The 144,179-nt window shown below is 42.4% G+C and overlaps 1 protein-coding gene across 1 annotated transcript; it reads right to left on the bottom strand.

Moving 5' to 3' along the window:
* Positions 1-54,766: 54,766 nt before the first annotated feature.
* TAF4 (TATA-box binding protein associated factor 4) lies at positions 54,767-123,491 on the bottom strand. The gene is made up of 16 exons (XM_032802278.2): positions 120,932-123,491; positions 117,886-118,956; positions 91,771-91,943; positions 91,081-91,203; positions 88,977-89,093; positions 87,810-87,932; positions 86,613-86,702; positions 83,702-83,944; positions 79,687-79,834; positions 77,888-78,002; positions 76,248-76,417; positions 73,016-73,146; positions 70,528-70,653; positions 69,143-69,199; positions 68,924-69,043; positions 54,767-56,300 (listed from the first exon to the last, which is right to left on the bottom strand). The coding sequence occupies exons 1-16, from the start codon at positions 121,242-121,244 to the stop codon at positions 56,133-56,135; spliced, it is 3,288 nt and encodes a 1,095-aa protein (XP_032658169.1). The 5' UTR covers positions 121,245-123,491; the 3' UTR covers positions 54,767-56,132.
* Between the last annotated feature and the right edge of the window lie 20,688 nt (positions 123,492-144,179).

The following is a 144,179-nucleotide window of genomic DNA, read 5'->3' as shown; positions in this document are numbered from 1 at the left end:
TTCTTTAGACATGCGGGGGCTGATGGAGTTCAGCCCCTGTTGCTATGATGAGGCAGTTACCAGCCATTCTGTACCATCTGCCAGGAATAACTGGGAGTCATTCCTATTTTTACCCAGGCGCCCCAGCCGACCTCACCTGAGGTCAGCCAGGAGCACTCATGGGCTGATGATGAAGGATGGCTACCAGTCCTACTGCACTGTACCATCTGCCACCGGGAAGGGAGGGGAGAGGATGCTGTTGTTCAGTGCCCAGCAACGTGTCTACCAGCAGCATGCAGTAGACATATGGCGACATTGAAAAAAGGTCAAGAAACGACTTTTTTCCCTTTTCTTTCATGGAAGGGAGGAGAGTAAATGACGAGCTATACCCTGACCACCCCGGACAATGTGTTTGACCCTACAGGCATTGGAGCTCAGCCAAGAATGCAAATGCTTTTCGGAGACTGCAGGGACATGTGAGATAGCTGGAGTCCTCAGTCCCCACTCTTCCTCCATGAGCATCCATTTGATTCTTTGGCTTTTCGTTACGCTTGTCACACAGCACTGTGCTGTGGACTCGGTATCATAGCTTGAGATTTTTTTTTTTTCAAAATGCTTTCTCATTCATCCTTCTGTAACAGAGCTATGATAGAACAGATTTTGTCTCCCCTACACGATCAGATCCAGTATCTCCCGTGCGGTCCATGCTGGAACTCTTTTTGGATTTTGGACTGCATTGCCACCCGTGCTGATCAGAGCTCCACGCTGGGCAAACAGGAAATGAAATTCAAAAGTTCGTGGGGCTTTTCCTGTCTACCTGGCCAGTGCATCCGAGTTTGGATTGCTTTCCAGAGCGATCACAATGGTGCACTGTGGGATACCTCCCGGAGGTCAATACCATCGATTTGCAGCCACACTAACCCTAATCCGATATGGTAATACCGATTTCAGTGCTACTCCTCTCGTTGGGGAGGAGTACAGAAATCCGTTTAAAGAGCCCTTTATAGCAATATAAAGGCCCTTGTTGTGTGGACGGGTCCAGCATTAAATCGGTTTAACACTGCTAAAATTGGTATAAACGGATAGTGTAGACCAGGCCTGATAGGAACATGGTGAGGACTAGGGTAGTTGCCTGCATTGAGGATGGCCTTCTGCCCCAGTGAAGGTTTCTGTTACACAGAGACCGGCTAATAGTGGTAATGGCAGCGGTGAGATGTACTAGTCTATAAGGCTCAGATTTATAAGAGGTACTTAGGAATCACTCCAGTCAGTGTTGCAAGGCCTAAGTGACTTAGAACACCACATCCCATTTTCAAAAGTGACTTAGGCTCCTTTTGAAAATGGGAGTTAGTAGTCTAAGTCACTTAGCCCCAGATCCTCAAAGCTATTTAGCTTCCTAAATTCCACTGAAGTCAATGAGGGTTTGGTGCCTAAATACCTTTGAGGATCCCGACCTTAGGCCTTGCAGTGCTGAGCAACTTTAAAAATCTTAATGCTTAACTGATCAGAATTTCTTGTCATCCCTAGAAGAAAATGACAAATACAAAGAGAAATTCCCTGACCCAAAAAGTTTAGACTCACTAAAGCTCACCAGTGACCATACTTCTTCCTCCTAGTTTGACCACTGAAGGTGGAGATATCTTGGTTTTATTTTCAGTCTAGAAGAGAGCACTGCATGCTGCTCCCCAACCTCCTCCACTTAATTTATTTTTGCATCTGCTCATCTAAAGGCAGTGCCACTTCATTCTAAAGGAAGGCCTTTGGCCTAACTTCTAAATAACACTTAGCTAAAGAGAAATGGCATAGTTGTGATGTTTACCTTTTTACTAATCTTACAAAGCTCATAAAGGTCCTCTCTGCTTCACTTTCTTCCCTAATGCTGCAAGTACAAGAGAAAACAAGCTCACAGGAAGCAACTGAGATATCAGCTAAAGCACTGCAAGTCCAACCAGCTCTGCTGTACGATAAAGAGCAGAACTGAACTCCAAAGAGAAATGGCTCAGCAGCAGACGGAGTGGATTATCAATCCCCAAACTAGCGCCAAAATGATACTGATCAAGTGTCAGTATAAAAGGGACAGTTTCATTTGCAGTTGAAAAGCTTCTATCAAGTAGCGAGAGAGCGAAAGGTCCCATATCCCAGCAGAGTTCTGAAGAAGCCTGTATCAAATCCTGGAATTAACAAATCTGCTGCTTCAGCTGATTGCTATGTTACACCGAAGTTTAATTTTGAGGTCCCTGATTTAATTCCCATGACTTGGGACTTTGTTTCCAACACCACTTGGCTTATGGCTGTAATTATACTTTATGGAGATGTCAGTGCATCAGGCTGGGATTTGAACTTGTGGAAATGTTAGCCAGTGAAGTCACTGCCCCAGTAGACTGGAGGGGAAATCCCCTGCTTAGTTGAAATGAGGAGCATAACCTGAACATGGACTTTCAATGCCCCAGTGAATGGACTTTAAGTCAACAGGAATGTTATAAACCCAGCTCTGTGGATGAAACTTTCTCACATTAGTCTTGCCATCTGCAGTATCCTTAAGGGCCTGATTCTGCCCAGCTGCTATACGGGGCACAGGGGAGCCTCCTTCTGTACCCCACCCCCGGGAACAGGCACAATGGTGATCCTTACACCCAGGGAGCCCAAGGCCTCCGTGAGCTAATGCAGCTGGCCCAGCTTGTCCCTGGCAAAGGAACAGGACCATGATGCTAAATAGATTCTGCATCCTCTTCAAGAATGGTTCTATGGCTGCTCTCCCTGGAGCCCCAGCAGACACTTAATGCCTATCCTCTGGCCCAATGCCTACTGGAGTTTCCAGGGACACAAATCATCTGCAACTCAGGCACCAGCTTAATGCCACAATCCTGCATAAAGGCTCTATAGTACTGGGTGCCCATCTACTGAGAGCACTGCGGTACCGAGGACTGAAGTAGCCTATTCAGAAAGGTTAGAATATCTTCAGTCGAGCAGCACAATGCTGATCGCTCCATTGTAATCTGTATAGAGCACAGTGCGGGTGCCCACAGTGCAGCAGCAGATCGGCCCAGGGTGATGAGAGCCGTGGCCACCCTCCTTTGGGAATCGCTGTGGGCCCTAAGCCAATTCACTTCAAGTGTTTGTTGCTGGAGAAGTCCTATGACAAGCTTACCTAGGAAGATCAAAGTACAAACCAATATTGGGCCCAGTTGGACTCTCATTCCCATGGAGTTACTCTCAAGTTACACCAATGTCAGTAAGAGATGGATCAGGTGCAATGGACCCATTGGACATATACGTTAAGGTCCTTTACAGAACTCTGGCTGCATAAAGCAGCCTTCAAGTGGGAATAAGTTACACTCACTTTAAGGCCCCGTTATGCGGCCAGAAGATGTAAAAGGGCTTCAGTGTAGATGAGAACCAAGCCCATCATGTACGGACCGGGATCGGTCTAAACTCATTATGTTGTATGAACCTAGCTTTGATATTAAACACATATTGAGGGCCATCTTTGGCACCAATACAATGCTGGGCGTTACAAAGTTTGGTGCTCTCTGTTTTCTTGTATTTGCATTTTATTTCCATGTCTAGCTACAGACCAGATTCATTAGAAACAACTGGCATGATTATTTATAGTATGCACTTCTGCTAACTGGGAATCTGAGTGTGTGCATTTGCCGCTTCCCCGTCATTTGTAGGTATCATCTTGAGTCTCAGTAACCCTAATCCCCTGCAGCTGTACGTACAGAGCGCAAAAGAAGACAACTTATTCAAACATCAACAAAGAAAGTACTATTTCCCACATGCACAAAAAGTGTCTCAGCATTCAAATAAATTCTTGAAATCTTTGACTTAGAAGCTGGATTGCTGCAATGAATGGCAAATTGTACCCCAGACACCACCTGTGAATGTTTAAGCTTGTCTGAAACAATATTTTCAAAAGGCAGGAGAGGGAGAGAAAGAATTCCAACTAGAAATCCTGTCACTACAAATATTAGCAATTCAGGAATCATACCAAGGATTATGCACCATGCCATCACGCAGAAGGAAGATGGATTTCAAGATAATAGGAATGGAACACGTTGCTTTTCCCCTTTTTTTGCTGATATTCAATTTAGCAGCCACTGCAGAATTTACTTCCCATTCAAAGTTTTCGTTTAATAACCACAAAACTCTTGCTAATTCAGATTAGATTTTTGGCAGCCCTGTGAAGTTGGTTCACTTCTACAGCCTCTCTTGAGATACTATGTCTCAGTCTGGACTAAGAAAATGGGACGTGTTTAGCAAATATTGGTAAACAGGTGTTACTTAACACATTTTTAAACACCACTGGGCACCTAGACAAACCCTGATGTGTAAAAATGTGTTTGTTTGTTGTGTGGTTAATTAGCATGCGCATCACTACCACATTTCCTAAACACATGTAATTTTCCCAGTCTAGGCAGGATGTCTGGGATAGTGTATACCTACCCGCCTATTATCATCACCTTCTAATGGAAGTCAATGAGGATCCATGCAGGGCCATAATTTCTTATTGAACAAGGAGAGCAGTCGCCTGCCCCCGACTGCACAGGTTATAATATGATATATAATGTTCTATTTGCTGACCCATCTTACCCTCCCTGCCCCACCCAAAAATATTTGAAATTATCCCCCTGCCTGTGTGGCTGCAGTTTCAGGAGTTGAGCTGAATCCTTTCCTATCTTCTCTTCTCCTGGCCGCTACCCCAGAAATCAAGGGACAGGAGACCTTGCAACTCTAAATACAAACACCCTCCCGTACCCCAGTATATGGCAGCATCATTCTATCCTCTCAGCCTCTCCAAGGTGACCAGCTAAAGTCTGGACAAAGCACACACCATAAGTATGCTGAACACATCGAAGTATATATTTTAACATGTCTGTATTGCCCAAGGCTGTGGCATGAAGTTTATTGGCTTGAGCGAGCCATGTTCCCATTGGTGACTGGTGACATCAAAGGGAACAGACAAGCATTGCAGCATACCGCAAAGAGCAACAAATTCAGACTCTATCAGGCAAAAGGGAGATGTAAGTTCTGGACCCACAGATCCCCTCAAAGAGAATGCCCTGCTGCTATTCCCCTCCCCACTTTTAAAACTAAGGGATTGTTTGCTCAAGCACCTCCCCTGATTGTGGGGGTATCACATGCAAAGAGAGGAAAGTCTCTCAGTAGCTATCTCACAACACATCTAGGACTTTGCTGACCAAAAGTCAAAAGCCAGCACCAGGAAACTAATGCTGATCTCAAAGCACCAGTATAATACCTGTCTGCCTGAAGCAATCAGAGGGCAGACACATTCTGCACCAGCTCAGGTGTTCAAATGAGTTCAAGGCAGAGCGTCATTCTGGTGGGCTAGTCACAAGAGGAGAAAGAGGTACATAATTGTAACCCAGATGGCTGCACCTTTCTTGCAGACTTCAGGGGGAAAGCAGTCTTGGCCATTGCTGCTAGTTAAGCAATTGCAGCTTTTTGTTAACATACACAAATAGCTATAATACAATAGAGTATGTGGATTTTATCATGGCAGTACACTTACCCACAAAGTTAATTTCATACTCAGTTAAACAAACAGGAAAATTCAGTACAAAATTATCTCCTGCACATTACAATGTGCACATATCCACATATCCTATAGAACAGAAACCCAGGGCATTGCTTAATTACAGATGGAGGTGTGCAGGCTCCAGGAGTATAAATTTAGTATGCAAATCTCTAGGTTTTAAGCATACAGTCAAGGTACATAAGGAGCATATTAATGTTTTGTGTATCAAGCCCCGCTGTTTAAACACACTGGCTAGACCCCCTCTGAAGGAAGGAACACAAGCTCTGATTAATCTGGAATTCTCTGCAATAGCTGAACTTCAATTATTTCCTTAAATAAAATGTCGTAAGAGCAAATCTATGACAAAACGTGAACGTTATGAAACCGATCCTCTGGTTCAGTGGCAGAAAACAAACACACATTCATGGCTTCCTTTTTATACACTATAATTCAGATGCAAAGAATTGCAAATTGTTTACCTATATACAAAAACTCCAGATCAGACACAGAAGCACAGCCTTAGGGCCTTTAAGCAAAACTGAATTCCTTAATTGCTTAACAAAGGCTCAGTCACATCTTTACTCTATTTTTTTTTCAGCTGTTTCCTTGAAAAACATGAATCCTGACTACTTTCCATATTGCACGCTGCTAAAAACCCTCATTAGCAATAATTTTGCCAAAGCAGTTTCCTATCAAATTTAGAACTAGGATGACTAGTCAATTTCTGCATCTTAACAGGGCCATAGAGGATTAATGGAAAGTGTTGTAATGTGAGCACCAGTGCCTGATAAGTGTTTGGGCTGTATCATGAGCTCCCTTTGAAGCATACATCAAAGATAGAATCTCAAAAGAGTTTTTTGTGGGATGCACATGATATCCAAGCTTCACAGAACAAACACTTTTAGCAATTACAAGTAGAGAATGAGCAAGCAGAGCACTGGAAATTTATGGGACTACTCTCACTATGCAGCACGCTCGATCCTGCAAAATCTAACTTGTTTCCATTAAGGATTGGGAGGGGAGAAGGAATGCACCATCCATTATTAAAATTATCTGATAATGTGTACACATCCATGCACAGCTAGTTAGTGGAAAGCAGGACATCTATGGTGTAGTATTTAATAATGTTCTTAAGGATTTTTTTTTTTAATCTAGAAAACCAACCTCCATCACTGGGATTTTTAAAAAAATCACATTTTTAATAATAACTGTTAATAAAAGAAAAGAGTTACACTCCATTAAGACAGCAGCAGTTCAGTGTGCAGAATATTTCCCTGTCAATCTTTAAAAGCCTTCTGTCTAGGGTAAATAAGACTAGCACACAGCCGGTTCGGTGTAAGCTGTCATTGTAGCTTATGCATCAGTTGGAAAAAAACCCATAACATTGGCAGATCTCTGACTGCATAAATAAAACATGCTTACCACTTGCCATCAGCTAAAATAAATAAATAAAAATAAAGCTGCCTTTTCTAACTTTTCTTTTTTCTGATCTATACTTCTTGTGCTTGCAGGATAAATTCAGGTTAGGACTCCATGTTTACAGAAATCAAGCTTGGCTCTAAGGGAAGAATAGAAAGTAATCAAAATAAATCCAAAAAGTTTGAGGACGTCTGGAAATGTCCTACTTAGTAAAGAGGAGTCCTATTTGAAATCCTGCATCTCAACACCCCCTTAGTTAAGGGAAATTCACATCCAGGCCCAAATATCCTGGCTAGCCTACATCTGGACAGGCCAAGGTTTTTACAGGTGACTAGTGATTCTGGGTGCCTCCATTCTGGGATGCCCAACTTGAAACACCTTGAGGGGGCCTGATTCTCAGAGATTGGTTGTTCAACACTTGCTGAGCATCATTAGTCACTTCTGAAAGTCTTCCCTTGATGGCCAAACTGGACCTCAATCTCCAATCAAACATCCAGAAAACACTGACCCTACACTGAGTTCCATCTAGCCAGTGCCTTGTACTCATATTGAGCCCCAACTGACTTCAGTGGGGAATCTAGTAGTTGCCTGCCTAGAGTTGATTGCAGAATTGTGAGCAAAGCCTAGATCTGAGCTTGGTCACTCAGACCTAGCCCTGCTTGCTACCCAAGCCAATTAAATAGTCACCCATTAAATAACTGTTTCTATTCTTCATTTCTTTGGCAACAGCTCTCCAGGATTCACTAATGGAGATATGTTAGGCCCAGAGCTGGATGTGTTTAGGGTGACCAGAGGTCCCAATTGTATAGGGACAGACCCGATATTTGGGGCTTCGTCTTATATAGGTGCCTATTACCCTCACCCCGTTTCCTGATTTTTCATACTATTTGGTCACCTTAGATGCATTCAACAAATCCACACTAGTTCAGAGGCAATGACAGCATTTAAAAAATGTAGTTTTGTCAGTAAACTTAGCGTGTTAGCCAGGCAAGACACCATGGGCTAATATCAGATGTGGGTGCAATGGACCCACGCACAGAAATGAGGACAAAATCTATATATGCCTACACACTTACCGCCATCAGTTAGTCCCCTACCAATCTGCATGCGAAGTTACCCATTTTGCATATGCAAATAGCTATATGCACAAACAAGAGGAGTGCAAGAGGCAGGTATGGGTTTTTTAGCTCTATCCATTGGGCATCTGCACCACCACCCCCCCTTTGGAAATGTGGTGTACAGAAATCAGATACTTGCCTCTGGCAGTCACTCCACTGCCTACACCCCCATCCCCACCCCCAGAGTCAGCATTCATCTAGTCACCTCAGTGGAATGCAGACCTCAGTGTATCTCAGGGATCGGCAACCTTTGGCACGCAGCTTGCCAGGGAAAGCCCCTGGTGGGCCGGGCTGGTTTGTTTACTTGCTGCATCCGCAGGTTCAGCTGATCGCGGCTCCCAGTGGCCGCAGTTCGCCGCTCCAGGCCAATGGGTGCAGCAGGAAGCGGCGCGGGACGAGGGATGTGCTGGCTGCCCTTCCGGCCACCCCCATTGGCCTGGAGCGGCGAACCGTGGCCAGAGGGAGGCACGATAGGCCGAACCTGTGAACGCGGCAGGAAAACAAACTGGCCCAGCCCACCAGGGGGCTTAACCTGGCAAGCCGTGTGCCAAAGGTTGCTGATCCCTGGTGTATCTAAGGCTACGTCTACACTACACGATAAATTCAAATTAGCTTAAACCGATTTTATAACACAGATAATATAAAGTCGATTGTGCGCGTCCACACTAGGCACATTAATTTGGTGGTGTGCGTCCATGGTCCGAGGCTAGCATCAATTTCTGGAGCTGTGCACTGTGGGTAGCTACTGTAAAATAATGAGGCCAATAATGTCGATTTCCGTCCACACTAACACTATTCCGATATAGTAATATCGATTTTAGCATTACTCCTACTTGTTTTGTAGGAGTACAGAAATCGATTTAAAGAGCCCTTTAAATCGATATAAAGAGCAGTGTAGTGTGGACGGGTGCAGCGTTAAATCGATTTAACGCTGTTAAAATCGGTTTAACAGCGTAGTGTAGACCAGGCCTAAAACAAATAATACCATCAATTTTCAGTCAAATCCTTGGCAACTGAGAGTCTCATGCAAATGCAATAAATTGGTTTGCCATAAATTACATTTACTATCTAAGCAGTAAATGTGTCAATACCTGCCCTTTTAACTGTCAATAATGCCAGAAACACCCCTTTTTAGACACCTCCACTACTAAACATCCAGGGGAAGAATCAGAACCTCAGTAGTAATGTAAATGTGTGTGGAGGTTACATTTACTAAAAAATCTGATTCAGATGACGCTTTGCTTCAGCCTGCAAATCTGACTTACTATCTGCCTCAGAGACATTCTCTCCTGCATTGTATTTCATTTCATGAAACTGAAGTCAAGCCAAAAACAGAGGCAGCTGGCTAGACTGGCGTACCTGCTGAGTAATGGATAGTGCTCTGGCTTCACATTGGAGGGAGGTGCAGATGAAATTGCTATCCTCTCATGTAAACCTCTAATCAGATCTCCCCTGAGAGGGATGAGATTGCTTTTCAGGGAGGTCAAAGAGGATATCACATATTAATTATATTATATCAGCTTTATTCTCCATTCAGTACACAGGGACTTTACACACACACAGCTCCCATCAGGCTACCAGGAGGTACTCTTGTAAAACCCTTATGCAGCAGCAGACCTCCAAATGTGCGAAGTTGAGCTTAAAAATTGTGTAATAACACCGTGTGGTTGCATCGTCCAGGAGACATGCTGGTGAATTTGTTTTGGGGAGGGAAGGAGGAGGCAGCAGGCAGGCTACCAAGACTTCTCCTTTGTTACTGCACATCTTGAATATTGTTGCTCATTATTTCCAGGGCCTCCCGAGGGCATGCTACACTCACTCCTTCGCTAACATAGAATTCAGTAACTCTGTTTCTCACTGGGTCCATCCCTCCCAGCTTGTTTTGAATCAGCTTTAGTATTTGATTACATAGAAAACAACCTTTCTTGGCATAAGACAGGATGGGCCAGTGGTTACTGCACTAGCCTGGGACTTGAGAGAAGTGGGTCCTGCCACTAACTTCCCTTGTGACCCTGGGCGAATAAGGGGCCTGAGTCACAGATAGGCAATATGTAAAATGGGGAGAATAGCACTATCCCCTACACAGGGGCGTTGAGGATAAATGCATTAAAGATTATAGGATGCTCACACACAGTGATGGGGGGGCCATATAAGTACCTAAGATAGACTGAGGTACTCCTGGGGGCATTTAGCGCCAAAAAAACTAAAAATTCTCCAAATTTTAATTATTAAAACAACACTACATAATCACATCAATGTCAATTATTCTGGTAATTTATTTCAAGATACCTGTCAGCAAGTATGTCTATACAGGGCCGGCGCTTCCATTGAGGCGAACTAGGCAATCGCCTAAGGCGCCAGGATTTTCAGGGGGCGGCATTTTGCTGGGGGGGGCGGCAGGCGGCTCCGGTGGACCTGCCGCAGTCGTGCCTGCGGAGGGTCCGTAGGTCCGTGGCTCTGGTGGAGCTGCCGCAGGCATGCCTGTGGACGGTCCGTTGGTCCTGCGCGGCTCCGGTGGACCTCTCGCAGGCATAGCTGTGGCAGCTCCACCGGAGCCGCAGACCAACGGACCTTCCGCAGAAATGGCTGCAGCAGGTCCACTGGAGCCGCGGGAGCGGCGCGAGGGGCAGCGAAATGGCTGTGCACCTGGTGCGTGAAAAACTCTAGCACTGGTCCAGTGTCTATAACAATACAGCCACACACAAAAATTCCCCCAGGAGTAGAGAGTTAAAGAAACCCCTATGACAATCCGGTTCCTGTTTCTCTGCCCTCTTCTGCCATCCCCAGAGCCCAGCTGTGGGGCCAGACACCTGAGAACCCCTCCTCTGCATAGCTCAGCCATGGTGCACTCCCCAACCAGTACACTCAAACCCTCTGCCCCCAGATCCCAGATGCGTGGCCCTCCTGGGCCAGATACCAGCACCCCCTCCCCCAGATCCAGCCACAGGGCCCCCCTTGCCCAGAAAGCCACACCCCTTCCCCCCAGAGCCCAGCTGTGTCTGCACCCCTTCATCCCAAACACCCTTTTCCCCCTCCCACACCGAGCCCAGGGATCCAGAAGAAGGAACAGTTTGATGCTTGGTCCTAGGCTTGCACGGAGTTTCCTGCACGCCACCCTCTCCTTCCCTCAGGGCATGCTGGGAACTGCAGCTGCTAGGAGCTCTCTAGCTCCCACTCCTCTCCCTGGCTCTGTCTTCTATATGCAAGCTGGGTTCTGATGGGTCCAGAAGCCCCTAGTGGTGGCCTGCAACACTGCACGTTAATTTCTGCAAAATTCTGCATTGCGCAATGGTGCAGGATTCCCCCAGAAGTAGTGAGGGTGCTACTTCAGAAAGTAGAATCAGAGGATTGTGGATATGCACTCACACAGCCAGCCATTAAAGACAGCATTTACCAATGGTGACCACATTTCAGACCCTGCACTTTGAACCTATTCCAAAGCCCATGGAATTCAAACAGAAAAACTCCCTTTGATGTCAGGTCTTTATTTCCTATGCTAATTACAGGGAATGGTATAATAACTGTCTCCCACATACCATATACATTGTGAGCTTATTTTAATGCAATCAGGGGACAGTTGCATGCCTCATTTGCTCATTTACTCACAATTGTACATGAAAACTGATGTAGCTGAGCAATGAAGACAGAAAGTGCTAGTGGTTAATTCCAGAGAATAGCCCATATAATCAGCCCTTAGGATTATTGCTGGTCAAAAGTTTTCTGGCAATATTTTTTGTGCCAGAAACGGTTTTCCACCAAAATGGATTTATTTATTTTAAAAAATCTGTTTTCTTTGAAATGTCAGGGTTTTGTTAAAGTAGGCCTACAGGTAGATTAGGCAACTTTTTCTCTCAAGTAGTAAGAGAGTCATTCAACACACCTTGTATTTAATTTTCTACTTTATATAACATCTGGCAAGTCCAATATATATTTCTCTAAAATGTGGGATGCTGTGAATGCAAGTTAAAAACAGAACTACAGTAATTGATGTCAAAATTCCCTTTCTGCGACTGATCTGATGATATCAAATGAAATCACAGCATATGTCTAAGAGCAAGTCCTCACTCAGCAGCAGTCTAAAATCCTTCCTTATTTGAGCAAGTGCAGGGAACAGATTTCATTCTATTTTGCCACACTTCTTAGTTCCTTCTAATGTGTCAGTTAGGGTCTAGACATTTATCTTTTTTCCTCTCTCTATTTTCCTTCCTCTATCTCATTCTTTTTTTCCTCTCTCTCTGTTCCCCACCACCACCCCTTTTTAGCTCTGCCTGGATCAAAGCTATCCATCAAACTCCATCTAGTTAATAATATACAATCATTTTGATTTTATGGAATTATATAAGCAAATCAGGCAGTGCAGCAAAAAGAACAGCAGTTCTCCATTAGAGAGAGAGCTGCCTGTCATTAGCAATCTCCACTCCAGAAGTGACAAGCACATGCCTGTGCTGATAGTGCTGTCCCAGGCTCTTGGTGCCTTGAGTGGTCCCCTGTGAGTCTGGCATTGAAAGTTAGCCATACCCGGAGATGTCTTTTCCCCTATAATTATCATCACAGGCTTGGCTACATATTCAACCTACCAAAGAAAGAACGACGTGAGAATAACTTTAGGAGTTTGGCTTGAAACAACAAAATCAAGCCCATTCAGTGTCCAGATAAAACAATCCAGGCTGAAGCCAGCTGTCACAGGCATTCCTCGTCTGCAGATGGATCGTTTTATCATTCTGGGGTTTTGTTTTCTTTTTCTTTCTTGTTTATCTTAATCTGCACTCAAAGCCTGCACGGATGGACACATCCTTGATAATGGAGCCCTTGTTAGCATGTCTGATATTAATGATTCAGAAGTTTGAACAAGGGGTTATAGGCAGGAAGATCCAGAGAGCTGAACTCAGAGGAGGGAGCCTTAATGTCCCGAGTTCTAAACCCAACTCTTGCCCTGACAGAATAATTCCAGCCTACAAATCAGAGGTTGGCAACTTTTCAGAAGTGGTGTGGCGAGTCTTCATTTATTACCTCTAATTTAAGGTTTCGGGGGCCAGTAATACATTTTAACGCTTTTAGAAGGTCTCTTTCTATGAGTCTATAATATATAACTAAACTATTATTGTATGTAAAGTAAATAAGGTTTTTGAAATGTTTAAGAAGCTTCATTTAAAATTAAATTAAAATGCAGAGCCCCCTGGACCGGTGGCCAGGACTCAGGCAGTGTGAGTGCCACTGAAAATCAGCTCACGTGCTGCTTTTGGCACGCATGCGATAGGTTTCCTACCCCTGCTGTAAATCACAGTGAAAAGAACTGGGGCTTCAACCGGCTTCCTGAGAAAATGGTGCACAGAGGAGTTCCCTTGGGATCAGGTACCCCCTTACATGGGGTCACTTTGTATCCATTGACTATGCCAAAAACCTTCTCCTAAGAACTCAGCTACGTGTTACTTTAGATGGAACCCCAGTGGAGCATATCTTCTACACGGTGCCCAGGGTATGCAGCCCCATGTTTCAGCTGTCTAAACCTGGTTCCCTTCTGCCCCTCACACTGGAACATGTGAACCAATCCTGCCAGGGAGGGCAGGATTTGTGCCACAAGCATAGCACAGAGCATACTACTCTGTTTGTTCCCAGAGAAGTTCTAGGACATAAAGGAGAACTCTTGACAAGCAGGCAAGCAAGGTCCACAAACAGACTTGTGAGTAAAGATGACTTTGCAGAAATTTTATAAGGCAGATTGTGTAATTTAAACAATCTTCATTGTTCAATTGCTTCCTTGGAGCCAAAGGCATCAATACAGACATTTAAAAGCCTGTATTTTTAACTAAATGGTCTGAATGTCCTTCTCAGAACAGTTCCTATCACGCTTGTCCATGCACCAAGAACAATCCCATACTTTGAGTCCAAAATGGCTTCCATTTCAGAGTCAGGGAAATAGCATATGTGAAGTCTCCATGAGAAAGCACAGAGCGGGATCCCTGCAGCATGTTGCATCAGCTTTTTGCCTCATCACTCAATGGCAGCTGCCTCTGCAGACAACTTAGAAATTTAGAAGTGTAAGTCAGTGAACACAAAGTTACAACCTGTCACAGTGCAAGCTACACACACCGTAGTTACATGCTTATTGTTGCACAAAAGTATAATCACCTTAGCTCCACTTTAGTGAGCTTATCTTGAACTATTCAGTTCCAAAGGAATGGTTGGAAGATACCTAGCCACTACTGAGTTACTTACATCTAGTTTATCCCAATGGAATTTCATCAATTCTCTGAGAGGGCAAAATCTCTGGGAATCAAGACCTGGCTCCAAAGTTCTCAGCTTCAGAGATTTCTAAATGAAATGTCAAGACGTGGAGTAGAAATTGCTTTGGCTTGCAAAACTGTACATCATAGAAGTTAATGAATCTCCTCAAAGACTCAAAGTCATCTTCAATATCTCATCTGCAGAGCTTCCTGCAAGAGTGCTACTTAAATTCGAACTCCCAGGAATCATCTCCAGTCTTCAAGAGGTTTCTGTATCAGAAAATACCCGGCTGACTTCACCCATTCAATAGTTCCTCCTTTTGACTCATTGTTATGAGTGCTGAGATCTCATTATTCTTGGAGACTACATTTTCCATTTTGTCAACAACCCACGCACCCCAATGCTGTGGATGAGTCAATAATTCAAGCTGTGTCTAAGTAGAAATTTCTTAGCCTGTTCTACATGACTGATCCTTCTCTGAGTGTTACCAGCTTGGTCTGTTAAGGATCTTGCCTTTGCTATCTTAGTCTAGTTAGTTACTGCTTTCCTCAGAAAATTCCAAAGTATGCATACATACTTTCACAGCCTTGAGCTGTACTTCTACCTTGCACAAGCTACATTTAATTTGAGATAACGTCCATGAAATAGAGCATTATCACAGGGTCATGATTTTTTTCTGCTGTTACATAAATGCTGAAGCAAAGCCAAGCCTCTATTTTAAGAGCAGAAGACACTGATCTTCTGACATTGCACCATTCCAAAGACATTATTTGTGATATAGCAAATTATTGCTATAGACACGGTCATTTCAGTGGCTGAATTTTGATCACAGAAGAATGGTACTTGCTCATACCCCCCTGGTGACTAGCTCATTATTTTCCAGAATTCTGATTAGAATAGATGCACTGGCACCTAGAAACTAGATAATGGGAGCACTTCAGATAATGCCTTAGCCAAGATGAAACTGACTTTATTGCAGAGTGTCTACATGAGGCTCTGGACATCATTTAGCTGTTGCCCCCCACCCCCACTCCCACCCAGTGCAAGACTAGCTTACCTAAAAGTCTTTGTTTTATAAACAAGCTAGCTAGAATTTCATTTTTGTAGCTTGCTAGTGACTTAATAATAGGCCATCTTGCAATCTGATTGCCTGGCTTTGTATTCCAGCTTGTCAGTAGGTTGGAAAAGCCACAGAACAGAGAGGTTTACAACTTTCAATCAGAGGTAAGGGCCCTACCACTGACAAAAGAAGGTTTTTTTGGTCACTAAAGGTCTGCAACCACACAAGCTAAAGAAAAATTTCCTATTGACTTCAGTGGGAGCAGAGACAAGCAAGAGTCAAAGAAAGACATGTATATGGAGAGCAAAAATACCCAGAAAAATCCTAATTAGTGATTAATCAAATTTTGGATGGGAATTAAATCTCGTGCTTCATGATATAAGCCAATTTCTATTAGAAAATCTATGTAGGAGGTTCCAATTATTCCACATTTGCTACTGCGGGATTCTTACACCTTGCTCTGCAGCATCTGGTCCTGGCGTCTGTCAGAGGCATGATACTGGACTTGCTGAAGCCCAGTCTGGTCCAGTGTGGCAATTCCTATATTAATACATATCTAAGCAAGGCTCAGTGCTCCTGTCGTATTAATCCAATAGTTTCTTTAAAAAAAACAGTAAACTCCTCAACTGAGCTGATCCAACCAATCAACAAACAGAGCAAGCCATGAACTGCCTCAGCTTTTGCCCAGAGCAGATTTGCAAAATTGCTCACCACCTGACAGCAATGGGAGCTGCTGGGTGTGGAGCAATATTGAAAATCTGTCCCTTAGGGCAGTGTTTCCCAAACTTGTTCTGCCGCTTGTGCAGGAAAAGCCCCTGGCAGGCTGGGCCGGTTTGTTTACCTGCCACGTCCTTAGGTCCGGTTGATCCCACTGGGAGCTGTTGGAAGCAGCGCAGGCTGAGGGACGTACTGTCCACCACTTCCAGCAGCTCCCATTGGCCTGCAGCGGCGAACTGCGGACACTGGCGGCCGCAATCGGCCAAACCTGCAAATGTGGCAGATAAACAAACCTGCCCAGCCTGCCAGGGGCTTTCCCTACACAAGCAGCATCCCAAATTTGGGAAACACTGCCTTAGGGCATAATTCTGTGGGAATTATACAAATCCAGAGTGATTTGACTTTACAAATTTGATGCCATGTATACAGCAGCAGTAAATTTGTTTCCAGATCTCTAATCTACTCAGTGTCTGTCAGAGATCTTAACTGGACTTAGAGATTTTTAATAAATGGGGCATTAACACTAATACTCTCTTTTTTACATTTAGCAGAGTCACCACATTTCTCACTATTAATACAAAATATTTCACACGGTCTCCTCATGAATCAGGTTCCAAGACTCATCTTCTCAGAGTCAGTTCAATCCCATAACTTGGATTAAACTTTCTGTTTTACCTGGTGCTTCAGATACAAAACAGTGCTTAAGAGTTGACAGACTATCATGGGAATATTTTTGAAACCCTAGCAAAACGTATGCATTCAATTCTTCCAGCAACAAATGCTTTCTTTAAATCAAATCAGGGTGGTAGCCCTTTCCTTCCACTCTTAACAAATTTTTACTTGTGACATACAGATAAACATATGAGAATCAAACAATATGAATGGGGAAATAGGTTTAGTGCGTGTAACCTGTAGTGATGAGTGAATGTCAGTGTTCAGAAGTTTGGTTTAATTTGGTAGCCAGGTGCTTACTTCAACTTTTTCCACACTAACCAGACATTGTAGTTCAAGAGTGATTTAGATATCATGCAAGAACAGGCTTTCATGAGATTTCCCATAGAGCCCACTTCCAGCTGATCTGGAAATATTATTTAAAAACCAGCTTTTCTCGTTGACTGGAAATCAGGAGTTCTGCGCCTTATTCCCAGCTCTAGATTTGTGGGAGCAAGTGTTTATGTGATCACTGATTTCATAGTGTAACTGAAGACTTTACCACAATGCACAAGGGGCCTGAATTAAGGTTGCACAGACAACTTTAATCCTGGCATTTCCTTCCTTTCAGGTGATGGACTTTGTAATTCTTTTTGCATAGTTTTTTTTTTCCCCATGTAATATATACACAGAGAGACAGCATATCATGATTACGTTAGATATGCTACACGTGTAAAGGGACTAATATATCAAAGAGGCCACTTTCACATTAGTTTGTATGTGCATCAATATATGATCACACATAAATTCAGTATGTAAAACAGATGCTACATAAAAAGCATTTGACATTCCATATAGTTTTGTTCCACATGAGCAGCACTGATCTCTCAAATCAAGGGCATTTCAAGGTGCAAAATGAAGCTTGTTGCAAATTTACGAGTCTTTCCTGTCTCTTCGAGGCTTTTCTAGTGCTTTGACTTAACAAGACTCAGGTTAAGGTAGGTGTGATAGGCATTTAATTACAAGCACACTTTATTCCTCTGACAAGTTCATGTATGAGTTTGCCTAAACGAGAGCAATTTCAGTCCCAGATCAGTACCAAGGCATTTGCTGAAGGAAAGACACAGAAGTGAGGACAGAACAATTTAAATAATAGTCAGAGAGAACAAACCTTTGATTGCAAGTTCAAATGTGGAGGGCTGGGGGTTTTTTGTGCACAAAACTAATGCACTTGCAAAATTCACAGATTCAATTATGGAGGAGCAGAAAGAAATTACCCAGAGCTTAAATGAATACTGCAGTCACAGTCTTTGAATTTTTAAATGAACTCATTTCATCTGTGCTTGTACTCCTTTTCACATTTGCTATTTGTGAATATTCTAGCAGGGAATTTGCTGGCAGGAATGTTACCAAAAACAGTGCATTTTAAGCCAATATTAGAGAATAGGCACAAAAAGTAAATTTTAGATTCATAACTGCAAATAATCACTCTGATTCAGCAACAGTATTTAACCATCATGACTTGTCTGGGATTACTCACATGCTTAAAGTTAGGAAAACACTTAAGAATCTTGTAGCCCAGCAGCTCCACTGAGCTAAGCACTTACTAATGGACACTTCTTGACCCAAAGGCAATCTAATTGGAGGCAAGATGCAACAAGTATGTTTGACAAACACAAGAGAGAATGGAGAGGAGACCTTGAAAATAAGATTGAATGATTCCAGGAGTAGCTATTTCTCACCCTAATTATTCTTCAAGGACATTTTTTGTTAATAAATAAAATCCTTTGTTTCCCATTGATGCGCAACCAAACTGTCCCTGGAGGCAACACAGCAGAGGTGGGTCTTGAGGGCAGAGCTGAAGTATTCACCCATGAAAACTGATTGTAAGTGTAACAAATGAGCCAATCGGGGAGCAGAAGCATGGCATGGGACCTACATGTGTCCAAACAAAACAGCTAGAATGCAAAATACTTGCCACAAACTATTTGCCGACAATGTACAGGCCCAGAATTGCTCTCTGAATCCCTTCAGCAAATTACTTCCAACAATCAATATATTTGAGAAAATCGCAGGCTGCTCGCTGACAATTCATGAGCAGAGAAAAGGGCAAAACTCATCAAATGAATTATCCATGCACCCTAGTCACTGAGCTCAGGTTAGAATTGTTTGCAGGCCATAAGCGCTATGGCTGCCAGTCTACTCTGGTTACAACCCAACACTTCATCCTCAGGGGACACAGAGAATATCCATTGCAGGAGTAAGACCTTTGCAGCTATTGAGGGAGCTTGCAGAAGTCACTGTCCACAAGAATCCAGGTGGTGCACAGGCAGTACCCAAAATGACCACCAACCTGCCATTGTTAATATAACATTACAATGATTAAGGCACAAGCACTTCAGGAGAAACAGCCTGGTCCAGCAGACCTGAGTTCTATTACTGATTTTGCCTCTGACCTTGTTCAATTCATTTCCTCCCACCCTCTCTATTTGGATTGTACACTCTTTGGTGCAGGGACCACCTCTTATTGTGTATTTGTACAGCGCCTAGCACTATGATGCCCTGAACTTTTAAAATTTCGAAAGGGTTTGTGCAGCCACGGGTTCACCTTTCTCAATCGGCCTTCTGTCTGTCAGCAGCACTTTGTGCTGAAGAGCCCATGGAACAATGTGAGTGCCAAGGTAAAAGGAGAGAGGAGACACACCCAACATGGCTGCATTTGAACTGCCAGACACAAGTATAGGTTAAGCGCCATCCCCAGCTCTGCAGGAGATGCTCATGAATATTAATGAAGGTGTGATGTAGTGAGTCTTTAGCAGATTCCATTAGCACTCAGAGAGGAAGGAAATATATTTATCCCCCATGACAGGCAGTAACATATTTATGCCCTTTCTGAATTTAGCCTTACACATCACAGTTTCTTTATCCAACCAATTGTTACACGGAAATGTAAATTGAAAACCGTTTTAAAAAATGCTTTTTCCCCAACCCAAACAATTCACAAAACATTTTGGTCAACCTGACTCCACATGTTTTGGCCAAAAAATCAGCAGAAAAAATTCTCTCAGCTTTATGGAGAACCCAGCTGTGGTGTCTTTTCTGGATGTTACAGGACAAGAGGCGGAAAGTTGCCCACTTGTTGAGAAGAGGTGGCAAAGATACAAAAGCTACCTGTAGGATTCTAACTGCCCTCATGATTTTGAAATCAGGGACAAAAGTGGAAAGCTATGGAAGTTATTAAGACAGAGACACAGAGCAGCCTTGCCTAATAATTATGGTCTTAACTTGAAAAACGTTGATTAATGTTCTGATTACCAAGTGTCTGATCCAATACCCATGGAAGTCAATGGAAAGACTTCCACTGACTTCAACGGGCTTTGGGTTACTCGCTCACAGCCAGATTTTGAAAGAGTTCCCAGCATCCACAAGTGAAGCCCGAGTTTCCGAAATCCACTTAGGCTCCAAAGCAAAGTGGAGAGACTTTCAGAAGTTCTCAATGGAAGCGGCTAGATGTTGAGCATTTTTGAAAGTCTGTCTGCTTCATCAAGGTACCTAAAAGGGGGCTGGAGCACTTCTGAAAGTCCAGCCAGTTATTTAGGCTAAATGGGAACAGCTGGTTGCGCCAATCATTAAAAGATTGGCCCTACGTGTTCAGAAAGCTGGCTTCTCTTCTGTAGCTGTGAATTAATAGTAGTATCTGGACAGCGAACAGCCTGATCTGCAGCTATCCAAAAACTAATATCTGTGCCTGCAATTCATTTACAGGCATCCAAAAATTGTCTGCATGGGAGGTTTTTTTTGGTACAGAGTATGATTGCCAACAGGAAGATTGCACCTCACTGCACCTGAAAACTCACCTTTATGTCTATAATGAAACACCAGCAGAATTTTTTCTCAATTGAGCATGAAATCCTGGTACTAATAATTCGAGCCTGGTTTTGGCGGTTCTTGGAATGCAATAGTTTCCCTCCCCCTCCCAGACAGCCGATTCTTCCAATAAACCCTAGGACTCCTGCTGTGAAAATAGCTAAAGTCAGAAGGGCACAGGGGGGCTTCTTGTTATGGAGTGAGAAGGGATCTTATGGAGGCCTGAGTTATTGAACTCCAAGCAAACCTGCAGGGAACTGTTCCCATGAGAAGTTTTAGTGAACCGAGTACTGCAGGGCTGCGCCAACTCTCCTCTTAGCAACCATCCAGTGACAGCCTGACTCTCACCCTTACTTTACAAGGTGGTTCATGCTTTATAGACATTTCAGTGCAGGTTCTCACTGCCCTGGGGCCTGGGTAAATCTCACAGTACTAAATTAAGCCCGGCAATAATGTGTAAATTGGAGACCAAAGCGTGGACGTGCTCTAAAAAAACATTCCTGCAGGCAGATATTCCGGTTGGGAGACCATAGAGACGAACATGGTTGTTGTTTTCTTACACCTTCCAGAATCCTCCCAAAATCATCCTGGCCTTTCACAGAAGAAAATTGGGGGGTGGAGGGAAGGAAAGCACCTGTAAAGAACAGTATTTGCATTACACAGGCGCCTCCAGTGTGTGCATATACAAGTGAAGTATATAGCGTGACCCAGGGAAGCTTGGCAAATGGTCCAAAGCAAGCCAGGGGACATGTCCCAAGCCAAAGAGAAACATGAAATCAGAAGTATGTACATCAGCAAGCAACATGGTTGCATCTGAATCTCACCGTCTTTTTGGAGGCCTCTGCCTTTTGATTTTGTGCAGTGCAGAGCAAGCCCCTTTTACGTATACGAACTACAGCCCGTGCTGTTAGGAAGACCCTAAGGAATGAAGGACATGGGACATTAAAAGCTTTTTTTTTTTCAAAGTGTATCTCTTTGCAGAATATCCATTATCTTTGCAGTTTTTGATGCAGAGAAGGGATGATGTGCACCACTCACTCTTGATTTAACCCCTTCTCTTCCCTTACTTTCCCTTGAAAAGAAAAATCCCAAGACTAACTTTATTTCTTATCTGTTTCATTCTTAAGTTGTTACTATGGAAACCACACACACACACACACGAGCGATCTAGCTGTGGTTAATGTCAGTTTAAGTGTCATTCCTTGGGTTGTATAACCCAGCTGTAATCCTGGCAAGGTTTATAAAAAGGGGTCAAGTGGCCAAGCCCTTGGGGTGGAGGGAACACTTCTATTCCTTAATGAACGATATTTGATAGAAATCATCTCCCCAACCCCACAACAGTGAGATTTACACCTGTGACTCAGTCAAACCATCTGAAAATCAATTTCTCACTGCAGCCTGACAAGATCCAGAGAGTCCATTGTTCCTCTTCTGGGCAACAACCATATATCTCAGAGAGCTTATTGTATGACGAAATACAAGCTATACAGAAGGAAGTGGCACTGAACAAATGGCTCTGCGGTGTAATATATTCAAAGGAGTTTGATTTAAATCTAGGCGAGAGGTAGGTGGAAGTCCTACAATCTGTTCAGCAGGCGTCTTGCCCTGCCAAGGATTTTAAAGTTATTCACAACTAAATCAGATATGATGCCAACCTGAGCTAAACTGCATTGGGGAAAAAAGACAACAGAGGAAAACTGTGCGAGATGCATCTTGTTTTATCCTTTCTGGATCTGAGGGAAGCAATTCAGGCTACAGGAGGAAATCAAAGCTGAGCATCTTTCAGTGGGTTTTCTTGAGCTCACATTTCTCAAGCTGGCAGAAGCACATTACTAGGGCACATCTGTAATTTCCTTTATTTGGATCTGTATTTGCTGGCATATGTACAGTCTCCCCTTGCAGTAGGAGGAAGCATATGTTTGGACTCTTTTCTGGGTCACAGTACACTGCTGTAGTGGGAAGATCTAACACAGGATATTTGGTGTGTCTCTTGCAAAGTTATTAGTTAGGCAAGTAAAAAAAAATCTGTCTCTAAGTAGCCTTCATTGGGTGACCTTAATTAGGCTTTAAAATGAAAACGGCTAATAGGAAAGAATGACATGCCTGTCAGGGTGAATAAAATATATCGATCTCTAAGTAGCAAGCTGGCAACCATTCACTAAGAGAAAAATCCATGATTAAAAGGTAGCTTGGTGGTAAACATAGCATAGCTCACAATTCATTCATTTAGATCTACTTTAGTCAAACACATATGATGCGCTCAGTGCAGGAGCAACTGGAGATATTCTACAGGCATGTGTTATCTAGGAGGTCAGAGTAGTTGATTAATGGTCTCTCTTCTGCCCTAAAAGTCTATGACCTCACTAAGCTACCATCAGGCTGATGGAAGATCCCATGTTGTCTCAAGGAGATGCTACAGGTAATCTCACAAAGATTTAGATACCGAAAAAGGCTGAGGCAGCTACTGTCCCACACATAAGGGCTGAATATATTGTTACCCAGGTCATCATCAGCCTCCAGAAATACAACTTTATTCCTCACTAGCGCTGTCAATCCCAAGAATGCAAGACTCGTTCTATAACCCAGGTCAGGACTGATCACCTCTCTCCAAATGAGCCTGAGGACTAGCCAACGCACCCTGCAGGCCGATTAATGAGCTCAGCTGGTTTGCAGCAGGAGCACCTGATTAGCCAGCCCACCCGATCTGCTGGCTCCCCTCAGCCAACCTACTTTTAAGCTCAGAACAGCAGCAGCAGGCTTCTCTTGTGCTTGTCCTGCCTCAGCTCCAGCCTTCTTCCTGGTTTCTGACTCTAGCTCCCACCTTTGGCTTTGGTTTCCAGCCCACTCAGCTCGGTTCTAACCATGTAACAGGACTGCTGGCACCCAAGCTGACAGGGAAAACAGGCTCAGAAGTAATTTCAGCATGACAGGTGACAGTCCCAAGGGGGTCTCTGTGACCCAACCCATCACACCAGACCCATCCACTGGGAGGTGCAGTGGGTGGGGAGTCTCATGCTTACAGGTACCTCTAGCAAATGCCTCCCAAGCTTCAGAGATCCACCACAGCTCAAAATGTACACTAGGTCCCTGCTTGCAACACGACACACCTGCACAGGTCAGCAGTTGAACCCAGGACCTCTGGATGTAAAACCACCAGCCTCTGCTGTGGAAGCCAAAGATCCCTGTTTCCATAGAGTCAAACCCCTACATGTGGAGTTTGACCAGGAGTCTCTGCCCACTAGAGGAGGGCAGAGACTCCTGGTAAGCATGGGTCATACTTCCCTTCCCTTTGTTTTCAAGGCAGGGGCTCCCAGACGTCCCCACCGATCCCCCAGCCAGCAATCTGATCAGAGCCCTGTATTCATTCAGCTTCACAGCCATTACATACCTGTCTAGAGGAAGGATGGCATATTACAGGTCTAGCGCATTGCCCTCCCCAGTCACGGCGACACGCCCGCCCCTGACCAAAATAGTGCAGGGGAGCTGCGGAAACTGTTTCTTAAGTACTTTTATTTATTAAAATCAACTGGAAGTAAAGAGTGGGAAGGGGAAGGAGCTTGAGGGGATGTGTCAGATATTACTGCATTTGTGCAAACAGCCCAGAAAGAGAGAATAAGGGCATATTCACACTTGGAGCTGAGGGTGAGATTCCCAGCTGAAGAAGATATAAGTGTGCTAGCTCTCATTGACCTACCAGGCTAAAAATATGGGGTAGCCACAGCAGCACAACCAGCAGGAACGACTGGCTATCCCAAGTACATGAGCCTAAACCTCAGTTCTATTGACAAGACTACTCACATGATTAAAGGTACCAGGCATGCTTAAATCTTTGCAGGATTGAGGCCTAAATGCCTGGTCCTATCAGCAGAGAATCTTGACCAACATTTTACTTGCGTTATATTTTAGTACCTGTAATGCTCTTGTTTATTACACAAAACACTTTAAGTTTTATTTCTTTTATTTTGACACTAGGCAGTGGCTAATCTCTGAGTGTTTAAAGATGGTCAGACATTCTATAAACAATATTTTCAACAAGCATGTCTGTCAGAATTGTTTTTAATATATTCTCTGGTTTAATGAGATTTCAGCGTCAGAATCCTACTACAATATGGAGTAAATATAGCCAAAAAAACTGCATGCATTTTAGAATACATATGATCTACGTATGATAAATATATGTAATAATTAAGATGCTGAAAAGATTTTTTTAATTAAGTGAAAATATGTAATGCACAATGAAAACTTTAAATTAAAACTGCAAATATTTTTAAATGTTTAACCCCCAGTATGTTATTGCCTGCCTCCTATTCTACACATTTCTTCCAGGCATCTTGACAGCTCGCAATGTTAGCATTAAAATGAATCTTTTTAAAACAAATACAGCCTCATGTTACTTACTGTAGTTGTGAATTAATATCACTTACTCAATGTCTTGATTACATTCATCATAATGTAATCATTTTATTTCCCAGTGGTTTAAATACATAAATAGCTGCAGCATATTTATTACGTTTGCATTTTAATATTTTCTTTAATTAGGTGCCAGTGTATTACAGACTATAACATAATTACACAGAGGGAGGGCATGTTGTTTATAGTTACTTCACATACTTGGGATTTTTTTTTTTTGCTTTAATCTTTGTAAGGTGCCCCCAGATACTATATACCTTGAAATCTATAAATAATATGTCTTAATAGACTTCATTAATACTCATGGTTGTTTATATTCTGAATAAACAAACTTCAGATGAGGGTGCGGAGTCTCATTTAGGCCACATCTATGCTACAGATTTTTGCCAGCATAGTCGTGTCAGTCAGTGGCGTGAATTGGTGTGATCCCTGACCAAGAGCTGTGCTAGCAAGAGCCCCTACCACAGACACAAGTATACTGGGAAAACTGATGTAACCCCCAGCTGTTCACTGTACCGACAGGAGGCTATTCAAGATGGGGTAAATCTGCCTCGTGGCTTTTTACACTGGTATAATTAGTTTTGCTCAAGAGGGGGCTGGAATAATCTATACCGGTAAAAGTGCTGCTTGCCTATAGCAGGATAGCTGTAGCAACAGAGCACTCCTAGACAATGCCCACACTATGAGGACACTAGTCGTATATCTATGAGGCTGTAGCTCTGCTGGCATAGCCCGATAGTGTAGACACAACCTACAGCAAGGGAAGTGGTCTTTCCATCACTACAGGAACATCACTTCCCTGAGTGACAGTAGCTAGGTCAACCCTGGTGGTTATGTCGGCATAGCTACGGTGCTCAGGGTTATGGCTTTTTCACACCCCTGAGCACGATAGCTATGGTGTGCTAAATGTTAAACATAGACCAGACCCTCATGAAGACCTCCACTTACACTAAGGCCTTGTCTACAGTAGGAAGTTGTATTGCTTTAACTATACCGGTATAGGAAGAGGAATCATCACACCAATATAAGCCTGTCCTGAACTTAAAACTTATACTGGTATAGTTATGTCAGGTGGGGGTGAGGTCAAGTCTACATAGAAAATTCTGTTTGCACACCTCTGTCAGCAAAGGATGTGCAAACTCCACAGTGTAGATGCAACGTATCGACAAAAGAAACTTTTGGCCAACACAGTTTGTTATTCAGAGGCAGTTTAACTATACTGCCAAAATAATGCCTTCGATAGCATAAGCTGCGTCTCCACTAGCAGGCACTGTTGGCATAGCTATATCAGCAAAGCCTTTTTGGTATAGACCAGAGTTTCTCAAATTGGGGTCCAACGGTACTCCAGGAGGTCCATGAGTCATGTCTGGAGCTGGCCTCGCTGATCAACTCCTTCCTGTCCCTCCCAGTGCCTCCTGCACGCCATGGAATAGCTGTTCCTCAGTATGCGGGAGGCTCTGGGAGGAAGGGGGAGGAGAAGGAGACAGGGCCCACTTGAGTGAGGAGGCAGAAAGAGGCAGGGAAGCGGAGGAGCAGGGTGGAGCCGGGGTGGGAAGAGATAGGGCCTTGGGATAAGGGGTGGAGTATGGGCGGAGCCTGGGGCTAAGTGGGAGGCTTGGGAGTCCGTGAAAAATTTTAAACAAAAATAGGGGTCCTTGGGCTGCTAAAGTTTGAGAATCACTGGTGTAGACTGTTTTGTTTTGTATAAGCCATAGAGGAGGGATAGGCAACCTATGGCTCGCATGCCGGTGGCACGCGAGCTCATTTTCAGTGGCACTCACACTGTCTGGGTCCTGGCCACTGCTCCGGGGGGCTCTGCATTTTAATTTAATTTTAAGTGAAGCTTCTTAAACATTTTAAAAACCTTATTTACTTTACATACAACAATAGTTTAGTTATATGTTATAAACGTATAGAAAGAGACCTTCTAAAAATGTTAAAATGTATTACTGGCACACAAAACCGTAAATCAGAGTGAATAAATGAAGACTCAGCACACCACTTCTGAAAGGTTGCTGACCTCTGCTGTATCCATTTGGAAATGTAGGGAGGCCAATTACCATCTTGCAGAATTCCACTGGGCAAAGACACCAGGGCTGATCCTCTGACACTTCCTTAAAAGGCAGGCCAGTGCAACCATTTAGGCAACCTAGGCGGCCGCCTAGGGCACTGGGATTTGGAGGGGCACCATTTTCTTCTGCAGTGACCGCGGCAGCTGGATCTTCGGCCGCCCCAGTCGCCTCCAACATTTAGGCTGAGAGAGCTGGGGCAGTGGAGCACAGGGAGGGCCACCTGCAGCAAGTAAGGAGGGGGTGGCACGCAGGGGAACTCCCTGCCCCAGTTCACCCCTGCTCTGCCTACTCCCCTAGCACGCTGGGGGCAGGGGTGAGCTGTTTCACTTCTCCCGCCTCCCAGGCTTGCGGTGCCAATCAGCTTAGGAGCTGAAAGCCTGGAAGGTGGGAGAAGTGAAGTAGTGACGGCATGCTCAGGGTGCTCGGGGTGCTCGTGAGTGGAGCAGGGGTGAGCTGGGGCGGGGGGGTGCCTCAGGGTGCAGCTGCCACAAGGGGGGCGCCTCAGGGAGGAGCAGGGGAGCTGCCACGGAGGGGATACCTCAGGGCGGGGGCGCAAGGTGGAAGTTTTGCCTAGGGCGCGAAACATCCTTGCACCGGCCCTGCTAAAAGGAGGGATTTGTAACGACCATGAGAGATCAGGGATCTCAAAAGATGACACCTAGCAGCCTAGCTGTCCCTGGTAGTGAGCTGGTCACTGATATCAGAGGGAGGAAGGCCCCTTGCTCATGTCAGCCGCCAACTCCATATTCTGCAGCACCTAAGCTTTCCTTAGACCAGGGGTAAGCAACCTATGGCAGGTGTGCAAAAGACAGCACGCGAGCTGATTTTCAGTGGCACTCACACTGCCCGGGTCCTGGCCGCCGGTCGGGGGGGGAGGGGGGGCTCTGCATTTTAATTTAATTTTAAATGAAGCTTCCTAAACATTTCAAAAACCTTATTTACTTTACATACAACAATAGTTTAGTATAATAGACTTATAGAAAGAGACCTTCTAAAAACTTTAAAATGTATTACTGGCTCGCGAAACCTTAAATTAGAATGAATAAATGAAGACTCGGCACAGCACTTCTGAAAGGTTGCTGTCCCCTGCCATAGAGGGTCCCCCAGCTGAAGAGTGTTGATATCACCATACATGCACAAACTGATGCAAAAATAGTTCCATCAATAATAATTTAAATGTACACAGAGGAAAAGTAAGAAAAATGTTGCTTGAGAACTAATTAGTCTGATTTACTGCTATTTACTTTGTATAGTTTGACATACGATGTTGACAATTTGTGTATTACTGTTTTATAAAGCTTTAATTTTTTGAATCTCGATGTCTCCTGTCATTAAATAATTGTCTGACCACCCCCCCCTCTCATCCCCATGGTCTGATTCCCCCATAATTTCCTGCAGCTGTGAAAATTTAAATTGATGAAACAACTTAAAATCCATAATTTTGTACAACTATGAAAATTTAAATTAAAAAAACTTTAGAATCAATATTATCTGTCAATTATACAAAGTAAAAATTGAATTCTGCCAAGACTACTTGTGTGTCTCAAGGTGTAAGCTTTCCAGCAGAAGCTTTTATATCAAATATAACATGCATCTACACAAGGGATGGGCAAACTTTTTGGCCTGAGGGCCACATTGGGTTTCCGAAATTTTATGGATGGCCGGTTAGGGGAGACTGTGCCTCCCCAAATAGCCAGGTGTGGCCCAGCCCCTGCCCGCTATCTGACCCCCTCTGCTTCTTGCCCCCTGACAGCCTCCCCTGGACTTCTGCCCCATCCAACCCCCCCACCCCGTTCCCTGACAGCACCCCCCCTGGGACCTCTGCTCCATCCACACACACCCCATTCCCTGTCCCCTGACAGCCCCAGAACCCCCTGCCCCTTCCAACCCTTCCTCTCGTTACTGACTGCCCCCCTGGAACCCCTACTCCATGCAACCCCCATGTTCCCCACCCCAACTCCTATCCACACTCCCGTCCTCTGACCACCACCACTCCAAACTTCCCTGCCCTCTATCCAATCCACTCTGTTTCCTGCCCCCTTACCGTGCTGCCTGGAGCACCAGTGGCTGGTGGCACTTCTGCTGTGCCACCAAGAGCAGCAGGACAGGCAGCCGCGCTGCCTGGCTGGAACCAGCCATGCCACTGCACAGCACAGAGCACCAGATCAGGCTGGGCTCTGCAGCTGCGCTGCCCCAGGAGCTCACATCCCTGCCGCCCAGGGCGTTGCACCGGCAGTCCAGTGAGCTGAGGCTGTGGGGGAGGGAGAACAGCGGGGGAGGGGCCGGGGGCCAGCTTCCCAGGCCAGGTGCTCAGGGGACGGGCAGAAGGGTGCTGTGGGCCGGATGTGGCCCACGGGCAGTAGTTTACCCACCTCTGATCTACGCTGAGGGTTTGTCAATATAGCTATTGGCATCATTATAACTGTGTCCACCCTAGGGGCTTGTACTAGGGTAACTATGTCATTTTAAATACAAAAATAATCTCTCTCTTGACCAATATGGTTACGTTGGTATAACTTTCAAGTGTAGACCACACTTAAAGTGCTCTTTCCATCACTGTACCAGTGTAAAGTCTGCCTTAAAGTAGGTGCATATTATTGCCACCTACTTAAAGGTCCCGTTACACTGTCAGAGTGGAGTAAAGAGGCCTTTGTTTAAATGAGAATCATGTCCAAGGGTGCTAATTAAAACTATTTTGCAAATGCAAATCCTTTCCAGTTAAGGATGCACAACTAAAGCGACAGGGTCAAATTCCACCCTGACAGGCAGGTGCACAGCTCCTATTGGAGCCAATGTTGCTCTCACTGAAGTTACTGTGGAAGCAGATATAAGTTCTTGGGAGAAGATAGGGTGAAGTACATGCACAACTGAGAGAACCAAGGGGCCCCCTTCCTATATAGGCCTAAGAGGCAAGATTTGTAGAGCTGAGCTCTTCTGAAAAATCAGAAGTGAAATTCTGACTTCAGTGGGGCCAAGATTTCACCCCAGCCTTTATTTTGGTGCCTAAACAGGAGCTAAGCCCTTCTGAGAACTTAGTGCCAAATGTGAGTGCTGAGCCCATAGTCTTCAAAATACTTTGCATAACCTGAACAGCCTGCAGAGACAAAAGCTGAGTATGCAGAACATTCCACGGATTAAATCCTGACCTCCATTCTCAGAAATGGGAATTCTGATATCAGCTTCACTGGTGCCAGGATTTCACCCCGGGGGCTTGCTGATATGCTCTAAAACCAGAGTCCAAGAGCAGAGTTCCCAGTGAGCAAGGAGTAACTTCCATTCTCATAACCTTAAAAGTAGCAAAGAATCCTGTGGCACCTTATAGACGAACAGACGTTTTGGAGCATGAGCTTTCGTGGTGTAATTACCCACTTCCGTCAGATGAATGTAGTGGAAATTTCCGGGCAGGTATATATATCCAAAGGCAAGCTAGAAAATAACAAGGTTAGTTCAATCAGGGAGGATGAGGCTCTTCTAGCAGTTGAGTGTGAAAAACTAGGAGAGAAACTGGTTTTGTAGTTGGCAAGCCATTTCACAGTCTTTGTTTAATCCTGAGCTAATGGTGTCAAATTTTGCAGATGAACTGAAGCTCAGCAGTCTTCTCTTTGAATCTGGTCCTGAGCTTTTTTTGCTGCAGGATGGCCACCTTAAGATCTGCTATAGTGTGACCATAGGAGGTTGAAGTGTTCTCCTACAGATTTTGTTGCATTCCTAATATCTGATTTGTGTCCAGTTATCCTGTTTCTGTAGAGACTGTCCCAGTTTGGCCTGATGTTCATAGCAGAGGCATTGTGGCAGTTGATGGCGTATATTACATTGTGGACTTGAAGGTAATGAACCGGTGATGGTGTGGCTGATCTGGTTAGGTCCTGTGATGGTGTCACTGGTGTAGATATGTGGGCAGAGTTGGCATTGAGGTTTGTTGCATGGATTGGTTCCTGAGCCAGAGTTACTATGGTGCGGTGTGCAGTTACTGGTGAGAATATGTTTCAGACTGGCAGGTTGTCTGTGGGCGAGGACTGGCCTGCCACCCAAGGCCTGTGAAAGTGTGGGATCATTGTCCAGGATGGGCTGTAGGTCCCTGATGATGCATTGGAGGAGTTTTAGCTGGGGACTGTCTGTGATGGCCAGTGGAGTCTTAACCAAGAAAGAAACCAACAGGACTCCACTGGCCATCACAGACAGTCCGCAGCTAAAACCCCTCCAACTATTTAGAATTTTTAGATTTAATTTGCATTGTTTTAAATTTGGGGGATGGGGATTAAAAACTTTTTCAAGAATATCTGAGAGTTGCACATTCTACCTACAGCATCAGAAATAACCTTGAAATCCATTCAACAAGCAGACAGGGTTTTTACTGTATATCTCATTTAAGTAATTAATCCCCTTAACATCTCTACTTTAGACCTCCTTTCTCCTGTGCCAACACAGAACCCCATGGCTTTGGTGGGGAACTGCAGGGGGATCTGCCCACTCTGAACAGCTGCTAGGACGGGAAGCCTTAGTTGGCACTTACATAGCCCCATTTACCCAGGGATCTCAAAGACCTTTGCAAACACCCCTATGAGGCAGATTAATATGCTTTTGCATTTCTGCCACTGAGGTTTACTAGCCCAGATGTTTGCAGCATGGGTAGAACTCATCTCTGTGCCGAAATTCAGCAGCAGGCCCAAGGCACCTGCATGAATTCCACCCGCAGCGAACATCCAAGTGTGAGGTTTTGCAGAAGCCAAAATTTTAAATTACTGCATGTTGGGCACTATCGCTGGAAGTGTTTGTGCACTCAGCTAATCAGGGAGCAGAAACAAGTCGACGTGACCTATCACAAACAAGCAGCACAGCTGGAACAGAGAACACTTACGAAGAACTGTTTGCAATCAACCCACAGAGTTGAAAAAAATTGGCACAAAGAACTATTTGAATTATTTAAAATCACAAATGTGAGGCAGCCACTTGCTGCTAGTCAACATTCTGAGAGCAGGGAAAGAGGCTAAGCCAATCGGATATGTCACTCATTGTCAACTGTTCCCTCTACTATTGCTATGACAGTTCTACAGGCACCAAGAGGCTCAATTGCAGTTGTACTGCCAGGGAGCTGGTGCAGGGAGAGGGAAAGCATTGCAAAGCCAATGCAGAGGAATTGGCCCAGTGCCTCCAGCAGATCCCACAGGTCTGCGTAAATCCTGGGCAATATACTGAGTCTGAAGGCCGGGCCACCTCCTGAATCTGCAGGAGAGACTATAGATCCCTGGGGGATCTACTGACTCCAGGGCTAGGCCACCTGTTGCAGCTGTGGGGTTCAAACCCCTCCTCATCCAAGGAGATAACATGGGATAGGGAGCCCTGGACCTTAGTTATGTTTCTCAAGTCCTTTTGTGCCAGGGAAGATAGTGGGTTTGTTCTCAGCTTGCTGCCTGGGTTACCATAGCACAGGGAAGCACCAGAAAGAATGGGTGTCAGCTGGTTGATAACTCAGATCCCAGCTATGCTCAATTTAATGAGTGATAACATCTGTGTCAATTATCCAGGTATAAAGACAGGCCTCTGTGTGCTAGAGGCCGAAAGGAATGGTTTGGTTTGGGCTTTCATCCAAGCAGGTGTTATTCCCCCAGAGTTTGAGTGCTGGCTTGGTTGCCTGACAATGCCTACAACTGGAGCTGCAGCTGACCAGCTCTGCTAAGCTTATTGTACCTTTCCTGTAATTAGTACTCTCTTGTTAGATACAAGCCTGTGCCCATTGTTTGGATTTGGGTAGTAAATATAACTGTATATTGGACCTCAGAACAATACCATTCTCATTGGCCAGAAGCCTCCAGACTTACAGCTTCCTTTATCTGGGATAAGCACTGAGGCCTGGATCTGTAAAAGGACTGCAGTGTTGCAACACGCAGTGGCATGGTTCCTTACCTTTAGGCACCTAGAAAATCACAGGAACACTGTGATTCGCAAAGCCCGAGTTAGGTGCCTAGACTCCCTGTATAATGAATGGGGGAGAGAGAGAGATGACATACAACGTGATCCACAAAAGCAAGCATGCTAGGAAGGGAGCCTCCTAAGCTAACCAACGGAGTGGCCAGCAAGAGGGGTGTGTCCTAAGCCCCGCCTCTTCAGAGTAGGACGCCTAGGTCCAGGTCAGAGAGAGGTGCCTCTCTCTGCTTAGCAATCCATGAACGCATAGCTCTGTCTCGGAGCCAGATGGCTTAGGCACCTCCGTCGTTCCTCACGGGAATGAGTTAGGTGCCTGCCTTGCTCCACAGAGAAATGGCTGGAGAAAGTGGTAGGGGTGGGTCTCCCACACTCCAGGCAAGGGCTCTACCCACTGGGCTAAAAGTTATCAGGTCGATGGCACCATCGCCTCCAGCAGCCAGATTTTAAATGGGACCTGATCAGGTAGGTGTTCTGAATACAATTTACGCAGCTGAACGCCTGCTTTGCCCTGATCTGTGAATCACCCTGGGGCTTAGGCAGGAAACAGGAAACAGGATGCCCAGGATGAGGCAGCAGTGTTCATGCCCAGAGGCAGACACATAGGCACCAAGGGTACTTTCACTCAGCAAATGTAGGCACTGAGTGAGTTTAGGCGCCTACAGGCGATGATGGAATTTTGGTGGATCAGAGTTTAGGTGCTTAGGTAGCTTTGTGAATCAGGGCCTGAGCCACCCACACAATCAGCTCTATCTGCTTGATCCTACAGGATCCCTGTGGGTTAGGGAACATGACAGCAGACAGGAAATAGAACAACTGTGTAAATTACAGCTGAGTTTTTGTTATTGTTAGTTTTAAACAGCCCTGGATGATTGACGGCATTCTTGTGGGTTTAGATTTGGCTGTCTTAGTTGGTTCTAAGCCAAATTCATACTTGTAACTTGTCAACCACCTGAAGTTCAAGTGTTTTGTTCTCCCTTCATGGCACCTCTTCTCCATTCCGACATTTTATTAGAACCCAAGTTTCTGTGTTATTGGGCCTACTGACATTATTGGCAATAGTGTGTTTCTGAGAGAGGGAACCACAGGACTAGGCTGCCTGGATTCTCCTCGTGGATCTGCCACAGATTCTCTCTGGAACCTGGTTGCTTCCTTTCCTTGATTTTCCGCTCTATAAAATGGGGATAACAAAACCGATTACCTCCCACAGCGCACAAGTCACTTCTGTATGTGGAGGCATAAGTCATTACTGCACGTGCAGCCCTTGGAGGGGCTGAGAGGAAAGGATCTAGAGAAACACACAGTATTCAAGATCCACGTCCTTGAAAAGTCACGCTGTATAAAATAAATTATAGCAAGACTCCCACCTGAGACTGTAGAGTGCTGCTGCAGGGCTGGTCTATCTGCCAATGCTAATATATCTATTTTAAATAACTGGCTTATCAGAGAGGTTGCTGCTTCCTTGTTCCCTTTATAGCTTGGCTGTACGGTAGGGAGAACATTCTTAATATTCCTTTGCTCTGTGTGCCTCTGTCCTTTGCCCTGGTTTCTCCTCTTAGACAGCAGTGGCATGCTCCCAAAGCAGGGCAATCAGGAGAGTTAGCTCCCCTACTAAAAAGGGCATGGTCAATTCCTGTACATGCAGGGTTGAATGAGGCACAGTCAGGTTTTCCGAGACCCCACTGAAAGCAGCATCCCAGTACCAGGCATTTAAGCTGAGGGTTCGAAAGGGACTTCACTCACATCTCTATGAATGTCTGATTCCGAATGCAAGGTTGCTGAGAACACATACCGACCCTTCTACAGCACCTAGAAAGCTGGCATAATTCGCTACAGCTGGCCTCAGCCTGCCTCCCTTTGCAGACAGAGGGCTGCAGCTGTGACCATTCCTGTCCTCAGCTTTCTTCTGTGATTGGCTAGTCTTGGGAAATCTGCTGGGCTGCTCTCTCATGTTCATTCTCCAGAGGAGCAATAAAGCAGAGCAGGGCATTGCCATTGACAATGTAATGACCATATCCAGATACTAGGGGGGCTTCCAGGCTCCCTCTACTTGTTCACCGCACTAAACATGCAAATCCAGCTGGGGACAACACTGCAGAATATATCAGTGGTGATGAACAGGGACAAGTAATCCTGAAGTGGTACGGACATTGCCTGAAGGAGATGGTCGCCATGCAATCCTACACCAAACACAGCTTTAATTTGACATGCTGTGTACTGAACGAGCAAGCTCTCATTTCCCACACATCACCACTGTCCGCTCCAAGGAACTGTCCATAAATCACCCTGTGATACTAGACTTAACAGGAGAGTTGGGAACCACCCTGGCTGCATTATGCAACATCCTAATGAGCAGAGTTTCACATGAAGACATCCCTGCATCAGCCCTCACACGCAGCTAGGGTTTCATCTCCAACACCAGGGGCTAGAAATTCTGCCTTTTTTTTTTTTTTTTTGCTTTCTCCATAAATTGGCATGAGAGAGTGGCTTTGCAGCCCAGTATGCATGCTGGGCACCCAGCCCACTTAATCTGCCCACTCTATTTTAAGCAGCTTTCTCTATTGCCTGGGAAGATTGGTTTTGCTGAAACAATGGAGTTTAAAATAGATTTGCAACCCACAATAAGTGGGTTTTATTTTTTTTCCTCTGTGTTTTTCTAAACACACACACATTTCAAGAGCATGCAAATGGATATACAGCTATCTATCTTGGGTGTTTATAATGGCTCCCAGTACCCTGGCATCGGAGCCATTCACAATCTGTACTGTATTTCTCTTTACAATATTCCCAGGTGGTAGGTAAGGGCTACTTTACAGATGAGGAACTAAGGCAGAGAGACTAAGAGACTTACCCAAAGTCACACAGGCAGCCTGTGGCAAAATAGGAAATGGAGTCCCTAAACACTGGGCCTCTGTCCTCTCTGTGAAATGACTCCTACACACCTCCACGCTTAGAGCTCCTAGGCACAATCACATTCTTCCTTAATCCCCCTTCATATCATGCTCACTTTGCTCCCTCATCCACAATTAGCAAGATGGAGCTGCAGAGGAGGGGGAAAGACCTCAGGATGTGTCATGATACAGCAGCCCTTCCTAGAAACCACTCCCCATGCTCCAGAGGAAACTGCTGTGTTTGGCTTCGGAAGTCACCGATTCTGCCCTAGAAAACATGAGGCATTTGGCCCCTGTCTCCATTTCTGCAGCAATGTTGGAAATTGAATGGGGAAAAAGAGATGAGAGGGATTTATTTTCAGTTTCTGTTCATTATAGTGAGAGAGCAGGATGCTACAGAAAAGATCTTTATCCTGCAAATACTCAAGCATGTGCTTAACTTTACTCACATGACTAATCCCACGGACTTTAATGGGACTAGTCACCTCGGTAAAGTCAAACATCTGTCTATGTGTTTGCAGAATTGGGCCTACATAGTCAAACCTTAATGTTCATTTTTATTTCTTATTTCCTTTTATTGGGGAGACATTACACCCTCTCCAGTCTCCATTACAAGGACACATGGCAACAGAGTTACTGCTGGTCACTCTTCTACCTGTCCTAATGAGCCCAGTTTTACTCACAGAAGCTAAAGTTATGCAGCAGAGAGCCCTTTGGAAAAGGTGTAGCCTCCGCTAGTAGATAATTGACATTGTGACCTTCAATATGGAAATGAACTAGATGAAGCATTCTAGTGTTTACTTCAACCTGCTAACTTATGTTAAAACTAAAACTGCCTTTCTCAGTCAGATTCCACTCCACCTTAATCAGCATGGGATGAAAAGCCCTTTCTTTCTCCATGGTGAAGACAAGGCCACACATTGACTCCCATCACAACCACATGGCTGCAATGCAACTTGGAAGAGTAATGAGAGTGTCTAACATAGCTGGACACCACAGTTCACACTGTGCTGCTGTGCACGGTTAGCTAGAGAAACGTTAAGGTAAAGGCTCTCCCAGCCACACGCTTATACCTGATGGTTTTCTTTGCACTCAGGTCAGAACACCCACAATACTGAAGCTATGCAGAAAGGACAGGGGCAGACTTTGTATTGGCTTATTGGGCCAGATCCACCCCAGTGGAATTCCACTGGGGTTAATGGAATCCTACTAGGGCCAACTGTGTCCCTTTGTCCATGCAACGCCAAACCTGCTGCACTGTCCTTAGGTCTTTGCTATTCAGACTGATGAGAGGAAATGATCTTCCTTCAGCCCATTTTCCATTTTACAGCTCCTAGGTTTGATGTTTGCATTCCAAGCCAATCAGCTGAGCTCTCTACTCCATATTCAGCCTAAAGTGTAAACAGCGAGTGACCTCCCTTTAACTCCATGGAGTTGCACTTCATTTAGAATTTGGCCCTTTGCCACATTTTATACCCCTTCTCTCAAGTTCAATTTAACACACAACATGGAGTACCCAGGCCTAAGGCTCAGTGATTAACTGGGATAAGAGAAAGATTCACGCAGAGGGGGCTGTAGCAGAGCTGAAAAGCTGGTGGATTGCAGGTTTATAACCACTCTTTCTCAAATGGCTTTTAAACCACCGTGTGCCACATAAAGAGCTTCTTTGCAAATAGGGTATAAAGGAGAATGTTCCTTTGCTTTTCATGTCCACAGGCCAATAAAGAACCCCGCCCACTCACCCCTCCTCTTTATTTGATAAAGTGAAAGGCAAGACCACAAGGGATTTTTTCTGTTTAATTGTTTGTATTACAATAGTGCCTAGAGCCTCAGCCAAGATCAAGGGCTCCTTGTGCTAGGCACTGTACACTCATATGTCTTCACTACCAGCCGGATCGGCAGGCAGCGATCAATCCAGCAGGGATCGATTTATCACTTCTAGTCTAGATGCAATAAATCAATCCCCAAGCACGCTCCCGTCAACTCCTGTACTCCAGCTCGGCGAGAGGTGCAGGCAGAGTCGATGGGGGAGCGGCAGCAGTCGGCTCACCACGATGAAGACACCACAGTAAGTCGATCTAAGTATGTATTCATGTAGCTGAAGTTCCATAACTTAGATCGATCCGCACCCCCCCGCCCCATTGTAGACCAGGCCACACATAGTTAGGCCAGGTCTACACTGCGACTTTAAATCGGTTTAATGGCCGATATACCGATTTAACGCTGTATCCGTTCACATGACGTCGTCATTAATATCGATTTTACCGCCTCCTTAAATCGATTTCGGAACTCCTCCCAAACGAGAGGAGTAGCGCTAAAATTCGATAGTGTACTCTGCGATTAGGGTTCGTAGGGACGGAAATCGACGTTATAGTGCCTCCGGGCGGTATCCCAGAGTGGCATCACTGACCGCTCTGGACAGCAATCTGAACTCGGAATGCAGCGTGGCAGGATAACAGGAAACAGCACCGCGAACTTTTGAATTACTTACCTGCTTGTCCAGCGTGGAGCTCTGAGCTGCAGACGGCTGGCGATGCAGTCTCAAATCCAAAAGAGGAGCTCCAGGCAGTGACCGTACGGGAGATACTAGGTCTGATCGGCATGTATTGGGAGACAAATTTGTGTGTATCTGGCTCCGTTAAGACACGAAACGCCAAAGCGTTTGAATAAAACTGCAGACTAACAGCGAGCTGGCGTGACAATTCATTACGGACGATCAGAGAATCAAATGGACGCTCATGAAGGGAGGTGAGGGTGGTACTGAGACTCCCGCTATTGCCCACAGCTCCACAGCAGTCTCTGAAATTATTTCCATCTGGCTGAAGCCCAAGTCTGTATGGTTCAAGAACACAGTGATCTGGCGTGGTTCAGGGAACAGCTCCTCAGTTATTCCCCCCCCCAAGTGAAAAAAGGGAAAGATTGCTGTGGCATATGGCGTTTGCTCTCACATCACTCTATCGGAAAAGGCGCCAAAGGGTTGTCGCATGCTCTTCACAAAGGGAGGGGATGAGGCTGTACCCAGCACCACTCGGGGCAATGTTTTCTGCCCCATCAGGCACTTGCTCTCAACACGAAAGTGGGAACTATGGGATAGCTGAGGAACAGCTACCCACAGTGCACCGCTCCTTAAATCGATGGTAGCCTTGGACCAGGGACGCAAGCAATCGATTTTGTGATTGCACTGTGGATGCGCAAACCCGATTTTATAACATCGGTTTTGTAATATCGGTTTAAACTACTTCGAATTAATCGTGCAGTGTAGACGTAGCCTCAGAGACAGTCCCTTCAGCAATCCATTCTTCCCCATCCACAGAAGGCTTTAACAAAGGGATGAAAACCACAAATCATAGGATGACGTTGTTCAAAAGCTCTCGGAATTGGCTATATTCTGCTCCCAGTAAAACTTCCATTACCGCTGACTTCAGTGGGACAAGCACTAGGCCAACCCTGACTGCCTTTGCAAATGTACACCTAAAAATGTCTCCCTGCTATTTCTGCACAGTTACACTGGTGGTAACCTTTAGCATGCAAGATCATGGCTCCCCGTGGTGTGTGTCACCTCCCTCTCCCTTGTGCATGACAACGCTGGAGGATTTTATTATCCTGGATTATTTGTGATTGTATTTTCCTCCCTCATTTTAGACAGCTAGAGAAGCCTGCAGTACTGCATTAATATCGTCTCCATGAGATCTCCCTGTTTCGGCTGGCAAGCTGCTCTCGTCCCACAGACTACGTGAACTGCTAATTAACTCTCCATTATGATTTTTAGCAAAGTAAAGCAATGTGACACAATTCAATTAAAATGACAAAAGGAGGATTGAGCTGACATATGTTTCCCACAGTAGGTTTTTTTTCTAGTCAAGGCAGAGGATGAGCCCATCTCACTAGTGTTGGTGTCAGGGATGATGGGAAACTTCTTGCTGTCCCAGATCAGACCATTGGAGTATTTTATTTCCCTGGGAGAGACTTTGTCTCTCTGGTGAAGCCTGGAGAGCCCTCTCCTCTGCTGTACAGCCCCAGCATGTCACAGCCACAACCCTTCAGAGCCCTGTCAGTGACACTCCTTTCAAAGACCTCAAAGATGGCTTGAGCGACGTGGTCGGCTGCACCTGGAGTCTCCCTGAGGAGATGTCGCTGATTCACTCCCACCAGCTGAGCTTGAATCTGCCTTTTTTTCCTGGAGGTTTCTCTGAGCTCTCAGGAAAGCCCAGTTTTTCCATCATGTCATCTCCTTCCTTAAGCCCCACACCACAATCCTTCCATTGCCCCTAAACCACATATTGCTACCAGACCTCTCCCAGCATTTCATCCTCTACTTCCAGTGCCTCCTTTTTACCAGCCCATCCACCTCCAGTTGTCCCTTTCTTCCTTCCTCCTCCTGATCCCTCCTTACACTCATTTCTTTCAAGAATCCTTCCCAGCACCAGCTGCCCACCAAGGGCCCAATCCAGTAATGCACTTAAGAATATGCTTGACTTTAAACATGAGAGTAGTCCCATTGATTTTAATGTCAGGAGTGGTGAAGGGATTTGTCTACATAGGGAGTTATACCAGAATAACTACTCCTGATTATCTCCCTGTGTGGACGCTTTCACACCAGAATAAAAGTGTGGCAGGCATGCAGATTTGGGTAAGAGTTCCTCTGATGAACCCCATCTCTGTGCCCATAGCCTAAATCAATAATGACACCTGGGCTCTGGGATTCTGATTGTGGGAAGCTAGGAAGACAGTTCTTTTGATGTGTTATTCTGGGATATGATATAACAAGGTTAGCCCCAGAGGACTGGGGTGCATAACCCACCATGTCCAGACTCAGTGGCTCAGGAGGAGAGCTCACTATCTTCCTACCCGCGGAAATTAAGACAGCGTTGACTGAAATGGATTAAGATAATTTGTAATTAGGCATTCTTATTCCAGAATAAGAGCATCCACACAGGCTTTTCCACTTTAAATTCACACCACAACCTTAATCAGAATTAATTTCTCAATGTAGAAAACAAGCCCTTATTTGTGCTCCCTTCCCCTCCTTCCTCCGAGAGGCCTATATCTATTTATGGAGACATCCCTAACTCGAAGGGCACTATAGAAGTGCAGTATTCTCATCCCTACAAATAGTGGTTCAGGTGTGTATCAGCTTCCCTTGCAGTCCAACCAGCATCCCCTACCAGGCTCAGCTGCCAGTGAATCATAAAAATAAATATACATAAAAAACCCAAATCTCCCCGCACTTGCAAATGTCTCAGATTAAATTACCACTGTACAACATGCCAATGAGACAGGAGGTAGCTGGAGCTATAAAGAGAGGGAGCTTTGCCCTGCTCGACGGAGCAAGGAACACCCTACGACACTGTTGCCCCTGGTTGTGCATAGCGGGTTGTGCAGGAAGGAATGCTGGTACTATTATTTCTGGGAGCAGTGTCTGGTTTCCCCCACAGCACCTGTTTAATTAAACATGTTAAGAAACTGCAGTGGGAAGTTTATTGGCTTTTTCCTTTCGATGCACTGCAGCTCATTAAAAAGTAAAGCGGGAGTGTTTGCTGGAAACACGTCTTTCAAATAAGTCTTAATTTAAATAATTAAACGAGTGCCATTTATTTTGTGTGTTGTTTTTATTTTCCTACCAGCATTCTTGTTAGTTTAGCTCAGGTTTAAGTTGATTGGTGGAGGATGCGTGGAGGGGGGTGGTAGTAAGAGGCTCTGCCCAGACACAGACAAAACCAGATTTTGATTGCTCATCCTGCGCTCTTAGGCCCAGAGTCAGTGTTGCCCTATAGATGCTGGTGGGCTCAGGGCAGCTGACGCAGGCTCACAGGGCTATAACATTGCAGTGTAGATGTCCAGGCTCAAGTTGGAGCACAAGCTCTGAGACCCTCTTCTTTCACAGGGTCCCAAGCCTGAGCATCCACACTGCAGTTTTATAGTCCCACAGCCTGAACGCTGCCCCCTCCATCAGCTGACCCAGGCCAACTGTGGGTGTTTTATGGTAGCACAGACATACTCTTAACGCCAAAGTAGCCAGTGCACTGGGATCATAGAGCAGGAGTTCAGCCCTGCCTCTGCTCATGGATAGTACTGGCTACTGCTGCCGGGGCATTCTGGGGTGACCCCAGAGATGAACTGCATGGTTAAGCAGAAGGTGCTCAGTACCCCAGCATGGTGGTAGGGAGTTCTGTGCTACTGGAAGTGCTGTGCCTGGAGCAGCGAATGGCGGCCAGTGGAAGCTGCGATCAGTTGAACCTGTGGACGTGGCAGGCAAACAAACCGGCCTGGCCCACCAGGGGCTTTTCCTGAACAAGCGGCAGACCGGCTTTGAGAACCACTGCATTAGATAAGATAAAAAATTACAAGGGATATAAACTCTCATGCTTCAGGATACAAGCCAACTACTAATTCACTGGGGTCAGGAAGAAACTTCCTCCATGGGCACGCTTGTCCCTTATGGAAGTTTTACACCTTCCTTTGAAGCAACTGCTTCTATTAGGATCTTGTCTCTAATAGTAAGATCATTAGTCTGATCCAGAAGCCTTACAGATGCAAGAGTAATCACTATTATTCAGGCAGAAGAATGGCAGTTGAAACTCGAGAAAGGAAAAGAAGCTGAGGCCAGACCTTCACAGCTCAAATGGAAACACAGTCTGGGACCCTAACATACTCCAGCAGAATTAGGACATATCAAATGTCTATACACCAAATAGCACCACAAGGAGATTCAAAGGAGATAGCACTGGCAAGTTAGGTTCAAGACAGCCTCCTCCTTTTCCTCAGCCCTGTTGCACCCCTCCCAACCTGTACTATATATTTGAAAACCGTCGTATCCAGACTGACATTTTGACACAGCTGCCATTATCAATTCTGCCAGTGTCAATATGTCAGACCTGCCAGACTGTAGACCTCCATGTTCAGAACAAATGAATCCTGCTGTCAGTCTGATGGAAAATGGTGGGATGAACTTGCATCGTTTCTTTTGGGCTTACATCATTGTTTATTATTAATTATTAATAATAATTATTATTATTAATGGCTCTTATGTAGCATAAGAACATAAGAATGGTCATAGTGGGTCAGACCAATAGTCCATCTAGCCCAATAATCGGTCTTTTGACAGTGGCCAGTGACAGAGGCTTCAGAGAGATGAACAGAAGTGAGCAATTACTGAATGATCCAACCCGTGATATCCAGTCCCAGCTTCCAGCAGGCATATGTTTAGAGACAGCCAGAGCCCAGGGTGGGTATCCCTGACCATCTTGTCCAATAGCCTTTGATGGACTTATCCTCCATGAATTATCTAAGTCTTTTGTGAGCTCAGTTACACTTTGGGCCTCCACAACCATACCCCGGGCAATGAGTTCCACAGCTTGTTGTTGCATTGTCTGAGAAATCCTTCCTTAGGCAGCAGGTTTAAAACTAACATTAATTTCATTTGTTCTTGTGTTATGTGAAGGGGTAAATAACACTCCCCTATTCACTTTCTCTACACCATTCACAATTATATAGACCTCTATTATATCCTCCTTCAGTTGCCTCTTTTCTGAGATTAACAGTTTTAGCCTGTTAGAAGTTACGTGAACAAGGTTCCTTGTAGTTTCAGGTATATTTGTGACATCCTATACAAATATAGTCTTTTTATAAGGAGGCATCTTAGCCTTTCCCAGACAACTATCCTTGCCTATGCTAAGCCGATGGAGATCAGATTTTCCAGAAAACCTCTAATTTTCCAAACTGAGTTCCCATTTAGGCACCCAAATAAGGGCCAAATTTCCAGAAGAGCTCAGCACCCAGCAGTTCCCATCGTGACACTTATTATGGACACTGAGCCTTTCTGAAAATTCTGGTCCTGCTGTCCAGCAGATTTTAACAGCAGTGGCTGTTACACACAGAAGTACTAGGAAAGTTCACTTTAAAATACCACTGGAATTCCTCCTCTCTAATCACTTACGAAAAATCTCCATAGGGACTGTCGAAGGATTTTTTCTGCATTCAAAAGTGCTTCTTCCTCTCAGCGGTATGAACAATTCTACTTCTTCAAAAGAGAAAGTTACTTAAACTTAGTTCCTCTCATGTAGGTGACCCACCTCTTCCATACAACCCTGGTCATGCACTTTCTTTGGCTTCCAGTGAAGATTTTGTCCATCATGCCAGATGCCCACTCATTTGTCCCCACCACATCATAGGATATCTACCTCCTCTTCACTTTGCCTCTGGTCTCCCACCTAACGAGCTTGCTGTTCCAAGTGCTCCAGAAATCGCAGTCGTCTTTGCTCAACAGAGCTCAATGAAAATGGCTGGCTAGTGTGAATTTCGCAGTTCAAATCTTTTGCTCTTACATGAGTCAAAGGATTCTTCCCACGCAAGCTGTAGACAAAGCACTAGAGAAAGCAGAAAATGCCTTGTAGACAAGCGTTACACTGGTCTCTTCGCCCACGGGCTGGGGATATGAGCCAGGGGACTATGAAGATGTACCTAAATCCTATGACGACCTAAGCACATGAGTTTCCTTCACTCATATGAGCAGTCCTATTGACTTCAATGAGACAAGACATATAATCAAAGCTAAGCACACGCATAAGTGTTTCCAGGATCGTATTGAAGCCAATTGTCCGATCGTGATCCAAACCTGAAGTCACGATCTCCTTGGTTAAAAGATAACAAGTTTCACAAATTAGTTCCCAGCTCCAGAGGTAATGGACTGTATCCTCAGCTGATGTAAATCAGTGTTGCTCCATTGAAGTCCACAGAAGAATGGCACTTTAGAGCTCAAGATCTGCCTCACACCCGCTCAGCCACATGTTGCTCTGCTCATACAGGATTCAAGCTCTGGCCGGGGAATGCCAGGCTCCAGGCCTGCTGAAAATGATTTATGGATGAAGATGACAATGCTCTTTCACTTACTGTCAATGATGCTCCTTCTCCCTCTACTACCTTCCTCTCTAAAATAGCCTATGTGATCAGTGGGCTTAATAAACCTCTCTTCCTCTGTCAGTCTTGATAAAACTGTAGCTGTTTTTTTCTATTAGCAAATTCAGTCAGGCTAATACCTTTACATTTCGAGTTGTGGGTTCCACTTCGGATTGTGTCACATCTCCTAAGTATCTTAAAGTAATACTTGATGATATTCTCCCCTTCAGTAAACATATTGATTACATTACAAATAGGATTACTGCTGAACACAGCCCTTCACAGAGAGCCAGACAGTGCCTTTGCCTCCTCACCGCCAGAGATGCTGGAGTTTATTTGTTAGAGAGCATCTTGATTACTGTGATTTACGCTGATTCTGTTCTTCCCCACCTGCAAAGGAATGGGACACAATAGCCTGCATTTTGGGGTGATTATAACACATCTTGGGGGAATGTATATGGTAAAGAACTAAAGGGTGATGGACTTTAACGTGGGGAATGAAATAATTCCCTAACGATGTACTGACCCTGGGGCTATTATGAACTGGAATTGATGCATCTGCAGAGCATTAGGGCTGTAGGGCATGACAGCATTTGCGGCCAGTCAGAAAGCTCCAGGTGGACCAGAGTCCTAAAGCAGTTGTGTAATATCACAGTATTTTCTCATCTTTTTGACCTGCATTCACACTTGCGTAGCAGGAGCTGTGCATGCTCAGAAGGTTGTCAGCAGGGTTGGAAGGGCAGGAATCCCACAAGCGGACGGAAGATGGAGCACTTGTGCCTTAGCTCCTCTCCAGCTGTGTGTGTGGATGGGATCCTACAGCCATGGAAGCAGGAACGGGGTCATCTCTGCTGCATGCTCCGCTCCCCCTTGCTCTCACTTGGCAGAAGTCCTTCTGCAGGGTCCCAGCTCAGCTGTTGGAAGAGGGATGCCAGGGTACATTAAGCCAGTTGGGCTCCTCCCATTTCTTTCCCTTTGGAGCCAGCTGGGTAGCAACAACGCTGTGGTAATTTGCTGTTTCATCCTTGTGCTGAGGAAGCTTTGGGAGGTGGTTTTGGAGACAGCCATGCTAGAGGGAGCCCCTGAAAGCATGACTCCTACAGGAACTGTAGGACTGGGAGGATCTGGGAGGAAGGCAACAGAGCAGAGGAAACAGGAGTACTTATGGATACCCCTTGTCTTCTGCAGGACTCGGGAATCCTTGGGTAAGGGGCAGAGAGAATCCCTGAGCTCATCTGTGGACCATGTTGTCCACAGACAACATTTTGATGGATTATGTGGGCCGAGAGCATCAAGAGCATACGGCTACAGGGTCATGTTAACAACACAGCTTTCAAGTAAAAGCAGCAGAGAATCCTGTGGCACCTTATAGACTAACAGACATTTTGGATCATGAGCTTTCGTGGGTGAATACCCACTGCATCTGACGAAGTGGGTATTCACCCACGAAAGCTCACGCTCCAAAACGTCTGTTAGTCTATAAGGTGCCACAGGATTCTCTGCTGCTTTTACAGATCCAGACTAACACAGCTACCCCTCTGATACTTTCAGGTAAAGACACCTCAGCCTGCTTAGCCCCATGGCAAAGACCCTGGACAACTCAGGCCAAAGTTTGGAAATTTACTGATTAGGCTACACACGAGAAAATGAATTAAAACCAAGACATAAAAGGCATTTAAAATGGAGACTAGTCAGTTTTGCAGAACATAAATCAGCACAACTGTGGAGGAGAGTCCAATGAGTTGCCTCTTTCCTGCATAGGTTTATTCCCACATGGGGGAGAACAGAGATCTTTGTTTTCATCTAAACAAGACACAGCAAAGAGCCTATAGATAACTGTGTGACTCTCTCTCTCACACACACACGCACACAAATTACGCAGTAAGTGCAAACAGAAGCATTTAAACTAACTCAAAATAAGCAGAGGGTGGCTGGTATTTCCCAGCTAATCTAAACCTGCAAAGAACTTTGAAAACAGTCACCAGAAAGAAAAATGTGACTTTGCTCCAAGATGACCAAACTCCCCCAAAGTCCCCAAGCTGCACTCAGTAGCACTGAGTCTGGAGCGTGTTTGTCTTTCCTGGGTGTCTAGGCTTTGTCTGCTTCTACATTTAAAAGCCTTTATTAAAGATAGTCCAGAGATATTTGGAAGAGAAATTACATTCCATCTCTGGCGGCCACAAATGCTTCATTTGGCTCAAACCCAATCTCTGAAAAACCATGGTAACGAAAATTTGCATTTTCTTCTCTCCAACCGGACAGATTCAAAACTTGAAGAAATTAGATTTGTTGAAAGAAAATGGAATCAAGGTGTTAAAAGGTGGAGGTTAAAATGTTGATCTTGTAAGTACTGTGCATTATGACATTGATTTCCTTACATCTCTACATCACCAAGTGTCCCCTTTCAGTGTTTGAATCCTGTTTTGTAGATGCTTGTATTCTTGTAGCACTCCTTTTATTCTGCACCCTTGTCAATTCCCGCCCTAGCTTTTAAATTGGGTTTCACTTATAAGCTCGCAGACATCTGCTAAACTCAGCTAGTCTAACCTGCATAAAGACTTAAATGCATAAATAAATAGTCTTTTAATCCCAGCATACTGAAATACTTAGGGACATTCTACTTTTTATTTATTTGAAGATTTTTGCCAACTAAACTAATCTCCCCCTCCCCCCCCACACACACCTTTTTCCCCCTTCCCATTTTCTTTTATTTAGAGCGAGGTAGATGAATAATTTACATTATATTTTGCATAGAGTAGAAAAGCTTTTTTCTTGCATGCAAATTCAAAAGGACTTTTTTTCGTCAAAGACGGATCTAGAGAGATTGTGAAATCAGTTTATTTCTTCATTCCCTGATACTGAATTTGATTATTTTACATAGGCTGACAGCACCATCTGCTGTCCAAAGGCGGAAATGTCCCATTCTTGTCTGTATAGGTTCTTACAATGCGCTCATCACTATAGTCTGAGCTGTTGGATTGACAGGAAATGCTGGTGTTTAAATTCACAGGCCTCTGTTCTCTCCTCTGATCACATATCAGCACGTCAGCCATTTGGATACCAGATGTGGATAAAACAAGCAGAGCTGTGTATAGGTTCTGTGTACCTCTGTTTTTCTACCTGGGAGGTAAAAGGATAAAAAATAATAAAAAGTTGCATAGCACTTTCCATAGCAGGTTCCTCAGCATTAAGTAAGCTCACACCTGGGAGCCAGGAATGGAAGTATTATTGTCCCATTGCTCCTGAGTGACTCTGAGTGTGCTGATCTGGGCTCTGAGACTCGCTGCCAGGTTTTGTTTTTGTTTTTTGGCGCTGGCATAGAGACTCTCAGATGCTCCATCTGTATAAAAGGCGCCCAGTGTCACTATTCCCATTTTAAAGTGCTTTGAGAACCAGGGAGGAAAAGCAATATATCAGAGCTAGGTATTATTATTGGTAAGTGACTTTGGTGTCTGTGAAAGACAATCAATTGTCATACCTGGAGCAGGCAGGATTTTATTTATTCAAAGAGTGGGGAAAGCAGGGCCAGTAGCATTACAGCTTGTACTACCCTGCTCCTCTGCCTTATCCTTGCCCTGGTGGTATTACCTGTGGGTGTGACTGTCAATCACTCTTTGCTGGTTCCACTGAGACCATTTCTAGGTGTGCAAATCAGGACAGCATTCCCCCTGGGGCTTTCTATGCTATGAACTCGTGCCCTATCGTAAATGAATAGAGGTCACAACCAGCTCATTTCACATAGGCCACCAAGCAGCTGGCACATAACTCTTATCACTCACACCAGCTTTGGGCTAGATTTGAACCAGAGAGCTAGAGGTGAAAGCCAATATTCCTTTATTGAATTTCACTCCTATCCCTTTAACAGAACTTCCTGACTTTGTGAAATTTGTTTAAGGAATTACCAGTCTTGATCCACAGGCTTTCTTGGTTAGTGAGAGATGTGGGCTGTTGCTTACATTACAGCAAATATTTGGGTGGGGGGGCGTGGGGAAGAGAGAGGGGAGGGACTTTTTTTTTTTTTTTAAGTTGGTACTAGACTCTACGTAATCATAGAATCATAGATTATTAGGGTTGGAAGGGACCTCAAGAGATCATCTAGTCCAACCCCCTGCTCAAAGCAGGACCAATCCCCAAATAGCCCCTTCAAGGACTGAACCCATAATGACCTGCTATTTCAGAAATAGTTCCCTTCATGAAAGGATATTTTCCCTTCCCTTTTTCTGCAGTGGCATATTTGCTACTGCTTCCTGTTTTCCACAATGCAGCTAAGGTCAAATCTTGTTTGGCTTGTCCCTGGGAGCTTTCCTGTTTACACATCAGTAAGACAACTTGTATAAATGAATGAGCGGCATTTGGTTCCTTTGGGACGCGGTACGTACTCCATATGGGTAATGAAAGGAGTTAATGGGAGAGAGAGCAGTTAGTGCAGCTGGTTACAGCTGCTGGGTGGGCTAGACTCAACTGAAAATGAAGCCCAGTTGCGGGGTGGAGCTGGGTGCTGGGAATAAAGGGAGGAAGCCTAGATGAGAAGGCGGCTACAGCGAGAAGGGAAGGATTCAGCAGTACCTTGCAGGTTGACAGAGTAGAGGAAAGGCCTAGAGCAGCAGTACTGGTTGCTATGGAGCAAGGGGAGTTGTTGCCCCCTGCCATGTCATAGGGCTGTATGATCCACTGTGTCTTCCACTCCTCCTCTCTCTCAAGTGCTGGATATAATATAATCACCTAATAAACTGCTGACCCCTCTCCCTTGGATTTTTCTGAAGTGATACCCCCCTAGAGAGAGGCAGCTGTACAGTAAGAGTCCAACAAACAGCTGAGGGAAAGGGCCTGAAGGAAGGCCAAGACAGGAAGAAGTGGAGGGAGCAAATGAGGAGTCTGAGACAGCAGACATGGGCTGCTGGCCACAGGGTCATAGAAGATCAGGGTTGGAAGGGACCTCAGGAGGTCATCTAGTCCAACCCCCTGCTCAAAGCAGGACCAACTCCAACTAAATCATCCCATCCTGGGCTTTGTCGAGTTTTATAGACATTATCAAAGTTTTACACGTGTCTCATTCTGAGAGGTTTCTGCAGCACTGCCACTTAGCCAGCCAGTCCCATCTGTAGCAATACATGGAATTCTTCCATCCCAACTGCATTTGTCCTCGTTGAACCTCAGATTTCTTTTGGCCCAATCCTCCAATTTGTCTAGGTCACTCTGTACCCTATCCAGGTGCGACTCTAGACATTTTGCTGTCCCAAGCACAGAGGGTCCGCTGGTCCGTCTGCTGGATGTCCACCAAAGCCTAGGGACCAGTAGAACCTCCACAGGCAAGCCTCAGAAGGGACCCTGCCTGCCGCCCTAGCGGCGAACAGCAGAGCGCCCCCCGCGGCTTGTTGCCCCAGGCACGCTCTTGGAGTGCTGGTGCCTGGAGCCACCCCGACCCTATCTCGACCCTCCAGCGTATCTACTTCTCCCTCCAGCTTAGAGTCATCTGCAAACCTCCTGAGGGGGCAATCCATCGCAGCAGCCAGATCATTAATGAAGATCTGGAGCAAAAACCGGCCCCAGGACCAAACCCTGGGGCATTCCGCTTGATACCAGCTGCCAACTAGACATTAAGCCATTGATCACTACTCATTAAGCCTGACGCTCTAGCCAACTTTCTATCCACTTTATAGTCCATTCATCCAATCCATACTTCAACTTGCTGGCAAGAATACTGTGGGAGACCTTATCAAAAGCTTTGCTAAAGTCAAGGTATATCTTTTTGATAAAGTCAAGGTCCACTGCTTTCCCCATATCCACAACACCAGTTATATCGTAGGAGGCAACCAGGTTAGTCAGTCACGACTTGCCTTTGGTGAATCCATTTTTGGGATGCAGAATGTCCTCAGGAATATTATATGCACATTAAGTCCCCTTTGCCATGCCAGGATGGTGTAAAATGTCCTTAGAGTAAAAGAATCAGGTTGTGTGCGTGGGCAATATGTTGTTTTGAAAACAGTGTTCTCCCATAGAGATAGGGGCCAAACTTCTAATTGTTGTGGAGTGTTGGTCTCCTTGAAATATTGAAGGTATTTGTTCTCAGCAGCTTAGCCTACAAGCCAAGTGCAATGTTTCGGTTTGTCCTAGAAATCATATTGCTCTGTGCATGCTGAAATAAGTTAGAGAAAATTTACTTAAAACTAAGATTGCTCTCAGTAGCTTATTTTGCTATTGGATGGAATGGCACATAGACCAAATGCGGCGAAAACAAGTTTTACTGTCTAATTGCTCACTTCCTCCTACAAACTACAGTGCATAGAAGGGTGTCAAGTGGACTCCTCGCTGGAGCATCCCCTTGTCACTAGGCATGGCGTTGCAGGCATGTCTCCTCTAGCAACAAGTGCCAACAGCTGCTCTGGCCCTGCATTGATCTGCCTAGACTCGTGACTCAGCCCTCCAGCCAGGTCACATTTAGTGCCACCCATTCTGGGGTAAATAAGGAGTCCAATAAACTAAACACAAACAAGCCTAACTTCACCCCTTACCTGGGCTCACTGCTCCACAGACACTCCACCCCGTCCCAGACTCTGCAGGGTCATCCTGCCACTTTTGGGCAGAGCTATGCCCCCCAGGGCTTTCTCCCTAGAGACCTAGCTCCAAACTCAGTAGTCTTTCTCCCTCTTGCATGAGAGGGTTTCTGCACTGCCTTTTCCAGTCAACCAGAGGAGTGCCCAGGCCTTCCCTCTCTTCTAGGTTCCACTCCAGTGTTCCATCAATGCAATCACGTCTCCCTTAACTAAAAAACAAGACCCTATAAAAATGTAGGGCTGTGCTGTATTTTCAAAAACCACAGGATCAGGTTGAACTCACTTCTGTTTACAATTTGTTCTGCAGGTTATAACCAATTTTAATACTGAAGCTTGGCACATATTTTCAGGAGGCCCTCAGGAGCCTCCATCTTCACATCCAAAAACCTATGCTTGAGTGTGCTGAACTTTGGGCCTTTATACACACACACTGGAACTTGAATAGCAAATAACCAGGTCATAGTACCTTAGGCCACACACATGCATGAAAAGTAGGGCTTTACTATCTGGGCAGACATTTGAATATGGAAATAAGTCATATTACAATCATTGTATTACTTAGTACCTCAACCAATTGTCTAACTTAGACAAAAACTTTCTGGATCATATTAAAAAGCCTAATGACTACTGCAAATTTTGTGGACATTCTGAGAGATTTGTTCATGGGACCCCTATTTTATTATAGGAAAACAGGTTGAATTCAGAGCGCCTTATTAAATTCTAATTGTTTTAATGAATTTTCATGCCAGATGAATAGTATCAATAGTTCAGGTCTATTACAACTACATACTGCCTTCCATACTGCTTAGGCTAAGAAAATAAAGTCAAAGTCATTCTCCCATTTCTTTATTGCATTGCAGAGCTCTCTATAGCAGTGGTTCCCAAACTTGTTCCGCCACTCGTGCAGGGAAAGCCCCTGATTGGCCAGGCCGGTTTGTTTACCTGCTGCGTCTGCAGGTTCGGCCGACCAAGGCTGCCAGTGGCTGGAGTTCACTGCTCCAGGCAAATGGAGCTGCTGGAAGTAGCGGCTGCTTCCAGCAGCTCCCACTGGCCTAGAGCAGCAAACCGCAGCCACTTCCAGCAACTCCCATTGGCCTGGAGCAGCAAGCCACGGCCACTGGGAGCTGCAATCGACCGAACCCGTGGACACGGCAGGTAAACAAACCGGCCCAGCTCGCCAGGGGCTTTCCCTGCACAAGCGGTGGAACACATTTGGGAACCACTGCTCTATAGCAGTCACTTGAACTCAGATTTCCCTGGTTTATTTTTTCCTACATCTCAATCACATGACACCTAGAAACCTAAGGACAAATTGCAATATAATTATTTGCATCATTCCTTTGTTGAGATTGTAGATGCCATCCATAAGGGCAAAGATGACATATTATTGAGATTGCGTCTGGAATCCCCACATGGGAGCAGAAAATCTTCTAAAAAAACATTCAACCACTTATGATCCCCAAAATACACATATGCACTCACACATGTGCCACATACATGGGCTGATAGCCATATGGTAAATTGAGGGTCCCTGGGCTAAAGTCACATTCATTCGGCAAGTTGGACAACTTTGTCTGCTTGCTTCTCCATTAATCCCTCTCAACCAGAACTTTTCCCCTAATATCCCAGACTTCTGAGCAACTTCATAGTTGCCCGTTATTTAAATAATCAACATACTAAAACATTTCCTTCCAATTCTGGAAACGCCCACAACCCCTCTTCTCCTTCCGCCCCTCCCACCCCCCAAAAAAGACTAATAATTCAACATCCTGCTTAGGTAGTGTTCAGTTCTGCACTCATTTTAGTTTTAAGGTCCGGTACCTCAAGAGTTCACAGCTCCCACTGGTCACTTTGCACTATTGAAAAAGGGAGATTGCCAGCGGGATAAAACAGCACATTTAAAGCCCTGGGAAGTCTTAAAATATTTACTTTGCATGTACAGAAAAAGGATTTTGGGACCTTTCTAAAGAGGGTTTTAAAATTTCTCTTCAGTAGTCTGTATAAGTGGACTCACGCTACTAAGGGAGCCCAATGGATAGAGAGAAATAAAAAAGTAATTTCTTTTCCCTCCCTAATACAACTTAAGTCTCTCCAGAATATTTCTATAACATTTTCGCTGCTAAATATGGTATATACAAATATGCTACAGCATTGGGTTAGATACGTTTGTGATGACTTTCATTTCTCAAATATGGATCTGCCACTTGTAAATAATGTGGCCATCTCAAACCCCTGCCAGTAAAATCTCTGGGCCAAGCCTTACCATCCCATTGTGCTTTAAGAATTACACATGAAAACTGAGGTGATATTTAAATTAGTCTCTTCTCCACTTACCTGCCAAGGCCTAAATTCCAGTTTCTATGTTTTTCCTTGCAACTCTAAATGGCATCTAACATTTAAAGTAGGTTTTTTAATGTTTAAAGGAATGTTACGATAATGCTTTGGCTCTAAAACAGTTTCAAAGTTTTTAAAAGCTATTTAAAAAAAATTGCAATGAAAGCAGATGTCTGGATTTGTTTGATTTCCCACCAGTATTTGTGAAATCAGCATTGAAATAGAGCACAAGAACCAAGAGGAACTGCTTTAGCCCCAATGAGACACTTGCTCAGGGGAGTAAATTTACTCCTGGGACTCATCCCATTGAGTTCAATGGCACTACACTCTTCTGCATATAGTTTCTCACAGGCTTAAGTTACTGCAGCGTGGTGTCCTAAGTCGATATTAGCCAATAGTGAGTTTGGGACAGTAGCCTGCAATATCTGCACTGACAGTTCCATCCACCTGCAAGGATACCTGCTGAAATGAACAACAGGACTCTGCATCGGTTTGATGGCAGAACATGGGCCTCACTAATGGAAACAAAAGGGAATTTGTGAGCAATCTTTTTGCACTGTCCAATCTGAATAAAATCCAAAAAGCGAATGGACAGCATTAATAGTGAAAAATACAATAGATTTTAATAACCTAAAACACAGAAAACACACTTAAAGAAACCTACCTATTTGAAAATAAATTCCCTGACACTGTTTTTAAAATTTAGCACCATGTTCTCTTTTGAGATACACACATGCCTCTCATTGATGTCAATGACAGTAGCACATGTGCATCTGAGGGCAGTCTGGCCCTCAATGTGAACATAATAAAGTTCTTCATAAAATACTAAGTCAAAATAAAATGTCGCGGTCTCTGTACAAGACTTCACTGCTACAGATATTCTACCCTTGAGCTTCACACAGCAAAACGCCTTAGGTGGATAGTGAAATTTCTGGATTCCTAGCAAGGGTAGTTATATGCCTTCAAAATATTGGTTAAAGCAAGCAAGCTTAAAAGAAATAAAGTGCATCATTGGAAGGTAGCATCCTCTCACATAGAGGGATCTTATTTCTGTGTTAAGAAAAATAAATCCAAGAGGAGGAAAGATGTAGAGAGTGAAAATGCATTAGCAAATACAGATAAATTTGTTTTTAATAAAGGAGTTAATTTTCTTTCAATCCTATATAAAACAATAGCAATTAAAAACTTCATTTTTGAAAGTAAAATATTTACATATGAACAAGTAACTGTGCAAAATTTACATGAAAAAAATGGAAAGACAGGATTTCCTAAAAGACAAAATAAAAGGTGTAACAGTTGTCAGGTGTTGATAAAAATACTGATCAGCATTCAGTTTACACGCAAGAGAGTTAAATTCTAACATGAGAGTTCACACAAAGAAAGCCAAAGTATTTACAGTCATAAAAGTACTATCAATAGACAATTTAATACAATAACCTCTGAAAATATAAAGAACCAATTAGTATATTTGTAATAAAAAAATAGGTACAAAGAAGGGACTTTGCTCTGGACATCTTTAAAGTAGGCCCACAGCTTGCATACAGTCTTTTAGCAAAATAATTATAGTTTACATAGCCATTTTTTATGTTATGTGCCAAAAATTATGTACAATTACTGACAAAATACACCAACCATTTTTCAACACTTGATTCACACTGAGAAAGAGTCTTTTTGATGATTCCTCTCAACTTTGATTTTATTTAATCTAAGCTTTCACTTTAGCTAAAAACACAGTGCAAGTAAAATATATTTATGCTGAAAAGGTTTTTCTCTCTCTTTTTTTTCCTTTTTTCTTTTTTCAAACTTTACAGCTTTACAAACTATAGCAAATAAAATGCATTTTTACAGATGCTGATAAAAACATTCAGAAGTAACCCTCCTTTATGGGATTTCAGGGCCTCTAATAAGCAATGTGATTAAAAATTGAGGTTATGTTTCAATTAACTGTATATCCCTCTAGAATTTGAACCTTTTGGGGAAAGATAAATATTCTTAAAAATCAGTTTGCTTTGCTGTTTAAAAAAAGCTAAATGAAATGAGGTCATCTGCTGTAGACATATACCTATATAATCAATTTAGTTAAGTAAAACTGAACTAAAATGCACAATTAATGTTGAAACTGCTACAGGTATGACAAAGGGTAGCTAGTTATTTGCTAAACGATTCCATCAGTCTTTATATATGGCTTGTTTGGCAAGAAGGCCACTCAATCAAGAGATGAGTTAAGTTTAATTGTCCATTTATAGTATCCACAGGCCTTGTAAGTATCCTCACTGTTAAAGAAATGTATTTCTCTTGTACTGAAGAGTTTTTTGTTGTTTTTTTTTTATAAACAAGAATAAAAAACTGTTCCATGTAAAGAGGTGGTTGTTTTTGAAACAATATCCCATTTGCTTGTTACAAAAAGGCGTAATCTGCAAATATATAAAAAAATGTCCTCAGGCGTCTCTCCATCAAAAATACCTTGATCTTTTCCATTTTACTTAAGGAATGCTTTGTATAGCAATAGTGAATGGCTTGTCTCTCGCTCATTTTCTAAACAAAATATGAGGTCCCTGAGGTTCACCCGCGTTATCCTTTGTCGCGTAAACGGTCTGGTTGTTCCAACTCCAGAGCTGCCTGGGACTGGTGTACTTGTACTGGACCCCTGGAAGTGAGAACAGAAGCTAGAGTCAGAACATTTTAACATCTACAGAGAATGTTTCGTGGCAAGAACTTGTGACAGTTCTACAAACAACAGACATGTGTGATATAAAGCAAGGGACTTCTCACAGGAATTTATCCAGTACTGTGTGCCTTTATGTAACCCAAGGTTTTCAGAGCCTAAAACAGTGGTAACGTAACTGTTCCTCTCCAGGCGTCGTCAGGAATAAATCAACAGGGGCACAGCTCATCCGTCTGATATACAATTGATACAAGCCAGAGTGTTTTTATCTAAAATTGCTTTTTTAGATCTTGAGCACGCATGCACACACACACAGTTGCAAGTAGGTATAGAGCATTTCAAAACATCTGTATTTATCTAAAGTTAGATGATTTTGAGGGATCAGCAGCCAGGCTTCAGGGGGACCCTCCTTCCATCTAGCTGCTGGGGAACTTAGCTGTGACATCCTTGCCCAAAGAAAGCTTCTTCAGACTGCTCCAAAGCAAATTCTTTCATCTAATCTTTTATAACTAACTTCAAACAAAGCACATAACCTATAGTGACTCCTATGGAGTCACCAATTCTCCTAATTTCAGCAAAACTATTCATCACTTATCAAAACAATAAAAAAAAAAAAAAAAATTATGTATCAGAGGCGCTCAAGACCAAGGTTCAGCATCCAAACATTCCTTCTATTCTCACAATATGTTCACTTTTTATCCCATGCTTCCATTCGGATAGCTGCATGTTAGCAGTTTTGCTATTTGGCCTTGCCTCTCAGGGCCTAAGATTTTCCTAGCTACGTGATGTTTGGTTTTCAGCTGGTAGTTGCTAAACATACAAAGCTGCTGACTGCTGTACTTTCAAATTCTGGGGTACATGCAAGAATGTCAAATTTGGAGTAATAATTAGACAGGGGAGATATTTTGTTCTCAAACAGCAGCATAGCTCAGTTGGCAGACTGAAGCACCCATTGTTCTAGCATACAACCTGCAAAAAATCTAGTTCTTTTATTGTCCACATCATCTGTTGGGAAAAGCTATTCAAATCATGTCCCTAAACACCTCTTTAGTAGATACTGGTACTGCACAGATGTAGCTATAAAATAAAGTTTTCAGAAGTGCCTGAGTGACTTAGGCTCCTCAGTCCCATTTTAAAAATTGACTTAGGATGAGATCCTGACCCCCACTCCAACCCCTTTACACAGGGTAAAAGGACCTTTGTGGTAAAGGGTCCCTAAAGACTAGTGTCTGGCAGAGAGAATTCCCCCAATGCAGGGACTACAGAAGTCTGCCATAAAAAAGCTGCCTTCTGAGGACCCTTTCGCAAGCCTGGGTGTGCTGAAGGCAGGGTGTGTCGGGGCATAATTTAGAAAGGCCCCCAGGGCTCTGTATGTTATGCCAGGGGCACCAGAACAGCCCATGATCAGGAAGGCAAAGCACCTTCGCCCACTGCTGCTGCCACCCTCCTCCCCCGAGGGGCAGCACAAAAATCTCACCCTTAGGAGATTAATTCTTACTGACTTTCAATGGGATTTAGGCTCAAGTCACCCAGGTGCTTTTGGTTTTTAGAGTAACTTCTCTTGAAAGTTCACTGTCAGGTTAGCTTCAACTCTTCCCACCAAGTATCACAACCTGCTTGGTATCCTGTGAACAGATTAGTCAGGTGGAATTTATTTAACACACAAAAGTGGGGAACAGAAGACAGATTTAACTAAAGAACAGTTACTTGCCCTACAGTACCTGCAGTGCTTCAAGATGCTGTAGTCAGTATGGCTCCCCATGCTGGAGTGCATGCATCACAGGTGCATGAGATTGGGGCTGTGTTTGTTTGTTTATTTTAAACACTATCCAGCAGGGCACCCCTTCATCTGATGCTACCCCTGCTCCCACTTGAGGGCATAAAGAGCAAAGTGACCATGACCCTCCCCAAGTTCCCTTTCAATTAGAAGCCCATGGCAGCCAAAGACTCCAAGAAGTGGGAATGGAGGGCAGGTTGTGGGATCCACTCTGACTACAATATGTCAAAGAACCATAGTTACTGTAGGGTAACAGTTTGAGTAGGTGTCAGGGTGGATCCCACTGGAAGTGGGTGGTGAGTGAGCATTACATGTACCCTACGGATGGTAGAAGTGAGGAGCTCCAGCTGCATCAGTTGAACAATGACTGTAGTACTGTTCTCCCAAGGTTGATGTCTGACCTACAAGCTAAATCCAAGGCATAGTATTTGACAGACAAACAAACAAACAAACAATCAGTGGGTTACTCCATACTATTGTCTTACAGATCTCCAATACTGGCACATTCCAGAAGCAAGCAGACAATGTTGCTGGTGCTCTGGTGAAGTGGTCTTCATTTTAGTAGGAAAGGTGCACCAGCCAGCTGGTAACAATAAGATACATTGTGTTAGCCATTCTGTGAAGAGATGGCTTGACCTTTAGAATGTCTGGCTACATCCAGGCAGCTATAAATGATCTCGGCCCTGGTATCAAGCTGTACTCCAGGGCTTCCCCCCCTGGAGGCAATGTCATTGGCCTCTTGGGTTCCAACTCTCCCACTGGACCACTAGAAGGTTTCAGTTCCCCTTCTGGGGTGCATCAAGATCCAGGCCACTTTCCCAGTGGCAAGTGTGGCGAAGGAGGGGTGGGGAAAGAAAGAGGACATAGGCTCACCATCTACTCCAGGTCCCAGCCCAGGGGCCCTCTACACAGCAGCCATCCACCACATTCCTTTAACTAAACTGCATGGCAGCTACACTTCCCTGGGCCATTTCCCCATAGCTCTAGCACATTCTTCACCCTTAGCTCAGAGCCTTGTTCTGGATGAGTCCCAGCAGCCAACCTGGAGGTCCTTCTCGCTTCCCCCGGTCTCTGCCAGCACTGTGCTGTCCAAGGTCCTGAAGCTCCCTCAGCCAGCCACACAGTCCATACTCCTCCAACTCCAGCCAGGAACCGACTAACTCTGGCCCTACAGCTCCTTTTAGATGAGGCTACTGGGTCCTGATCTGCTGTTCCCTGTGTCCTCCCTAATCGACTGCTTTCCCACAACCACTCTAGGCCACTCAGACTTCTCAGGACTTCTCTTTTACTCCTCTCTGGGACATGGTATGGCAGGACCACAGGGTCTTCCAGAGGGCCTCAAAAGGTCTGGTACACCCCATCACCTGGCTCCACGGGGGATCTGTGCAGGAACCATTTATGGTTGGTCAAAGATTGTCTGCTCAGAAAGTCCTCTAGATTGTTGCCGACTCCTGGGATATGAAAGATTATGGATCAACCCACTCTGATGAACCTGATAGCCTCTAGACACAAAACGCAGGTGTCCTCTTGTTTGCTTATGTAGAGAATAGTTACTGTGTTGTATGAAGATTGGCAAGAATGAATTTCAGAAAACTGGCAGGCATGCCCTACACAGGCCAGTCCAATAGCCCTGAGCTCCAGGATGTTCATATGCAACTTCACACTGTTCACTGGCACAGCTGCAGTTGGTCAGCCCAATGTCATTTGGGGCTATGCTAGGAGAGGATCTCTGGTACCTGGTCTAGGGTTGTTCTCAAACTGTAATGGGGAGACATCCCTGCTTAACGCTGGAGAGAAAGTCATCTGGTGATAAGAAATAGTATTCCTCAAATAGTTGTGCTGAGCAGTAATGTCCAGCTTCAGTTGTGGGTCCATCGCTGCACTGATATCATTGATGTCCCTGGATGTGGATCTTGAAGGATGAACCTCAATCCCATGCTCCTTGCAGCTGCTGGTGCTTTCATCGGTGCTGATGCCTACAGTGCCAGCTTACTCACTGCCACTCCTTTGGCAGATTACTTAGGTGCTCTAACCTTAGAGAGCAAACGATGCATAACTCCTTAAATGTTTGCCACAGTGTGTCACCCTTATACTGAGCACCAGCATCAGATCCGATGATATCATTGGTCCCAGAGGAGCCAATGCCAACTCTGATGGTATGAGTGTGGAAGTGATAGCCTGCTTCAGTCTTGAGACAGCAGTGCCTGATGCTGACAGCCCTGGTACCCGTGTGATCGTCATGGATGTGGCTGGTATCAGTTTTGCCAGAATTGTCCTGCCTACCTTCCTTTCATTGCTAGATCATGCCGTGGTCTCTGTCTGCTTGGAGGAGCACTCGCTGAGGATAACCCTTTGGGTTCCTTGAAACTGGGTCTAAGGTGACATCCATCACTTGATCAAGCAGGTGTAGTTTCAGCCACATGTCCCTTGACTTGCGAGTCCTCAATGAGAAAGATTTATACACCAAGCACTTCTCACGGAGGTGTTTCTCTCCCAGACAGAAACGGCATTGGCTACATGCTTTAATGAGAGGAATGAGTCCACTCTATGTCAGGTCAGGCTTAAATACTGATGGTTTAGAGACTACCTTGACAGTTGGCATGAGATGCCTTACCCACTCCCTCATCGAGGGAAGTAATCAGAGAGTATACTTTGTGTAGGGGGGGAAAACATTCAGACTGATTTATTCACTAAAGTGGAGGGTCAAGTAGTATTTCTTCAACCTCATCTTCTAGATTCTGTTTGAAGCAAAGAAAGGTAGCAGGCTGGACACTCACCAGCTACCACCTGCGGCAGTCCGATGGGAAAAGGGAAATGCAAGAGGGTTGTGGCTGCTCTGTCCCTTAGGCCCTTGAATGGAAACAAGAGGTTGCACTGGCCGCACGTCAGGCTGCACCAAACACTGCTATCAAAAAAAATCCTATCTCACATGCATGACGCGCACGCACACCTACCCTGGGATCCATGCTGACATACATTCAAAGAAGAACACCAGTTTATTTTACGGATAAGTCTCCAGAGCGTTAAGAGAGGCTGTTGTGCTAACTCTCTGCAAGAGAGAGTTTGTGTGTGATTAAATACTGGTTTGGCTGCAGTGGGAAGAGCATGTTTCTTCGACCCAGGACAACATGAAGACACATATACAGCAATAAGAATAGAAAAAAGGGCAAGACGACGCCAGGTAAAAATTAAGGACCCCATTGGAGAAAGCCTGGAAATGGCAGAGAATGTGCCAATGCTATGATGTAAAGAGGCTTTAAAGGCAAAATTGTATTAAATATAGCAGTAGAGAAAAAAAATTAGCAGAAAATGTTATGCTATAATTAAATATAATACTGAGACCAGAACAGTCATGTGTTTAAAATGTTACAGCAAGCCACAGTAAAATGCAATATATCATTTTAAAGCTCACTGATTTACATTATGCTGTCAAATATGAACAGCAAAAGCAAACAATTTTCCATAAAATGCCTTACTAATAAAAATTGTCAAATGAATTTAATATTACCAGTTTTATGGAAATAAAATACTAGAGCTTGTATGAATAACTGGACTAGAAAAACAAGTTGGTGCACATGGATGGATGTCAAGTGTTTCCTTGTTACAGGCTAAAAACATTCAGATATATGTGGGCAAGTGCTATGACCAGCAGATGGCATTCACAGGCCAAGTAGCCTGCTTGTGCCTTAATTTTAAAAAGGCTTTATTGTCTTGACTGCTACTGCTGCTTTATAATAAACACTTCTAAAATACGTCAAAATAACCTTGCAGGTGGGATGGAAACGCACTACACTTTTAGAAGAATTATTTTTTAAAAATGCAGAGAATGGATTTTCTTTTTATATGTTTTGTTACCATTTCATTTTACTTCATTTGAAAGGCAGCAATGTTTTATTATAATACTGCAAACAGCATATTCTGTTTATAACATGCTTATAGGTAAATAGTCATATTTTCCTAGATCACTGTAGAACCAAATGACCCATCACAAAGGTCTCAAGTATGTTCCACTGGTGCCTTCAAATATCAGCTATACCTTTTTTTAAAAAAATGAAACTATAGGGCATGTTCTGGAGAAAATGTAGTACAATAAAGATTCAAGAAAAATTACACTAATTTAAAGCCTTGTGAATGAGATCCTGAGAAATGGACTTTAATACAATCCCCTAGACTGTAAAGCAATATATTCATGCTCAGACTACATTACTGATTAAGAAACTAATGTCTGAGATTAGTGTTCCCTAGCAGGTACTTTATACTGTTCAGTGCAGCTCTTCCCAGGTCCATACAATTCTAATTATGAAATCAGACTTGTGCTTTTCAAGCAGGTTAACAATGTTCATTGGCTCACCAGATAAATAATTATCCTAATTACAGGACTAAAGGGCCAGATTTTCAGAGGTGTTCAGGAGCCTTAAGATGCTGATAGGCACCTAGTGCAGATTAGACACTTCTGATGTTCTAGTAGGTGCCTACCTACACCTTTAGGCTCTTAAATACTTAGGACCACATTTTAAAAAGGTAAGGAAAGTGACATCTGTATTGCATAATATATAGAGGTTAACACTGTAAGAGGTGTGGCCACAAATGTTTGAGTTGTGGCATACAAGGCATTAAACAGAACTTTTTGCTAACTTTTAATTAAATGAACTAGTCAGGTATGAAATACCTCAACCGAATGCAAACTATTACTGAATTCTGTAACACCACAATTACTATGCAGAGGTGACTTTACATGTAATTAAGAATCAGAATTCCTTTGGCATCAAAAGCTCACATTTACAAATCTGTGTCTAAGTAGTGACAAACCTTATTTTCCACACTTCTTGTAATATGCCCTAACTACAAACTGTATACAAATGGTGACAAATGGAGCTCAATTTAAAAATGTCACGTGAAACACAGCAAAGCCATAGCTGTGACTCCATCACATCAAAAGCAGCTGGTTCTTAATTAATCAGACAAAAGATTAGATTTCTAAGGGAACCTGTTTCTAATTGGTTAACCAGTAGCTGAATAATCTGAGAGAACTAAAATTAGCCAGGTTTAGTCAGAATACATCAGGCATTTCCAGTGAATGTAAAATATATTCCATAACCTAGATGGTACTAAGAGATAAGGTGGCACAGTCAAGTATGTAGAAATAGATAGTGCCAACATTGTAACCACATGTGCCAGTGACTCTATTCCTGCACATCATGACAATCATATGCTTTAATTACATTTTTCCTCAGAGCACATTAATTTTTATAGTTTTAGATAAGAATGTAGCATCTTGCAATTTTTACTGTTGTGTTTATACTGTTATAATTGACTCATATCTTTATTGGCTTAGATTTTTATATACATAATTTGTTTCTCCCTAATTTATGTATTTTAATAATCCTGAACACTAATATATTTCTGTCAAAAGGTGCTTAACATGCTAGATAGGCAACTTTTATTTGTATGCTTCCATGGGTCAAAATGTCATTTACTACTGTCATATTTGTTGCATAACCAATTCCATGTTATAACAATGTATGTCATAGAATTATTACGTCAAGAGCTGAATAACATATATAAGAAGATGAACTATTCTGAAACAAAAGGTCTTATTTTCATGCAAATTATCTTACCAAAAAAGAATACGGGATGCTTAATACAGAAAGTGATATATAGAAAGATCTATTTAACTGTTTATATGCTGCTCTCAGTTTTCCATGAATCATCAGTTAGACTGTCATCCACGTGTCAAAAATTACAGCACAAACCCTTAAAACTGTGCCAACTCCAAGAAGCTGCAATGCTCTAAGTTGTAATGCTTTAAAAGAATTACAGAAATTGTACTTTCAACAGGAAACACTGACTATTTCCTGTTTATTAACGAGTCTGCAAATGCATCAGAGCATAGAGCACACACAGTTACCAAAAATGGAGTACACTGCTGACAAAGCCTAACACAATTCTTCCCAGCATCTTCTTCCCCCCACCCCCAAAACCTAATGCAACTGTGCCTGGCAGAAAACGCAATTGAACAGTTAAAGTTTTAACTACATAAAAATGATTGAACTGATTATCCTTAAGGTCAGGAAAATCTAGGGTTAGTCAAAATTGTTTAAAAAAATTGGCTAGTAAATATTTAGAAACCATATCGATTTTATAGATGTTCCTGCTGCCTAATTCAGTGATGATTTCAAACTACCTTGCTTAGTCATTTTAGCATGGCAGTGGTTCCTAATGGCATTAACTGCTCCAAGATGAAGTTACTCACCTTGTAGTAACTGGAGGTTCTTCAAGATGTGTAGTTCCCTATCTGTACGCACACACCATATGCACACCCAGCTGGAGAATTTTGAAGGCAGTGTCCGTTGGTCTGCACATATGCCCTTGCTCACCTCATGCCTCTGACTCAGTAGATGAAGGTGTGTGGTGGACCAGCCACCTCTCCAGTTCCTTCTCTACCATGAATCAGACAAGATCCATAACAGATGGGAAAGACAGTAGGTAGTGGAATACAAATAGGGATCGCACATCTCAAAAGAACCTCCAGTTACTATAAAGGTAAATAGCTTTCTCTTCAAGTTCTAGTCTCTGCATGTATTCCGCTGTGGGTGATTGACAAGCAGTACTCAAATAGGAGGAGGGTGTGAGGTTGTAAATGGCAGAGAACAAGGACAGTCGATAGAGCAAAATACAGCTTGAGATGCATTTTGAGATTCCTTGAGAGCATCTGGCCTGACCCTTTCCGCTACAGTGACAAATAGTTTAGGAGACTTCCTGATCAGTTTTGTTCTCTGCAGGTAAACGGCTAAGACTCACTGAACGCTGAGGGAATGGAGCCTCCATTCTTCTGAGGATGAGAAAGGTCTTTGAAAGAACACAAGTGTGAACTAATGGGTTCAGACTTTGTGGGTGAATTTAGAGTGTAAAAACATTATGAGACTTTATCCTTATGGAATGTAGCATAAGGAGGATCTGCCATTAACACTCCAAGCTCACCAACCCCATGGCTGAGGTGACAGCTACCAGGAAAGAGACCTTCATCAACAGGAGCAAAAAGCTAATGGTTCAAAAGGAAGCTAAGTGAGTACCGAGAGAACAAGATTCAAGTCTCATTGAGGAACAGGGCTCTTTATAGGCAGAAAGATTCTGATCAGGCCTTTCCACCATGTGAAATTAGGTATTCTTCAAACTGAGAGCTGTAAACCACAGGTCCTTTTTTAGGGATGAAATTACAGATGCCAATGTGACCATGCAAAACTTGAGTTTGCAAATAAAGTAGCTGAGATGACAAAGGCTGAAATGGGTCTCCAGCTACCACTCTTCTTTCTGGGTAATAGGAAGTATGTTGAGTAAAAACTACTCCCTTAGTACTGAAGAGGAACCCACTCTATCACTCCTTGCTATAAGAGAAATTCCACTTCTTGTCTGATAATGTCCTTGTGAAAACAGCCCCTAGAGGAGGTGGAGATGAGGACTTCAGAGGTGGTAGGAACATAAACTATATCATATAGCAAGACTGGATGACATTCAGCACCCATCCATTGTTATTGCACTCTCGATGTTGAAAGAGTATTAGACTATCCACAAAGGGTACATAGGAATCAGGAAGTGTTAAACTTAATGGTTTGCATCTCTTGAGCTGTCATCAAAAACATTTAGCTGAGAGCTGGGATTGGGATAAGGAACCTGCTGCAGATGGTGTGGGGAAGTGAGTCTTTTGAACCCTTTTAGAACCTTTTGTCTCTTATGGGTTCTCAAGGTCTCTGATGGAAGAACTGTTAAACCATTAGTCTAGGATTGTATGACTGCTGGTGGAATTCTCTTTGGGGCAAGTGTAATATTCCTAGGGAGCAGAGGGGTAGTCCTGGAGTCCTTAAAAGTGTGTAATTAGTGATTAAATAGACGAGTCTCATTGAAGGGTAGGTCATCAGCCTTGTTCTGGACCTCCCTGAGAAACCCCAAGATACGGAGCTATGACTCCCTGAGCATTAAAATTGCAGGCGTCATTGTCCTGAACGATGCATCAGCCACATCTATTGTGATTGTACAGTGGTCCTGGCAACCATTTTGACTTCCTCTTTGAGAGCCTGGAAATGAGCTCTGTTCTGCTGTGGGAGAATGTCAGTAAAGTACATGAATTTGGAATAGTTAAGGAACTCGTACTTAGCCAACTATGAGGCACTTATAGCTATCATGAACTGGAAGCTAGAACAAGAAAAGATCTTTTTTCCCCAACAAGTCAAGGCGCGTGCCCTCCTTGTCAGTCACAGTAGATCGGGGCAGTCTTGCCTAGATTTCTCCATGGCAGCCTGGATGACTAAAAAGAGTTAGGAGCAGTGAGAGAACAGAAATTGCATCCCTTTCGCTGGGACACAATACTGTTTCCCTGCCATCTTGGAATAGAAGCGCAGTAGCTGGAGTATGCCAGCCACTCTAGCTAGCTCCATGATGGATTTGTTAACAGAGAGTGCTAATAGACTGGAGCCGGAGGACTGAAGGACTTCCAGGAGCTTGTGTTGAGTATGGCCAAAAAGATGGATCAAATGGGGATCAAGGAGCTCCCCATACTATGGGGTATCAATGGCTACAAGGCAGGTGATGAGGTGGAGAAAGGTCCCAAACTGGGCCAGGTCTTCTTACTGGGAAGGTGTGTCTTGGAGGAGGGAATAATGGTTCATCAGGCAAGACAATCTCCCAGTGAGGTGACAACCAATTCTGGTTCCAACGGTAGTACTGACGGTGTCACTGGAGGGAAAATCATAGCTCAAAGATGGAATGGGAGACAAACTCCTCCCAAAGGCCAGCTCCCCTGGTGGAGTTACAGCCTCTCTCAACAGGGAGGGACCCAGTGGAGCAGGAAACTCCAGGTCTGGGAAAGCAAAGACATCCTTAGGAAGAGCATAGGTCTCTGCTCTTTCTGGAGCGAGAGGGGTCCTGTTCACCTGAACCACTGGAGATGCAGTAGAGACAGTCTCTGCCACAGCCACTGAAGACAAAACCAGTACTGCAAATAACCAAGGCTCTTGGTAATCGGTCTTCATTGGTGCCCACAAATACCAGGGTTTGCAATGTACTGGAGGCATCCGTGCCACTGGACTGTAATCCGGCATTGATGGCGCCTTAGATATGTGAGCTTTCTTGTCATGTCTCTGAGACTTCGTACACTTTAAGTTCTCTTGAGCTGAGTTTAAAAGACTTGATTGGATTAGGCAGGGTTTAATCCAACATCTTCAAAGCGGATCTCGAGACTTAGCCTTGTGCTTGTGAGAATGCTCCTTGCTCTCCTGGTAAAACCTCACCGAGGGATCTGTGGAGATAGACTCCCTCTCTCCTGAGTTGGACGTTGTGGCAGGAAATGCCCACTCCTTACTGAGTCAAGCTGATGGGGGGAGGGGAGTTTTGAAGGGTACCCCAGCCTGGATCTGAGTGCAGCTTCATGGCCTTTTCCATTAGGTGCTTCCTAAGGCAAAGTTTCCATCCTTTCCAGGTGAGGAACAAATGGCAGATATTGCGCCTTGCTGCAACGTAGGCTTCCCCGAGGCAGTATGAGCAGCATTAACAGTTGTCACTGACTGAAAAGGATCATGGACAGGAAGCACAAATTTTGAAGCCTGGAGTTATGGGCATAGTCTGCTACCCAAGAGGTACCAGGTTGGGGAGACTGACTAACCATAAAACTCAAACTATCAGATAAAAAACCTTTAAAACTTTAGAACTATAAAGACTATTTACAGATATCCAAATAGTCACAGATAAAGAAGAAAGCTGAAGCTTTGGACGCTGGGGGTTCTGACCCGGACCCTATGGTGGTGAGAAGGAAATGGAAAGGCAGCTGGTCTACCTGCCCGGTTCCTTTATCTCTTCGGTCAGATGCATGAGGTGAGCCAAGGTGCATGTGTGGACCAACGAACACTGCTTTCGAAATTCTCCAGCTCCAGGCACATGGAACATATGCATACCCACAACGGAATACACATAGGGACTCAAAGAAGAGGGGTGCATCAGCTGTAGCTAACAGCATACTTTCCCATGTGGGTAGGCAGACACACTAGCTCTGCTCCAGCTAGCACCCTGAGAGTAGCAGTCTAGACAGGACTGGAATGGATGGTACCTTGGGCTAGCCATCCAAATACACATCCTGGATTGCACTGGTATTTTTAGCATAATTCAAGCAGAGCTAACATGCCTGCCTACCTGCACCGGGAAGCACACTTCCAGCTGTTGTGTAGACATACCCAAAGAGGTGAGCAGTAAAGAAAGTCTACAGTTTGGCTACTGTTAACAAGGTAACTGACTGCACTGTCTCCCCTGGTCTCTTCTCTGTATCATTGGAACATGTATCCTCCTAGAGACCTAACCTCTGACTTCAGTTCTGGAAGATTCCCCTTCCCAAATCCCTTTCAGGGGATTCCAACCTACTGTGGGAGAGCCATAAAGTTACAGGATTTTATTTATTTAACACGCACACACCTCTTGGTAGAGAGAGAAATTACCATGCGGAAAGCAACCACTACCACCTCCTCTTGCCAGTTTGCCTCCTCCAACATTGTGGAGGCTGAACATGGCTGGGATTGGGAGGGACGCATGCTGCAAGGTCAGCAGTTCCAAAGTTTCCTCTCTTGGGCCTGATCTACTATGTTCTACTATGTTCTGCTCATGGAAGCAGTGCTAACATTAGCCCCAGTCTTTGGATCAAATATTCTTTCTGCACTTTAAAATAATTTCTGCTGCTCAGGAAACTTTCAGCAACAAGGGAAAAAATAATAAAAGGAAATACTGTTGAGGAGGCCAGGGTAACAAAACCCTAGCATATTTGCATGCAAGAGTTATAATTATACTGTACCTCTGTCCCTGATCCAGATCCTGGAGAATCCACTTTTCTTTTCTTTCTAGGACCAATCGCAGCTAATGCAGTTAAGTTGGCATCCCTCTGTCTCATTTGTGCTAGCTCTTGTTGCTGCATCTGTGTTTTTCAGAACAAAGTTACAATTCAATTTTTCCCCCTTTCTGATTTTCTGAGAATATTTAGATTGTTAAATGACATGCTCATCTGAACACGTACCTCCTTGGCCTTCTGTTTCAACCTTAGCTGTTCTGGGTCTTCTTGTCTAGACCGAGACTGTATATTGGTAAAGGGTATAGGAGGAAGAAGTACATAAATTAATAAAATTGCAAAAGAAGTGGACACTAAACTATATGTAGTTTCTTTAAATTATTTCATTGGCTTCAATGGGAGAAGAGGGTGCTCAGCACTTCTGAAAAATCGGACCACTTTGTAGATAGATATGTAAAGTTATTTTTAGGTAACTTAGGGCACCCAAGTTTGGGATTTCTTCTCTTAATGCAAGTCTCTCTAAGACTTTATGAATCATTACACATATGGCACCCAGATTCTATGGATTTCTACAGCACTCATCACAGAAGGTACAGTTACTGATGATATACATTAATTCAGTATTTCACTAAGGAATTCAAAAGTCATTGCTACATTCACTGTTTCAGTATTTCACTTCGATACTTGAAAAATCACTGTTCATTTCTTTATTCAGAATCAGCATCCAATTAATACAGAAGAGTTCTTATTTTGCATTTGACTTAAGTAGACAAATTGCTTCCATAAAAATTCTACTTCACTGTAACCGTGCATCAAGAATATGCAGCAAGGAAAAAGAGCACCACTCTTCTGGTGGACATAAATGGCACCCAAGTATCTGAATATTCATGTCTCTTGCTACCTGCATAGGGGCTCAAACTACACAGACTGGAGCTTGTGATTTATTTCATTCACAAACACAGATTAAATCTATGCCTGCAAAAAGGGAACTTGACCTTGACCTTTGTGAAATGTTACCTCTCTGGCGTACTATTACCCACCTAACTGCCCATGCAAATCAGGTAACTGCTTGAACAATGACCAGTTAAATGGTTAACTGCCAATTGGACTAGCAGTGACTATAGTTGCTTACACAAATTGAATAACTGCTCGCTTAAAGAAACAGAAAAACCAGGGTCTAAGAGTCAGCAAATCCCTTCCTCTACCCACTAACTATAAATATTCGTTTTCCAGTTCAAATATTGCCTCATGCAGATTTAATCTCTTGGTTTCTTCTTTTCTCAAAGCAAGCAAGGAGATTAATCTACAATGGAGGACCAATGACTATAAAAATATTGCAGAAGTCTCTCTCTTGCTCAGAGCACGATTTAAATTTTAGATTTAATTTTTTTTTTTTTTTTTTTATTTATGGGAATGAAATGGGGCAGGGAGGGGGCTACATTACATGATTTACAGTGGAAAGCATAGCAGAGCTCTAGCTAAAGTATGTGCTCTCTAAGCTGAGATTAGAAAGAGTCCTCTCTTTCACTGCATGTCTTATAGAATAAAAGGCACCTTATTCTTTTGACGTCAAACGTGACTTTGCAAATCTAAGTAAAAGTTGAAGCACTTGCCTTTGCTGCACGCATTAAAATTTCCCTTTCTTGTTCATCTTTTCTCTGTTTTTCTATTTGATCGAGTTGTTCAAAGAACTTGAGCTGTGCCCGAACATCACTTGCTTGCTCATATCTTTCATCATCCTGAAAATGCAGCAAAAACGCGTTTCATTACAAATCTTAAAAACAAAGCTAGTAGCTGGTCCTGTACAGTTTAAAAAGATCCCATGCTTTTAAGCTCAAATGCTCACTTAATCTTCTTCAAACACCAAGTTTATCTTTAAACCAGTCAAACTGGCTAAAATCCATTAAAAAAAAAAAAACAACAAAAAACCAAGCACTCTGTATTGTTCTTTGATCTCATCAGTGACTTAAGTAATATCACATAACTTTGGCCTTTTAAACACGTTTCATAGAGGTGGTTTTTTTTAAATTGTGCTCTGTGAGGCAGTGTTCTATCAGTTCTTACATGAATCATCTACGGAATTCACATTTATTTGAGTCTTTAATTCTCCCTCCCTAAGAGACTGACTGCTGTCTCCACTCCCAACCCCACTGCAGCAGTGACAGATGAAGGATGTTGATCAGACCAGCAGTGGATGATCACTTGCTTGGAAGGAACACGATGATCATTCAGCCTCCAAGTACCTTCTTAGAGCACATGCGCGGATAGGGGTAGAGGTGGGAGGGAACAAACAGGAATATTCTCCTCCCTTGGCTGCTCAGAGGCCAACTGAGGTAAAGCAAAGGAACAGAATGGCTCCATCACAGTCCTTCCAGAGTAGGCCCATCATTTTTAGTGCCCCAAGATGCTGCCCCATCTGCCTTCCCCTACAGGAAGTTGTAGATGCAAGTGCTAGGATTCCAGGTTTGCTGGGTGTATGTCCAGACTGCTACGTTTTCTTTATTTAGGGGAGGGGAGACGGCAATGGGAGGCGATGAAGTTTTCCCTCCTGGGCAAAATTAGAAAGGTGTCCAGTGTGTTTCCCCACCCCAATACTCCTCACAGCATCCTGGGGGCTTGACTCATTAGAATAGCAAGGATAAAAGACCAGAATTTGAAAAGAAGGGGCAGAAGTCGATAAACTCAGCTATTTTTGCAATATGCAACTAACATCCAGTGTGGAGAAGAGGCTTCTGGAAGCTAACTCCTAGAGCTACCTGGGACCTAGGAGATGACTGGCATAGACCTTGTTAGTCTGTGGGGTGGAAGTAAGGTCTTAAATCTTGTACAGATTAGAGCACCTCATCTGTACCATAATTCCCCCTTGTGTTGAGAGGTTGTTGGGATTCAGCACCTAGACTGAATCTCATGTCCAGGTATGGAGGGTTAGGCTGAGGGAAGACTTCCCTCCTTTCCTTGTGGCCGTATGGTTTATGGCCAGTTAATCCCACGCTGGACTCTATTAATATGTGATAGGTGGGAAGGGGGACAGTTTCCTATCCATTTAAAAAGTTTATAAAGTCGCAGTCTGCTACTTTAAATCCACCCACATATCTTGTTTGGGTCTTCATTCTCCTTTGTTGATTATCTTAAATTTATAACATCTTTTTATAAAATATAGAAAATATCACTATGTGCATACTCTAGTCTAGCTTATTTAGATTCTCAAGAGGAAATCTCAACTCTGACAGGCTTCATATTAAACCTCCTACTTTAAAAAAAAAAGTTAGTTACTGCAAAACATTCTTTTTAAATTCTATAGAAAGACTATTGCATGGAATAAGTATGTTTGATTGTTTTGGACAGGTACATTAACCAGGGTCCACACAGTGAACACAAACTTTAATTTTTTCGTAATTAGGCCAGTTCTAATTAAACTTTTTGTACACTAAAATATATATGATTCTTTCAAAAGGAACTGCAATAGATAACTTTTCTATAATAAATTTCAGTCATCCAACAGAGCTTTCTATCTTGCCCACTGAAATGATCCACGGCATATGACCAAGAGAGAACCTCTAATTCTCAAGCCAATGTGCTCAAAAAACACGAAAGCCTAGGCAAGCTAGTTTGCAATATCATCACACTGCAACCTTCCTCCTGTCTGTCCTCCATTCCGTCCCCTTTGTGTATTGGGAGCTGCCATTTTACTGCCTGTGATGCCAGTTCCCACAAAAGCTATAATAGTAGTAGACAAGGTTGGGCACTCAAAAATAATACTACGCCTGTACCTCGAGGTAACGTGACCCGATATAACGCGATAAAGCAGTGCTCCGGGGGGGTCAGGCTGCACGCTCAGGCAGATCAAAGCAAATTCGATATAACGCGGTTTCACCTATAACACGGTAAGATTTTTTTGGCTCCCGAGGACAGCGCTATATCGAGGTAGAGGTGTACTTAGAGATTTTGTCTAGACCCACCCTTGTTATGGGGCTTGCAAATGCTCCTTATAAGCAGCCCCAAGTTTCAGTGCAGTCCATGATCAGATCTCAGTGCATCTGCCCAGAGGTGAGAGCATAATTTGCAGAACACTATCAATTTGCACAATTAAAATTTAATTACCTTATAAGAAACATTCTTCTGTTGGGCAGTCTCCGATACTTTTTCTACAAGATTCTGTAACCTTTGTTGTGTTGCATGCGATACATAGCTAACTACATCAGGATGGATTTCCGTTATCCCATGTTTTTTACCTGTGATTAAAATTGAAATGATGCTTTTAGTACCACCCTGTTGCAAAGACATATTTTACAATACAGTAGCTCCTCACTTAAAGTCATCCTGGTTAACATTCATAGATTCATAGACTCTAGGACTGGAAGGGACCTCGAGAGGTCATCGAGTCCAGTCCCCTGCCTTCAGGGCAGGACCAAATACTGTCCAGACCATCCCTGATAGACATTTATCTAACCTACTCTTAAATATCTCCAGAGATGGAGATTCCACAACCTCCCTAGGCAATTTATTCCAGTGTTTAACTACCCTGAGTTAGCCAACCTTTTCCTAATGTCCAACCTAAATCTCCCTGCTGCAGTTTAAGCCATTGCTTGTTCTAGCATTAGAGGCTAAGGTGAACCAGTTTTCTCCCTCCTCCTGATGACACCCTTTTAGATACTTGAAAACTGCTATCATGTCCCTCTCAGTCTCCTTTTCCAACAAAATAAACCCAGTTCTTTCAGCCTTCCTTCATAGTCATGTTCTCAAGACCTTTAATCATTCTTGTGCTCTTCTCTGGACCTCTCCAATTTCTCCACATCTTTCTATAAATGCGGTGCCCAGAACTGGACACAATCTCCATTGAGGCCTAACCAGCGCAGAGTAGAGCGGAAAGATGACTTCTCGTGTCTTGTTTACAACACACTGTTAATGCATCCAGAATCACGTTTGCTTTTTTGCACCAGTATCACACTGTTGACTCATATGTAGCTTGTGGTCCACTATGACCCCTAGATCTCTTTCGGCCATACTCCTTCCTAGACAGTCTCTTCCATTCTGTATATGTGAACTGATTGTTCCTTCCTAGTGGAGCACTTTGCATTTGTCTTTATTGAACTTCATCCGGTTTACTCAGATCATTTCTCCAATTTGTCAGATCATTTGAATTTTGACCCTTTCCTCCAAAGCAGTTGTAATCCTCCCGGTTTGGTATCATCTGCAAACTTAATAAGCGTACTTTCTATGCAAACATCTAAGCGTTGATGAAGATATTGAACAGAGCCGTCCAAAAAGAACCCCTGTGGAACCCCATTGTATACCTTTCCAGCAGGATGGGAGCCATTAATAACTACTCTGTGAGTACGGTATCCAGCCAGTTATGCACCCACTTATAGTAGCCCCACCTAATTGTATTGCTCAGTTTATCAATAAGGATATCATGCGAGACCGATCAAATGCCTTACTAAGTCTAGGTATACCATCCACCGCTTCTCCCCCTTATCCACAAGATGTTATCCTATCAAAGGCTGGTCTACACACGGGGAAAATCGATCTCAGATACACAACTAGCTACGTGAATAACGTAGCTGAAGTTGAAGCATCTAAGATCGAATTACTCACCGGCCTCACGGTCGGGATCATGTCCGTGACTCCCCATGTCGATTCCGCAACTCTGTTCAGGTTGGTGGAGTTCCGAATCGATATAAGCGCGTTCGGGATCGATATACCGCGTCTAGATGAGACGCGATATATCGATCCCGAGCAATCGATTGCTACCGCCGATATGGCGGGTAGTGAAGACGTAGCCAAAGAAAGCTATCAGATTGGTTTGACATGGTTGTTCTTTACAAATCCATGCTGGCTATTCCCTATCACCTTACCACTTCCAAGTGTTGCAGATGATTTCTTAATTACTTGCTCCATTGTTACGTTGTTGCTCAATTAGGGAACATGCTCATTTAAAGTTGTGTAATGCTCCTGTCTAACGTCATTTGCAGCCACTTGCTTTGGTCTACTGCTTACAGGATAAGAAGCCCTTGCAGCTAGCTGGTGGGGGCTTGGAACCAGTGGACCGGCAGCCCTCATCAGTTCCCTGCTCCCCTAAGTCTCCTGGCAGCAGCTGCCTGCAGTTCAGCTGTGTCCCTCCCCCACTGCCATGTCTGCTCCTGCCCTCTGCCTTGGAGCTGCTCCCAAGACTCCTGCTTGATGTGTGGGAGAAGAGGGCTAATGTCAGGGTGTCCCTTCCCCTCTGCTCTGCACACGCTTACCCCATTTTCCCTAGAGCAGGGCTCAGGACAGAGGAGCTTGCAACGCTGTGGTCTCAGCAAGCTGATCTAATTAACAATGCAGTGTACTAAGTGAAATGCACTGTATCTCCCTCATTCCTGCTGCCTTGCAGAGAGAGAGTTAACCCTTGAGGCTCAGCCAATTGCTAGTTATCATTTAGCAGTAAGGAACTATCACCCTCTGACTCCTCCACCTAAACCAAGCTTCACAATCATCACCACTGTGTATCAGTATTATATTGTTTGTTTAAAACTTGTGTGTGTGTGTGTGTGTGTGTGTGTGTGTGTGTGTGTGTTGTGGTGTAATATAGTCTTTTGTCTGATGAAAAAATGTCCCTGGAACCTAACCCCCTCATTTACATTAATTTTTATGGGACACTGGATTCGCTTAACATCGTTTCGCTTAAAGTTGCATTTTTCAGGAACAAAACTACAATGTTAAAGTGAGGACTTACTGTACAGCTAACCCAACTTCCAAAATTTGAAAGTAATTCACGAACAAAAAATAGAGGCCTTATGTATTTCTCAGCCAAGATTTAACATGTGATTCTGTAGAGAAGGTCTCACTCTACTAAGTTTTCATAAGCACTACAAAATATGCCACAGAAGATTTACCAGTATGCTATGAAGTATTAGAGATAAATAAAATAAATAAAGTTTTATGACATAGTATCATTGCTCTATTTACTCACTAATTACAAAAGTAATTTACAATTTATAATTAGTGTGAATTATTAGATAGCTGGTGAAAATGTTTTTCCAGTTTTTCACCCAATATTTGTTACTGATTTTTGGTCGGCTTACAGTGTAAAAAATTCAGCAAAAGGTTTTCAGTCAGATCTAGTGATATATTTATTTTGCTATAAAAAACAAGCAACTCTTATCCAAGAACCACAGTTTTAGGAGCTTTTCAAACACGTGTGTTATTTTTTCTAATATCAAGTTTATAGCAGTTGCAAATAATACCAATGCATAAAACTATTCAGGCATATTTATTTTTAAATAGATTTTTAAGAAAACAGATTTAGTGAAACTAGTGTTTATAACAATTAAAGTAGCAGGTGTCAACATACCTATTTCTAGTATCCTTCTTTGCAAAGATCCTGGAAGTAAGAAGGTTTCGTCTTTACAGGACCTTGTTAACGTGCCCACTAACTCAGAATTTGTTGCCAATATCCGTGCACTCTCTTCTGATAGGTTGACTCCAGCCATTGACGCAACATCATTAATATCATCATCATCCCTTGGAAAGAGAAAAATCGTTACAACATATTTAGGACATGTATAGACATGCTGCTCAATATAACTGTATATAACACAAGTTCTACAACTCTGCTGCATAAGAAACTGACTTAAAAGCTCTTCAGTTGTCAATACCTATGCCCAATCAATTCTACTACCCCACAAAATAAAATTAGAATTTTAGAAGACTTCATTTTCTTGCTGCTTAATGAAATCAAACTTAGAATTAATATATCCTTCAGAATTACACTCTACCTATTCCCAGATCAAAAACCCAAACTGCATAAAGGAGTAACTCTCAAATCCATGGGCATGCTTGTTCTGGGCCCAGGAGGTCATGAACTTGTAACCACAGAAAAACCCCTTGGTGGGATCTGAAGGACTGATCACCTGGCAGAACCCATTCTGGAGCTGAGGAGTGACCACAGGTAAGATTAGCATGTGTGTAGTCTCTTATTGTTTTTAAGATGTTTTCCCCATAATGCATTCACTTTAAGAATAAATGTGCTTGCTTAGGAAAAGCAAGTGTGGTAACTTATACCTATGGGCAATTATGCTGTTTATAGCCTCCGAGGGGTCGGGGGCGGGGGGGGGAAGCAAAGTAGGTTTGGGCAGTCTGACAATGTAGAGAGGGAACCCCAGGGAAAACTCCCAGTCAAGAGAGAGAGAGGCATACATCTCTGCCCAAAACAGGTATGGCTGAGGAACCTGGAGTGGGTGTCCTCAGGACCATAGACTGGAGAAATACAGGTGCAGCTGGCCTGAACTGCGGTACTGTAGCAATAACTTTGAAAGCATGTACAAATAGGTCAAAAGTTATAGCTGTCTCTTCCCCATGAGTACAGACAATGATATACACTTCACATTTATCCAAGTAAGAACATTGCAAATCTGCAGTCAATAAAGTAAACTTGTAAATTTGGCTTGATCATACAAAAACAGGAGGCGGCAAAATGTTTTTTTTGTTCCTTAAATAGTCATTCAGCTTAGAACTAGAACCCTGAGTGTGCTTTCACACCCTTGCCCTGCTCCTCTCACAGGTCCTCTCTTCCACCATCCTGGAGGTTTTCACATCTTGCAGAAACCCAGATTACATTGCTTCCACAAGACAGCAGCAGAATGCAGCCACTACTATTGAAAAGGCTGGGTGGCAGATGTGTTCAGCATAAAGTGGAGTGGAGGAAGGCTGAGCATAGCAGACAGATGGAGGAATACTTTCTATTTGCTGCCCAGACAAAACATTTGAGAGCACTGTTTTAGGTACCAGTAAGCTAAGAGACCAACAACAGCTTGGAGGGGAAAAAAATCTTTAAGAAACAAACGAGCACATAGAAGAAGCCTCCTCAAAATACTTCCCCTCTCCCCCCCAAATCTATATAGCCCTGACCCAATGCACCACTGAAGTCACTGCAAAGCCTGTGGTTTCAGTGTTCAGGCCTGGTGTACAGAAACAAGGATTTTGGTTCCTTACCTAAAAGAACCTCCCCCAGGTTCTTTCAGTTTATTCTTTTGAGCGGCAGCTGCTTGTGGTGAAATTGTGGACAGAGCTTTGTTTCCAGGTAATACTGTAGGTTTTACCACAGGTACTACAAGAAAATAAAAGTCAATATTTGTGAAGCTCCATCACAAGTGATGTAGATAAAACATTTTAGCTCAACATTTTAATTATTTTTGGGTAGGTTCATTGTCAACTTTGGCACAAAGGTGTTTTTAAAAATGGCAGCAGTACAAAAGTTAAAAATGTCAATTTTTTTTGTTATTCTTCTTTCCCAACTATTTTTGCTGAACTTAAAAACTCTCCTCTGAAGCGTGTCCACCCCAAGCATTAAAGCATTATGCACGAAACAGTCTAAAAGTAACAGATATTTCAGTTCAGTCACAAAGAATTTAAACTGATGTTCACACAAGAAACTTAATTGCCACAAGCCCTATTTACACTACAAATATTCACAGGTTTCTATTCTATGGCCTGCAGGCCATATACGGCCCAAAAGAGCATTTTATAAGGCCTGAAGCCTGCTTTAACATAATATACCTACAGCCGATTCATCATCATTTTGTCATCAGGTTTGTCTACACTGGCAAGTGAAAGACAAAAAACTTTTGTCGTTCAGAAGGATTTAAAAAAAAACAGACACCTCCCCAAAAGTTTTGTCGAAGACAAGCATCAGTGTGAACAGCGCTTTGCCGGCAGGAGTCTCTCTTGCCGACAAACAGCGGCTACACTGCGCGTCTTTTAGCAACATGGCTGTAGTGGCACAGCCATGTCACTAAGAGCTGCGTAGTGTAGCCATAGCCTTAGTTTACACAAGTTTGCAAATAGGCTGTTTATACATACAGTATTGTCTAACATATACAAAACAAGCTGAACTTAAAACAAAAATCAACATTAGTGACTTTAAATCTTATTAAACTATGTAAAATCTGTTTGGCTCACACAAGGTTGTGCTTAGATTTATGTGGCCCTCCTGTGTAATAAGATTGGGCAACACTGCTAGAAAAGACTCAGTTTTTACATAAAATACACTTTTTTAAAAAAAAAAGATTGAGATGTATTGGAAACAAAAGCAACCCACTAGCTATGGCAACGTGAATTTACCACAGTGCCTTGTGCAAAATTAAGAACCAGGATTTTTGCTGACTTCTAGTTTTATTCTCTAACTAGACAGAGGCTTTAACAAGCAATAAACAAATTCTGACTTTGAATACATTTATCTAGTGGCTTCCTCTGAACTTCGTAAAAAGATTCACACATATCTAAAGGAAAGAATTTGGTTCTGAATGATTTAATGAGACACAGCAGTACCTGCAGTGTTGCCTAATGCAGTGTTTCTCAACCTTTTTGAGATCAAAAACCAGCTTGCTGCCTTCCTAAACCATGCCAAGAAAATCTCAGGGACTGGTGCCAAGTCAACAGACCAATCATTGAGAAACACTGGCCTAGTGGATAGAGCACTGCACTGGGACTCAGAAAACCTGGGTTCTACTTCCAACTCTGACATTGGCCTACTGGGTAATCTTCAGAAGATACTTTTACCTCTGTCTCTCTCAGTATCCCCAGCTTTAAAACCCTCCTTTGTCAAACTCTTTGAGATCTAATGATGCAAAGTGCTACATTATAGCTATGTATTAAAAGAAAAGTAAAATTTTTCAGCTATATTCATTCCCGAGTAAAGTATCAATCCTGTTTTAGAAGTGTATTAAAAGGTCATTTAAAAAAAAAAAACCACCACTATTAAAGATCATAAGAGTATCAAAAATCTTTTTTACCTGTCTGAAGTTGGTTCAGCTGAATTTGTTGAGGAGCTGTAAGCATAATACGATTATGTGGTTGCCGCAATGCTACCATAGGGGTTTGTGTCAATGTTACCTGTGGAGGCCTTATCAATGCCCCTCCTTTTTGAGACTGTTGGATAACCTGCCAATAGGTTGAGAGAAAATAATGTAACTATTTGAGGAACAATGATACAGAAGATTTTAATCAAATGGATATACAAATCCTTATGCCAACCTTTAGACTGGTGAACAGACGTGTTTGAGCAAAAGCAAAATCAGAAGCAATACAATCTTAAAGTATTTATTTTTAAACCATCTTTAGACATAACTTATTTCATGGAAAATGAACAGTGTGGTTGCTGCAGGTTAAATTTCTTCTCTATAGGCAAAAGTCAAAAATAGCCAATTTCTAGAGATATTCAGGGTCAAACAGAGAGCTAAAGTCTCTAAATTTCCATGTACATGTTCAGATTTGGGTTAAAGTAGCTGAAAATTTGACCCTTAAATAAAAACCTCACTTTAAGACAGTTATTCATGTCTACCTTTCAGAATTACTGTCTCCTCCTCAAAAATAGATGGGAAAACATTTCAAGTGGTGGACTCATGAACTGAAGACAAGTTTAACAGGAAGCTTCTCTTTTTAGCCCACCTGCTAACTGCAACCTGTCAAATTGTGATTCAATGCTACCAGAGAATGCTATACTAAAGAAAGTGATTTAGCATGAATGAGCTTTCTTGTCGCAACTAGAATTCTTCAGTTTTCAGTAATCCTTTACTACAAACTGCCACAAAAAGATAGTTTGCGAACTCCTTCCAGACCCAAGATTGTAACTTCCATAATTCTTTGACTCTGGCTTTAGCTTTGGCCCTATATGTTCCTTTCTAAACAGTTACTGGACATATAGTCTGACTTCTCGTAAGTCAAGCAACAAGTATTAAGGACTAAATGATGAATTTAGCATTCTCTTTTATAGGCTCCAAATGCCTTAATAGAAAGTCAACACTCCAGGTTACACATTAGTCAGACTGAACCTATCTGCCACTAAATATTTATTTCAAGACGGTTTATCATCATTATTTTTTACTGGATTGTTACAAGCAACTCCCCTTTAGATTTCTTATTGAAAATTCTGAGTAACAAAGACTTATAATGTATCGAGTAAAGGTCTAATACCTGGGAACTTCCAAGTCTTACCTAGTCCTACCATAAATTTGCTATTACCTTCAACAAATCATTTAACATCACTATGCCTCAGTTTTCTGGTGTGTAAAACTAGTTATAATCTAATTTACTTCCTTGTCAGTTCTGAGGATTACTTAATTTAAGAAATCTGTTTGAAAATGTGAAGTGCCAGACATTTAAGTCATACCTTTCTTGAACAGAGGAAAACCAGTTATTTAAATGGAGAGAGTATAGCAGGATCAAAGATTCTTCTCTCGCACAACAAATCTATAGTCCTCTGGATGAATTCTAGGAGTTTACCATTTTCTCCTGCAAGGAAGTTTGGACTACAGGCTAACAGAGTTGGAGGCAGATCATTAGTTGAGGGACATATTTGCTGAAAATACTGGTTCTGATAAGAGTGCAATACCCTAATTTTGCAATCTGCCTCTTAGTAATCTTAGGAGTTAAGCAGCGAGAAAGCCATCTATACACTCCAAAATTCTTGTCATGAATACTAGCTGTTAAACTTACAGCAGGAATCTTTACAATTACAGTTCTTGCATCAAACTTGAATGTCCAAAACCTACTCTGCAGTGAGAAGTGTTGAGTAAACCTTTTGGATTTGATTCACATACTGGTTCTAAAATTATTTCATAATATACATTTAGTTATACCATATAGGATTGCTAATTTTGACAATACACCAACAACTTGGTAGATAAAGACAGAATGTCTATGACCTGGTTAGGATGCTAGGTCCAGCCTATTTTTTAATTTTCCACCCATCTATGAAAATATTAGTAAGTCTAAAATATCCATATGGAGATATTTCCTATTCCCAGAACCACCCATAATCTTTCCCTTTTTTGAGTGTAGCTAGCTGACAGCAAGAGATGCTTTTGGTATTCAAACTAACATCTGAAATAGGTAGTTTCCTATTTGTTAAGATGAAGTTGCTGTGGCTTCCACCCAGGGCACAAAAAGCAAAGTGGATTTTAAATCAGAAGGCATCACCATCATGAAATGAAAATTTTTGAGAATGATGGTCTATCACGGCCCTCTCCAGAGACTTTGGTTAAGTATCAAATCTGCTGCCACTGATCTACAGAATAGCTTCTAAAAATTTAATCATATATCTTAAGAAACACTGCAAAGGCACCCCCTGTAGATAATTAGTTTCACTTTTTTTTGCTAGACGTGCTCAAGTCCTCCACAAGTTATCCTGCACTGCTACATATTGGCATGAAGACCACACAACAGATATGCATATATATTCTAGTAAACTAGTGAGTTTCATCCCAGCACATATGGTCAGTATCCCATTAAACAAAATAAGAAAATAATGCACAGATTATGTTTAATTTCTATTTTGCTTTCTCAGACTGTGCAGATAGGTCATAGTGAATCATAGAAATGTAGGCCTGGAAGGGACCTTGAAAAGTCATCAAGTCCAGTGCCCCGCACTGAGACAGGGTGAATTCATTTGTCTAAGAAAAATAAATAAATAATGCCTTTACAGAAAGATGCTATCAGTATTACCATTTCTGCCCCCTACGCCCCCGTCCCTCAAATTCTGGACAGAGGTAGATTCTAAGCAGACATCACAATAAATATCAATACTGGCCAATACTACTAAACATAAATGATCTATATAAACAATCTCCAAAGCCAACTGGAAAAGCAACAATAATACAGAAAAACGCTTTGCTGCCTTAAGGAGAAGAGATTCTACATCAGATTTTGTTTCTTCCTGTCCTGCTGTCACTAGTATTATCTTTATGTGCATTCCAATAAACTGACCAAAGCAAAAGAGGAAGCACGGCCTTGTCATTAGTGTTAATGTGGACCGGGCCTGGAGACCTCCAGATTCGTCCTCTGCCACAACACTTCTTGTGTGACCCTAGGCAAAATCCCTCTCTCTGGGTACCTTTATACAGCCTGCAAGAGCAAGCGTCCCAGCCCAGTTTGACAGACTTGGGCTAGTGGGGCTCGCAGTAGCACCGTAAAAATAGTTATGTAGACAGCACTTGGAAGTTGCAGCTTAGAGCCCGAGAACCAGCCTAACCCGCAACTTCGAAGTGCTGTCTACAGAGCTATTTTTAAGGCACTAACACAAGGGCCACAAGCACAGAGTCTGTCAAACCAGAAGAGGCATGCTCCCACAGGCTCTGTAGACATACCCGTTGTGCCTCAGTTCTCCAGCTGCAAAATGGAGAGAACACCACCTAGCTACATCACGGAAGTATTGTGAGGATATTATTTTATCACTGTAAACATATTATGGTGATAAGTGCCATTTTAGTACCCAAAATAGATGCGAATGCTTTTGTATTTTCTATGGACAATTCAAAGTTAAACATGGACATGATCAACATATTGCAATAGACCAGTTTGCCACAAGTCCCTTAGAATGGTATCATTACTGTGTTATAAAGGGCTTTTGTTAAATGGAATATTAATATTCTTTCCTATCGCTGGTTAATACAAGCTACCAAATGATCTACATTCCTAAAAAAAGCCACAAATTGTGTAACGTAGATTTTAAAAAAAACAAAAAACCCTACTTTATTATTACACAGTCAGTTTTTGTTTAAAATAGTTCTAAGAATTTACATCCTGGCTATGCATTGATTTAAAATCAGCAAATTCTTTCCTTTTTAATAATCAGGAAATGATAGATGACTTTAATCACTGCTGTATTTAAAATAACACATTATTTTCTTCTTAGCAGTTACCTTCTTTAAATGTTCACAGAAAGGTCTCTGGCTGAGCTAAACTGTTAATTTAAGAAGAACAATCATTATACCTCAAAAGCCAATAGATGATGCACTTTGGTTTACGTACCAGTGGTGTAGGTTGCCCTTGTTTGCCAACCCCAACTTGCGTAGGCTGAGTTAGACTAATTACAGGCTGTTGGAGAGTACTTGTTACAGTAGCAGTGGCCTTCCCCGCTGTGCGCTGAACTGAGCTGCTCAGCATCACTGCTGTCAGTGCAGTTGTTGCTTGTGTTGTGGGCTGCTGCTGTTGACTTTGCTGAATGAAAGCTGCCGAGTCTGGGGTTAACTGTCTCAAGGCAGGTAAACTCCTCTGAAGAAAAGAGAAGGAAAGAATTTACTTTCACATAACTAAGGTGAATTCTGGCTAAGTTAACCCTTTTCTGAATACAAAAATCCTACCTCACCATAGAGCTCTAACGGGAATTATGCAGATATTATTAAAAAGAAAAAGAAAAAAGAAATCAGTGCATTTAATCTCAAACAGTCAAAAATGTGAGTATGGTTTTACAGTTAAAACATTGTGTGTGTCACCCAAGGACCTCTGGATACCATCCAGCAGAAGACACGGGTACAAGGATCCCCTGGGTTCATCAAGAAAATGTAATGTAAAGTCTAATAAAAGCCTGTGTCATACTGGTCATCATAATCATTGCAAGATGCATATATGGAAAATGTGAGAAGTTACATATATATGCTGAAAATTATGTTCTCTAGACCTTGAAGTTAAATGCAGACCATTCTCCAGACAGGAAGGGAGACACATGTCCTTGGTGGACCACTGTATGTCTCACAATAGAAGTCTATTAGCATACCAAGTCAAATGCTAACGAAGAGCTTGCAAAAACTTCAAAAGGAAATTAACAGGAAGAGTAAAATAGGGAGTGTGGGAAATCCAGTTTTTCAGATGAAGATCAAAGTGCTAATATAGAGTATCTGGGGGTGCAAAAAGACACTTCCACTGGTGAAGACAAGGTGCCAGGAGGTTTGATCTGACTAAAGAGGCAATCTCAGCCATCCTGGTCAAAAATGCTTGGGAAAGGACTTTGAGTATCTTGTAGAAGACAGGAGATTTTCTTACGAGTTAAGTTTAGGTTCCAGAAAGCTTGTTATGATTTTGTTTTATATGCAACCGTTTCCAATATTCTTTTCATCATTTAAATCTCTGTTCTTTGATAATAAGTTTATTCTTGTTTTCACTATAAATATAGATCCAGAGTTGAATTCTGCAAGCTAGTCTGTACTCTTCCTTTGAGAGGAGAGGATCTGAGAGTATTCAGAGGAACAAGGGCTGAGCATGCCAAAGGGATGCTCTGAGGACTTAGGAGTCCATGTGTGCCTAATCACTTTCTGATACAGAGATACCGAGGCCTGGAAGGTGGAGCATGTGTTGCCAGAGGCTGGTGGAGTCAGTATGAGGAAGTCTTGTCTGTGCTAAGCGCAGGTGGTAGCAAGGTACTGCCAACCCCAGGTTAACAGGGTGACTTGCCCCAGGAACTGGTGAGCCTGGAGCTAAAGCAATCTGATTGAAGAATGGCCCCACCCAAGAGGAATGAAGCGATTCCTGTGTAAAAAGGAGCCAGGCTTAAAGTAGTAATAAACCACAGCTGGGGAAAGAGATGGACAGAAAGTCAGAGCAGGCTAGGAAGCTCAGACAGGGAGGAAGCTCTCTAGCAGAGAGGGAGCCTGACTAGACAGGAAAGAGACAGAGAACCAGACGGAAAGCAAGAAGCCTCGAGGTAGGAAGTGGCCCGGGAAAAACTGCAACACAGGTAAAGGAGCAGATGTCACTGTTCAGTACAGGGCCCGGGGCTGGAACCCAGAGTCAAAAGGTGGGACTGGGTTCCCCCTACCAACCTCAGTGAAAGAGGTGCAGGCTGAACCTCAGACAGGCTGAGAAACCGCCCCAGAGAGGGCGGAAGGATCTGTTTTGTGTTAAGACTTTTGAGATATTTTTAGTTTGGACAATTCTGACCCCCAAAAGGGGTAAACTTAAGATGGTGACCCAGCCAGAGGGCTGAGTCGCTGGATACTCCTTGAAGATTTTAGAATCCCAAACCACAACTTTCCATTTGCTACATAGATCAGAGATTTCCTTATATATCAAAGGCAGGAAAAGGCTGTAATACCAATGTTAAGCGCTTAGCTATGCAGCCTTAAGAGACAGGAAATGCCAAAGTGAAGGTTGCACATCCAACCTTAACGCTGTCCCCCCTTAACCATTTATACACAGTCAAACATTGTTGTATGCACTTGATCTTCCCAAGCCTCCTCTTTTTGTAGTTTTCCTTGGTGCACTTTGTGTAATTTTAGATTGCAAGTTCCTTGGGGGCAAGTACAGTGACGTTCAACTTGTTTTGCGGAGTGCCTACCATGCTTTTCGGTTCCGGAGACAATCATGATTACGTAAGTATTTATGAAAAGTACCAGCTAGACAGCCCTGGAAAGTAAATGTTCTTGTTTGTCCATAAAACACAACAGCAGAGGCACCAACAATGCAAGTTTCCCCATACTGCTCCATCAGAGTGCTTCAAGCTTGTTCCTCTGAGATCACTTCTAGGAATGAGAGAATATATCAGTCTCCATGCTATTCAATCCTTGGGTCTACCTGCCAAGGCTGCACACTAATGGGTGAATTGCTTGAAGGGTTTTGCACCGTGGAGAGATAAATGGCTTTGATCATTGTAAAGAATATTTATGATCCAGATTTCTCTCAAAAAACTAACTGAGCCATTACAGTGGAACCTGTGCTCATTTAGTACAGTTAATAAACATTGTGGGAGAAAAAAATCTCAGGAGACTGGGAAGCAAAACATGTATTTGTGTATTTTAAAGGATCTTTCTAAAAATCTGATCAGGTAACAGGTAAAACATGCGCACACATTGTTCTAGAAGAGCATCTTTCTCATTAAATTGATGTGCTCCTGCTCAGATGAGTAAGCACTGAAAGATCATAAAAGAATATGGGGCATATGAATTACCTTCAGGAAAGGCACAAGGTAAGGTTGAGGTGAAGAATTAAGTTCTCGGTACAACCTACTGGTAAAATCTTCTGCTTCAATTTTTCCATCCTATGAAACAAAAGAGATATTCAAATTCACCAAATAAATGAACTTTGGACGTTAAGGCCCACACCTATTTCTAAAGGTTCACTAATTTATTAAAGAGAAGTTGTCATTTCCATCATGCCTGGCTATTTTTATTTATCATCAAGAGTACTATGATCATATACATTTTGTAGAATCCAATTGTAAAGTACAAGTTACACCAGTCTCAGACAATTAATTAACCTAGGCAAGATCAAAAATGCCACAGCCCTGATTGATCTAGAGAGTGGAAACAGAATTGCAACACTACTTGAAAGTTTTATTATAATAAATAGATCCTAACACACAACTTTCCTTTTGGTCCACAAAAAGCACATCCAGTTTTAAAATTCATAGGCTATACAATTTTGTCAGGTACTCTACAAATACTAAAAATTTCATCTTTTTTAATATTGGTATGCAATGTTATTGTCCAAAAATACATCTATAATTAAGAAATCGTTTATTTTCCATACTCAAATACAGCATACTAATAGGCCTTTAATTAAAAAAACCTTACACGTGTTAATACCACCTTAGACAAGTAAAGCGTTTAGAATTTAAAACTCTAATTTAAATATTCACCATTCATACTGCATTCTTTTTGCATTCCACTCATCTCATGACATTAGGCTAATCAGCTGCACATTCTAGTACAGTGGTTCTCAAACTTTTGTACTGGTGACCCCTTTCAAATAGCAAGCCTTTGAGTGTGACCCCCCCCTTATAATTAAAAACTACTTTTTATATATTATTTAACATCATTATAAATGCTGGATGCAAAGTGGGGTTTGGGGTGAAGGCTGACAGCTCGCAATCCCCTTCCCCCATGTAATAACCTCACAATCCCGAGGGGTCCCGACCCCCAGTTTGAGAACCCTGTTCTAGTATAATGGTATGATAGCTGCATTGCAAATGCTATAGGAAACTGTTGGGTTTAAAAAAGCCCATTTTAATTCATAAGAAAAAACATATGCAGAATATCTATTCATCTTAGGTTTTATAAAAACCTGTTTTTCATAAAACAACTTTATTAATTAAATTTAGCCAGCATCTCTTGATTTATCAGTAGTTTTAATGAGCTTTTCTTACCAACAAGCTTTGTACTAGCTCTTTCACGTTAGCTGTAGTCTCTGATGACTGTTTTCCAGATGAAGCCAGTTTTATTAATGTGGATAAAAAATTCTTGCATTTCTTCACATTCTCCATAGTTTCCTATTGGGGAGGGAAAAGAAAGTTAGGGAAGATAAGAGGAAGGCAAGATGTGCCTCTTCAGTTGGAAGTTTACCAGACATGCTCTTTTACATGACGGTTTAAACAAAATAAGCAAGCAGCAAATATTTTATTCCTACTAAAAAGTTCTGTCATATGGGAAGCACTGGTTTCAAAGCGACCTGGGGACTTCCAGTTCCTGCTACCCTGAAATATGAAAGCACCATGCAGGTGATACTCTCAAAGGCAGGGTGCTTTCAAAGTGGTAGCATGCTCTAATGGTTGCTTACAAAGAAAGAACTCCTTTGGCTTATGACCTGGTTGTGGTCTTGAGGCACAAGGTCCTCTGACCCCTTAGATCTTTCTGCTATAACCCCACAACACACAGAATATTAGCGAAGATTTTACATACTAGATAGTGTGAAATATAGAATAAAACTGACAGAATGTTTGCAGGTGTGGCGCAATGAAACATTTTATATTTCAATTATTAAAACATAGTAATTTACAATGATGTTTGAAGTTGGTGTGCACATAAGGTATTCGGGGAATGGAAGTCAAGACCACACCATGTAACCTCATGCTTAAATAGTGTATTATATATGAGAAACAAGAAGCTATTGGTGATTATCTCCCTATAGAACAAAGGGCGCTCCAGCTTGATTCTCTCTTATGCCATCACTCACTGCCTAGCTTGAAGATATATGATACATATCTTGAACCAGTAATTCTTGAGTTCTAATCCTATTCGGACATTGAATAAATTGTCACAGAAAGTGATTTCCCCACGTCCCAGAGAGCAGTCAAAGTGCTTTGAAAAAGGAAGAGTTCTATATAAATGCTACATTACCAACCATAAAAAAAGGTTGTTACAATTCAAAATTCAGCTCATACTTGCTTAAATGTATCCTAAATTTCATTATTTTCTATGAGACCAACACTCAAGGGAAACTCAGCCTTGATGTTAATTTACTGACATGTATGTACAACAGGTGTATAATGAGAACAGTAGCACAGGATTTTAAACATATGTAACCATGATCTTACTGTGGCAACTGTAGAGGTTGCTGTTGCTCCTTGAACAGTTCTCTGAGTTCCAGTCTGTACAGCTGTTGCTGTACCTAACGCAGTTGTTTGTGCGGTACCACCCAGAACAATCTGAGGCTGTAGAGAATACAGACATGGGTTATCCCTTTTGGAGTGTGCAAAAATCTGTCTTTTTGTACCACATAACCAAAGGAGAAGGAATAACCGAATCACTGAACTATGGAACATCCTTCAAAGCTGCTACAAAAAACCTAAACTGGTACTGATACTATCTGCCATCTGTCGCAGTTCAGAGAAAGAACCACCAGATGGCAGAACACACTTCATATTTAAACCTGAAAATACTGAAAGCTGATTAAAGAATGCATGATTTTTGGTTACAGGATAAAAGGAAGTATAACACTGAACAAGAAAACATGCTCAAATCCCAAAGCATTATTAAGCTAGTGCTGTATTTCTGCTACCTAGACATCCAAAGTTGTTTACCTGTTTCCCTCAGCAGCCATTCCTCCCAAAAGGAGGATTTTTTTATTTTTTTTAAACAAGGCATAATGGGTAAAGATTTCGCTCTCAGTTGTTTCTATTATCTTTTGGTTGAATAGCTGGAGAGAATTTTCTTCATAAAGTTATACAAAACTCATTGAATATGCTTCTAAAATTAATCTAAATGAAAAATGCAAAGTTTTTTTGTATAATATTTTTTATTTGAACATTCCTTTAAAAAAAATGGCTGCAGTGGTAGAATCCTTCAGCTGGATTCTAAAGTTTAGGGAGAACATGCAGAAGAGGGAGAAGAGCTCTTTCAAACAATTTAATAGTTCCAAACATTTTTTTAAAAAAAGGGACAAAACACCAAACAATGCAGAAATAATGTCTTTAATTAAAGAACTAAAAAGTTATAACTAGACCCTTCTTTCATGTAAACTACTTGCCTGTTGGCTTTCAAGGTGTGTTCCTAAACTACTGATGACAATCCCTTTGCATCAAGAAAATAATTCCACATTAGGACTAGCTTTCAGCACTTACATTAATAGCTCATTTATAAAAAGTTACTCTTCTGTACTATACAAGGTACACAAGAGAAGGCACTCTAGACCTTTTAAAGCAATGTTTCATGTTTTTTGGGAGGAGGAGAAGGAGAGGATTACCCAGTTTACACTGCTGTTGGGAGACTAGAAAAATGAAGTGAAAACCATTGTGTGTTCACTCCAAAAGGCAATGAAGATATGCTGGATGTGCACATTCATTCTAAGAGTAGTGAAAATGAGGGGAGCACTATTGCATAAAAGGCGGCTCAAATCTGGAAAGGTCTACAGAGTCTTCCCCCTCAGTATAGGCTAAAACTAGGTTAAAGGAGAACAAGAACTGTGCACTTGGTGCTCAGTGTAAAGAAGGGAAACAGTTAAGAAAACCCTTTAATGATTCATCTGTTGTCAGCTTAAAGGGGAAAGAAAGCATAAAAAAATTGAAGGTTAGGATGTAAGAATCACATGGTATCAGTCTTGCATATAACACTCCATCCCTACTTCCAGATTTTCTTGGTGGTGTGGTTAGAAAGTGTGGGTCACCCTATTTATCAGAACTGTACTTAGGACAGAGTCCCCGAACCCAAGTTGAGGAGGCACTATGAGACATACTGAATCCCTGTGGACATATAAACCAAAAGCAGAAGAGCTGGAGGCAGGAGAAGATAAAGCAATGGTATGAAAATGTTACAGAGGAATTACAGGGGAGGAGGAAGTTTATAATAAGAACCCTTTAAAAAGCGTAAGCAGAGACCATAATGGATCTATAGTCCTGTAGCATCAAAGAGTGTTTCAAATCCAAAGAGAAATTTGTTTCTATTCCTCTGGAGAAAAGCATAGGAGGTACTTTAAACAAACACAGAACTTTCAAAAAGAAAGCTGACTTGGAAAGGAATGTTGCTGAGTAGCTAAAGTCCAAAATCTGACATAGTTTACGATTATCAGACATTTTAGGGAGTGGAGGAAAATGTCCTGTGTACTCTAAGTGCTCACCCAGAGATATTCCCAAACAGTATTTTACTCCAAGTTATTTTAGCAATTCAGTTTCATTGTTCATATGTATGTTTCTACGAACTCACCTGCACTACAGGAGCACGCTGTAACGTTGTTGTGGGCTGTACAGTTGTCTGAGCCTGAGACACCTGCTTGAGTATAGTAGTTGTTGGTGTCACCTGCCGTGCAATTATAGGCGTTCCAGGAGCCTACAAAAGAATCCAAACTATGTTAGAGTTTGAACATAGGAACTGCAATACAAGACCAGAGGAATGGTTCATCTAGTCGGGTACCCTGCCTCTGATAGCAGCCAGTAGAAGATACTTCAGAGGAAGGTGCAAAAACACTCCATAGCAGACTGTTATGGAACTACCCACCAATAGGATTTTTTTACCCTATTTAATGTAACCATGGTGATCTCGTATATAGAAATACCTAACCCTTGAAACAAAAAAAAAAAATCATACTAAGCTCTTGGCCTCAATGATTTATTATGGCAATGAGCTCCATGGGTTAACTATGCATGGTCTAAGTATTTTTTTAATTTAGTTTTAAATGTACTGCCAGTCAACTGAAGTGAGTATCAGTTTCAGTGAAGAACGACCAAAGTGTAACACACCAGGGTTGGGGTGCTGTGTGGTGAAGCTTACACAGCACTGCCTTGACCTATTACTGCCTACAACCAGCATTATTAGTCCCTCACTTTCCTAATGACTAAATTCACAGCCAAATATTTAAGGAAAATGATTCATACTTAGGTAAATTAATAAACTCACCGGCACTGTTGATATCTGTACTGGTGGTGCACTAGTAGGTGTTGCAGGACGAGGAGTCATGGTATTTTGGGGCTGGGATTGGGCATGTGCCTGTGCCTGTGCCTGCATGTGCGCCAAGGCTTGTTGAGGGATCATCAGTAACTGTCCATTTTCGCTACGCACAAGGACCATGCCTGTGAAAAAAGAAAGAGGTCAAGAAATATTCTACACATGCAAGCGGCTACAGAACAAAAAGGGAGCAGCTCTAAGTAGCATTAAAAAGACCAACAAATTTGAAATTAGCATGTACACTGAATGTATATCCAACTGCGAATAGGCTGATTTTCACAAAATTGGTGTATAAAATTTGAGAGAGAGAAAGATTAAATATCCCAACACTCAACATAAAATCTTGATTAAAACTAAAGAACATTTCTGTAGTAAGTCTATCAAGTTATGGTACAATATTACATGCACATAATATACAATACCATAAACATTCCACATGGCTAAGTGTTAAAACTAATAATCCTGAAAACATCTTACTTATTCTTTTCTGACTTTAAGGTGTTCACTTTTGAACACCTTAGGGTTTCAAATGAAGGGCTTCATTTGAAAGAAAATCCTGCCATTAAACCAGATTCCCATTAGCCTGGCTTAAAAAAGTTATCAGAAACAGTAACACATTTCTCTAACTTCTAAATTCATTTTCCATAACAAATTTAGCAATGAATATGGTTATAAAATCATAATCTCTCTCAAGCGCATCTGTAACAGATGGTACTGTGCTGCATTACACCCCAAAAGATAAATAAAATAGAGAGGGCAATGAGGCAGTCATTCCCTGTTCAGTCACATAACCAAACACTTAACCCAACTGGATAGTTGTGGAGAACCAGATTGTAAGTGTTAGATTTTTCAGATGGCAGCTGTTCTGTTTGTTTTTGTAACCAGGGCCTGGGATATCTAACCAAAATTTTTCCCAAGTGCTTATTAATTTTGTGTGCCACAGTCAGGCCAATGGGAGCTGTAAGTCCTCAGCACCTCTGAAGAAACCCAAGGAGTCAAGTTAGAGACCCAAAAATAGTGGCAAAAAAACCACACACAACAAAACAAAACAGTTAACATTTCTAAAAGTTTTGGCTTAAGTGAAAAACTGCACCTACATTTATTTGCACACCACAAAGAAACAGAAGAGTTAAGACCAGAAAACTAAGTCTCAGGCCTCATCTACACTACAAAAGTTGGGCTGACATAAGCTACCCTACATCAACCTAACTAAAATGTAGCTCCCTATCAATAAATCGCTCACTACACCAACATAATAACTCTACTCTGTGAAAGGTATAAGCGCTTAGGTTGATTTAGTTAGGTCAATGCAGTGTCCATATAGACACCGCATTGTTTACATCACGTTGCTCCCTTTCAGACTGTTCTGGCTGTCAGCACCCCACAATGGCAGGGCTCAGACTGTCAGCACCTCACACTGACAGTGAGATCAGTGCAAGCGCTCATGGTGAGGATACGCACCGCCAATAGGAGTGTAGGGTGGCCATGCAAAAATAATTTAATTATGTGGTGGCTGTACATTGACATAACTTAAGTCAACTTTACCTTGTAGTGTAGACTCAGCTTACGTGTCACTCAGCAAATAAGTTAGAGCATTCTAGATCTCCATCTATAGCTGAAGATCTGTTCTAAGGCACTTTTAGAAGATGAGACTCTGAAATGGTCATGTTCTAGGTTGCTTTTCTAAACAACTGAACACATGTATATGGACAAAGATGTCACATCATTTTCTTGGCATGCTTCCAATCTAGTGCTCTCAAACTATACAGCTTGTTTAATTTCTCCACCAGATGACTTCAAAGATAAAGATGACATTGAATTCAGACTGGTTTTCCCCTATATATCCTCACACTGAAATTTAAAAAAAAAAAAAAATCTCCAAGAGTTATGTAGTTACCTCTCTCTATAGAAGCAAATCAGCACAAAAAGAATTGAAGATAGTTTACATCAACAAGGAGCCAATTTAAATGACGTCCCTCAACTAGTGTCCAGTTATGACCACTGCACATGAGTTATACCACAAAACATTAATATTTTAAGTGTATTTTTCTGAAGAGGGAAAATTACTAATTTTTTCCATGGCTATAATCTTGCAAATCATGGAGTTAATTGGATTTAGTTTCTACATGAGATTTCAAAGGAAAAACATTTTCTAGCTAATCAATTAAAAGCAACATAAAACCTTTCACTTGTGTCATAACATATGTTTTATCCCGCTACGTTTATGCTTGTGGAGTTTCGAGAGATGGTAAAATAACTGCTAAACATTCATGCAAGTAATATCTTTTAAAAGCAACACTACTTTGGTACAGGACATTTTGAAAACTCAACCAAGTCAAATTCTCTGTTCACTTTAACTGCTGTCAGAATGGCCACTGAATTTTTTCTATCACCCTTTATATACAATACTGATCACTGCAAAAATGGACAACTTCAGAATGTTTTTGAATGAGTAAAAAATGATACAACACAAACTTGTTCATATCCTCAATGAGTATTATTATGTATATATTCAAGTGTCACTACACAAACTGAACTTGACTTTTTATTCCAGTGTGTAAATGTGAAATATTGGGCAACAAATCCATTTCGGGCAACAAATCCATTTTACCCATTGCTTTGCCACATCTTACACTAACCAGATCTGGAAAGAAGCACTGAATCAATATAGCTTAATAAGATTAAAACTGAAATTAATCAAACTCCTGCTGTACTTTATAAACAAGCCAAGTGCCACGTTCAAGACAAATGCAGCGTCGTGACAAATTATGAAATTTAATTTTTTTTACCAACTGATAAGGCCAGATGAAACTATAAATCCTTCAGTAACAAAGGCCATTACCTTGCAAGTGCATGTGATGGACTTAATTCTTAAAATTCACAACTTTTGAACTCCCTAGGTTTTTTGTCTCATCCAAAAGATATAAAATTAAGTTTAACTTCTGTTCCCCTCCTCCCAGAAAGAGAAACTGTGAGTGATTCCATTCTATAATAGGCCCTCTTGGCATTGCCCTACTAGTACAAAGAGGGTTTAAAACAGTCCTAAAGGGGTAGCTGGTGATTGTCACTTTGCATGGGGGGCTCTCTAGACTAGGGTGAACAGATGCCCCGGTTTTACAGGGCTAGTCCTGATATTTGGGGCTATTTCTTATATAGGTGCCTATTGACCCCCACCCCCTTCTCGATTTTTCACACTGGCTGTCTGGTCACCCTACTCTAGACAGTACAAAGTCAACATAGACAGCTCTATCCAACTTGTTCCAGGCCCCACCTCAGTATAGGGGCCATAATCATTACATGGCTGGAGCGTGCTGTACTTTTACGGTCCTAGGCTGGCAGAACTGCACTTAGGACACCATTATCATAGAATATTAGGGTTGGAAGGGACCTCAGAAGGTCATCTAGTCAAACCCCCTGCTCAAAGCAGGACCAATCTCCAGATGGATTTTTACCCGTTCCCTAAATGGCCCCCTCAAGGACTGAACTCACAACCCTGGGGTCAGCAGGCCAATGCTCAAACCACTGAGCTATCCCTTATTGTCAACTAGGGCTGTCAAGCAACTAAAAAAATTAATTATTAATCATACAATTAAAAAAATTAATCGTGTGATTAATCGCACTGTTAATATTAGAACATTAAATATTTTTGGTTGTCTTCTACATTTTCAAATATATTGATTTCAATTACAACATGGAATACAACGTGTACAGTGCTCACCGTTTTTTATAACAAATATTTACACTGTAAAAAACAAAAGAAATAGTATTTTTCAATTTACCTCAGTACTTAGTGCAATCTCTGTGTCACAAAAGTTAAACTTACAAATGTAGAATTACATACAAAAAAATAACTGCATTCAAAAATAAAACAAATGTAAAGTTTTAGAGCCTAGAAGCCCACTCAGTCCTACTTCTTGTTCAGCCAATCACTCAGACAAACAAGTTTGTTTACATTTGCAGGAGATAATGCTGCCTGCTTCTGGTTCACAATGTCATCTGAAGGCGAGAACAGGCATTCGCATGGAATTGGTGTAACCAGCGTCACAAGATATTTACATGCCAGATGCACTAAAGATTCATATGTTCCTTCATGCTTCAACCACCATTACAGAGGATATGAATCCATGATGAGGATGGGTTCTGCTCAACAACAGTCCAAAGCAGTGCAAATTGATGCATACTCATGTTCATCACCTGAGTCAGATGCCACCAACAAAAGGCTGATTTTCTTTTTTGGTGGTTCAGGTTCTGTAGTTTCCGCATTGGAGTGTTGCTCTTTTAAGACTTCTAAAAGCATGCTCCACACCTCATCCCTCTCAGATTTTGGAAGGCACTTCAGATTCTTAAACCTCGGGTCAAGTGCTGTAGCTATCTTTAAAATCTCACATTGGTACCTTCTTTGCATTTTGTCAAATCTGCAGTATAAGTGTTCTTAAAATGAATATGTACTGAGTTATCTTCCAAGACTACCAGAACATGACATATATGGCAGAATGTGGGTAAACCAGAGCCGAAAACATACAATTCTCCCCCAAGGAGTTCAGTCACAAATTTAATTAACACAATTTTAACAAGTGTCCTCAACATGTCCTCTAGAATGGTGGCTGAAGGGGCATAAGAATGTTTAGAATATCTTGTAGCCAGCACTGCAAGGTATACCTCCACCCCGATATAATGCTGTCCTCGGGAGCCAAAATATCTTATCGCGTTATAGGTAAAACCGCGTTATATCGAACTTGCTTTGATCGACTGGACTGCGCAGCCTCGGCCTGCCGGAGCGCTGCTTTACCGTGTTATATCCGAATTTGTGTTATATCGGGGTAGAGGTGTATTTACCTGCCAAAGTGCCATGCGAACACCTGTTTTCACTTTCTGGTGACATTGTAAATAAGAAGTGGGCAACATTATCTCCTATAAATGTAAACAAACTTGTTTGTCTTAGTGATTGGCTGAACAAGAAGCAGGACTCAGTGGACTTGTAGGCTTTAAAGTTTTACATTGCACTCAAAAACAAAACAGTTATGTAACAAAAATATATAAATTTGTAAACTGCACTTTCATGATAAAGAGATTGCACTAGCAGGAGTTCTCAAACTGGGGGTCGGGACTCCTCAGGGGGTTGTGAGATTATTACATAGGGGATTGCGAGCTGTCAGCCTCCAATCCCAAACCTCATTTTGCCTCCAGCATTTATAATGGTGTTAAATATATAAATAAGTGTTTTTAATTTATGGAAGGAGGGGTCACACTCAGAGGCTTGCTATGTGAAAGGGATCACCAGTACAATAATTTGAGAATCACTGCACTACAGTACTTGTATGAGATGAACTGAAAAATACTATTTCTTTTATCATTTTACAGTGCAAATATTTGCAATCAAAAGTAATAAAGTGAGCAGTATTCACTTTGTATTCTGTGCTGTAATTTAAATCCATATATTTGAAAACATGCAAAAATATTTAATACATTTCAATTGGTATTCTATTGTTTAACAATGTGATTAAAAAACTGTGATTAATTTTATCACGATTTCTTTTAGTTAATCGCATGAGTTAACTGCGATTAATCAACAGCCCTACTGTCAACCTATGTTAGAACAGCCTTAAGACTCCTCTGTTTCACACTCCCAAGACTGGAGGTGGTGAAAGAAGGGAGGTAGAGACAAAGACACCAAATGGAGCTCTGGTTCACCTGAAGATCAAGCCCATTCCTTGTTCTAAGAGCTAACAAGCAGCAGAATTGGAACGTACATATGCATTATATAGAATAACTATATTAATTGCCTGAAACCAACACTTGTGAAGCATACTGCAAACAAGCAATAGAATGCATACCAAGAAAGTTTGACTTCTGGCATCATGGAGGCAAAAATAATTTTAGGTGCAATTTGTATAAAAGGCTAGAAATTCACATTTGGCAATTAAAACCTTGAACCTGAACAATGCAGAAGCACTACCTCTTCTACTACAGTACACCCTACCTGGCTGTTGAAAGCTTGATCCTTAACTGCAAATTCAAAGGGCTTGTTTATGTAACAATATAAATTATTTTAATATAGTTTTTGTATTACTTTGATATAGTTTATCTTTTTAAAGTAATTCATATAACCTTACTGGTCTAAAGTCAGTGTGTTGATCTAGTTGGTTGATAGTTACTCCAGAGAAAGACATACTGTGCTACTGATACAATCTAAGCTTCCTTGTATCCGAGTTATTACAGGATTATTTATAAATTGTCCTGTTCGTCTATGGTGCTATAAAAATTAATAATGTTAATATTAACAAATTACTGAAACAGCCTGTATCAACATAAGACTAGAAAAATATAAGATGAATCAGGTTGTAACCTTGCTACAATCCTATACTAAAATCTAAGTGTCTGACATTACTAATAATTGCTTGTTAGTATTTTAATAATTTACGAACATGGACAAAATTATTCAAAGTAGTTTCAAATAAACAACTTTTAGTGTGGAAACCTTAGCCACCAAATAAAGTCAATCAGTAATACAACGTTAGCATACCTGGTGTTCATATAGAGTCTAGACTAGCAGAAAAAGTGTGAGGGGATTTTCAAGTGAATCAGTTTAACTAATCAAAGCAGGACCCTAGTTGTTATAACTTGCTAAAAATCAAGCTGAAGGTGTAAAACTGTGTCTACATAAGTGTAGAGTGTGGTTTTCAATCAAGTTAAATTGGCTCAACAGAGCAAACTTAATTGCAAAAAAACCCAACCTTTTCTAGTTTAGACAGAGCCCGTTAGTCTAAACTAAAGACATGTCTATGCTACATCACTGCAGCTGTAGTACCATAGGAAGGGGTTTTTCCCATCAACGTAGTTAATCCATGTCTCCGACAGGAGGTAACATGTTAACAAATGAATGCCATCTACATTTGAGGTTAGACCGAACTACAGCGCCTAGGGCACAACATTTTTCACACCCTGGGTGACATAGCTGTTCAGTCTAATTTCAGTATAGACCAGGTTTAAGAAAAAACTACTTTATAAGAAATCACCATAAAAGGCTAACAGCAACGTGCATGTGAGAACAAAGGTGGGGAATAACAGCATTCTGAATTACACAAGGAATACAAACAAAGTCATCATCAAACCATAATGTTCAGGAATGGAGATGAACACATCCCTAAATTAATGGAGAAGGCTAGAGATAAGTAAAAAAAACACCACACCTTGGGGGGGAGGGGGCAGGGAGTGAGTTAAGAAATGACGGATTGAAGAATGACTGAATAAACTTGAGCCAATAATGGAGCAGTGTCCAATTTTTACTCACAAAGCCAAGGTGTTTCACTATGGTCTCTTCTACAGCATGACCTGACAGCACGATACAGAGCTACACAATGGATGAACATTCAGTGTAGTGAATCAGAGAAAGGACAGAGTTACTAGAGCGCTTCCCAGAGATACAGCAGCAGGGGCAGTAGGGACCGGCCACTGTGGCAATCCAGGTTGTCCCACAGAACCCTCATTTCTTTTTTCTATAACTGACCAGCCTCTGCTGGTGTCCATGGTGTTTGTTTACATATTTTTCCCCTCTGAACTTTTTTCCTTCAAGACCTGGCTCAACATTGACCAAAAAGACAGGCACCTATATTATACGACAAGCTAAATTGTACACAGTAGGTGTGCCTTTTGAAGTTGCTGTTGGAACAATTTACCCACTGCCACTGTTGATTGGGGCCTAATCCCAAACCCTGTCATAGGTGCATGTGTAAAGACTGTCCTCCTATCAGAGGTAAGCCAAGCTAGTAGGAGGAAGAAAAAAAATGAAAGTCTGTCTCATAAGGAAGAAGCCTGAGGTAAGTTCAGAGGAACCTCTGCTTCTGATCATGGAGGCAGAAGATTGGAAATATGACAGCAGTTCAGTAGGTACACTACCACAGAGCACTGTCAAACAAGGTACAAGGCTAGCCTTCTGCTCTGCCCACAACACTTGGAACCCAACAGTTTTCCTGATAAAACAGTGGATTTCCATAAAAGAGAACCCCACATACACTAAGGTCAATAGGTATTCTGGGCTCTCCAAGAAGGATTGAGCCCACGGTTTGTAAAGTGCTTGAGATTCTTTTCAACAAGAGGCACTAAACCATTTATAATAGTATTTATAATAATCAGATTCGATCCAAGTCTGAAATCCATAACATTAAGGAGCAATGTCGTCAACTTTCTAGTACCCTGATATTATAATCACAACCTTTTATTAGCATTATTGAGAAAAAACAGAAAGGTCCCTTGCTAGCTGTAACTCATTTTGTGCCTTAGCCTAAGAGACAATAAGAGGTTCTTTAGATATATTAGGTACAAGACTAGGTTCAATGGTGGCCAAGAAGAACTGTCACCACTTGGCTAGATGACTAACACACGTTAAATAAATAGGTACAAGAGAAAGATAAAGGAAAGTGTAGGTCCCTATATTTAGTGGGGGGAAGAGCTAATAACTGATGACATCAAGAAAGCTCAGGAGTTTGACCATTTTGCTTCAGACTTCACTAAAAAGGTTAACGGCAGTAGTTCTCAAACTTTTGTACTGGTGACCCTTTCACATAGCAAGCCTGTGTGTACGACCCCCCTTTTAAATAAAAAACACTTCTTTACAGATTTAACATCATTATAAATGCTGGAGGCAAAGTGTGGTTTGGGGTGGAGGCTGACAGCTTACGACCCCCCATGTAATAACCTCATGACCCCGAGGGGTCCCGACCCCCAGTTTGAGAACCCCTGGTTAATGGTGACCACATACTCAATATAATTAACATTAACAAGAGGCAAGGAACTCAAGCCACAATAGGGAAATAATATTCTTTAAAGAATATTAAGATAAGGTAGAGAAATTCAAGTCATCACAGTCGAATGAAATTCATCCTAGAATACTTAAAGAGTGAGCTGAAACAATCTTGGAATGGTTAGCAGTCACCTGTGAGAATTCTTGGCGAACGGGTGAGGTCCCAGAGGATTGGAGAAGGGAAAATATAGTATCTATCTTTAAAAAGAAAAATAGAGAGGGCCCAGGGAATTATAGACCAGTCAGCCTAATTTCAACACCTGGAAAGATACTGGAACAAATTATTACACAATCAATTTGTAAGCACCTTGAGGATCATAGAGTCATAAGGGGCAGCCAGCACGGATTTGCCAAGAACAAATCATTCCATGTAAACCTAATTTCCTTCTCGACATGGTTATTGACCTAGTGGAAAGTGGGGGAAGCAGCAGACATCATATCTTGAATTTTAATAAGATCTGACACAATCCCACATGACATTCTCAAACAAACAATCTAGATGAAATTACTTAAGGTTGGTGCTTTACTGGTTGAAAGATCACATGCAAAGAATAGTTAATCAATGGCTTGCTGTCAAATTGAGAGGGCATATCTGCTGGGATCCCACATGAGTCAGTCCAGAGTCTGGTACTATTCAATATTTTGATTAATGACTGAGAATTGAGTGGAGAATATGCTTATAAAATTTGCAGAGAACACTAAGCTAGGAGGGGTTACAAGCACTTTGGAGGACAAGATTAGAATTCTAAATGACCTTGACAAATAAGGAGAATTGGACTGAATTCAACAAAATGAAATTCAACTGGGACAAGTGAAAGTACTACATTTAGGAAGTAAAAGAAAAAAATCAAATGCATAGCCATAAGAAGAGGAATAACTGGCTATGTGAAAGTATTGCTGAAGAGGATCTAGGAGTTATAAATTGATCACAAATTGAATGAGCCGATAATGTTATGCAGATGTGAAAAAGGCTAATGGCATTCTGTGGCGTATTAACAGCAGAATTGTAAGACACAGGTGATAACTCAGCACTGGTGAGGCTTCAGCTGGACCAGTGTGTCCAACTGTGGGCACCACTTTTCAGGAAAGACGTGGGGAAACTGGAGAGTCCAGAGGAGAGCTACAAAAATGATAAAAGGTTTAGAAAATTTGACCTATGAGAAAAGGTTAAAAAATTGTTCATGTTTAGTCTTGAGAAAAGAAGACTGAGGTGGGGGACCTGATAAGTCTTCAAAAGGTTGTTCTAAAGAGGACAGGGAATCAATTGTTCTCCATGTCCATTGAAGGTAGGACAGGAGGTGATGGGCTTGATCTGCTGTAAAGGAGAGTAAGGTTAGATATTAGCAAATCTTTCTAACTATAAAGGTAGTTAAACTCCGGAATAAGCTTCCAAACAAGGCTGTGAGATCCCCATCATTGGAGGACTTTAACAACAGGTTTGACCAACACCTGTCAGGGATAGTTTATGTCTAATTGATCCTGCCTTGGTGCAGGGAGCTGGACTTGTTGACCTTTTAAAGTCCCTTCCAGCCCTACATTTCTATTTTAAAATGGAAGAGTATCGTGGCTTTTAAATAGCTTAAATGAATAACTGCCTTTGATTTCTATTCACAGAGGAACAGATGAGAAAAAAAAAGTTTTTAAAGCTACATCTCCAGCCAATACTAAAAAAAGTCAAAAGGACAAGATAGTGTAGAGAACCCACACAAATTTCATATTAAAAAGTGAGTTTTGCTCTCAAGCCCTAATTATGACATAAAACTATATCCATATTACCAAAGCCTCACAAAATAAATATCTAACCACTAGACTGTTACTACAAAAAAAAAACAACCAAAAAAAACACCACACACACACACACACTGAATTAGTTAAACATGTAGTCCACAAATCATATTCTCCTGCTGTCAAACCTATCCAGCTACACACATCCGAGTAAAACTAACAAGTACCTGGAATTAGATCAGGGTCCAACTAAGGAGTCATATGGAATGGGGCAGTTTAACATTAAAATAACTATTTATACACAATACACTTAATGTGCCAGTCCTATCATTCTTTTAGGGCTATAGGTCTTCTACAGAGAATACTCCTTTTAAAAAACTAAGACTTTGGTAGAACTTACACTATTCCCCTGGTTGAAATTTTGGGCAAAGGACTTCAAAGTCCTGTGTGCTTTGTTGCAAAAAAAGACTGGAGTCTTCCAAAATCTATGAGGTGCAGGAACAGTGACAAAGTTTTCATGAAGTTTTATGGGGAGGGTCTTTTCCCCACTTCATCCAGCTCCAGTCAAAATCAGAAGTTACTTTCAGAGTTCAGAAATGGTCTGACACTTGTGCAAAATGGCTTAAAAGGAGATTTCATCAGGTCTCAGAGGACCAAGTTAAGATTCCATTGGTTTGTTTTCTTACTGAGTACTGAAAGGAGCAAAGCCTGGCTACTTTTGTAGAGAACTCTTGAAAATACAAGGATAAATAACAAAGATGTCACTTAATTATTTGATGTGTCCAAAACTGTGCACAGGAACTTGAAAACAGCTGAGACATGATGGTTTTCTAAACATCAAAAAGAGCATGCTCTATATTTGACAGGGAGGTCTACAAAATTATTTGTTCGTCCCTAGTGCACCACCTAGAATATTTAGATAAGGTAGATAAATTCAAAGTCATCAGAACTACTCTAGAACTACTATTTCTGAAATCCAGGAAGGATGGAAGTCAGTTGACTCTCATGAGTAACCACGCTCTTGGAGCCTTTGCCTCAAGTTCTAGACCAACAAGTTTAGATTCTGGAGGCATGGAACAAGTGGGCTTTCCCTCAGCAGATCCTTATAAGCAGCAAGTTGCCATGGACCATAGATTGACACAATCAGCAAATAAGGGAACTGAGGACTATGGCCTTGCCTTCCTTGATTTTCCAAGCTACTCTTGCTAGAAGGCAAAGTGCATAGACATTTTCAACAAAACAAAAATAACCCACCCATGGTACATTGGGCTCTACAATAGCCTCAAGCCAAAGATTTGGATTTTTTTTTACCCTAGGAAGCATTGTGGAAGGAAACATACATCTTTGACACATGAATGGACATTTTCTGGTCAAGTTCCCAAACTCCAGTTGAAAGTGTCTTGTGCTTAGCCAGTCAGTTCTGTGGTTGAACTTCCTCTTGAATTACTTGGATAAATAAGGTCTTGCTCTCTAAGAATGTGAATTTTCTAACTTAGCAGATCAATGACAGGCTTTCAAGGACCCTTCAGGACCTAGTTTACCATCACATTGGCATAAAATGGCAACTGAACTACACTGGGCATGTTGAGGTAGCTTGGGAAGAACTTGAAAATGCTATGTAGGTCGAGGCCCTCCATGTATGGCACAATGGACTAAATTTTGCAATAACTCCTAAATTATTCTGCAGTATTAATCTATTGTATTGCTCAAAATACCCCCAATCCATGCAAACATACACAACTGTGGCTCATAATTGAAATAAATATTCATTGTTATAAAAAAATATTTTCAACAGTGATTTCTGAGGATATATTTTTCCATTATGCTCTCCAAACAGCCTGACTTCACTCCCTATCCCCCAAGGAATGGGGAAACTCATAGCTGACTTCTGCAGCTTGTCTCTCCAGCTCTCTGAGCCTTGACTATTCAGCTATTTTCCAGGCAGCTCAGCTTCCCCTTAACCTCTTTCTTCCTGATTACATAGAACAGTGCAGGGTGCATGTACTAGAATCTAACTCCCCCTCATGGGAAACCAGGAGAGCACAAGGAAGCTGTCAAGCTAGTCCCAGAAAGATAGCAACACCAAAAAATATGAATAAACAGGATATCAGGTGTCCGGCTACAGCAAAAAGAAAAAAATCCATGGCAAACTAGAGTGACTGACAAATGAATGGGGCATTCACACCCCTAAGAACTATTGTTTCAGGTCCTATGCAAATCCAGGAAGATACAACCACATCAGTTTACACTCAGGGCAGGTCTTCACTAACAAAGCTAAAGCACTGCCATGGTGCACTGTCTTAACTGGTGCTTTACAGTGCTGAAACTTGCTGTGTGCAGGGGGGTGTTTTTTCACACCCCTGAGCAAGAAAGTTGCAGCGCTGTAAAGCGCCAGTGTAGACAAGTCCCTAATTTAGATTTCACAGCTGTGAAAGCTAGAAACACAGCTCTTTAAAAATGAAAGCTGAGATTCTGAGGCACAATTCTGTGGCATTAGGATGACTTCTGTGGCAAGTTCCATGGCCACAGAATCACAGATTACATAGGGTCCCAACTATAGTTCACTCTCAGTCTAATTTTTGTAAATTAATTAGACAAGTTTGTATAATGCAAAAGTAATTTTCATAAGTTTGTTTATCCTAATTGCTTGATGTATAAAAGTAGACTAATTTCATGCCAAAGGCTTTTTCTCAGTAACCCTACACAAGAACTTCATTGCATCCATACAGCTTAATTTACTATATTGCTTACCAATTCAATAGATGAATCAAGTATGGGTTGCTAATGAAAATATTTTAAGAACTAACAGTTGAAGCAAATGTCAATGTTAAAGCACCAAATGATGACCATTCTTGATGGTGGACTCATTTGAAAAGTTTTGCTTTCCAAGATGAGAGAGCAGTGTTGGTAGTCAGCCACTGCAATTAAAGTGACTGTTTAAAATGAAATACACAAGTTAAGAGGGAAGGTACTGTACATCTGGGGTCAGGCTTGGGTTATGGGGGGGGGGGGATTACAGGTATCAGTTGCAAGGATGAAGAGATACATACATATCGCATAACTGGCATAGACCCAGATTGGGGTCAAAAGGTTTTTAAAGTGTCAGTGGATGAGCGGGCTCAGGTATGCCACCCATGGAACGAATAAGGAGTCCAAATCAGTATCGGTGTAGTGGATAAGTACATCGGTGGGGTGCGTCTCTTAGTCCGTCAAGGAAGGAAGTGGGTTATTTCCCTAGTCAGCGGTCTCAGTTACTCAACAAAACACCCCAACTACAGTCAGTTTTGAAACTATGTTAACACCTCTCTAGAAAGCTATGTTACCTGGAAAGGTGTTAACATGCTTTCAAGTCGTCTTTCAAAATACCACACACCTTTCTGTCAAGCTATAAACAAACTGATGCATGTTTGGTTTTATTCTGAAATTCACAGAGCAGGTTTTTCTGTAACAAGTTTATGCTTAACATGCCCTAGTTATATATCAGCAAAGTCCAAGAAGGCAAGAGCTTAGAAGGCAAACCACTATCAAGAGGTAAACCAATTTTCACTTCAATAATTTTGACCTCAATAAACAAAGTGGATTAAATTTATCCCTGGTGTAACTCCACTAACTTCAAAAGGGTTACATGAGGGAATATGACCCAGTGGTATATGAATCTAATTTCTTCTGAGGAAGGGTGAATTTAATTCACAAGTGGGTCACCAATTCTTTTAATATGTTAAATTGTACCTGTGGTTTTGCAAACCAGCTAGTTTTCATTCCGTGCTAAAGCCTTGTCTACATTAGAGAATTTTAGGAAAAATTTCCACCAGTGTTACTTGTTCTGCTGCAGTGGCAGAAGCCATAATGTAGACAAGATCCTCTGACTTGTAGCACTTTTACCATCGTGCCATATAAATATATAGCCGAACCAGTGGCGGCATCACTGTTCCCCCCACCTCTAGTTCCCTAGGCAGGCACAGAATTTCATATTTTAGCAATTTACAGCACTATACTACTCCTGGAAGTTCAGATACAGGACAGACCAATAAGACCTCTGTTAATTAGATGTAAAATTAAACTGTTACAGGGACATGATACATAAATGTCTTTATCATAATAGCAACATTATTCAGTACCATCTCTCTTTAAAATAGAATTAATTTTAATAAAGCAAAAAAAAAAACTCACTAAAAAAGTAAAATCTTCTCTCCACATCTGTAAATATGATTCTTATTCTAACAACTCATCAATTAAGAAACCATAAAAAAAAATTTTTAACCTAGATTTAACAAGGAAACAATGTGAGGTAATGAATAAAAAGACTTGTTTTTTTCTCTTTTTTTAAAAGGGACCACGGAAAAGAGAAGTAGCAGCATACGAGGAAGAAAGGAACAAGACAATATATTTGTGAATGACACATACTGCATGGATAGCAGCCCTTTTTGGTTTCCTGTTGTAGGAGCTTTGAATGTGTCAGTGTATATCTTTATTAGAAAGTAACCACCACCACACCAAATTTGAGCTCCTTGTACTTCTACAATGTGCTGCACAACTTCTCTCTTTTCTCTGGGGCTTTATTTCTATCACTTCATTCTTTTTTCCAAAACAGTCTACTAATCACCCTCTTTAGATTTTCCTCTCCCCTGTCATTCCAATTTGTTCTATGCTGCTCCTTATGGTTGGAACCCACTCCCTGACCAGGTCCACCATGCCCCATCCTCGTTTCTTTCAAGTTCTTTCAAGAGGTTTACCAGTTCTAGCTTTTCTTCATGGAAATAGATACACTTGATTATTAATAGTTACTTTCCAAAAGTTAAACATTGTTGGTCAGTCATCTGCTTTTTGTCTGTGGCCCATCACCTAGCCTCTCTTTCTACATTGACATTTACATGGTATGCCCTATGGCTGAGATTCCCAAACATTTTACTAAGGCGACCCACCAACTGCATTCTCTCTTTTTGCAACCCACCATTACATATGTGCACCTTTCATCCCAGGAACCAAAACCCTAACCCCAGCCCAGTGTAAAGGAAAGACCCCCAGGGAGGGGTGGACCCACCCTGCACTCAACTTGCAGCAATGGCTCCTGCCTGCTCCTGGTGTGATGACTGGGCATGAGGTCACAGCACCACTCAGGCTTGGCCCAGCCACCCATGTGTGTGATGGAGGGGCAGCCAGGACAAATCTACTTGGTTCTGCAACTCTGTGCCACAGGTCTCAACACCCAGAGTGCCTCATAGCACTGGAGGTGCTGCTGCGGGGTAAGCTTGCTCTCCAACCTCCCCACCCCCAATTACCTTTCTGAGCCTCACCTCTGTACTGAGTGAGGAGAAGTGGATGTTCGTCTAGAGGCTAGTGATAGGCTAATCCAGCCCTTCATATGGCAACCCACCTAGAACCTTCCTACGACCCACTGGTAGGTCAGGTCGCACCATTTAGGAAACATTCCCCTATGACACAAGGATATTATTTTAGCTGTCTGTACAGTACCTCACATACTTTTAATTCTCTGTGATAAACTGATGCTATGAGTTTAATAATTCAGCAACTCACAAGGGCATATATTAGGATAGTAATGTTTAAAAGTTATATAGATTGCTCTTACTAGAAGAATGAAGTACTATATATGGATCCATACAAACTCTTCCACACAAAGCATGACAGTGTTTTAAAATGATACAAATGTGTTACATAATACAAACCAAGCTCTCTCTTGAATTTGTATTAGGTACAATGTATCACTGAAAAATGTTTCTCAGCAATACTTTGTCAAGGAGCAATGCTGTAAAGTTAAAAGGGAGATTCCCAGGTAGATGAGGTTCAAAATTTACATTTTTGGTTCTTTATTTGAAAAAAATTACCCAATATCACTGATGAAAATAAATCCAAGCAAATAATCAAAGGTGGAAAATTGTAGTTCAGAACTACATAAAGACCCAAACCAGGATCCAACCCTCATTGTGCTAGGGGCTGCACAAAGAGTAAAGATGGTCTCTGCCCAGAAGAACTTTATTTGAACACCTCCCTACAGTGTTAACCTATTGCAGCACTGTGTTAGTGCCAGCTTACCAGAAAGTGAAAGACCAGAAACAAAAAGTGACACTGACTTTTTTGCCCAAGATGATCAAAATGAAATAAATTAATAATGAAAAGGAAAGTCACCCTTTACATTTGAATGTTGTTAATCTAGTAGTCATCTAACACTGATAAGGAGGCTGATCTTTTAAAATTATGATTTTAACCTGACAGCATTACATAGGCAGGAACAGTCTTTTACTCTATATTTGTACACTACCTTCAGAGGGGATATGGGAGACTGCAGGGATCATTCTGTGCAAACCTCATTGCAGGATTGGGACCGATAGGTTTCAATCCCATCTGAGTTCAAATCAATTAGTATTTTCTAGTTTAAAAAACTTTTAGCATATCGAGCTAGTCAAAGTAAGGGTTTGTATACATGAGAAAATTTTACTAGTTTAGCTCAGTGTGTCATTTTAAACATATTTAGTTAAACCAGTATAAAAGACTGAACAGTTATTTTAATTTAAATCAAACTTATTTAAGTATAGTTTAAGCTTTAACCAAAATAAGCATGTCCCCACATAGCATTTTGCACTGATTTTGCTAAAGCCTCGTTTGCACAGTTTTCATACTGGTATAACCAAACTATTTAAGTGTGTGATTTTTAAAAAATAAAAATAAAAAACAAAACTAATTATACTGGTACAATCCCTACTGTGGATGTAGTTATACCATAAAAAGTACCTTACAAATAGTACAGCTTAGTCCTGTCCCGTTCCCTTACAGGAATTAAGTTTACACTGCCCCACACTAGGGAGGCTGTACTATTTTAACTCTACTGGTTCAAAGCACAACTTCTGGGATTTAGACAAGATCTAAGTCAGTTTAAAAAATAATTTAAATTAAACTAGTGTACGTATCATGTAGAGCATTATTTTTACTCAAGAAGCTCAATAACAGGGGTCAGATACAGTGTTCCCTCTAATGGTTTACATCCACGTGTGAAATGAATTTTGTTATGTGCACCAATATGGAGGTGATTTGTCACACATCACCTCCATGTTGGTGCATATAACAAAATTCATGAGGTCGTGGTGGTGGGGCCCAGGGGTTTGGAACGTGGAAGGGGGCTCAAGGCTGGGGCAGAGGGTTGGAGTGCAGAGGAGGTGAGGGCCTGAGGATGAAGAGTTTGGGAGGAGATTCAGGGCTGAGGAAGAGGGTTGGGGTGTGGAGAGATGAGGGCTCTGCCTGAGGCAGAGGGTTGGGGTGTGGGAGGTGGAGGCTCTGGGGTGGGACCAGGGATGAAGGGTTTGGAGTGCAGGCTGCCCTGCTGCTGCAGTGGGGAGAGATGACTCCCCCCAGTCCCCTCTAACCACAGCAACTCGGGGCTGGGGTAGAGGCCTCTGAAGAGTTCCTCTCCCCTGGCCACAGCAAGTCCGGGACTGGTCTGTGCTGAGGGAGAGGCGCCTCTCCCTACCACAGCTCTGAGCAGGGCTTAATAGGCAGCTGCGCAGCTTAGAGGGAACTTGGGTGAAATATCAGAATGGATTCCTAGTTTTAATTTAAGACATACATCAGGGAAGGAAAGTATTCAGAAGGAGGAGATTTCAACAGGATCCTCATTTCACTAATGCTCATTGAGGTCCTGATTGCACAACTGACTTGGCACAAGTGTACCCATGTGGCCACAGGTAGACCCCACTGGACATCACAGAGGCTCCACCAGGTGCAGGGGTACACCTAACCATACACAGAATCTTAACAGTTGATAATATCAGGTGTTTTAGCTGACTTAAAGACTGTCAAAAGATATTTTCTTCACTACTAAGGTCACTAGTAAACTTTTTTTTTTTTACACTATATTTCTCAAGTGACCAACTGTTTCTATAATGCTACTGCTTCAGTCACTTTTTCAAGAACAAAATATAAACTAAATTAGCATGACTGACAAGTAACTTTGTAATTGAGGATCTCAAAATCAAACACGGATGTTCAGATATGGGCAAATAGAGATATGCCCAGCCCACCAAGGCTGAGTTTGACCCCAGGTGACTAAAACTGTCAAGAGTGTTTTAAATTAAGCCCTTTCACATTAAAATATTTTTAATAGAAGAACTTCAAGTAGTGTAATAAGGCATTTGGGTCTTTATTTGAAATGAATTCTATATATAGCTCATGCAATTAAAAAACTTTAAATCTTTATTTACAAACATCAAAAGAAGCACTTTTCAATAATTAGAACTGAAAGTGATCAAAATACTCAATAGATCAAAAACAATCTCAAGAGTATTTTGTAATAATTGATTTGTCTTATCACCATGTTGGTTGACCAATGCACATTTTTTCTGATTAATATGAAGTGCTCACATTTACATTTTCCATTGCCAGCTTAGCTAAAATAGAGTATGGCAGATGAGTTGTGAACTCAAGTTGAGAGCGGCATCCAAATTTTTGGTCCCCAGGCCAGAAGAGTTTGAGTGCCTTTCAGATTCATGGAAATAGAAAATGATGGTGACTCACTGAGCACACACACTGTTGGACAGTTCCTGTGCTAGCAGTGGTGTGCAGAATGCCTCAGAAGCAGCAACTAACCCATATTCACACCTCTTGGGCAACTGCCTTGATCACTGGCATCTGCATGGCCTTTAAACTGAAGGGGTAAGTAATCCCCAAAACACCAAACTTCAACTGAAATTAAGCATGTTTTAAAAAGAGAATCCTAGTTTGTTATGAAGACTGGTGTGAATACAAAATTTTGCATAATTGCTCTAACTCTAAAATGGAACTGTATTATATACAGCTCAAGATAACTAAATGCTTCCACAAATTAGTTTTGAAGAATCACAATTATACATCCTATAAAGCCTGGTCACTGAAAGTGTCAATTTGTATTTTACTGGTCAATGTAAAACAATGTATTGCTCTGCCTCATGATATGCTGTTTTAAAAAAAAGTTAAAAGAAAATCACCCTCTCAACCTTAAATTCTTCTGGGGCAAAATTTAAGGTTGTCATAATAAGGTAAGATCTTTCAATTTTTAACAAGTCTAAAACCTTTTTTCCCCTTAGTCTTGAAATATGTGGTAAACCTGATGGATCTACATATAAAAAGACACTTCAAATCAAGCAAAATGTTCTTTTTACTGATATATAATTTGAGCAGTTTCCCCCCCAACTCTTTTAAATGTAGAACAGAGGAAATCCATAATTTTCTCTCTTGATAACAGATATCACCCAGTGATCTGAGCAAAGAACTTCCAAGTTTTAATTTTGGATTTGACATTGACACCCCTAATGGCCATGGGAAAGTCACAACTTTTCACCCTGAGTTTCCCCAGCTTTCAAGTTGAGAAAATACATTCACTTACCAATCACACAGGGGTTATGAGAGGATTAACATTTGTAATATGGTTTGAAAGTGAAAGTACTTCAGTAAACTGCTATTATCCTTGCTTGTTAGATATCTTTTTTTTTTTTAAACCACACAAAATATGGCCATGCTAACAGTTAGCAGCATAACACTGGTAGGCTATAGTATAGTACACAAAAGCTGTAAACCAGTGGGAACATTTGGACTTGCTCACAAGTTGGTGGGAATTAGAATTGGAGATACATTCCAATATTTAGAATTCTTCCTTCAGACACTTTGTGTGTATTTTACATCTGAAAGCCAGCAAGTTTTCATGTGTATTCACATTCACAGAAACTTAAATAGACAATTAAGCATTTCAGAGATGCCTACTTAAAAAAAAAAAAAAAAAAAAAAAAAAAAGAAGAGAATGGACCCAAAAAGCAATGTGCTCAGCTATAATAAGTATCAGAGTTTTACAATGAAAAAACTATTTAGATCATTTTATTCAAAATCTGTTAGCTTCGCCTTTTTTCCTTCCAACCTCTTATGCTTACTAGTCTAGGATACCAATCCTGGAAAAACATTAGTAGATACATCTCTATACTGAAGTCAGTGGGACCATACATCCGAGTACGATCACATGTACATAAAACGGTTTACAGGATTGGGACCAAAGTCTCTCTCTGTGCCTTCATGCCAATTTTATGACAATTATTGTGGTGCACCCAGTTGATTTTTGGTGACAAACATTTGGATGTTTAAATATAAAGAGGACTGTTTGCCAAAAAATATATATACTACAGGTGTGCAAGCTGCTTTTAATGGCTCCAGTTCAGGAAAGCATCACTATTCAAGTCAATGAGACTTGAGTATATACTTAAAGTTAGGCATAAAATACTTTTCTAAATGGGACCACAATAAGCAGGGGTTGGAAAAAACACCAAAAACCAAAACCAAGAGAAGTAACAATCTTCCTCCAGCGACAGAGCCAAAACCCATATATTGCTGTAGAATTTAAACCTCCATTTAAAACAAATTAAGTATCCAACCTCTATGGTTGTGAAGAAAACCATCCAAATGTGAGACAAATATAAATGGATAATGTCCTTTTCAGTATACAGATTACATAGATGCCAGTGGAAGCACTGGAGCTAGAGCTCTACTAAGCAGCAGTAGCATGAAATTAACATTGGTCATTTTCACTAGTGGTATTCAGAACCCTACAACAATGAAACTCCTCATATCAGGTCAGTTTCACACTAATATTGCTTGGGAAAGCTACCAGTGGTGGCAGACACTGGAGTTATTCATAGTGCACAAGGACCCAAAAAAACCACCCCAGAAGGTAGGTGATAGAATACAATACACATTTGTGTCCCCATTTCCACATCCAACTACCAGCAGATGCTAGGAAATACTGGGGGAGGAGTAAAGCTATAGAGACCCTCTACCGTTACCATCTGACGGTTGTTCTATGACCTATATAAATATCAATTTGTGGCATCAGTTCAGTGACTAGTGGACAACTGTGATATCCTTGTTGGCAGTCTCAGTCAAAAGAACAGAGGATTAAGTGGGCAAAGAGAATGATCTACTACACTCCCATCACCCAGGGGTGATCCCTGCAGATTGGTGTGTAGAGAAGCTTTAACCGTTACTACATTTTGCTATACTATTCTGTGGACAAGAAGGACCTTTAGTCTTCAGCAATTTTCATAAGTACTAAAACTCAAAGGAAAAAAGTGGGGTTTCTATATTTCACTTTTGCCTAGGCTTGGGCGGGGGAGGGGGGGAGAGAAGGACACGGGAGGGGAAAAAACTCTCCTGATCTACCAGCTCTGTACTGTTTTAATTCAATATATGAATATAGTACTTCCCCGCCCCCACACACTCTGCTGCATACCTCTTAGCAAGCGTCTTAGGCTCGGTCTACACTACAAGCTAGGGTGTGATCCCCAGCTCACAGACATACTCATGCTAGCTCAATGAGAGTGAGCTCAAGTATAAACAGTAGTGTAGCCATGGTAGCATGGGCAGCAGGAGCATGGCTTAGCTGTGCTACGTACAAACCTGTCTGAACCCTCTGAATACATACTCAGCATGGCTCAGCTGGGCCATTGCTGCTACTGCCCATAATACCACAGCTATACTTTCTTTTATTACACCGGTGCTAGCTGTCACTGAGCTACTGCGAGTACGTACCTGTGAGCTGGGAACCACATCCCTAGCTCATAGTGTCGACTATAATGCCATAAGAAGATAGCAGAACAGAGTAACAGTATAATATACCTGTGATCAGAGAAACCTGTTTCATTTTTTGTTAAATTCCCAGGGTTGACAATACAGTTACGGTAAGAAGATTGTAGATTTCAGTTGTGGCCAGTTTTGAGAACCTGTTATATACTAGTGCAAGTGAAAATACTGCTTTGCTAATACTAAAACTAACTTTTTCGGGGGAAAAATAAAATTTATAGAAGTGTGAAAATCATCAAAAAACATTTGCAGCACCTGCCAATTATGATCTCATATATGCTGCATAGTTCTGTTCTACTTGCAGACTTCTGTTCCATCTATGAGCAACTAAGATACTTTTCTGTGTATCTGAAACAACTGCCATGATGTTTTAATATCAATTGTCCCAGCTATTACCACGAGTGCATACAAGATCTCACACTATTTACTTCAGAAAAACGCAAGTAGTTAAAAACAGAAGATGACTTATTTTGATTCATAGTGCATTTTATGAAATTATCTTTAAACAAACTCGTTGCATACTTGACAGAATCATCCTTTCTAAAGTCAATTCAAGAGTATTTTCCGCATCTCTGCTAAAGCCAAAAAGATGGGTTTTTTAGGCAATTTTTGGAATTGTATAGCAGGGCTGCAAATGCTCAGGCTACAAGTTACAAATCTGGGCTGCTGGAGAAGAGAAAGTGTAGATATACCGCTTTTCATATCCATAAACACATTGTGTATATATATTATACACACACTTCTCCCACCCTCTTAAGACCTTGGTAAAACAAAAATGAACCCATTATTAACCAAAACTAATGTTGATAACCCTGTTTCCGTGGGGAGGGGAAAAACAATAAATAATGTGGCAGAACCCAACAGCACCACAACAATTAATCTCCCTGCTTTCACACATTTCTAATTTGGCTATTTTAATTTCCATCTAGCTAAAAACTGATATACCATACAGGTGACACTCTAGCAGCAATATATTTTAAGAAGTGTAAATCAACTAAACTGTTTGTAAAGGTAAAGGCAGACTACCTCAAAAACACTTTTTAAAATAATCTTTTAGTAAAGCCCCAGATTAATAAAATATTGACATTTTTATATTCAGTGTCATTTATGTGGAACAGTAATTGGACTTTTGGGGGTGGGGACTGAAAATTAAACAATTAGTTTATTTTTGTTTGGAAAATAAATACAGAATATGCACTACTCCAGTGGTTCTCAACTGGGGTACATGTCCCCCAGAGGTCTTCCGGGGGTACATCAACTCATCTGATTTTTGCCCAGTTTTACAACAGCCTACATAAAAAGCACTAGCGAAGTCAGTAAAAACAAAAATTTCATACGACTTGTTTATATTGCCGTATATAGCATACACTGAAATGTAAGTATAATATTTATATTCTGATTTTATAATTACACAGTAAAAATAAGTAACAATTTTTCAGTAACAATGTGCTGTGACACACTTGTATTTTTTGTCTGATTCTGTAAGCAAATAGTTTTTAAGTGAGGTGAAACTAGGGGGTATGGTATGCAAGATAAATCAGACTCCTAAAAAGGGTACAGTAATCTGGAAAGGTTGAGAGCCACTGTGCTACACAACAGGCAAATTTTTCAAAAGTGGATGCTAAATTGTTGTTACTCTATGCACACTACTATTTGCACATGCAGCTTTTGTTCTCTAGTTATATCATGCATAAACTCCTCAAATTTGCATGAGCAAACTGTATTAGCATACAGCTCTCCAATTTTTACGTGCAAATGTTGCTTGCAGAGACTAATTTGAAGTTTTGTACGTGCAAAAACTTGGATATACAAACTTTGCTGGAGCAACTTGACAGATGGGTAAAACTTCCTTTGAAAATTTGGTCACTGTGCTGTACTTCAAAATTCAGTTAATTCATTATGTTTTTGTATTAGTATATTCTCCCCTCATACATATATGTAAACTCCATTAAAGTTAATGGCACTTAAGTGGATACTGAGGAAGAGGGGGAGAACCCTAAACATCTAGGGTTAGATTTTCTGAAGTATTCAGCACCCATAACTGGGACCAGATTTTCAAAACAGCTCAGCATCCAGCAGCTTCCAGTGTGCTCAATAGAAGCTGCTGACCAAAAAATATAGTTCTTTTGAGATTCTGGATTTTTGTCAAATTTAAAATTTAAAGGACTTAATCATAAAAATTAAAGTCTAGATCCTGCAAAGTCCTACTTTGATTTCACTGGGACCATGCACAGGAGTAACTTATGCATGCTCAACCATAAAGATTGGGCCCTTGTTGGTAAATGGGGCACATTTTAGTATGTTGATAAAAATGTTAGTGGTTTAAAAACCACTTTATTAGAACTTGCTGATCATGTCCAGTAGATGTTTTCCATAATTAGTTATACTATGTAGCACTGCAATATTGCCGCTATGGAGCTATATACCTAAATGTTACTAACATCAACTGTAAACCATAAGGGCAATTTTGTTAATATCGCAGAAAGGGATAACATCTTCAAATCCTGAAAAGTATGATGCATTTTTAGTTTAGGTTTTTATTATTATGAAAATAGGCTCCAACTTAAAAACAGGGATTCCAAAGGTTTAAGACTTTTTGATAAATTTAAAAACAGTTTTGAAACTTCAGCATATGAAATATTCTTGCCAGGCAATATCTTTCTACGCAAGAAAAATGTAGATTTTTAATATCCCAATTGTGATTTAAGTATACAGAATGTATGACTGACTTAACTGAACCATGCAGTGCCACATACTATAAATGGAGTACACCGTTACCTCAATATAATGCCACCCAATATAACACGAATTTGGGTATAACGTGGTAAAGCAGTGCTCCCGGGGGGCGAGGCTGTGCACTCCGGTGGATCAAAGCAAGTTCAATATAACACAGTTTCACCTATAACGCAGTAAGATTTTTTGGCTCCCAAGGACAGCATTATATCAAGGTAGAGGTGTATTATACAGAAACATAGTGTACAGTAAGATATGGTTGCTGGTATCTTAATAATAAGTGCATCAATCTAAGGTTGGGTAGTAGTTTCAACAGAGATCATTTTTACTGCTCTAAGACCTATTGAAATGAATTGCATATGCACCCCATTGATTTCATTAGGTAGTAATAATAAAATTTAATTGGCTGTTCTTGTATAGTAACATTACCTAGCAAAACCACAAAAAAAAACCAACCAAGGATATTTGACAGAGCATAGACCAGTTCTCAGAACAGAGGGGTTTTTTTTATTCTGCCTTTAACTCACTCCCTACTGGTCTCAGGATTGGTTCCCTGACTAAGCACGATGTTCGTTACTACAGGCGCTGCAACCCTACACACAACAGGGTAAGGTAAGGACAGAGTAAGATCGCCTTTGTATTGAAGGTCCAGTGATAAATGATCATCATCATGAGCTCCAAATTTGAGAGCATAACTCAGATTTCTAATATTATTTTAATATATTTATGGTAAAAGAAGGTAGCTTCTCTCCTTATGCTGTACCTGCTGCTGCACTACCAAGCAATGCTCCTTGTATGGTAAAGGGGGGCATACAGGGACAGGGAAAAGAGGAGCATGCTAGGTTAGATGAATTACTGACAAAACTGCTTTAAAGTCAAAATGCATTATGTGAAAATGAAACAGCAAGGTGCATTAAAATAGCATTTTAATCACATTTGTGTTGGCTTGCAGCTTTGTTCACACTTGCATTTTAGTAAAAAGGAAAATCTAAACAATAGTAAGACTTTAAAATAATTGTGTCAACATGCCTTTGTCATCCGAAACACCATAAAAATCATGCCATATCCCATGCCACTGTCCAAAAGCAAGTGATATCTGAGAGTAAAAGCTTCCCCTTGATTTACAACTAGATCTAGATATATTCATCTTCCTCTCAACAACATATACAGCCACTAAATAAAAATCTCTAGTCTTTACTTACCTGGTGGTAACTGAAAGTTCTGAATATTAGTTGGATTCTGAGGTGCCTGAGGCAGACGAGGTGCTAAAACTGTGGGAGTCAAAGTTGCTCTGATACCACTTGTAGTTGCTGTTGGAGTCCTTGGCAGACTTTGTGCCACTGTACTGGCAGTGCCCTTAGCCATTCCTGTAGGGGTACCAGGAGCTGCAGGAGATATCCCACCGGGATTGGGGGCCACATTGGAGAGCCCAGCTTGCATAGTTTGCCCAATTATCATGTTACCCCCTGTAGTACTGGGCTGGCCACTTGCAACTAGTGTCTGCTGCTGGGATATTGATTTGAGAACCTGTGTGATGGGTGGTATCTGCACACTGGAACCAGGCTGGCTGTTCACAAGTGGTGTTTGGAGGGAAACTCCAGAACCCACAGTGACTGCAGCAACAGCAGGAAAACTCCCCACACCGATGGCTGAATTGATCACAGTATTGCTCCCATTCTGGGTGGCTGCAGCAGCAGCAGCAACTGTGGGTCCTGCTGTGTGAATTGGTGGCCTCACCAGTGCTACAGTAGGCCCCCCACCTACAATGCTTGGTGACGGTTGCGAAGAGATTACTGTGGGTGATGAGGATGAGGCGGAGGACACAGCAGTGCTGAGGAAAGAAGTCTGGATGACAGTGTTAGAAGCTGATGGCAAAACAGCATTAACTGTATTTCCTTTCCCCACAGATCCAGGTCCATTGTTAACTAGAGGGGCAACAGCAGGTGCAGCAGCAGGATTAGCAGTCGCAGGAGTCCCAGAGAAAGCAGCACTTCCCGAATGGTGAGAGTTCATCACCACATTACTCCCATTCAAAGTTTGCACCGTTGTGGTCCCAATTTTGCCATTCCTGGTGGATAAGGCAGTTGCCATGGTACTGATAACCACTGATTTGCCCTGACTGAGGGTCCCTGGAGCAGAAGCAGCTTCAGATCCTCCTCCTGCTGCTGCTGCGGTGGTGGTGGTGCTGGTGCTGGTTGTAGTGACTCCATCCAGAGCTGAACTCTGGGACCTGGTGTTATGATTAATAACGCCCCCTTGCACTCCTCCAGCTCCTGAAACATCAACAACAACAAGGTTCAAAGGAGAGAACGTGCAGGAGGAGAAAAATGTAGAGGGAGTGTGTTCCTCCACCCTCCCAAGCCTGCTTCACCCCTCATGCTGCATGCATTGACACAAGAAAAAAGGAGGTGAAAATACAAGTCCTCTTCCTCTGTGTAAAGAGGTTACCCTGAGGCCCATTTATTCCCCATACGGACACCTGGCAGCAGTGATATTAATTATTGCACTGCCATGAACAAGAGAAAAAAGGGAAGACAGACACACAAGATAGGATCTGGACAATAAAGGGGGTTGAGGGTGCTTCTTTTCCCTACACTTTCTTCTCTCCGCCATTCCAGGCCTGACATTATGTTTAACAACATCCTTTGCACTCCAGGTTCCCGCAACTAGAGGGAAAAGAAAAAAAAAAGAGTAGGAAAGAAATCAACAAAGAATTCTCCCTGTGCTCTCTATACCTTGCACTCTCTACCCCCAATCCTGTCATCTCCTATAGTAGAACCCAGTAGTATCATGGAGTTCAACTAGTACAACAGTGTAAAAAGTAGGGGGTGAGAGCTGTCAATCTGACAGAAAAAGTTTCCATAAGAGGACTTTGTCCATACCAGGGCCTGCTGTTGTGATTCTGCTCCTCAGGCTCCCACAACCATAAAGAAAAATATGAGGAGAAAACAGACTTGGACACTGAGGACACTACAATGTGGCCTCCTGCCCTGAGACCTCCTCACCCTGATTTAATGAGGCCTGGTATCATGATTAACACCAGCCGTGGCAGTCCAGGTCCTGAATTAAGGAGAGAGAAATGAGAAGGGAGCTGTCACAGATAACCCTTATAATGTGTGTCTCAGTAGCTAAGAGGACCCTCCTGTAAGATCCTCATTACAGCCCTGCCATTATTAATGTCAACATCCTCTTACATTTCAGCAACAAGAAGCAGAGAAAAGTGTGTGTGGGGAGGAAGGGACGGGGGGCAGAATCACAGATAAATAATGGGCAGATAAGGATATTTTTCCCTTCCCTAAAAACAAACCTCCCACCTATTCTCAAAGTGAGACCTAATATTACGATTAAGATCATTCCCTTATAACCCAGTTCCTCCATCAAGGGGGCAAACGTTCACAGACAGATATAGAGAAGACATTCTAAAGAGGAGGATAGGGGTTGTGCCCTGAATCCCTCCCCCCCGCCCCCAAATACCAGGACCTTGTGTTGCCACAACACCCTCTTGAAGGAGAAAGAGGAATGAAAGGTGTTGAGTACCCCCTCTAAGCTCCTGCTACAAGAGGGGCAAGGGGGAATATCCAGAAGGGAGGCATTTTTAGGGTCTTCTTTCCCTTGAAATCCCTCCTCACTTCCTCCTCTACAGGAAACAGGTGTCATGATTAATAACACCCCTTTGCACTTCAGCAACAGAGAAGGGGGAGAGGAAGAAGCACTCAGACAGAGATTGGAAGGCACTATTAAGTGGGAATCCCCCCCAATAAACCCCACCATCCAATGTACACTAGCAACAGGGAAGGCAGAGGAACATTCAAACAAACTGGGGGAAAGCTATTATCAAAGGGATAGTTCCCCCCCACTGGTTCCCCTCCTTGACCCCTATGATTAATAGCAGCCTTTTACACTCCAGCAACAAGGTAAGAAAAAAGAGACTGATAACCCATTAGTGTCTGTTTATGGCTCTATCATGGGGAGCAGTACCCCCATATGACAAGAAACACCTCATCTACACCCCTGGAGCAAGGAGGGAGAGGAGGAGCACAGTCAGACATATACTAAAGGGCCTGGTGGGGGGGGCTCTCCCCAATATGATTTATACCACCCCTTACACTCCAGTTCTTGTCACAACAACAAGGAGGAGGAGAGAAGGAAAAGGGGGGAAAGCAGTAAGGGAGGGAGCCAGCCAGAGCTTGAGAGTGGGGGGAGGGGAGGCCCCTTTCCCAGAGAGCCCCCCACCCCTGCCCAGGTTACCTGCTTTTGTGATCTCTGGGGCACTGAGTCCCATCTTGCTGCTGCTGTTCTCTGTTTGGACATTAGCATTGCCTCCTACTACTACTCCTCCAGGGCTAGGGCTAGGGCTGCTGCTGCTGCTACTGCTGCTCACAACATGGTTCCCCAGCAGCCCCCCAGCGGCCCTGAGGGGCTCCTGCGCCTTGTGGTGCTGGTGGTGATGACCGGAGGCCGCCAGCTGAGACTCCAGGGAGCCCACCAGGTCGCTCACCACCTTCTCATCCACCTCCGTGTTCAGGAAAACCTCATCCAGCAGATCCGAGCCCGCCGCCATCTTTTTTTTGGAGGGTTCCTGTGAGCTGCTCCCTCCTCCCCTTTCACTCCTCCGTCCCACCCCCCCCCACGCTACCCTCTCACTGCGCAAGCGCGCAGGGCTCGACTCACATCAGCGGCCGGAGAGGGATTCCGCTCGCTGATGATTGGCCGCCAGCCGCCTATAAAAGCCTGGGCAAATGGCTGCGAAGGCTTAGATGAGAGTCGGGCTGCGACGGCCCGGACGCGAGGCTGCAGGAGCAGCGGGGACAGAAGGTGGGGGGTGGCTGGACAGGGAGGGTGGCGAGGCTAGTTCGAGCTGCGGGGGGGGGGACGGGGGCCGCACGCGGGGAGGGGACGGAGGGTAGAGACGGCAGCTCTTTGTCCGCCTGAGCCCAAGATGGCTGCATGTTTCCCTGCTGCTCCCTGCGTCTGGCCCTTGTCGCTGGAGCGAGTCTGAAGGGCGCCCCACACCTGTGCCAGCTGCGTGTAACTGATCCACCGGGAGGGCGGGAGAGGAGACTCGGCCTCGGGCCCCACGCCCGGCCTCGGCAGGGGGCAGCGAGCAGCAGCCGTTGGGGGGCCAGGGGCAAAGAGCCCCCGCAGAGGCAGCGTCGCCCAGGCGGGCTCTGGGGGGCAGGGCGGGTAGCTGCGACCCTGCGCCCCTCTCCTCGGGGATGGGGCCGGCTCTTTCCCAGCGCCTGTGCCGCCTGCTTCCCCTCTCTGCGGAGCGGCCCTGGGGAGAAGGCGAGCCTGGCTGCAGGCGCGGGGCTGTGCTGCGGCTTCCCACCTGGGCTCCACAGCAAAGCAACAACCCCTGGCCTTTTCCCCTCGGTCAGTAAGTGTCGCTGCTCCGCGGGGATTTCAAACGCCTCTCGGGGCTACTGGAGCGCTCTGCTCCCGGCCCCAGCTAACTGCCCCGCTGGCTGGGCCAGCTGCGCTCCCGGCTACTGGAGCTGGGAGTGGGACGGAGCGAAGAAGGACGCGTTAGGAAGGTGAGGGCGCCACTAATCTATGTGCAAGGCGAGGTGCTGTCGCGCTTCCCTGAAAGTGAATTTAGGAAACTGACTCAGCAGACTGGGGGCCTCGGGGTGGGCAGTCCCTTCAACCAGACAGGCTAGACTAAATGAGCGCTGCGAATGCGTATACAAGGGGGAAGGGATTGGGGTACTTGGATTTAAAGCCTGGAAAAAGAAACTGGGAAGTGGCTGTGCTGAAAGCTCAACAGCAAAGTGGGGGCGGGCTTAGTCAAACGTCTCAACTGTTAAACATCTTATCCACAACTTCAGCCTTTCAGAGGAAACTAAAGCTTTGAATCCAGAGCAGCTACAGTTTAACAAAGAATGCACCATTGTGACAAACAGTAAATGCTGTTCCAAATTACAGCCAGAGAAATGCATTGAACTTAAGTTCTATTTTGAACAGTACTACGGAGGATAGTACCCATTTAGTTTATAAACCCTTCCCACAAGTGGTTGGAGGGGACGGTAGTCTTTAGCAATACTGAATCGTAGTAGCTATGCTTCTTAGTGATCCCTTATCTTACAAAGATACTAGAAGTTGCATTTGAACATTGTGTATCATCATAAGCAAGGAACCTCAGCTAAGGTAAAAATGCAGCCTGTCCTTTAACTGTGATAAGTTATTTAGTTAACACTACCTTCACTGTCCAGAGTAACAAATATTAATTGCAAGATAAGATTCCTGCTATAGCGTCCAGTCACTTTTATGCTACTGCTCATTAAAAGATAGATGGTAGGCAAGTTAAGGTAGTAACAACTTGTTTAAATATTACAGATCAATGTTTGCCTTACCTCTGTTTTGTTGTTCACTTGAGTGGGTAGATCTTAATGTTGAAATTTGTTGCAGTAGGATAGGACTCAGATCCTGTGTAGTTCATTATTGTTTAACAGTGCATGGATCTTCATGTCCTAATGAGTCAAGATAGGCTGCAAAGATGGAGACATGTCAGAGTCACACTCAAATTTTCTCCAAGGCTTCTCTACTTCAAATAGGATAGAGACAGTATTGAATACATAAATTCCTCAATGTTAGGATATCATTACTTTCTGCATTATACATTTCCTGTGATCCATGTAGCCAGCACTTCTGTTGCATGAATTGAGTCACCTGAGCAATGTTTAGCTGTTAGGAGGCAAGAAGGAAAAAACAGAAAACCCCTGTGTATCTTAGTCACAAATGCCCCTCTCTAAAATCAGCTGGCCAGTCTATAAAATGGTAAAGTCAGCTATCCAAATTCATGTGAAGAGAAGACAGACAGACAATTAACTGTCTTACTCCCAAGTAAGGATGTTTGCAGCTAATATTTGCCTTAAGAGGTACTGGATCTCTTAGGAATACACAGCTTATGATTGTAAAGTCTTGCTGCTTCTGCTTCCAAAATTACTGACCAGTTTTTCCTCTGTTAATAGTTGGAGATATTCATATTGCAGAAGTTTCTATGCTGTCATTCTTATTCTTCCCTCCCAAACAGCCCTTAGAATTCTAATCTCTTCACAGAGAATTTTAAAAAGTATTAAGTGATTTTCTCACTCCTTCAGACATTTGAATGTATTAAGCTGTGTCTAAATTGCCCTAGCCGAACAAGTCAGTTAACTAGTCTTTAAAATGAATAATGTATCTTTCTATCCTTATTTTCAATGATTTGATATAAACTTGCCATCCACCATTTCAACACCAGCCTGAAAGGAGGAGCAAAGAAAGGACCTGTTGTTTCTTCATACATCTTCCAAGCTTTATTTCTAATCGATATTGGTTGAACAGAACAGCTGTAGTATTCTAAAGGTAAGTGTCATCTTAGGGCTTGTTGCTCAATTCCAGCAATAAAACATAATAGCCATACTGGGTCAGACCAAAGGTCCATCTAGCCCAGTATCTTGTCTTCCAGCAATGGCCCATGCTAGGTGCCCTAGAGGAAATAAACAGAACAGGTAATTGAGTGATCCATCCCCATCACCAGCTTCTAGCAAACAGATCTCTGTCATCCATGAACTTATCTAGTTTTTTTGAACCCTATTAGCGTCTTGGCCTTCACAACATCCTCTGGCAAGGAGTTCCACAGGTTGACACTGCATTATGTGAAAAAAACTCGTTTTAAATCTACTGCCTAATTTCATTTGGTGACACCTAGTTCTTGTGTTATGAGTAAATAACACTTCCTTATTTACTTTCTCCACACCAGTCATGATTTCATAATCCTCTATCAGATCCTCACCCTTTCCAAGCTGAGAAGTCCCAGTTTTATTCATCTCTTCTCACATGGCAGCCGTTCCAGACCCTAATAATATCTGTTGCCTTTTTCTGAACCTTTTCCAATTCCAATATATCCTTTTTTAGATGGGGCAACCAGATGTGCACACAGCATGGATTTATATAGAGGCAATATGATATTTTCTGTCTTATCTATCCCTTTCTTAATGATTCCCAACATTCTGTTTGCTGTTTTGACCGCCACTGGACATGGAGTGGATGTTTTCAAGAGAACGATCCACAGTGACTTCAAGATCTTTCTTGAGTGGTAATAGCTAATTTAGACCCCATCATTTTATATGTATAGATGGGATTGTTTTCCAGCATGTATTACTTTGCATTTATCAACAGCAATGCAGTGGCAGGGCTGCTCTCCTTTTAAACGCCTCTTTTACAAGCGAATGGTACCTTCCCATGCTGCTGCCTTAGGTAGGTATACCTCCATCTAGGCATTACCCACATTAAAACGCTTTCCAATTCAGTTAATCAAAAAGGGGTGGGAAATCTAGAGTAGAGGTCCAAGTACAACCCAGAAATCGGATAGTGATTATTAGTTTACAGCAGCTGCCAGAATGGCTCCAAGGACGTAAGAGGATAGATGTAAACTATAGCAGCCCTGATCACATCAGGATGACAAAGGTAGCCAAAAGCCATCTTTTCTTCTCCTTTGCCTACCTGGGCTGAGTAGAGCCTCAGCTTGTAGCCATAATGGAAAAAGGTGAAAGTGAGAAATGGAGGGGAGAATTGGGGTAAGAGGGAAGAGCTTAAGTAGAGGCAGAATTAAAATAGCAATATGGAGGAGCAGACATCATCTGATTTAAGGACACTGCAAGCTAGCAGGATTCTACATTCTTCTACTGCCAGTGCTTTTAGGGCAGTTAGATCCTCTAGCTTATGGTCACATGGGCCCAGATCCACAAAAGGTACGTAGGTGCCTAAGTTCCTGTTTTGACTCCACAAAACTACATGTTGGCACTTAAATTTCCAAAGTAAAAGTTTCCTAGACATCTGTTTGTCTCTGGACATACACACAAGTACCTTCCTCTAGGCATCTGGCTGCCTGTCTCTTCTCTAAACCCCAGGAAGATTCATGACTGCCTAAATTGCAGGCAGGGCCCAATCCAGTAAGCATGCTCAGAGACTGCTTACCAGAGTGGATCCCATTCAGAATCTGACTAGAGGAGGTAGTGCCACTCACCTTAACCTTTAGGTCAGTATTGAGCGCATTGGACCCCCTAGAAGAAAGGGGGGAAATTGAACCTGGTTCTCCAACATACTGTGCAAGTGTTCTAACTAAAAGTTAAAGTGGGACACATACACCAGCTGTTTTATGCAAAGTAAGGCTGACACCTAACTCCTCTCAAGAAACAGTTTAGGAACCTAAGCCACTTTATTCCAGCCAGCAGGTTCCCATTTGTGGATTGCTAGGCAGAGCCAGGTGCCTCCCGTGCAGTCTAGACTTAGGGTACGTCTACACTACGGGACTATTCCGATTTCGCATAAATTAGTTTTGTAAAACAGATTGTATGAAGTCAAGTGCATGCGGCCACACTAAGCACATTAATTCCATGGTGTGCGTCCATGGTCCGAGGCTAGCGTCGATTTCTGGAGCGTTGCACTGTGGGTAGCTATCCCATAGTTCCAGCAGTCTCCCCCGCCCCTTGGAATTCTGGGTTGAGAGCCCAGTGCCTGATGGGGCAAAAATCATTGTCGCGGTGTTCTGGTACAGCCTTACCCTCTCCCGTTCGTGAAAGAGCACCATTTCGCTTGCCTTTTTCCTGGGTGAACTGTGCAAACGCCATACGCACACGGCACACGCAGTACCCTGCTCAGATCAATAACCGCAGTCGTGACTAGTGTAGAACAACCCCTCACGCTGCCCTGTAAGTTCGATGCTGAACCAAGGGACCTGGCAACCACACGGAGAGGCAGCCGCTACGGCAGTGCGACGGACGAAGAGTGATGAGGACACGGCACAGAATTCCATCTCAAACCGCGGGCCCGCGCTTTGCGATCCTGCTGGTAATGGGCAGGTTCTATCCATTGAAGCCGATTTTGGGCCCGGGAAACAAGCAACAGACGTGGTGGGACACATTCCGCGAAGTGGCTCAACATTCGCATGCCATAAAGGAGCACTTCCATGGACTCTTGACTGCGTTACCTGCCACTGAAATGCCATATACCAAGATGAGAGCAGCCCACAGTGGAGAAGCGAGTGGCAGCCATTACTGGAAAACTTTGCAACACTCAGACAGTCTACCTGGTCAGTGTTCAGGAATCAATTTGGTAGTGGGAAAATCTATTGTGGGGCTTTGCCTCTGTGATGCAGTAGCAAAGCAATCATAAGCTGCTAGCGCTACGAAAGGGTGTGAACTCCTGGAAATCTGTGACAGGTCATAAGTGGAATGGCTGTTGCGCAGTGGGATCCCTAACTGTGGTGGGGCCAGATAGATGAACGGGCGCATATCCCTATCATTGGCACCAGGGGCCACCCAGTACATCCTAAACCGCAGGCGGTACTTTCAATGTGCCTGCAAGCACGTGGATCACAAGGGCCGTTTTCACACCAAACACATTCCACGGTGGGATGTTGTTATGTATTATGGTGTCTTATTGATGCCGCGTCGTTGCAGAAGAGTGCTCGTTTAAACTCTACAGCAAAGGAATACATCTCCCAGACCAGAAAATATAACAGTTGGGGATGAATTGAAATGCCTATAGTGATCCTGGAGATCCCACAGCCGCTAGCCCTGATCCATGGGCTCATGAAGCCATACCACAGGCAGGCCTGGACAGTGGTCCCAAGGAGCTGTTCAACTACAGCCCTGAGCGAAGTGCAAGAGAATGGTGTAGAATGTGCTATTTTGGCTGTTTAGAAGACCCGCGGCGCACAGTAACTGACATCGCTCCAGACCTCAGCCAAACCAATCTCCCCTTTGTTTATTGCTGCTTGCTGTGTGCTCCAGAAAACAATCTCGTGAGAGTAAGAGGGTAGACCTTTATGGCGGGTTTGGAAGCTGAAGGCAATCAACCTGGCCGTTATTATGCGCAGCCAGACACAAACGATTAGAAGAGCACACCAGGAAGCGGCCTGTCATCAGAGAAGCCTTTCGAAAATGAGTTTCATCAAGGGCCAGGGTACGGCGTGACTGCTGTGTTTGTTCCCCCTTCAGCGACCCCCCCCGTTATTGGACTCCTTCCGTGTGAGCAATCCCACCCTCCCCCTTCGATTACAGCTTGCTTAAGAAAATAAGTCACTATCGTTTAAAAATCATGTATTCATTATGTAAAAAGTAATTATAAAGAGGCAGAGAACTGACAAGGTATCCGGGTGTGGTTTGGGAGGAGGATAGGAGGGAAGGGAAAAGGCCATTAAACACATTTCAACGTAATGACAGCCTTTTGGTTGGACTGCCCACAGGGGTGGAGCAGGTGCGTGCACAAAGCCTTCCCCCACGCATTCTGTACATGCTGTGGTGAGGAAGATATGGAACATGGTGAGATGGTGAGGGTGGTTACACAGGGCTGCAGCGGCACTCTTTGACCGGCTGCCTCTCTTCCTGAAGACCCACCAGACGTCAGAGGATATCAGTTTGATCACGCAGCAGCTCCAGTGTTGCATCCTGCACGCTGATCTTCCTGTCTACACTCTATCTTCCTGCCGCCACCTGCTCATCTCGCAAGCGTCCTCTCCATCCTCACGTTGGCCCTCCTGTCCTCACGTTCACTGCATCATTTCCTGTACTTTGCTACATGTCCCTCCACTCTTCAAAGGACCTCTTTCATTGGCGGGTTATTTCCACAACACATTCGTCTCGCGTCTTTTTTCCCTCTGCTTATCTGAGATAGCCTTCGGATGGAGTAGGGAGACTGAAAAATGTGCAGCTGCATGAGGGAGGGAAAAAAGGGAGAGAAGTATTTAAAAAGATACATTTACAAAACAATGGTTACACTCTTTCACAGTGAACAACACTATTCACCTTACATAGCACATGTGATTTCACTCAAGTTGCATTTGTGCATCTTAATATTGAGTCCTGCGGCTCTGGTGTTACAGATCTCACAGACGCAGGTCCGGGCATCAGAATTCAGCTTGCATGCGGCCAATGGTAAGCCATTGTCTTTTGGCCTCTCCAGCCTTCATATACACAATGCCCTCTGATGCTTCTTTCCTGTTAACATACAGGCATGCAGAAGCCAACCCCCCCCCCTTCCAATTCTCTAGATATTTTGCTTTACCCCTCCCCCCACTGCATAGCTGGTATCATGGAAATCACTGCTAATCATCCCCTTTTCTCCCCCACCGCGTGGCTGGTAGCTGGGAAGATTCCTGCTAGCCAAACGCAAAAAAGCTCAGCACAATATCCTTCCCCTCCCCTCGCTTGGCTATGTGCAAGGAAGGATTCTTTTAAGCAACAGCCCAGTAGGAAAATGGCCATCTCTTGTCCCCTTAATAAATTCCTGAATCTTCAACTAGAGTTACCTATGAACGATTCACTCTGCTGGGAGGTAACAGAGCTAGATAAAGAAGGATGTTTCTTGAATGCAGCGATCCACCGGGACCATACGCAGCTATGCGTTCATGTCAATGATACCTGATTATCACGCCATGCATGTAGAAGTAAAGTGTCCTACCATTGGTGGATGGAACAAGGCTGCGCCTTGCCCATCAAACCTTGTGCGCAAAGGCTTTTGGCAGTACCTCCAGAGTGCTCTATAAGAGATGTCCCTGAGGATTCCGGCTCCATCCCAAGACATGTTAACTTTTCTAGTAACTTTACTGGGCCGCGATGGCATCCAAGCCCTCGTGGCAAATCAATCATTAAAAAAACGCTTGCTTTTAAACCATGTTTTATATTTACAAAGGTACACTCACCCATCGGCGTCACTCCATGGCTTCACTGGTCGGGCTTGTGCTTGCAGGAGGCTGGGAGGGGTATTCCGTCTGGGTCACAACCAAAGCCTCCTGGCTGAGTTGGGGGCTAATGGAGTGCTGTGTACTTGCTGCAAGGTCGTCCTCCTCCTCCTTCTCTTCCCCTCCGCAGAATCTTCAGCCATGGTTGAGATTATCAGCCCCCACCCTACAGAATCCACGGACAGGGTGGAGGAGTAGTGTGGTGGTGCAGCCCCCTAAAATTGCACGCAGCTCAGTAGGTAGAAGCAGTCTGTTTTGGCCCTGACCCAGGCCTGTCCGTTCTGCTGCTTTGGTTTTCTGGTAGGCTGTCTCTGGAGCTCCTTACTTTCACTCTGCACTGCATCGTGCCCTGATGTGGCCTTTTCCATCAAGCCGTGGAATTTTTCAAATATTTTTTCATTTCGTCTCTTTTGACCGCAATTCTGATAGCACTGAATCCTCTCCCATATAGCGATCAGATCCAGTACCTCCCGTGTGTGTCCATAGCTGGCGCTCTTTTTCGATTCTCAGGGACTGCATTGTTACACTGTGCTGTGAAGCTCTGTGTTGGTCACCTGCTGGATCAGAGCTCACACTACATGCCCAAACGGAAATGAAAATTCAAAAGTTCATGGGGCTTTTTCCTGATGTACCTTGAGCCAGTACAATCCAAGTTCAGATTGCTTCCAGAGCGGTCACAGTGGTGCCACTGTGGATACCGTCTGGAGGCCAATACCGTTGATTTGCGGCCACACTAACCCTAATCCGATATGGTAATACCAATTTTAGCACTACTCCTCTCATTGGGAGGGAGTACAGAAACCATTTAAAGAGATCCTTTATATCAATATAAAGGGCCATCGTAGGTGTGGACAGGTGGTACAAGGCGACAGCATTAAATCAATTTAACGCTGCTAAAATCGATTTAAAAGCATAGTGTAGACCAGGCCTTAGATGCCTATCTCAGAGAGGAGCCAGGCTTAGCACATAGCCACTCTGGTCAGCATCTCCCGCTGGCTAGCTTAGGCAGTTCTCCACCAAGTGGAATGGCTTTTGTGGATCACATTCCTAGGTGCCTATGCACCTAAACTCAGACTTTGTGGATTGCAGTATTCATGTGATTTTTCTAAGTGCCTAACAGGCACCATTATGCTCAGTACTGCAACCCATAAAGCCCTTTGTAGATCCCACCTGTAGTAAATTAGAAATAAAATCCAGAAGTCTTCATTCTCAGAGCCTAGTTTTAAACACTTGACAAGGCTTCCATCATATGATAATAACTACCCTATTGGGTAAGTAACAGCAATACAAAATTTAGATAGAAACCCATTTAACTTGTGTATTACGCTATAAGCAATCCTACAAGCTCCTATCCTTTCACTCTCCCCTCATGGTTTGTTTTTCAGTGGAAGCCATTTATTATGTCCTTCAGTGTAGGGAACCATGCCTTCTCTATGTTCTGTGATGTGCCTACTGCTCTTTTGGATGTTGTAAAACAATAAACAGACTTTAAAATCAGTATCACAGTGGGAATTTCCTTGTAATACATTACTCATTTTTGGTGCCACTACCTAAAGTCCAAAATTCTACATACAGTAAGAAGTACACCTCACAATTAAAAAGGAAAGGTCTTCACCTCAGTCTGCAAGGATCAGTCGTACAGGTGAACCATGGAAATTGTTGATGGGAAGGAGTGGAATATCAGTCCTGCATCTTTGACCGAAAGCCTTGCTTTGTGCTCACAAAAGTGTACCTTTGTAATGGACTCTCCCTCTTAATTGCAGTTATAGCATAGAGTGACTGATCCTATATTATTTAAAGCTTTAAATACTAAAAGCAGACAGTCTGCAAAGATCATAGCACATAGGTATTACCATATGAGGCTGAAGGTCTTGGAGTTGTTTAAGAATCCTTAACCAGGGCCTAAAGCTCATAGCAACAATCTATTTTATAACAGTGATCAATTAGTGGAGAGAGAACATCTCTGAGCAAAAGATGCAATTTTCAAGTGTTTCAGTGGAGAGGGAGTAATTTCTGATCATAAACATATTGAATATCTGTTAATGCCTAGTGAAAAATGATCCACATGATCAATCATAGCTGTAGCAAAAGTCCCCATCAATAAATGGGTGAGTTGCGGAACAGCCAACCTCCTACTGATGGGTTGTGTTTGTTTTACACACACAACCCACCCATTGGTGCTTCCAACAGATACAAGTTGGGTTTTAACCATTGACCCATTCAGTTGATAAATGCAGTTGAAGCTGACAGAATTTCAGCCTAATTAGATCATAGTAACCCACCTGGATCAGTCTATCAACTCAAACCATGCTACAAAACACACACTGAGCACTAAGGGTGATATGCCAAATACTTGGAAAACTTTGTTGGTTCTGATGACTAGTTACTCATTAATACCAACTGACATCTACCGGAAAGGATCTGAGCCACTCCAAGGCACTTTATATATCGTGTAATTATTCTAGTAAGATATTCTATTTAAAAATTATGAGCTCTGTATACTAATATTGACATCATGAAGTCAATCAGACTTTGCACTTACAATCTGATTATCTTAAAGTGCTCTATATAAATGAGTACCATAAAAACACACTCAAGTGATTTGGCCAGAATTGCACACAGAGATAGCAACAGAACTGAAGACAGAATGCGGGGGTCTCCTGCCTCAGTCCTCTAGTTTGACTATTAGATTATACAGCTTCTCACTGATTGAGACATGTTGCATCTCTGTAGATCTGTGTATTGGTTTATGGAATTCTTTAGAAGCTGTATTACACTAAATGGAACGGGTGCCAACTAAGAGGATTCCTGATAACCTAGCTGGAATTTACTGCTATGTATTAGCGTGAAGAAGTTCAGCCCATCAGTCCAGGTAACAACATTCTCCTAAACTGGGCTAGTATAACTATTTCACAATTTACAGCAAATAAGTACAAAAGACAACTCACTAGTTGCAGGCAGCACAGAAATGGGTTTTAGTCATTTAAAAAACTGTCATAGAATTAAGGTCTCCTGTTTTCAAAATAAAGGTTTGCTTTACTGCAGCATGTTTGTGCTATAAAAGCCTCTATATTTTACCTAACAACAGACCATGACTGTATGAGAATATTCTGTCCTATTGATTTCAGTGTCCCAGTTTTTTTATGCTGTTCAGCTGTTACAGATTTAGGGATCTACTTTTGCAGATCTACTTTTTTCCCCACCTTTATTCTTAACACTTTGTTCACATCTTCAAGTAGATAGAGGATCTAGTGACAAATTTAGGTGTGGTGTGCCAACAAGAGGGACAAAAAGAATATAGCTTCTATTGAAGATGATGCAGCTGTACACCAATATGCCCACATGTTGGCCAACCTGAAAGTTCCATGTGCTGATTTTTTCTGCATGAGTCAAGTGACAGTCTCTGTACAAATAAGTGTATGGTGCGTGTAGATCAGTTCCATGGAAACACCAAGATTATTATTATACATATATTAGAAATACAACCCTATACTGCTACACAGGAGGAAAAATTACAGGAAAAGATAGGTATTTTACTTTCAATTTTGGAATAAATGCACACACTGCAGATATGCCCATGAAGATCAAACAAGCAACTGTTTAATTATAAAGACATAATGGCTCTGGAGGCTCTCTGGTGACCTCCAACCATGGGGAGCAGAACTTGATTAGATAGCAAAATCAAGAAACAACCACCATTAAAGATGTGTTTCTCTGTATCAACTTATTATGTAGGTTCAACTGGGTATGGAATTTTTGTTTTACAATGTCTTTAGGCTAGTCTTTTTTTTATCCCCTTTGAAAATAATTCAAATAAATTATCACTCTTTAACAATAATGGATTAATAAATAGCAATGGTTAGAGCTACATATGATCCAGGCAAGTTTGGTGAATGCTTCTCTATGCACTGTCCTAGGTCTGACAGATTTCCAGTCTTGCCATATTTTAGGATATGACAAATAATTGCTAACCATCGAGGTGCTGAATTTTTATTTGTGAAATAAACAGCATATGAACATACAGAAGATTCCTGAAAGTGAACTGTGCAATCCCTTTCTATTGTACTCTTACCTCACCCACTCAATCCCAATTTTCCCTTTAGAGACAGCATTTATCTTGACACTTGCCTACTTTACTAGCTATAGAACCACACCTTAGATTGCAACTGAATGCATCAGGTACAACAGATATAGCATAATGCCATGATGTAGCAAGTACGTTATAATCATTCATTCATGCCAGTTGAGCATACATACAAGTGACAGAAGATTCAGTGGAACTCTAGCAATGACATTAAAAGAACCATCCTCCTTATACATTAAGGCTATTTAGTTGCAGGGATATAAGATGGGATGTGGTTTAACAAAACAACCTAATCATTTTTCTTGAAAGTATGAGAAGAACCTTTTTCCTCAGAAAACTCAAATTCTCTAACAAAGGCAATTCATTTAGAGAGCGGTCCTTTAACCTGTTCCTAAATGCTTTCAGGGATTTATAGTTCTCATAAATGTCTAAGGGTCTTCTTCTTTCTAACAGCTCTTAATCAGGGCTGCCCAGAGGATTGAGGGGGCCTGGGGCAAAGCAATTTTGGGGGCCCCTTCCATAAAAAAAAAAAGTTGCAGTACTATAGAATACTATATTCTCGTGGGAGCCCCTGTGGGGCCCAGGGGAAATTGCCCCACTTGCCCCCCCGCCCCCGGGCAGCCCTGCTCTTAATTTAACTCCTCACACTGCTCTCTTATTGCTTGCCAAGGGAGGAAGTATCAAGATCTGGACCCATCTGCAGTGGGCGGGAGGAGAAGAGCTGGGAATATTAATAAAAGAAACAGAGTGCCAGCCTGAGAAGCTTCCAAGGATTCCAACTACACATTCAAATTGCCATTAGGATTTTTTGTTTGTTTCAGAAGCCTTAACAATTCTGGAATATTGTGCGTTTCTAGTAGCCTACATTCTATCCATGGAAGGGAGGTGGTGCTATTAAAGATTTGAGTTTTATCTTGTACTTTAAAGTCCTCTATCCACAACTAAAAATTCTTGCTGACGTCAGGATGTTTCATGGAAGTGATTAAACTATTATCCAGGTAATTATGCCAACATTTTATAGTTCTCAAGCTCACCAACACTGATTTCAACAATTTCAGATATTTGTGGTGGATAACAATTTACAGTATTAGACAAACTGAAAATATTTGCCTCTGAGCTAATTCATATAATTTCTGGTAACTGTAAGTAATCAGTCTTGCCAAACCGTGATCCTTTAACCATGTTGTCTTGACTGATAACGTCTTACAAGAAGTGAATTCACTCACCCACACAACTGGGTCTCACTTTATTATTGGAGGGTATCATCCAATTTGCACTCTGTACTATAAAGGCCAAAAAGAGATCCCTATTTTCTGTTAGAACAACATTTAATCATTATGGCTACCTTGCTGGAAGTCTGACTGTCAAGAAAGTGACTGCCAGCAAAACAAGTGAACTCTAGATTGAAGGTGGTCACTTTTTATTACAAAGTGGTCAGTCCACAACAGAAATCCCACTCCCACTCCACCCCACCCCCAAGCAGAGTATTTACACCAAAAAGGAAGACTGCTAGAAATTTCATGAATTGCACTAAGGATTTCACTACTGCTGTCGATTTTACATGGAAGGAGCTCAGTTATGAGCACCAGTATGAAACCTTAGGATAGCTGCACTCCTATTACTTTTGTGCTAAACAGTGTCAGTATATTAGAGAATGTGCCTCCAAGTCCTCACAAAAACTGGAACTTCCTACATGATGCCATACCAATTAAAATGATCAAAGTGGTTTGGTGCAGAAATTCAGTAATTTCCCCCTCCTATGCCCTGCCCCTCCCATAAAGTGTAATACAGAAATGTGGGAGTTGTCAGGATAAAATACTACATATGTTACTCTGGAAAAAACAAAGTTACTACCTAAAACTGATAACTTTACCAATAGCAAGTTGATGGTATCATTAGAGATCCAAACTTTGATGCACCCAAATAAAAAGGTTTAAGTGGGTTCCTAGATGTCATCAGGCACCATCTTAAGCAACCTTAAGCATACAGTTATGTACTGCTTTTCTGTGATTCTACTCATGCCACAGAAAAAAAGTTCTCAGGACAGAACAATACAATACCTTACCCAACTCAATCTTAACCTTTCTGGATTTCTTCCCTAAAAAAGGGCAGAATATGTCCTTAAAATTTAAACTATTTCAATAATTGACAAAATGCTTGAACTTGGTCTTTGGATGCAAAGGTACAACAGAGAGGGAATAATGTATTAGGAAAGTATTATCCCCATTTTACAGATGGGGAACAGAGATACAGAGAGTATGTTCACATAGCTGCTGGGAGCAAGTCTCATAGCCCAGGTGGACAGACTGATGTTGGTGGGGATCGGGGTAGTGTACAAAAATAGCTGTGGAGGCATTTGCTTTGATGTTTGGGCTCAGGCTCCAAAGTCCATGCTCCCTCCCTAGGCTTCAGTGTCCAAGCTCCAGCCTGAGCCAGAACATCCACATTGCTATTTTTAAGCCTGCTACAATAAGTCTGTCAACCCAGGCTGCAGTTCCTAGTAGCCATGTTGACATACCCAGAAAAGCTAAGCGGCACAAGGTCACACAGGAAGTATGTGGTAAAGCGCGAATTCGATGTAGGTTTCCCAAGTCCTAAGCTAGTACCTAAACCACTGGACCAACCTTCCACTCTAGAAAAGCTTCTGCTCAACATGCCTGCCTGCCTGCCTCCCTCCTACAGTGACTGATTTTGCCAGTTCTAGATCATGGTCATCCTTTTATTCCATTTGCTTTCTACCATCCTCCATTCTCACCCACATCTCCCAACCAAAAAAAAGAGGAAAATTAGGAAAGACTGAAGGTAAAGAGTTGACTTGCTTTTCCTAGATGAGTGTCTAAGAACAGGTATAGCTTCATAACTGACAACATCAACCAACAGTTGCTGTAGATAAATAAATTCATTCAGCAGAACCTGATATTTTATTTTTTGTATGACAGCAGTGTCTAAGAACCTTAATCAAGATTAGGACACTGAGGCCTGGTCTACACTACGCATTTAAACTGAATTTAGCAGCGTTAAACCGACTTAACCTTGCACCCGTCCACACGAGGCCCTTTATATTGATATAAAGGGCTCTTTAAACCGGTTTCTGTACTCCCCCCCAACGAAGGGAGTAGCGCTGAAATCGGTATTGCCATGTCGGATTAGGGTTAGTGTGGCCGCAAATCGACGGTATTGGCCTCTGAGTGGTATCCCACAGTGCACCATTGTGATTGCTCTGGAAAGCAATCCGAACTCGGATACACTCGGATGCATGGACCGTACGGGAGATACTGGATCTGATCGCTGTATGAGGAAACAAATCTGTTGTATCAGAGCTCTGTTACAGAAGATGAAATGACAAACCATTTAAAAAAATCTCCAGGCTATGATAGACAGAGGCGACCGCAGGGACTCAGCACAGTGCTGCGTGACAAGCGTAACGGAAAGCCAATGAATCAAATGGACGCTCATGGAGGGAGGACTGAGGACTCCAGCTATCCCACAGTCCCCGCAGTCTCCGGAAAGCATTTGCATTCTTGGCTGAGCTCCCAATGCCTGAAGGGTCAAAAACATTGTCCAGGGTGGTTCAGGGTATATCTCGTCAATTTACACCCCCCCGCCCCATGAAAGAAAAGGGAAAAAATCGTTTCTTGCCATTTTTCAATGTCACCGTATGTCTACTGCATGCTGCTGGTAGACGCAGTGCTGCAGCGCTGAACAGCAGCATCCCCTCCCCTCTTTTTCCTGATGGCAGATGGTACAAAATGGTGGAAAACCGTCATCATCCTGTGAGTGCTCCTGGCTGGCCTCGGTGAGGTTGGCTGGGGGCACCTGGGTAAAAATGGGAATGACTCCCAGTCATTCCCAGCAGGTGGTACAGAACGGCTGGTAACTGTCCTCATCATAGCAACTGGAGGCTGAGCTCTATTAGCCCCCCCCACACACACTTTCATGTCTAAAGAAAAGATTCTGTACTGCCTGGACTATCATAGCACCGGGAGGCTTCCTCCCCCTCATTTTATCTCACTAAAAAGTCAGTGTTTCTTATTCCTGCATTCTTTATTACTTCATCACACAAATGGGGGGACACTGCCACGGTAGCCCAGGAGGGCTGGGGGAGGAGGGAAGCAACGAGTGGGGTTGTTGCAGGGGCACCTCCTAGAATGGCATGCAGCTCATCATTTCTGCAGGATCTCTGGGGCTCTGATCCGGAGCGGCTCTGCTCTCTGGCTCTCTAGTAGACTTGCCCCATATTCTAGACAGGACTGACTCTATTTTTAGACAAAACATACAGAAGGGAATGACCTGGGCAGTAATTCCCATTTTTTGTCCATGCACCCCCAGCCGACCTCAGCGAGGCCAGCCAGGAGCACCTATGACAGTAGCAGTCAGTACAAAATGATTGATAACCGTCATCTCATCTCCAATTTACAATGGCAGACAGTGCAATACGGATGGTAACCGTCTCTGCTACCTTGCAAAGGCAAATGAATGCTGCTGTGTAGCACTGCAGTACCGCCTCTGTCAGAATCATCCAGTACACATACGGTGACAGTCACAAAAGGCAAAACGGGCTCTATAGTGGCCATGTTATGGCGTCTGCCAGGGCAACCCAGGGAAAAAGAGAGTGAAATGATTGTCTGCCATTGCTTTCACGGAGGAAGGACTGAGTGACGACATTTACCCAGAATCACCCGCGACACTGTTTTTCCACCATCATACATTGGGATCTAAACCCAGAATTCCAATGGGCGAGGGAGACTGCGGGAACTATGGGATAGCTACGGGATAGCTACCCACAGTGCAATGCTCCAGAAATTGACGCTAGCCTCGGTACATGGACGCACACCACTGAATGAATGTGCTTAGTGTGGCCGCCTGCACTCGACTCTATACAATCTGTTTTACAGATTGTCTGTAAAATCGGAATAATCCCGTAGTGTAGACATACCCTTACAGAGACATTGCACAAACATAAAATAAGAGATTCTCTGCCCTTATGCTCTTATAATTAAATTGAGCAATAAGTGGCAGTATATGCAGGACAGTCTTGCACCTGAAAATACACATTATGGCTTACTACTGAAAGGTTCTGATGGCCCAAAGAGCTTTTGTCAAAGCTTTCAGCATGTCTACAATGCTTAGATCAAAATCCAGACTCCATTAGTTTTTGAGCTGGAAGAACTGGCCAATTGTGTGAGCATGCCTTTCACCCTTTATTAGATGGTGACAGAGATGGTTAAATCATCAATCTGCTATGTTCAAGACCCAAACTATAAGCCTACCAAATGACTTTATCAAACACTATGGGCCACTACAGAATCTTTCATGGCAGCAACAGACTGATCTCAGTGACATTATGAAGAGAAGTGGATGCAAGAGGTGTTGAACCATACAGCTAAGGTAAAGAGTGTAGTGTGTATCAATTTATTCAATTCTAGAAGATGCAAGTGAGCAGGAGAGAAATGTATTAAATTGTATCTAATAATTTTCTAAATTTGGAACCCCAAAAGTAAATGACAAAGTCATATCAATTTTCTTGAGACTCTGCCTTTTTTCCTTCCTTCTCTTTGTAAATGTTATGATGACATGAAATTGATTAAAATAATAGCACCATAGCTCCTTCACAGAGCTGGCTCAGACAATGAAAAATCATAGTATAAGAGGGCTATTAAACAGGTGTTTTTATTAATGTTGCAACAGTCTAAAATGTTTGTGGACTTAACTTATAATAGTTGGAATAACTTTCTTAAAAAATAAAAACCAGAACAACTTGTGCTTTCAGGCTGGTAGAATCTGACTGTTGGAGAATAATCAGTGGGCCAACTTGCAGAGTAAGGTGCTGTTCATTGAGAATAACAGTGGCTGAATCTGGCCCCAAGTACATTATAACAAAGCAGGTCAGACTTAGAACACTAGGCCGGTCCCTACTGAAGAAACAGGCATGTGTTAGTTTGCAGATTTAGGCATACAACTCTCCTTCACCCCATCTTTTTAAGAGGAAATCTCCTTTTCTAATGGAGTCTGAGGATCTTCCCATGTTTCCCTCCCCCATTTTTCATGCTTTAGCACACCCTACACTTCCAAAACTTCAGAAGGAAGGAATGATTGAAATATAGAATAAAATACAATAGGCAGCAAAAGAAGAAACTAGTGTAAGTTTAAAAAGGAGTCAAACAAATATTTTACCCCTCAAAATACATAATAGGGTACAAACGCCAATTCAAAGGAGATGATACACCCAGGTGGACTTTTAGATTCTTATGTTCTAAATTGTCTCTTTATAGTAGTGCTTTTCTTCATGAGGTTGCTCATGATACTCCTGTCATGATTGCAGAGTCACAACAATACTGCAAGACAAACCCAAGAAAGAAACCAACAGGACTCCACTGGCCATCACATACAGTCCCCAGCTAAAACCCCTCCAACGCATCATCAGGGATCTACAACCCATCCTGGACAAGATCCCACACTTTCACAGGCCTTGGGTGGCAGGCCAGTCCTTGCCCACGACAACCTGCCAACCTGAAACATATTCTCACAGTAACTGCACACCACACCATAGTAACTCCAGCTCAGGAACATCCATGCAACAAACTTCAATGCCAACTCTGCCCACATATCTACACCAGCAACACCATCACAGACCTAAGCAGTCAGCCACACCATCACCGGTTCATTCACCTGCACGTCCACAATGAATATACGCCATCATATGCAAGCTGCCCTCCCTGCTATGTACATCAGCCAAACTGGACAGTCTCTATGAAAAGGATAAATGGACACAAATCAGATATTAGGAATGCAATATACAAAAACCTGTAGGAGAACACTTCAACCTCCCTGGTCACACTACAGCAGACCTTAAGGTGGCCATCCTGCAGCAAAAAAACTTCAGGACCAGACTTCAAAGAGAAACTGCTGAGCTTCAGTTCATCTGCAAATTTGACACCATCAGCTCAGGATTAAACAAAGACTGTGAATGCTTGCCAACTACAAAACCAGTTTCTCCTCCCTTGGTTTTCACACTCAACTGCTAGAACAGGCCTCATCCTCCCTGATTGAACTAACCTTATTATCTCTAGCTTGCTTGCATATAATACCTGCCCTGGAAATTTCCACTACATGCATCTATGAAGTGGGCATTACCCATGAAAGCTCATGCTCCAAAACATCTGTTAGTCTATAAGGTGCCACAGGATTCTTTGCTGCTTTTACAGATCCAGACTAACATAGCTACCCCTCTGATACTTAACAATACCTGTAATAACTATTAGTTAATTTTTCAGAGAGGACAGCCAACCATGTGTTTGTGTAAACAGTCTATGTATGTGTTACTAGATAGGTGGTAATTTGCATAAAACACTATTTTAAAAAGAATAGTAATAGAGGTAGCAATAAAGAATGTGTAAGTATAACCCTCAGTCTTTTGTCAGAAAGTCAAATTGTTTTTGTTTCCCTTAATTATTGTCCACAGAGCAAAACAAACATCCAGTTCTCCTGCAATAATCAGTTCAGTGAACTAAGAAGTTTATTGTGCCATTAGTATTCCTTAAACTTAATATTAAGCAAGCTAAGTACAATTTTACTACTTGGTAGCCTGGCACAGTTGAAGCATGAACACACAGTACCCAGAGAACAATAAAATTATAAATCAAAAGTTAATGTCAAGTCTACCATGGCATCCCACTGCAACGTGAGAATATAAAATAGTCTTAATACTACAGAACACTTACATACAATTAAAGTCATTAGTAAAACAGAATTTGGTAAGCAGAGAGAGGCTTCCAAGACAAGTATCTTAAGTTTTCAAAACACATATAACACAAATAAACAAAGGGGATTTTAAACTTAGTTTGAATTACTTATTGTATTAGATAGTCTCTGAATTACCTTTAACAGCTTCACATCCCTCCTGGGTAACTTGAAAAAAAACCAAAAAAAACCCAAAAAACTTTCTAGTAAGCCATTTTGCTTACATCACTGGGAAGACTGGCACAAAAACAAACTTCTTAAATTAATCTACTCTTGTTACTTATCCCCTATCTATTTAGCCTAACACAACAGCTCTGGAAGGACCACTTTAAAGCGGGAGGGAATAAGTTTCTCTCCATTCTTTGGTCTCCCTCTGAGATTCCCAACAACTATGCTAAATTATGATGTGAACCACAAGTCCACTAGAAACTGAAGTCACTATATACCACCATCACCTCTGGAATGCTATTTCTCCAAAAACCTTGACAGGCTACATCAAGCTCCCTTCATCATTACTTTTCTTCTGATAATACAGAGATTTTCAGTGTTTCTGGGCAGGTAAACATAGGTTGTATAGAATCAAAAACTCACCCTCTTCCTGAGGTTTGGCTCTATTAAAGAAATTAATAAAATAAAGTTCATCTCAAGGCTTTTTCCCATACTTTATTTCTTCTGAGGTTTCTAGCTCAAGATTACTTAACCTGCATCATATCTTCTCTTTTTTGTAGTGCCACACCCACCTCTATTATACCTGGGCGGAGTAATGAGTCATCTATTCAATGAGACAGTAGAATCAATGTAACCTTTTACCTGTAGACATCAGTAAGGAACACTGCCATTCTATTACAGGACAGTTCTAGCCTAACCAGTGATTCTATACAACATCATTATGGGGTTCCAATTCACTGTTTCTCACTGATTTATTTTCAGTCTAACTCACATTGGCACCGTGCACGCCAAACCCAAACTGGGTTCTTTCTAGCTCACGCATCATTAGTACTTAAGATTATTCAGGCCAATTAATGCCCTTGATTACACCTGTGCAAAGGTGTCTTCATATGATGCCTCAGTGACAACTGTAAATCTAAATGAGGTTGGCATAGGTAGCATTATGGGCATAGTAAATTACTGCTAATGATTATGAGTGAGATGGAAAGAACCCAGGATGTGTCTGTGTGGGTGGCAATTAGGGGGAAAAAATCATTTTACTTGTAAACTAAGGAAATTTGATGTGGAAAGCAGTGAGAAAATATGAATACTAAATCTCATATGTTATTGGAGCCACTTTTCAGGGCAGAACTACACTTTAATGGTCATTAACCACAAAACCCTTGTCCAGCTGTAAGAGTAATGTGAGGTATTAATATAATAAGGGCAATAATACAAAACACTTTGAAGTAGTAAAGGTCACAACTTACAAATGCACATGCAAACTCTAAGGTGCCACTACATTAGGGAGAAACAACAGCCACAGCTGACAATTCAGAAAGACAGTGCAGGAACTGAATTCTAATCAGAGACTGATCTAGAGTTTGGCTTCCACAAGATAACAATTAAATAAAATAAACAATCTGCCTCCTGAAGCTTCATTAAAACCCTCCTGTTATTACGGTTATTGTTTTGGGGACTTATTGCTGTTCCCAGGACCTTGAAACAGAGATACAATTTGAACCCACATCCCATTTAGAGATAAGCTGCATTTTTATAGTAAGTATAAAATACAAAAAAAAAAAAAAAAAGAACACCCTGGCAGAAAAACAATGAGAACTTACTCACATCCTCGAAGTCGTTTTTGAAACATACCTTTTACAACACATTCACGAACTATTGTAGAGAAAAATCAAGCTATGGATCTTGCAGCAAGTGTTATGTGTGGAAAGAATGAGCATGATGCCTAGTTCCACATAAGATGGTCTGCTCCCCCATTGAATAGAAAGGAAGAGAATCTACTAGTGACTTGCAGGTGAGGTGAGAGAGATTAATATCTCTGGCTCCAGCGCTGAGTCTATTGCAGAGAATTAATGCTATTCAGGTCTCTACACTGAAACATTTAACAAAAGAACTCTCTTTCCCTTATGTCCTCCTTACTCACACTTATTGTATAAAGTGCTTTCTTCTAACAAGAGGAATGGGTGGCAGGAGCCTATTTCATCCTCTACTTAAAACTTGGTGCCAGTGAACTAGTGTTCAATGCAACTGTGACTCATCCTGCTCAAAAAATTGGTCTAATGTAGAAGGAGAAGTAGCAATATTATTTTTAGAGCTCTTTGAAAGGTTTTTGAGTTTTCAGATAAAATGATAAGTTTTTCAGAATTTGGTATGTAGGCTTCTTTATATGGAATACTGAAGCTTTCTATTCTGTTGATGTTCCACAGAGATTAATATATATGTGCTCACTAACATGTCTTTGACTTGTTCTGTAGAATCATCTATAAGGAGTGAGTTTTCATTCTCCACTCTCCTCTATTCTCTAGTCTCTATACTGAGGCTACTTGATAAGGTCACTAGTCAGCATCAAATGCAGTGTTTAAAGGTGTCTGAAAAACGTTGTGAGGGCATCGTCTCATAATCAGGATGTAGCAGCTTTGGTAAGATAGTGCTTCAGTGCACACCTCAGCAACTTGCTTTGCTTTTTCATTTTTGCCAGCTCTGTGACCCTTTGTGACACTCCACTACCTCCCCTCCACAATTTAAATGCTGGTCCAGTGTGATAGTGGGTTTGTAATCTGGACACTTGTACACAAGGAATTGGATTTAGAGCATGAGTTATCACTGTTACAAACTGTAGGGCAAAAATTCATGGACTCTTGCCATTCCAGTTAATGCAGACCTTAAGCTCAGAAACTTTTTATTTACAGACTAATCTTTGTAGTATTACATTTCCCACAGATGAGTTTATGGCCACCTCATCTCTATTTTATCATCTTATAACTTCTCAGCATTCAACC

This window comes from Chelonoidis abingdonii, chromosome 14 (genome assembly GCF_003597395.2).
Source record: "Chelonoidis abingdonii isolate Lonesome George chromosome 14, CheloAbing_2.0, whole genome shotgun sequence".
In the NCBI taxonomy this organism is placed as follows: Eukaryota; Metazoa; Chordata; order Testudines; family Testudinidae; genus Chelonoidis; species Chelonoidis abingdonii.
The sequence above is the reverse complement of the archived record's forward strand: the minus strand, read 5'-3'. Positions and strand labels throughout refer to the sequence as shown.

Bases quoted from the DNA above. Each gene is read 5' to 3' on its own strand.
- TAF4 (XM_032802278.2), bottom strand. From the start codon at position 121,244: ATGGCGGCGGGCTCGGATCTGCTGGATGAGGTTTTCCTGAACACGGAG. The intron at 91,944-117,885 runs GTAAGTAAAGAC...CTTTTTTCACAG, and splicing joins GAACTTTCAGTTACCACCAG to GCATGGTCCTTGTGCGTAGC. The intron at 73,147-76,247 runs GTATGTTGACAC...TTTTAATCACAG, and splicing joins AAGAAGGATACTAGAAATAG to GTAAAAAACATGGGATAACG.